Source organism: Athene noctua, chromosome 4, assembly GCF_965140245.1.
Source record: "Athene noctua chromosome 4, bAthNoc1.hap1.1, whole genome shotgun sequence".
Lineage (NCBI taxonomy): Eukaryota > Metazoa > Chordata > Aves > Strigiformes > Strigidae > Athene > Athene noctua.
In genome coordinates this window covers 52,376,152-52,520,330 of record NC_134040.1, presented here as the reverse complement: position 1 = coordinate 52,520,330, position 144,179 = coordinate 52,376,152, and the positions used below count along the sequence as shown (strand labels likewise).

Here is a 144,179-nt window from a genome sequence, read left to right as displayed (position 1 = left end):
CTCGTGGAGAAAAAATAAATTGTATGATATATGGAAGTGAGATCAGGCTTCACAAGAAGTTTACAGAGCTGTGGTTTGAGTATGCAGGGAGAAGACATGAAAGGCCAAAGCTCAACTAGAGCTGAAACTGGCCAGTATTTTGTCAGACAACAAAAAAGGCTTTTTAAAGTACGTTAATAGCAATAAGTCCAAGGAAAACATTGTACAAATACTTGTTGAAGATGGTCACCTGACAAATAGGGATGAATAAAAAGTAGAGACATTCAATGTTTTTGTTTTTTTTTTATTTTGACTCAGCCTTTAATAATACTGATAGACCTTCAGGTGACCAGTCCTCTGAGTTGAAGAACCATGGTGGCGGGAGCAGTGACATTCCTTTTGTGGACACTGAAATTGTAAGGGACCAGCTGCATCAGCTGAATGTTCACAAGTCCCTGGGACCTGATGGGATTCATTCCAGAGTACTGAAGGAGGTAGTGGATGCTATGGCAGGACCCCTCTCAATCATCTACCAAAGGTCTTGGGAGTCTGGGGAGGTCCCTGCTGACTGGAAGCTAGTCAATGTTATTCCAATTTACAAGGGCATGAGGGAAGACTCAGGAATCTACAGACCTGTTAGTCTAACCTCAGCTCCTGGAAAAAGAACAATGCAATCACCAGGCACATGGTTCACAAAGGGAAAGTCATGTTTAACTAATTTGATATCCTTCCATGATAAGGTCACCCTCCTAGTGGATGAAGAGAAGACAGTGGATGTAGTTTTTTTCTGGATTTTAGTAGGGCTTTTGATACCGTCCTTCACAGCATCCTTCTGGACAAGTTGTCCAGTTGTGAGATAGCAGGCACATGGTGAGCTGGATGAAGAACTGGCTGAATTGTAGGGCTCAGAGGCTTGTAGTGAATGGGATTACATCTGGCTGACAATCAGTTCCCAGTGCTGTTCCATATGGAACAATTTTAGGGCTATTACTGTTCAATATTTTGATCAATGATTTGGAGACAGGAGTTGCCATTAGAAAGTCTGATGATGATACTAAACTGGGAGGTGCTGTTGACTCAAGGGATGGGAGGCCTTACAGAGGGATTTGGATGGACTGGAGCATTGGGAAATTGTCAATGGAATGAAATTTAACAGGACCAAGGGCTAGATTCTGCACCTGGGACAAAGTAGCACAGAGCACAAGTGTAAACTGGGAGATGAGTGGCTGGAGAGATGCCCTGCAGAATAAGATCTGGGGGTGCTGGTTGACAGCAGCCTTGATATGAGTGAGCAGTGTGTCCTGGCAGCCAAGAGGGCAAACTGCATCCTGGGGTTCATCAAACACAACATAACCAGCTGGTCAAAAGAGGTGATTACATGTAGCATTGGTGCAGCCCCACCTTGAGTACTGTGTGCACAATTTAAAGGCTGTTAACGTACTTGAATGTGTCCAGAGGAGGGCAACAAAGTTGGTGAAAGGGCTGAAAGACATGTCCTACGAGGAGAAGCTGAGGACCCTGGGTTTGTCAAGTTTAGAGTAAAAGAGGCTGAGGGGAAACCTAATTGCTCTCTACAGCTTCTGGAGGAGAGGAAGTGGAGAGGAAGGTGCTGATCACTTCTCCCTAGTATTCAGTGACAGGACACATGGGAATGGTTCAAAACTGCATCAGAGGAGGTTCAATCTTGTGTCTCCCACAAGTCTCAATCAGGGCCCTAAGACAAGTTAAGTGTTTGGCAGAAAAAAAAAGATAAAGGTTAAAGGTGAGAATGAAGACACCAAGTGGAAAAAAAATACGTAAAACCAACCACATGTCTCTTGGGCTGGTCCTGGGACGTATCTTAGAACAGCTGCACAGATAGGTAGCATCATTATAGCTGCACATTTAATTTCTTTGGCCTCATCAACTTTCTATATATAAGCTCAAAAACCAAACAGCCAGACTAACAGGCTTTGTCATTAAGAGCAAGGCACTTACTGGGTTCAGCCATGCGAATAATCAACCAGATTGCAAGGACTTTAACTCCAGTCAGTGTCTCATGCCTGTTTTTATTTAAATAGTGATTCCTTAGTCTTGGCACTTCCAGTAAAAGCATTTTTTGCCCTTCACTAAAGTATACCAAATGTTTTAGATGTCTCTCACCTGACACTTTGAAGCACATGTTAATGGCATCTGGTAGAAGAGATCATTGATTTTCATTCAGCTAATTTACTCAACACTGCACCTTCCCTCTTCTATCCCTCTGCTACTCACAAACAAACAAATCTAAGTGGCCCTCCCGTCACACTTCTTGTGCATAGTGGGATGGACATACTATTTTTGACTGTCTAGAGCTTGATGATGGTGATGAAAGTGGCAAGTCCTTATGGGTAAGAATCAAGCAAAAGGCCAACAAAGCAGATCTCATAGTGAGAGTCTGTTAGAGACCATGCAACCAGGGTGAAGAGGCAGGTGAAATATTCTGTAAGCAGCTGGGAGAAGTCTCATAATCGCTAGCCCTTTTTCTCATGAGGGACTTCAACTTGACAGATGTCTGCAGGAAATAGAGTAGAGAAGAAACAGTCTAGTAGGTTCCCAGAGCGTGTGGAACATAGCTTCCTGACACAGTGGTGAGGGAGCCAACTAGTGAAGGCTCCCCGCTGAACCTTCGGTTTGCAAACAGAGAAGGACTTGTGAGTGATGTGATGTGATGTGATGGTTGGAAGTCATCTTGGGCACAGTGATCATGAAACAATTAAGTTTGCTGTTCTCAGAGAAGTAAGCAGGGGGAGTAGCAGAACTGCTACCTTGGACTTCTGGAGGAAAGACTTTAGCCTATTTAGGAAACTCCATTAGGAGGCAGTCCTGAAGGGCAAAGGAGTCCAGGGAGACTGGGCATTCTTCAAGAAGAAAATGTTAAATGTGCAGGAGCAGGCCAGCCCTATGTGCTGAAAGACAAACCGATAGAGAAGAAGACCAGCCTGGCTGAACAGGCCAGCTTAGCCTGGAGAACTCAGGAAAAAAAAAAAAAAGAAAAAAAAAAAAGATAAATTATGACCTTTGGAAGAAGGGGCAGACAACTCAGGAGAAGTACACAGATATTGTAATGTTATGCAGGGAGAAAATTAGAAGGGCCAAAGCCCCAGATAAAGGTTAATTTGGCTACTGTGGTAAAAGACAATAAAAAATGTTTCTGTAGATACATACACAACACAAAGAGGAATACAGAGAATCTCCGTCCTTTATTGGATGTGAGGGAAAACAGTGACAAAGGATGAGGAAAAGACTGAGGTACTTAATGACTCTTTACCTTAGTCTTTAATGGTAAGACCAGTTGTTCTCAGGATTCCCAGCCCACTGAGCTGGAAGACAGACAGGGAGCAGAATGAAGCCCCCATTATCCAAGGGGAAATGGTTAGTGACCTGCTACACCACTTAGACACACACAGGTCTATGGGGCCAGATGGGATCCACCCAAGGATACTGAGGGAGGTGGCAGAAGTGCTCACCAAGCTCCCGGAGGGGTTTCACCAGAACAGAGTAGGGGGGAAGAATCCCCTCCTTTGACCTGCTGGCCATGCTTCTTTTGATACAGCCCAGCATACGATTGGCTTTCTGGATTGTAAATGCACATTATCGTCTCATGCACAGTTTTTCATCCACCAGCTATCCCCACATCCTCCACTGGTTGCTCTCAATCCATTCATTCCTCAGTCTATATTGATACTGGTGATTGCCTTAACCCAGGTGCAGGAGCTTGCACTTGGCCTTGCTGAACTTCATGAGTTTCACATGGGCCCACTACTCCAGCCTGTCATGCCTGGATGGCATCCCTTCCCTCAAGTATATCAAGTGCACCACTCAGTTTGGTGTCATCTGCAAATTTGCTGAGGGTGCCCTCGATCCCACTGTCTATGTCACTGATGAAGATATTAAACAGTACTGGTCCTAATATGGACCCCCAAGAGACTCCACTCCTAACTGATCTCCATCCCAACATTGATCTTTTGACCACTACTCCTTGATTGCAGCCATCCAGCCAATTTCTTATCCACCAAATACTCCATCCATCAAATCTATATCCAATTTATAGAGTCCAATTTATATATGTCCAATTTAGAGAGAAGAAAGTTGTGTGGGACCTTGTCAAAGGCTTTAGAGAAGTCAAGGTAGATGACACCACTTGTTCCTCCCTTGTTCCCTGATGCAGTCACTCCATCATAGAAGGCCACTAGATTAACCAGTCATGATTTGCCCTTCATGAAGCCATGCTGACTGTTTCTAATCACCTCCTATGCCTTGACATGGTTTCCAGGAGGATCTATTCCATGATCTTACCTGGCATACAGGTGATGCCAACTGGTTGATATTTCCAGTTGATATTTTTTAAATTATCATTTTTAAAAAAGGATGTGATATTTCCCTTTTCTCCAGTCACTGGGAACTATGCTTGACTGCCATATTTTTCTAATATGATTGAGAATGGCATGGCAACTATGTCAGCCAATGCCTTCAGGACCCTGGGATACATCTTGTTGGGTCCCATGGATTTATATATGTTCAGGTTCCTCACATGGTCTTGAACTTGATTTTCTCCTGTGATAGGAAGGTCTTCGTTCTCCCATTCCACTAACCAACTTAATGTCTGCAAGCAGGAAAGGCTTCCTGTGCCTATAATACATGATAGAGTTAGCAATTATTTATCCATCAAGAATACATGGTCTACTTACTGTTTGCTGGGAGCATTAACCCAGTAATGACAAATCATGTACACTGAACAAGAAAAAAAATGTTTAAAACACCTTGTTCTTCAAGACAGTGTGTGTCCTCTAAGAATGGATCCCAGAATGCTAGACTGAGAAAAATGTTTTCCATCCACTGGTTTTCTTGAACACTCAGGTAGAGAGACTGAGTTGATGCTTCAGGAAGGACTCTGGGTGGTTACATAAGGCATCAAGAGAATGGGTTTCCCCAGTGAGAAAATAATTTGGCATGATGGGTGTGAATTGTGAAATCTTTTTCTGAAGGCATGAATAGAGTTGTGGGAGGGTGCAGTTTGGAGACATGGGAAAGAGGGTCTGCATGTTTGCATGCAGAGAATCTCTGAAGAACAGAAAAAAAGTCAAACACCATTTGAGTGATCATAATTTCACTTTTACAATGTCCATGTCCCTGTTTCTCAGCACTCAGTCTTTTGCTGCTTTTCCTCTCTCTGTTCACAAACAGGTGAAGATTCTCTTGGACCTGCCCTGAATGATGTGAAATGATCAGCTTCAGAGACATGCAAAATATTTTGATTAATTGTAGAAAGAATGCTACCAAGCTTATATATAACAATAAATGGGTGAGGATTCAAGCTCTTGTTTAAACCACACTCAGAATCATTTTATGCTACAAAAACTTTCCCCCCTACAATGGCTTCATTGACAGTGACTGGAATTAGCTGATTTCTATTAGTTCTATTAGCTATTTTAGTTGAGCTTTTTTCAGTAGAAAGCCAAGTCTAGCAACAAGCTCAAGGTTTTTAAACACTTTTTCATCCCACAGAACTTAAATTTACACAGACATTGGCTAGAGAACATGTCTCTTCCTGGGTGTCCAGAAAGATCATCTTGGCACATAAACCATCTGGCACATATGGCGCATACGGCACATAAAATGTTGTTTTGGCACATAAAATATAACCTTCGAGCCATATTTCGAGCCATAGCTCCATGCTCTTTGAAACACTACTTTTAATGGCTAAACCATCAGGCTTGTGAGGAGGTCACAAGATATTATGGTTACTAGGATATATGAATTATCAGAAAAATCCTGATCTCTTGAGCCGGGATACTCAGTAAACACATGGTGGGTCATCTATTAGTATCACAATCTGAAGAGACCCAGTTCCAGCAAGGCAAATTTTCTCCCAAAGCATTTCAGCTTTCAAATGTTACAGTTGCTGAACTAACTGGTGTACATTACTTATAAATTCCACTTCATAGGTCTTTCATTTTGCCTGATTAATCGTTGATATTATGAGATACTTGCACTTCATAAACATTACAGTGGTCTCAGAGTTTACTTGCCTACATTATCAGTGTGCCTGAAAGGGAGTTTTATTTATGTCTTCACTGGGAACAGGGGGAAAAGTTTGAAATTGCAATTTTATTTTTATATGTCACATTTAATGATAACAATCAACTGTGAGCCATCTCTGTAATTCCTTTCTGACACCATGACACTGCTCCATTTAAAATGCTGATAAATTTGTATGATATAATCATAGTGATTGGGTAATTAACCAACACTGGGAGGAGATTTGAGCTGGAGCATAAACAACAAAGCAATTTGAGGTGACAAAAATATCAGGTGAATGAACCCTGGCTGACAATCTTACCAGCTCTTAGTATCTTACTATGTGTGCTCAGGGAATAATGCAAATAAGAACTTTAAGGAGGTTTTTTTTAGAATACTTATTCATGCCATTGCCAGTCATTATGCTCAGGAATTTTTAAAGGTTAAGCATAAACAGTGATTTGCATGAACTTAAGAGGAAAAAAAAAAAAAAAAGAAAAAGGTCCATTAGCAAGCAGAGGAGCAAACTTGCTAAGACAGAAAAAAAGCTGCCAGAGTGAGATGGCTGAAGAGTTTCTGAGGGGTTAGATAGGAAGCAGGGCTTGGTAGACCCCTCCACTTTGCATTTGGTTGCAAGGAAGACTTTAACAAAATCCTGTCATTTATTGCTGTACCTTAGTTCCCTGCCTGTGAAGCAGAGGTGACTCTTCACCATATCAGAGGGTGTCCAAGGGTCAACAGTATCCCTGACTAGAAAGTGCTCAGATACCCTTGGACAGTGGGAAAAGCAAGTAGCTAGATGGACTCACCTCTGAGGAGCAATCAGAAAGCTTAGGCTTGTCACATTCCTCACCATTGCTCCTAGGACACACTTTCTGCCCACAAGGATATGTTTCCACTGTACAGTGGCCACAATGGCAGAGCCCCTCCTGGCCACTTCCACATGACTCTGGAAGAGACATAGGCATATTCAGCTTTTCTGAAAAAGTAGCTTTACAGAAATTTGTGTCCATCCTGTCTCCAAAACAAAAATATGAAGGTCTCTGGAAATTCTAAAAGGAGGGAAATTCAGAATTTAGAAATGGAAATGTTTTCTGGCCCAAAGTGTAAGCAGTCAATGGAAATAACGGCTAAAGTCCTTCAAGACAAGAATTTTTGGGGTTTCATTATTTATGTCACTGTGAAAGACCTTGACATTTATCATCATCCTGCATAAGAAAAACTGTGGAATGAACATTAATTGACCTAATGACCTAACTTCTAGCTACTGAAGAAACAAGCTGGAGACACAATAATTGCAAGAGGTTCTTACATGTTCATCTTCTGTTGACTCTGGTGGCCTTTGGGTTATGTGTACCTTGACTCCAATCTGGTCCTTCAATTCCAATGCTTCACGCTTCCTTGCCACTACTCTAGTGAGAGGAAGCTGGATGCAGGGACTACAGGAAGAGGGAAATGTTTGTTACTGATACTTAATATTCTTTGCCCATATAATGATGTAAGCTTCAAAGCTCTCTAACTCATTGCTTACAAAACCAACTCATACAAATTATGTCAAGGAGTGGGTGAGTGAAATGACTTGGGTTATTAAGCTTTTGACACACTGAAAACAGTTTACATTCCAAGGAAACAAACAACAACATCCATCTCGGGCTTTCCGTGAGGGGCAGTTTGAACTACTAAGAGCAGTAGTCCAGCAACTTCAGTCATAAACCAAAGATGACTGAGAAACAAACAAATGAACCAGAAAATAAAATCCAAAAATACCTCCTGCCCCCACAGCAGCACAGGGCGAAGGGAATGGGGGATGTGGTCAGTCCTGTCACTTCTTCCACCTCAGGGAGGGTGGAGCGACGTCTAGCATTCTTCCCCTGATCCAGCATGGTCCTCCATAAACTTTTTCCCATATGAGTCCCTCCCACAGGCCGCAGTGTTTCCCTAGCTGCCCTGGCATGGGTCACCCCTGCATGTTGCAAAGCTCCCAGAGCCTAACTATGACAGTGGGGGCTGCTTCTTCCCACAGGGTCCTGGCCTCCTTCAGGGGCAGTCACCTGCTCCAATGTGGGGTCCTCCACAGGCTGCAGGTGCATCTGCTTCACCACAGACCTCCATGGGTGGCAGAGGACGCAGCCCTGCTGTCTCCCCATGGGCTGCAGGGGGGATCTGCACTGGCACACTTCCACGCCCCCTTCTCCTCCATTCTTCCACTGACCTCATGTTTGCACAGATGTTCTCCTCACAACTCCTCCTCACAACTCCAACTTCTTCTCCCAGATTCCCCTTCTTAAATACATTATCACAGAGGCACAACTAATTGGCTCAGCCTTGGTGCAAACGTGAGTCCAGCTTGGAGCTGGGAGAGCTTACAGGGGCAACCTCTGTAGCCCCCTCCCCTGATACCAAAAACCCCGTCACTCACTGAAGCAGGACACTGTATCTACAGATGTGAGCTGATTACACATTTAAGGGGATAGGAATTACAATTTAATAGTGTGGATATTGGCCTTGTAACAAAGTTGATTTGGCAGGGTGTTTGCAATGAAAAAAACTCTAATTCCCCATAGGAGAAGAAGATTTTTTGCCCTAATTTATTGATGTCCTGTCCACCCACAATAATAGCAAAAATAATAATAGTAGTAGCAGTAATAATAATAGTAGTGATAATAGTAATAATAATAATACACTTCAGGTTTATAGCTAACCCATGTACTATGAGAGAGCTTGTACAAGTGCTTCATGACCCCTTGGTCCTCACAGCTTGGGCTCATTTGGGAGAGAGCATCCTTCATGTTCCACCACAGCCCTGCAGTCCGGGAAAGGTGAATAGCATGTGAGAATAAACTTGACCTATCCAGAAATAAGTATCCACAACTTTTCTGAAACCTTCCCAGCCATGAGAAATTGCTCATGTAAAATTTGATGAGAATTTGAGGTCAAAACAGAATGCTAGGTAAGAGTTTCCCACAGGATTGAAACTCATTTTTCCAAAGCCAGCACTGTAAATGTTGACATGTGCACAGCTCTGGCTTTGGTTACAATCTGCCTCTTCCCCAGCTGTCCATCACAGCCATCAGAGGCTCATGTCATGGTTATTCTTGGTCCTTTTTTCCATCCTAGTCTCGTGTCTCCATAATCACAGCTGTTACTTTTCTTCCAAGGCTCCAGACACTACAGACATTTCTTTCTGCTGGAACATTTATCTTTCTGTCTCTCATGCCTTGCCCAGTACACTGAACCTCCTCCAAACCCCTCCTGGGGTCTTCCCTGGCTCATGGTTGCTCTAACCATATATTCAAAACCCACCACACTAATTTTATCTTTTCAGATACATTCCCCAGAGTTACCAGCTTTAAGGGCCCTGTACTGGGTCTGGCTGAGCTGGAATTGGTTTTCCCCTATAGCAACCTTCATGGTGCTGTGATTTATGTTGGGAGCTGGAAGGGTGTTGATAGCACACTGGTGTGTGTGCTACCCACAAGGGTTGGTTTTTTCCTATCTTATTTTCTTTCCCCTTTTTGCCCTCTTGAGAAAAAAAAGGGGGAAGAGGGGGAAGTGATAGAGCGACTTGGTGGGTACCTGGCATTTAGCCAAGGTCAAACCACCAAAGGCCCATGGTAAGAGACTGCATTGTGCAGCAGCTGGTTTTATTCTGCTTTTGCTCCATTGGACCCACACAAAGTCTCTGTTTTACTCATAGTTGTTGAAAAGGGGTGAGAGAGAGAGAACTGATTTAGCAAGAGACCTGTGCTGAGGAAAATTGTATCATAATCCCTCAGAGAGTCATAAGTCTGACCCCAGGAGAACAAATTGAACTGTGGTTGTCCAGGATATCTCCTTACCCTCCATGCCTAAGCAAATTGTGTTGTGCGTTGACAGCTGTCCTTTGTAAAAAAAAAATATTAAAGGAGCAAGGAAAGATAGGGAGTGTCCCCTCACCCTTTCCCATTGAATTGTTTGATAAAAGACCTGTTTGTATACTCTTTTACACAGGCTGCATGCTTTTCAGAGATTAAAAGCATTATCTAGTCAGGCAGAAACTTGACTGAAGCAAAATGCTTGCCTGACTCTGTGGGCCTGGCAGAGTTCAACTTGTCAAACTGTTAAAGGAAACCTTCAGTGCAGCAATATATTTCTTATAGGGAAAATATTGCAGAGATGAAATCATGACCTCCAGGTGCTCTGAAAACCAGAGACCCTGAATTGCAATTGTTATTTTAAAGACATTTAAATCACTGTGCATTCGAAAGGCTTCAAATATTTAAAGTGTCTTCCAATTACTTCATCTGTTTTGACTACGTTATGGATTCCCAGCTGCTGGGATCCATCTGGGGCACTTCACTTCAAATTGACAGTCAAGACTTCTGATTTCAGCTTTGATAAGTAGCTGTAACTATGGTTTATGGTGTATGTAAGGCGAGTCTGACTACAGTCTTATAGAAAACAAAAGGCAAGCCAGTTCGGGACAGCCAGCAAACATCACTGATAAAATCCCTGGATGTCTGTTGAAAAGCTGCTGAGGGTTGAGTTGAATCCATGAAATCCAGTGGCAGATCCCGATTCTGTTACCAAGCCAGTCTCTTGATTTTTCTGTGTTGGGGTTAGGTTCTGTCCCTGGATGGCAACAGGATTTCAGTTTTTCTTCTCCCCACTGGGAAAAAAGTCCCTTGATTTGCACATGAACAAATGCCCAGGGCTAAATCTGACAGCAGAGCAGTATGGGTGAAAGAGTCTGAAAGAATCAAACTGAACACAGGAAATAATGAATATATGGGGAAATCATCTCCTCTCCACTTGACATATCTGTTAGGCAGGCACTCAATCCTAGATGCCTCCCAAGGATGACAATTTGCCATTCAGGATGCAGAACAGTAGCTTGTTTACCTTTGATGAAGACCAGGAAGAAATTCCCCCAGTGGGAGAATATCTGGCCACTGTAGGATTTTTTGGCTTTTCCTCAGAAGCAGCTGGTTGAGGTCCCCAGCAGAGCTTTACCATCTGTATCTGAGCTGTGCTGCCAGTCCCTGCCAGCACATCTTTACACACAGAAGATGAACTTTGACCAGTGGTCATGAAGTTGTGCACATTCTTGGAATGGTCCAAACTTTACTGGTCCAGCCAAAGTCTGCCAGTCCAGCTTTTGTCTGACTTTCATTCCCCTGAGAAAACATGAACAAGGTACCCTGCTTTCCTCAGGACAGATGGTGGAGTGGGTTGATCTTGGTGCACTGCACTCCTCAGGCTGACAAAGGGAAGAGGAAAGAGCAGCAGAACTCAGGGAGAAACTTTTTGCTTGGCTGCTCCTGCTGCTATTAGTGTGTATTGTGGATATATTCACCTGCTACTCCCACTGAATCCCACAGCCATAGCTACAAATGTTATTATTGACCATAAAATTATCCAGCCCATTTTTCAATCTGCCTGCAGATTTGACTCCCTGACCTGCTGTGGTAATGAATTCCATAGGCTGACTTCATACCACATAAAGAAGTGCCTCCTCTAATTTGTTTTAAATGCACTGGCCATTAACTTCATCCAGTGACCCCTTTATTCTCTTATAATATGAGAGAGCAACTTTAACTATGTCCTTCATAATTTAAATACCTTAGTTAAATCTCCTCTATCTCATCTACTGTCACCGCTGGATACTATTTTAGTCAAACAGCTTTCAGGAAGGGAAAAATCAGCTCTGCCGATTGTTAATGGCCACCTAACATGCAATATATAAATGCTAGGAACCCTTGTCTTCTCCTCCCTGGGGGCTTTCGGTCCCATGCAAGGACCACACTGTCCCAGGAGAAGGTGGCCCTGTGGCAGCAGCATGGCTCATCAGATTTCCCACCATTGCCTGCTTCATGCATGTTCACCCTGCCCTTCAGAGAACTGCAGTGAGGGTCTTCATCGAACCTTGCTCACGGGTCGACTTTAAAGGGAGGCTGTGCCCCAAGGCGCAGGGGGTCCTGCCTCTTCCCCACTCTGTTGTGGGGGCTCACAGCTCAGAGCCCCTCCTGGCAGCGGAGGAAGGTGATGCAGACATGTCTTGGACACAGCCCCCCGTCATGATCAATGGGAGAAGCTGCTACTATAGGCCCATTCTGCTGGGAGATCCCACTGCAGCTGGGTGATACATCCCTAGTCTCAGGTCATCTTTGTTCTGGAGAAATAACACAGAGCAGCCCTTACGCTGCCCAGAACTCAACATATGCCATTTATAAATCATGTTCCCTTTGTTCAGTCAATATCACCCATTCTCCCCTCTTCACCAGTGGCCTCACAAGCCTTCCTGTTTCTTTAACATCAGTCTTTGCTGAGTCTGTACCTTACGCATACATATTAACAGTGATGCAGGCAGTAGTTAGGATCTGTGCATATTAGGACAGCATCTGAAGTGTGCAAACATAAAAAATACCAAGGAAAACTCTAGCAGAATATGAAGAGAGGAGGTACCTACCATCATCATCATCACCCCATGCCCCCAAACACTGGTGAGGAGAAAACAAATCTTCACTCCTGTTTTATCACAGGCAATAACTTTCAGCAGCATTAATCAAATTAGTTGCAGATGTTAGATGTTTAAAAGAAAATAACTCTTTAAAAAATACAATATAAGTACATATATATTAAAATCCTCCTGTGGAGAACCCTGGCTGAGGAGATAATTTGCATCTTGCCACATCACTTCACATAAAGGTCAGGAAAAAAATCACTTAAGCAATAATGATTAAGGTACAGGTCATTTCTTAGGGATTAATGCTGCCTGCAAAGAATTGATGGCCTTCAGATATAACTCAGTCTATTAACCCTCTTTGGCTGTCAGCCCTTGGAAATGCCCTGCATAGAGGTTGCTATTGATATTTTAAGTGGGAAAGACAGACAGGGAAGAAGCTGGGCTTGATGGATAAGGATAAGAAAAGACATTTTTGTTTTTGAAGCATAGAGGGCTTTTCTGGTACACAAAGACCTGTTGCATCAACAGCAGACTGCTCAGCTTCAAACTGAAAACAGCTTTGCAAAGCCCAGCAGTTCAGTTCAGTTCAGCTCAGCTCAGCTCAGCTCAGTTCAGCATGCATTCAAGGCTGACATATCAGATACGTGAAACACCTTGGCTACTCTTGGTTAGTCTGCTGCTGTTCTGCAAGTGTAAGCAATAAAGCATGATTTATAGAGCGACAAGAGCTACATCCAACATTTGCCTATGCAATGACTCACGGAGAGTACAGAACTAGGGCCTAAATCAGGAGGGAAGCCAGGCTGCAATTCACAACGAAGGCAAATCCACCTTGAGCTAAGTGAATCGCTTGACCTCTAACTCACAAGAATCTGCCCAGTAAAGAAGGAAACCTCACCCCTCGCCATCAAACCCCAAAAGGACATACACAACAGGGAAAAAAGTGCCAAAGGGAAGAAAGACTGAGCAGTATTATCAACTCCTCTAATATCACCAGAGTTTTTTCGACCCCAGCCTTCACCCCACCCCTCCACCATTTTAAACCCTCTCTGACAAGAGCCTTGTGCTTTACTGAGAATTTCAGCTTTCAAATACCATGAGGGAAATTATAGGTGCACTATTGTACGCAGGCAGATCCTCTGGAGGATTTGTGTCTTGATTTTGAAGTCTGTCTTGTGGGTTCATTCTTTGATTTTTGAGGTCCAACTCACATGTAAGAGTGATCAGGTATGGAAGTCTATATAGTCCAGCACTGATGGACAGTCCCTAGGCATCTCCAAGACCTGATCTGCAGATGTGGTGTTCAAAGGATCATATATATGCAAATATATATATATTGATGATGTGTAAGCTCCCCCAGCTCCAAGTTGGACCCAGCTCTGGCCAAGGCTGAGCCAATTAACAACGGTAGCTGTGCCTCTGTGATAACATATTTAAGAAGGGGAACTTGAGGGGAGGATGAGTTGTGCAGGAGATACCTGTGCAAACATTGAGGTCAGTGGAAGAAAGGAGAAGGAGCAGAGGGGAGGTGCACTGGAACAGAGACTCCCCTGCAGATGGCAGACTGTCCCACCACAGCCCATGAAAGCCCATGGTGGAGCAGATGTGGAGGACCTTATGCTGGAGCAGGTGACTGCATCTGAAGAAGGCTATGACTCTGAGGGAAGTCGATGCCAGAGCAGTTCCTCGCTGGGAGGATTGCAGCCCATGGGAGAGACCCACACTGGAGCAGCTCATGAAGAGCTGTAGTCAGTGGGAAGGACTCACGTCAGAGACAGTTTGTGGAGGACTGTCTCCTGTGAGAGGGACCCCATGCTGAAGCAGAGAAAGAGTGTGAGAAGTCCTCCCCCTGAGGAGGAGGGAGCAGCAGAAAAAACGTGTGATGAACTGACCACAACCCTCATCCCCTGCCTGCCCTGTGCCACTGGGGAGGAGGAGGCAGAGAAATCGAAAGCAAAGCTGAGCCTGGGAAGAAGGGAGAGGTGTGGAGGAGGTGTTTTTAAAATGTGGTTGTGTTTCTCACTGTCTTACTCCATCTGATTGGAAAACTAAGTAGTGGTGATGGTCTTTAAATTAAAATGATGTTCTTCCCCAATTGAGTCTGTCTTTCCCCTATGACCATATTTGGTTGAATCATCACTCCCTGCCCTTATCTCGATTCCTGAGCTTTTTGCTGTATTTTCTCCTCCCCATCCCTGAGGGGGAAAGAGCGAGTGAGCAGTTGCATGGTGCTCAGCTGCCTTCTGGGCTCAACTCATGACAAATGAAAAAAAAATCAAATCATTGATTGATGGAGAACTCTGGAATAACCAAGAAAGGGTGGAAAAGACTAAGAGGTTCCAGAGATGCTTATAGTGAAATATCTTCTGCTCTTTGACATTTCCTGCAGGAGTGAGGTGAATACTTTGCTGCTTATCTGATTAACTCTGGTCAGCTCTGCCTGGAGACTGCAAAATCATATAGATATTCAGCAAAGTGCTGAACTTACCTGAGGTCACCAGTGCAGCTGTCCACCCCATTTTTTCTGTGGGGAAAACTGAGACATGTCACTTGTACAAATTTTCATGAAGTGCTTTGATAATTGGCCTGTGAACCCAGGGGTCTGAGAATATTCCTATCAGTTCATTCCTAATTAAAAATAACAAGCATCCGGTTTGAGAGCAGGAGTTGTACCACTGACAGAGAGTTCAGCCATGCACAGGCTGACCATTTAACATCTCTTTTCCAGAGCAGCCTATTTGACTTCCTCAAGGTCCCAGTGAAATAAGAACCAAGTCTCACTGAAGGAAGGGGAGCAGGACTGACTACCACATGCTGTTCGCTCAGAAACATGACAGGCACAAGTCAATAGCAGCCTCTGGGAACACGTGGACTTGTTGAGCTGGGAAGACATGCCCAGTTATGTAGCAGATGTATAGTTCACATGGGTCTGCTGAGCATCTGGTCTGCCCACCCTCCCCTGTCACACGGCCCTGCAGCATCCTGCAGTGAAGGGCCAGAATTCACAGCTGTGACATGCTGAAAAAAAAAAAAAAAAACAGAGAAGAGGATCAAAGCACTGGCAGTGTTTGAAGGCCCTACATGAACATGGGATATAGTGTGATGGTTTGACTCTGGCTAAATGCCAGGTATCCACCAAGTCGCTCTATCACTCCCCCCCTTTTCCCCTTGTTTCTCAACAGGGCAAAGAGGGGAAAGAAAATAAGATAAACCAACCCTTGTGGGTAAAACAAAAGCAGTTTTAATATAAGAAAAATGAAGCAAAGTTCCGCGCTCGGAAGCAAAAGCAAACAGATTTATTCTCTACTTCCCATGAAGAGGCGATGTTGTCGGGCCTTCTCAGGAAGCAGGGCTCCAATACGTGTAGTGTTTGCCTTGGAGGACCAAAGGTGACCCCAGCCCCTTCCTCCTTTCTCCCAGCTTTATACTGAGCAGACGTCATATGGTATGGAATATCCCTTTGGTCGGTTCAGGTCAGCTGTCTTGGCTGTGTCCCCTTCCAAGATCTTGCCCACCCCGTCTCACTGGGGGAAATGTTGGAAAGAGCCTTGGTGCTGTGTAAGCACTGCTCAGCAGGAGCCACAACACCAGGGTGCTATCAACACCCTGCCAGCTCCCAGCATAAACCACAGCACCACGAGGGCTGCTATAGGGGAAAACCAATTCCAGCTCAGCCAGACCCAGTACATATAGTAAATAAAATTCCTGGGAAAGAACAGGAAACTCCTAGGAAGCAGCCTGCTTCAGAATAAGGCATATTTCTTCCCTGCAAAGTCCCTGTTAACCTGACCTGACCTAGCAGTTGACTTACCTGTGAGAAGAAGAATCAGCCAGGTAGACAGGGGGAAAATGCTGAAATGCAGTGGTAGTTCAGCAGACCTGTCCTGCTAGGTTCTGTGGCCATACTTGCACAAACAAGCCATATCCACCACCACATTAGTGCCCCCAAGAGCTCACATCATATACCAAATTTCCACCATGGTTTCTCATCTGACTGAAATTCTCCTTCCTTGGGATGTTGTAGATCCCACACCTCTGTCTTCAAATCTGGGTTGAGTGCTTTCTTGAAACATTGCTTCAAGGCAGGGTTAGCAGAATGGAAACCTATGGCCTGGGCCCTGCTGGAGGTGTAAGTCTTCTACCTTCATAATTTCTGTCCAAAGCCATGGATGAAAGACTATGGGATTTAGAGGCTCTTTATTCAGTATAACTCAGACCAGGTACCTTGCTATTTCTATCTAGACCAATGTGTTGTAGACTGCCCTAGCTAGGAAACCAGCATCTCAGGGCAGTGCAGTCATCCTCGTGTGAGGAAAGTGAAAGAGAGCATCTGGGAAGCAGAGAGGCAGAAGAGAAATCAGAATGTTTTATTATTCTCAGCCTTTTAGAGGGATAAATGAATCGTCCATTCTCAAACTTTCCTTTTGCTCAACAGCAGTAAGGTGCCATGGCAACTAGAAGATTCAAAGTAAACAAATACATGAGATAATTTTAGAAGGAATAACACCAGCCTGTTAATGAGGCAATTTAGTTGATCAAATTAGGAGGAACGGGAAGGCACGTAGTGGGCAGAGGTGATGTGAATTGCTCACATGTTGTTGAGCATTGAACAGCCTGCCCTGAGCCAGAGCAAGGACCACAGCTTTCATGATCAGAGGTGGAAAATTCACTTCCTGGAAGTGTGAGGGAACCAGAGAGGAAATCTGAAATTAGATCTCCTTTGTTCATGGCAAATATGTCCTCCAAGCCACCTACTCCAACAGCTTTTTGTGGGGCCTCTGAAAAGGTGTCCCAGGGCCCTTTTGGGTCCATAGTCCACACCACCTAGGACAGGTGAACTTCCATATCTTCTCAGAGGTGTATGCAGATTATAGGATCTGTGTGAACACAGAGTAGGGAAGACATGCTTATAGAAAAACATTCTTACTACTGAAAAAAGCCAGTGTGATTTTCACTGTTTTAAAGACCTTCTTGCTATTCATGCAAGTTTTTCTTATAGGTTAGAATATACTTACATGAACCTTTGCCCTCTGAATTTCTGTTATTTGCATTCCTCTGTAGTTGGTGGTACAATAGAAAGACTCTTTACATGTCATTAGCACAGTCTTGCTTCAGTGTTTGGAGACTGGAGGGACAATATTTCATTAAATAATTCAGCTTTTTTCATTTACCTTGGATAATACAGACTGCTTGTCCAGGAGTAATTTACCATCACAAAGCCACATGATATATAAGAATATATTGATTTTAGTTATTGAAAGAATGATTTTTAAGGAGTACTGCTGAGACAGACAAATCAGAAAGTACTGAACAATCTCAATATTCAGATTTGTTCACACAGATTATCCAAACCCCCCTTGTGTCTGCTCTCCAGGAATGTCCGATCTAAACCAGCGTTTCAATTACAGTAGTATTTTACTGTTCTGTTACCTGAGTATCAAGCACTGATTTCTTTGGCAGAGCTATTATGAATTTTATTCCATCAGCAATGCTTGTTTTTTTGTGAAGTGATCATGTTGCTGGAGCAATACCGAGCTAGAAGGCTTTTTGTACAGCCTCATAGTTTCTTTTTATTTTTCTTTCCTGATAACCTCTTCACAGAGATATGTCTGAGCTGAGTCTATTCAGCAAAACCACGTTAGAAATTTAGAGGATTTTTTTTACTCTTTTCATAATTTCACCAGAGATGAACACACTTTCTTCGCAGTTTTGGCTTGATCCATCTTTCATAAGTCTACCCTTCTATGCTTAATGTTGGGGAATTTTTAAGGTGCCACTCAAGGTGAATTAAACACATATTTGTGCTTAAATATAAAGAAAATAATTTAATGAACAATGCACTGGGCAGAGTACTATTGCTATAAGTGGTTTTACAAGGAGCCTGCAAAGATGCATCACAGCTTGATTCCTTACATACGCTGACAGCAGCACCAGTCCCGTGAGTGGTTGCATGGGGCACCTCAGCCCCTCCTTGGATCCATCCCTCATCCCAGCTCTTCTGCCCAAAAGTGGGCCCTGAACACACTCATTCCAGGATGGCTACAAGATAATGCTGCAGCTATTTCCTACCTCATCACCCAGAGATCTTCACTCATTCTGTCCCCAGCACCCCTTCTTCCAGACAGTTTAACCCCTTCTGCAGTTGGGCCTTTTTGCCCTCCATGCCAGATCATTCCTCAGTCAAAAATTAAAACTGCTGAGTAGTTACAATTTGAATTTCCCCTTCAAAAATTTATAGCATCTTCAGTTTATGCATGTGTGATATAGTGATGGATACTTTGCAAGATTATCATGCATGAACTGGTGATGGGAATCTCAGAATATTGTAAATTCAGATATTCATTTGAGTTCCACTTCCACTGAGAGTTGAAATTCTTTCTCTGATTTCCTTTGTAAAAGCCATCTCACTCTCAAAATGTTTTTCAGAGTTTAACAGTTATCAAAAAAAGTTAAGATTTAAAGTAGTCTTTAAAGGGATTCTTGTATTTTATCTAGAATATCCTTGGAGAGGTCATTCTTGTTGTCTTTTTGATATTGTTATAGAGTTATATAAGGGTGGCCAAATAGCTCATTAATATTCTGACTGCTATGAATGTATTTTTGTGGAAAAGTAGATCAATTACAATGGCATGGTATGTTGTTATACTGTATTGAAAACTTGCTGTTCGTATGAATACATTTGAGACAGTTATTCTATGAAGCTTTGCAAAAGATGGAAAATATTTATAAATACGTACATCAAGGTTACTTCAACTAAAGGAGGTGAAGACAAAAGAGATTCTCTTCTTTAAGTAGAAACACGGGTCAAGAAAAAGTGACAACTTCTTTACAGTCTTTTGCTCTTGTGAATCTTCTCTATAATGTGTGAACAGTGATGATTTGGGGATATTTATGAAGAAAAATAGTCCCAGGAAGAATAAGTACAATGCTAGGAAGAGAGACTGGAATGGACCTTTGCAAACTGCCACATTCAAGAACCCACACAGAAGGAGGATCAAGTATCTTTTAGCTGGACCCAAAAGAGACTTGTTTAACCTTTTGCAAAAATATCAAGAAAGATCTGATTTGTAGAAGGAGAAAGCATTTAAAACTACAGTTTTTTCTCTTTGCAAAGAGAAGACAAGGCAACCATTTCTGACACCATGTGTAAGAGCTATTCTTTTTTGTCTTAGACTCCCTTGTGTAAAGAGCATCCTCTTGCAGTTTTGTACAGCTATGTCTCTTTTGAAATGTAGACATCTGCCAGTGCTTTCTTCCTTTCAGAAAAGAATCCTACCTCAGCCAAATCAGCATCTTATTCAGGAGGAAGCTGCCCTCTTCTATGAGATATTGCAGGTGATTTTTTGATGCTAGATCAAATGATCCTTAGCTTTACAATCTGGTACTTAAAGTACCTTTGCAACTTGCAGCCAGACTATGTTTCATATAACGCATAAACAACGAGAAGTGAACACTTACATCCACCTGTCAAAAATGTTTGTGCAAAAAATTCCTATTGAAAAATAAAGAAGACTACAGAAGGGATTAATGAAGGTGTGTGTCACATTTCTGTAATAAGTATTCTTTTCTGATCATCGTTAGGGCACTAACAGACTTTCACTGCCCTGACCAGCTCACATGGGGCATCCATCCACACTCCTACCCAGGGGCCCACGAGCCCCATTTAAGCTCAGACCTGGGCCTTTGCTCCTTCCCTGAGATGTGTTGCAGGTTTCCCTACTACAGGTCAGATCCTGAATCGTTATTTGGCATTCCTGGTTTGGTCTGATTAAACTAGATTTAGAAGGGGAAGAGGATAGTGTTCTAATCACCTGAGAAGAGATAGGGGCTGCTGAGGCATTAGGAAGCAACAGGGAAACACCTGTGAATTGCCTCAACGGAATTAGCATGAGCTCCTCTAAAAAGGCAATGTGGCTCATAGCCCAGCTGAAGTGCGTGTGTACCACTGCACACAGCATGGGAAACAAACAGGAGGAGCTGAGCCACTGCTCAGATGGAAAACTACAACCTGATTGCTATCAAAGAAACTTGGTGGGATGAATAGCATGATTGGAGTACTGTGATTGATGGCTATAAACTATTCAGAAGGGACAGGCAAGGAAGGAGAGGTTGTAGGGTTGTCCTCCCTGCCAAAAATTGGATTGATTGCACAGAGTTATCTTTGAATAACAGCAACACATAGGTTGAGAGCTTATGCATGAGAATTAGAGACCGAGCCAACAAAGGAAACTTTGTGGTTGGTGTCTACTACAGGCCACCCAATCAAGGAGAGGTGGTTGATGAAGAGTTCGTTCTTCAACTGCAGGAAGCATCACACTTGGAGGTCCTGCTACTGATAGGGGACTTTGACCACCCAGACACCTGCTGGAAAAGCAGCACAGCAAACTGCAAGCAGTTTAGGAAACTATTGGAGTGCATTGAGGACAACTTCCTTGTACAGGTGATGTAGAGCCTGACCAGAGAAGAGGCACTGCTGGACCTCTTGCTCACTAATGTGGAATAACTTAACAGAGGACAAGATTGGAGGTAGCCTGGGTTGCAATGAACATGCCCTAGTAGAATTTTCAATCTTGAGGGGTACAGGACAGGTAAAACATAGACTCAGGACCCTAAACCTCAGAAAGGCAAACTTTCAGCTGCTTAGGGCACTAGTGTATGAGATCCCCTGGGAAACTGCCCTCATAGGCAAAAGAGCAAATGAGGACTGAGACATATTTAAAGACATTTTTCTTACGGTGCAGGAGTTCTCAATCCTGATATGCAAGAAGGCAGGCAGGGGAGGCAAGAGGTTAGCTTGGCTAAGTCAAGACCCCTTAGCCAAAATAAAACACAAAACAAAATGCATAGGCAGTGGAGGCAGGGATATAAACCCTGGGGAGATTATAGGGATATGACCTGGGAATGCAAGGAGGGGAACAGGAAACCTAAGGCACAGCTAAAGCTGAACTTAGCTAGGGATATGAAAAATAGAAAGAAGCGTTTCTTCAGGTACAAAGGAAGATGAAAGGAACTGTATCCCCCTGATGAACAAAACAGGACACCTGGCTACAACCAACATAGAGAACGTTGAAGTACTCAACAACTGTTTTGACCTCCATCTTCATTGACAAGTGCTATAGCCATGTTGCCTAATTCACAGTATCCAAAGGCAAGGGACCGGGAGAATGAAGAACCACCCACTGTAGGAGAAGATCAGGCTCAAGACCATCTAAGGAACCTGAAGGTGCACAAATCCATGAGACCTGATGAGATGCATCTGCAGGTCCTGAGGGATCTGGTGGATGAAGTGGCTAAGCCACTGTCCATCATATTTGATAAGCTGTGTCAGTCTGGCAAATTTCCTGCTGACTGGAAAAGGGGAAACATAACCACCATTTTTAAAAAGGGAAAAAAGGAAGACCCAGGGAACTACAGGCTGTTCAGTCTCACCTCTGTGACCAGCAAAACCAGGGAAACTATGCTAGGGCACATGGAGAAAAAAAGAGGTAATTGGTGCCAGCCAACATGGCTTCATTAAGGGCAAATCATGCCTGACAAATTTGGTGGTCTTCTACAGCATTGATGGATAAGGGAAGCGCAACTGACGTCATCTACCTGGACTTGTGCAAAGCATTTGACAGTGTCCCACATGACATCCTTGTCTCTGAATTGGAGAGACATGGATTTGATGGATGGACCACTTGGTGGATAAGGAATTAGCTGGATGGTTGCAACAAAACGGCTCAATATCCAGGTGGACACCAGTGAGGAGCGGTGTCCCGCAGAGGTCCATAGTAGGACCAGTATTATTTAAATTCTTTGCTGGGGACGTGGCCAGTGGGATTGAGTGCACCCTCGACAAGTTTGCAGATGATACCAAGATGACTGGTATGCTTGGCACACTAGAGGGACCATGGCATCCAGAGGGACTTTGACAGGCTTGAGCTGGGCCTGTGCAAACCTCATTAAATTCAACAAGGTCAAGTGCAAGGTTCTGGCACATGGGTTGAGGCAATCCCATGCACAAATACTAGCCATAAGTGGATTGAGAGCAGACCTGTGGAGAAGGACTTGGAGATATTGGTGGATGGAAAACTGAATATGAGCCAGCAATATGCGCTCGCAGCCCAAAAAGTCAGCCATATCCCGAGCTGCAACAAGAGAACTGTGACCAGCAGGTTGAGGGAGGTGATTCTCCCCATCTGCTCTGCTCTTCCAAGACTCCACCTGGAGTACTGTGTCCAGCTCTCAGACCCCCAACATAAGAAAAACATAGACCTGCTCAAGTGGGTTCAGAGAAGGGCCACTAATATGATCAGGGGGCTGGAGCACCTCCCTTATGAGGACAGGCTGAGAGGTTGGGCTTGTTCAGCATAGGGAAGAGAAGGCTCCAGAGGGACCTTATATTGGCCTTCCAGTACTTAAAGGGGGCTACAGGAGAGATGGGGAGGGACTCCTTATCAGGGAGTGTAGTGATAGGATGAGAAGCAATGGTTTTAAACTGAAAAAGGGTAGATTTAGATTAGATGTAAAGAAGAAATTCTTCCCTGTGAGGGTGGTGAGACACTGGCACAGGTTTCCCAGAGCAGCTGTGGCTGCCCCCTCCCTGGCAGTGTTCCAGGCCAGGTTGGACGGGGCTTTGAGCAACCTGGTCTGGTGGAAGGTGTCCCTGCCCATGGTAGGGGGGTTGAAACTAGATGAACTTTAAGGTCTCTTCCAACACAAACCATTCTATGATCTCAGACCTGACCACTTTGTCTAGTTTTGACAGAATAAATTACTATCATCATCCTGCTTTGCTATTCCATCTCAGGAACCATGTCCCATGTTTGCAAGAGCACAGCTTGCCTACGCTGTGGTCATCCTTGGCTATTGGCTGGTCTTCCCTAGGGAGCAGTGAGCCTTTGTTGTTCCTCAGCGGTGGTTTTGCCCTTTACATTTTGTGTGCCACTTTCGTAGACAGCAGACATACCCTAATTAGTCTTTGTTTCACTAAATCAGACGGAAAATCAAAATAGCCAATATCCCTGTAGTCTTTTAGTGACATATAGTTTTAAAAAAAGTATCCTAAAACACTTAAAGGATATAGGCAAATTTATAGTAAAGTGCTATTATAAAAACAAATTACTATTATTTAATTAATAGCCAGTTTCATATCAATATTAATAGCTTTCTTTTAAACTACCAGGGAACTCTTAGTAAGTTTTATCCCATAAAACCAATCCTTATCAAATATAAACAAATTTACTTAGCAATCATAGCACTCTACATCTGCAAATCTGAGTGCTTTAGATCTTTTCATTAAGTTGTGCAATACTTGTGATTCAGGAATAACACACTCACTTAGCAAATAAAATGTCCAGAGGAGGGGATATGCTCCACTAACATGCACCTCCTCTGGACTTATCTTCATTTGAGTACTCAGCTCACATCAGCTGCCAACAGCCACTCCAAGCATGCCATTAGCACGTAAACATGCCATTTGTCCACAATACTACTAAGATTTCAATTGTTCATTAGACATTTAATCTGGCTTATTATGGCACTCCCATCTTTAGATGCATCAGTGAATGAGATTAAAAACAGAAAGCATGTAAATTGCTTTTTTTACAGTGAGGTCAGCCCTTCTCAAGAGTTGGTTCCTAAAGCAATCCTGAAACATTCAGGGGAAAAAAACAACCAAACAAACAACAAAAAAACAGAAACACTGCTCCAAATATATTTTGCCTCAGAAAAGAAAGAGCAGATATTCCCATGTCATTGTTCTCCATGGGCATCCATCAATATTTCTACCACGTGAGCTCTGAACAGGTCATGGTCCAAGAAACTCTCAGGTTTGCAGATGTGGAAGCAGGACAGGCAAGATACTCAGCTTCTACTGAGTCCTGGGGAAGATGAAATCCAAGATGGTGAAATACAATGTCAAACTCTTACAGACCATCATCCACCAAAATTGCATCGTTCCTCTGCTGTGCTATAGGCTTAGGACAGACTTTAGTGTCTCAGAGCTGCCCCAGAAGTAAAATTTGCAGCAGAAAGGGAACAGCAACAATAAGCAGAAGCTCTCCCTTCCTGAGGTTGCCTCCTGTTGGGGATCACAGCCTGCTTGAGCGGAGAGAAATGGTGGTTACTGTCACCAATAGCCTTCTCTGGCAATCTAAGTTTGTGACAGTGTTCCTGTTGAAGTGGATTGAAAATCACCAAAAAACACTTCCAAAAAGGCTTCCAAACAAGGCCTGTTTCTTGACGGCAAAGGCAGCATTTTGGAATTAAATCCTAAAAAGACTCAACATGTTCTACCTACTGCTCCTTTCCTACATATATCCGAGCAAAACCAGAATTGCTTTCTTCTGACAGTCTAGGTCTCATGCAGCACTGCTAAAATCTGTCTGTGTTATTGTAGGACGGGAGACTCAACCACACACAGAATGGGATGTCATCAGAGCCTGACGAAATTATCTGTTCTTGATAATTGGCCCAACACAAAAAGAGAAGTGACAATCGTCACAGCCCTCCAATAGTAGATGGGAGTGTGGTGGACTGAAAGTTCAAGGCATAGCATTGACTAATGAGAGTTAGACAGTGCTAATACACAAGGAAACTCAAGCAGAGGTGTTACCTTTCAAAGGAGTCAGACTTCAGCATCAGCCTTAAAGATACAAATTATATATTTCTCCTTCTCAAGAGGGAAAACAGAGAATAACAAGCATGTGATGCACCCGACATCAAATAAGCCAAAGCAAGAATCACAACACATTTAATTTCTCACTAATCATTGTGATTTGAGCACCAGACACTCTCTTATGGAGAAAAAAGATGTTTCTGCCATTTGTGCATGGGCTGCTGGAGAACCCCCAACCAGCATCAGCTCAGCTCTCCACACCAAAAACTGAAGGAAGAAGTGAGAAAGAAAGGATTAAAAGAGAAATGCAGAGAGGGACTAGGGCTAGCAGCCATCTGGTTGAGTGGAAGGGATGACCAGCATGAGACACTACAAAGGGAGATCCAGAGGACTTTCAAGGCATGAGACTCTGTGTTGGTTTAAGCTCTGCCGGGACTGGAGACGATGTTGCTGTTGTCCCTTACCCACCCTCAGACCAAGTAGGTCATAAACCCCAGGGTTGAAATAAGGAGAAATTTAATACAACAGTGTGATAAACAACCTGAACAACAATGGTAGCAATGATAACAATAATAAAGAGTAATAACAGTAAACAAGACAAAAGATACACAGAGAAATACCTCAATGGTTACAGACAGCTCGTTCACATGCTCCCCATCACCAAAGCCACAAAGGAAAAAGTTCCCACGCTCCCATGCCCGGACCTGACTTCAGCATGGTATGAATAACCCAGCTGGAGATCCCTTCCCCTTCTCTCTCTTAACCCTGTCCTAGCTGAACCAGGACAGACTCCCACCCATTCTTAAGGCAGTTGAGGTTTTCCCGACTCCTACTATTTTTACCATTTTGCACTCCTGAGGGCCCCTACACAGCTCATCTGTCTTTGTGATGGCCTTGGGACTGTTGTTCCCAGTATCATGTGCTGCAAGGTCACATAATCAGTTGTGTCTCAACAGCCCTACGAAGCAGCACAGGACCCAGCAAATGAGCACCTGCCACCCTCAAGCTGTAACAGGAACTCTAGAGCTATGTCAAGGGAGCCCACTCCTGGCTTCACAACCAAATGCCAGTGTAGACATGGCCCATCCGCCACAACTGCTTTGAATGGCATCTTCCTCTGTAGTTAGCCCCACAGGGTTGGTAAATTCACTAAAGAGTAAATTCAGCGCTAAAACACCCTCCTATTAGATTAAGTGTATGCTAAAAACACTAACAAATACCTAATCAAGTAATGAGAGTATTTGCTGATCAAATCTCCCCCATTATAAACTTCTTTAAGATACTCCATGGGGGACCTAGACTCAAAAGTGCTTTTGATGTGATCTGAGGCATACTGGGAAAACACACTTGTCTTTCATCTACACCAATAAATAGGCAGTGCGCTGAGATAAAAAATCAGTGAAAACCACAGCAATTTAACATACACATCTTTCCACACCAGCTTTCAGCAAAAAGTCAAATGCTTTTGCAGACCTGCAATATTTAGCATTTTAGGTGTGTGCTTCACTGAGATGCAGAAACTGACATTTTGGGCAGAGACATGTCAGGGGTTTAAACCTGGAACCTGACTTCTCTCCCACATCAAGCAGTGCTGGGAAAAGTGTTAGCATCCTCTAGGTGTTTGTCACTCTACCAGAGGTAACTAACTCCTCCAGTTTCAGGGAGTTTCATGCAAGTGCTCTCAAATCCCCTACTGGGCACAGCCAGCCCAGTTGTGACAGTAGTTGTGTACTTGTGATAGCTACGTGAGAGAAGATACTTGTGAGCTCTGAAAACAGCAAATGAGACAGTAGCTTTTAGCAAAAACTTTCAGTAGCAGGTTACCGGAGGCATGAAGGGCCACAGCAGTTTGTAGAACACACAACTGCTTAAGCCTTCCATATGTGTTTTGAAAGATAATGTAACTATACCGGTGCATGGGAACTTGCATCACGTCTACAGATCTTGTCAGCTCACTAGAACTGAACCACTGGTGCCATACCAGTTTAAATAACTTGGAAATCAATATACAGGGCTTATGAAAGTGACATTGATTTAATTAAGTGGCCTGTTTCTTACAACCGACTTGGTCACTTCTCTGTAAAGAAGCTGTTCAGGAACATTTTGGGATCCAGCTGTGCTTTGCCATTTCCTGTACAAAAGATCAAGGTGAGATTAACTCCTTAATAAAATGAAGATATTATATAGACACAGGGAACAAAACTGGACTTTGCATGGAAATTAAATCCCAGCTCTATCAGTGGAGAAGTTAATGCCACTTAAGTCTTTTAATGACATAAGGTTTCACTTCCTGGCATCTTCATTTCTCTGAACTTGCTGAATTAGCTGTGTAACTTAATGAGATTTAAGTCATTTGATGACAACTGGGGAGTGACTGTTCAGTATCTTTCACATTAAGCTCAATATAATCTTTTATATCCAGAGGTGAGGAAGCAAATGACCTCTACAAGCACCTTGAATTCACTCTGTGAAGGCAGAAGTTAAAAAAACAATTTGTTTCTGCAGTATGTCCTAGTAGCAGTGATACATCACTACACAGTGGTGGTAGGGAGGGTGATGCTAGGTTACTGACAGTACTGTACCTTTTCATTCAGCTTTTAGGCTGCATCTGACATAGCTGTAATGGCTTATCAAGTCTCAGATGACAATGACTTACCGAATATAGTTTTGACCACCTTCATCTTCTTGTGCACTGACTTGAAATAGAAGAAACAGTAGCCCAAGGTGGTGTGACCTCCATGTGGAGAAACATACATGTGGGCTCAAGAAACAGCAGCTACAGGGGAAGAAGGTCCCTTCAAATCCTGTCTGGGGTAGAAGTCCTGCCTGGCCCCAACCAATTCAATTGGTTTAATCCTGAGTTAGCCTGAGCAAAAACCGATGTGTGGGACAGCAAAGAGTTTGTCTCTGAGTAGTATCAGTACACTGCCCTGCATTTTACCCTCGCTAGCTATGGCAAATCCTCAGTTGCCTTAGGTAAGAGGGAAAAAGGGAGACCAGATTATACACAGAGGAAAAGAAAAAGTTAGATGTGGACAGCAACTTCTTCTCTGGCTATACAGAAGTAACCCAGAGCCCTAAAGCACAGCCTAAATGAAAAATAAACATTGTGTTTTGTCCTGGTTTCAGCTGGGATAGAGTTAATTTTCTTCCCAGTAGTTGGTATAGTGCTGTGATTTGGATTTAGGATGAGAATAATTTTGATGACACACTGATGTTTTAGTTGTTGCTGAACAGTGCTTACACTAAACCAAAGACTTTTCAGCTTCTCATACTGCCCTGCCAGCAGAAGCTGGGGGTGCACAAGAAGATGGGAGGGGACACAGCCAGGACAGATGACCCAAACTGGCCAAAGGAATATTCCATACCATATGATATCATGCTGAACAATAAAACTGAGGGGAGTTGGCGAGTGGGTGCAGGACTGCTGCTCAGGGGCTGTCTGGGTCAGTGGTTGGTGAGCAAATGCATTGTGCATCACCTTTCTATACATTATTTTATCATTATTATTATTTCATCTTTCTTTTCTGTCCTATTAAACTGTCTTTATCTCAACCCATGAGTTTTACCTTTTTTTTTCCCAGTTCTCCCCTCCATCCTACTGTGGGGGACTGAGTCAATGGCTGTGTGGTGTTTAGCTGCCTGCCAGGTTAAACCACAACACGACAGAGACAACCCTCAGTGGGGGTTATCTTAACCCCATTAAGACTCTTTCCCCTGTCAGCTCTGTCCCCTAAATATTGACCAACAGATGACAGCACTGTTGTTCTGCCTTTAAACAAATGGGAAACAGACAAGCTGTTGCAAAAAGTCTCCAAACACAAAGTTATATCCCTTCTTTCCCTTCTGTGAATCCAGCCTGATATGCCAATTTGCTTTCCTTAATTGCTTTTTGTTTATTTCCTCAAATGGTTCTCCTTGTGAAATCTGTTTAGCTCTGTCTTAGGTTTTTTGAGACTGCCTTTTTTTTTTTTTTTCTATTTTAATCCATTCACACCACACATCTCTCTGTAGCCTGTTTCAGAGATAGCAACATGGGCTACTATGGCTCTGAGCATCAGAAAGGGCCAGTTCAAGCATGGGACTGCTCTTCTGACCCCTCTATGACCTATCAGAGCCAACTTGTAGGGATGTGATGGCATCTGCTGCAGCTGGCCTTGGCACTGCTCAGCACCCCTGCCTCTCCACACAGTTATGACTTCTGTGGCAGGAGCTGTCATTGCTTCAGAGAAGACTGAAACCATCTTTGGTTTCAACGGACTGTGTGACATATCCTGGAGGGAAGGCTGACAGCACTATTCCCTCAGGTCCAGGAGGCTGGACTAGGCAAGATGAAAAATGGACTGTCAAGACCAGAGACAAGTATGCTAGAGAGGGTCAGCTGGAAGACCAAGTACTAGGACTTTTACATAGTGTCCACAGAGAGAATAATATGGACCATAACTTCATCATAGACACATGTGGTGATTCAGGCTTAATATAAGTACCTGTACCTGTGAGAAACAAGAAACCAGACCTGCAAGAAACTAAGAAAAGCAGCCTGAGAATGCAAAAGTTGAAGCTGATCAAAGAAATGCCTCAAACACTCACAAGACAAAACTATGAGTCACAGGGTGCATTCTATGGAGGTCGAAGCTGATAAGGCTGCCCAAATAACACAAGATGCAGTTGGAGAAGGGAGTTTTGTTGAGACAGCACGGCTCTGCTCTGCTGCACTTGGCCAGGTTTCAAGGGCCATCTGTCTGGTGAATGACCTTTGCTTCATTATCCACGAAATACATATTAAAGTTAGCACCCCTCAATATGCTAACAAAGGCTAACATGATCATGCTAATTACATCATCCCATGAAAGACCTTACCCCTCCCCATACATGGGATACATAGGTATGTGGGTCAACCTAGGGGATGGACCCAAGGAAAGTGGGTATAAACTGAGGGGAGGGGTATGTGTCCTGGACAGTGCAGTGAAGCAAAGAAGACAGATGTAAGCAAAAAAGATGCATGCCTCCTGGAACCCTCACTGGCAGAATTGGCGCAGAAACCCAGACTAGTGATCTGTATTTCTCCATTCCCTCTATCTCCCTCTTTTCCCTTTCCCATTAAGAAATACAAGGCATATTGTATTGCTCGCCACAACTTGTTATATACTTAGCCAATTATCGTGTGTTCAATTAGTACACTGTGGGTAGTTAATAAATGTTTGGACGTGGAGACTTGTTGTCTGCTCCGCTGGGGATCTGCAAATCTGAGTCACTTGTCTCTCTCATCTGAGCGGGACATGACAACACCAAATCCAAGAGAAGATGGGATCAGCTGTCCCATCAGTTCCAAAAGCTAATCACAGTCTCCTAATGGCACAGTCTTGCAATGCCATGGAAGAGGACTAGGGTCATACTCACACCTTTTCTTCCTCCCTGGAAGATAAAAGAGCAGCGACAGTAAAGAAACTCTCGAATGATTACCCCTGTGGTACCAATCCAGCTTGAAAGAAAGAAAACAATGGGAGATCATGCCAAAGAAAACAAGTATCTACGTATGTGTGTGAATGGCCTGTATAAGCTAAGCCTGCACCTTATGCCAACCTCCACAGCCTAAGAGGGCATGAGAGAGTACACCCCAAGGCAGGACTTTTCTGACTGATTCTTCATCTGTGACTATCAAGGGAAGAGCAGTTATCACCACATTTAACCCAATATCACGATCTTGGACAGGTGTCTAGCCATGAAGGGTGCAGTGGTGGGGCACCAGATGGCTCTTCACTGGTAGGATGTCCCTTTGCATTACTAGAGGAGTGTGCAGAGGCACGTGGCTCATTAGACAACTGCCCATCTCTCCCCAGGCACAGAGAAGGGCCATGCTCATGTCCACAGAAGCAATCAGTAGTCTGGGGGAAGAGAGAAGGGGGCAGAGAGAACAGGCACAAACTCTTCCCCCAGAAGTGGCGGGAGCATGATGGTTGTGTCAGGCAGGTTACAGAAATGACAGTCTGAACTTTTCCCCAAAGCTCCATCCAAAAAAACCCCTTTTTCTTTAGCACTGTACCTCTGAAACACGCCAACCACAGCAAAATGAACACAGAGGAGGCAGTGAGCTGTGATATAAACACTGAATAATGAAACTACTCTAGAAAACTTAAGACACTCATCCAGCAGAAGTTTGCTTCGACTAGTGGGCAGGAAGTCAAATTAGTCACCTAATCATTTTTTGCTGCCCCTTGTCACCTCTGTGGCTTGTCAAAGACACTTTACAGTGTACCAAGCCCCAGCCCCATATCATGTAAGCAAGTTATGGCTAGACAGACAAGCCAGTAGTAGCTTCTGCTAATGCACAGTGCTAGCTGCCAGTCTTGCACCTAGCTGACATCTCAGATAAAACCTGGATTACTCCTCAGTGAGGACTGAGCTTCTGCCATTCTTGGCCTCTTCAAGCACAGGATCTCCTCTGAATTTGCACTGAGCTAACGTGAATTGGGGGCCACTGGAGCAGATACCAACTGTAGACTTATCAGTGTGGTTTAAACTCACAATTAACAAAGCAGAATGACTCCAGCTGTCAGTCCAAGCACTTCCATGACTACCAGCCTTGGCTGGTGGCCTTCCATCCAGATGGTTTTGTTGAGGAATTCACCAGGAGGAGTTGATGCTGACACTTGGCACTGGTACAACATTCAGAGTTGGTGGGCTTCCCATATTATCTTGGAAAGTGTGACATGCTCATTCATCAGGATCGTTACTCCTTGCAGTGCTGACATGAAGGGTCACACCACACTCCCCTGTCACACACCTTCCCAGGAGCCAGTGAGCAAGTGAGAGAACCAGGCTTCTGCCCTCTGCTGGCTAGTAGAAACTGTGCTGTCAAAAGTAGCAGAGCCACAATCTGACTTAAATTTCAGCTTGGTTTTCCACTGTGCCTGTCTGTCTGTCTGTCCTTTCATCCATCAGACTCTCAGTCCTTTATGTCCTTGACTTTTCAGGATCCTCAGAGGCTCAACTAACAAAGACTCTACAGGTGATGTGAAAATCAACAGCTGCACGACAGAGAGGTTAAAATCCATTGAGGGAAAAGCAGACAGGATTCAACCTTTTCTCCACTCAGAGCAGCAGCAGACAGATGGCTGGTCAGCAGGTAATTACCACTCAGTTTATCAGTGCACTCACTTCCCTGCCATTCATATATCGTGCTGCTGATTCCCAGCCTGAAAAGTAGGGGACGCAATGCCATGTGACAGGTGTGGGAAGCAAGGGAACAAGCCACAGGAGAAGAGGCTGGACTGTTCTCTGGGGAGAAGAATTTCAAACTGGATATAAGAAGAAAGCTTTACACACTGAGAGTGGTGCAGTCCTGGGACAAGGACTCAGAGAAGTGGTGGTAGCTCCACTATTAGGAGCTCTTCAACACCTAACTGGAAAGGACTCTACTGATCTTTGAAGGTGATTGCAGGATTTGAGCAGAGGGCTTGGACTAGAAACCTCCCACCTGTATTACTATGAAATTTGTAAGTAGTGTGTGTGCTTCTTTTTTTTCTTCTCATCCTAATTTCCAGAGCAGATTCTGTGTTGAAGCAGTCTGCTTGGCACTCCAGCTTTCATGTATACTTTTAAGGCAAATTTAGCAGAAGAGTTTAAGTTCCAGGAAATGGACCGCCTTTAAAATCATGTCGATAGCTGAATAAAGAAAGAAAATCTGAATGAGTGCTTTAGCACTCAGGAAAGGCAGCCCCATGCGTTCAACATTAATAGTAGACACAAAAGAAGGCACAGAAATGTTATAAATTCCCCAACTTAAGGAAAAACCTTACCTAGAGCTTGCACCTCCTCAGACATGAACCGGTGCATCCAGCAGACACACAGCCATATGAGATCACTCTCCATTAACCTGTTGCACACACTACCTTCGATCAGGTGGACACAGCTCCTGCAATTCAGCTCTGCACAGCACAGTACCAAGGGCTAGATCCTTTCAGCTACCAAGTCAGACACCATGGTGTGAGCTGCTTCATCGCCTTAGCAGAAGTACTATTTCTAACTACAGTTAGACATTTATACCTTGTACTCAGTGGTGCCAACTGGTGACTTTTCAACAATAAAGTATTGATGGAGAAGAAAAAAGTGAAGGCAGAGATTTCAGCTCCTAATCCCCACAGGTTTATACCGTGGAAAAATGTTGGTTTCAATACGAGCTCAACAGCATCCTTTTAAATTAAAAAAAGATGTACACATAATGCTAATCAAATAGTCCTGAGTGTCTAGCTTCGCTTTTTTCCAGTAGATTCACATTTGCTTGCAGACCTTCAAGATGGGCTTTTATTACCCAGAGATTGCAAACCGTGCTTGTCACATGAATACTAACTCTGTGGTTTAAATGTCAACCAGTGTCTGACGTCTCCTTTGTTGTTTATGCACAGAGGAATTTTAGCAATCAACAGGGAAAGGGGTGTAGATCAAAATATTATCGAAGTCTGAAAGTAGTGAAATATGTTTTTTGCATAGAGTGAAAAGGAGAAGCGGAAAAGAGAAAAGAGAAAAGGGGAAAGAAGAAAGGAAAGGAGGAATCCTACCTCTATTTCTGATGATCATGTTATTGTTTAGAACTCATTGCAAGAATATGTAAGTTTGAGTTGAAATATATGTAGCAATGCTTGAACAGGATGTAGCCCACAGGATACCTCACTCTATTCTCCATTCCAGATCTTTGTCTTCTTTGAAACTCTTGACAGAGCTATACAAGAGTCCAGTCAGCCTACACGAGTCCAGTCAGCCCCAGAACTGCAAGAGGTACTCAGTTTTGCACCTCTGCATCAAGATCTCCAAACCTGAGTGCAGGTCCTCTGGGAATATCAAAAACCTGGCAATTGGTGTCATGCTGGTGTACATGCAAAACGTGGTAAGGCCCACACCCAGAGCAGGAACATCTCTTGATTCCTTTTCATTGGCTAGTCAACCAGGTTGGTGTCAGCAGAATACCTACTCCCCTGCACCCAGGACAGAGCAAAAGCAGGTGGAGTCAGCTGCCAGACATCACAATTACATTTTTGAAGCAAAAGTGCTGACTCTGGGCTTTTTCTTCCAGTCCATCTCCTGAGAGGTAATGCAACCTCCTTCATCTCCCCTCACCAGTAAACCCAAAACCAGGGCACATTTGGTAGAGAACAGCCAGCTATGGTAGGAGGCCAAACTAGCCAGGTTAGCTTCTGTGACTGTAATCATGTCCCCTCTTTATGGTTGCCAATATACATCTTGAGTGTGAACCAGAGATGCAGTGAAGGAAAAGGTCTTTCTCTGAGCACTCAAGTGGGCCAAGTGCTTCTGTACCTATCTAGTGAACATGCCGCTGAAGTTTGCTTATCCTTAGGTGTTGGCGGTCTCTAGTGATGGTCTAGTCTTGGTCCCTCGCTAGGAGGCAGAGTGTAGTAGGTGGTTTCTTTGACCTCACAAGAGTGGACAGAGAGCAGCGAATGCTAAGCTGTGGGTTGAAAAGTTTCCCTGAAGTTCCTTTTTCTATGCAGCTTGTAAGACCTGTATTCCTAGTCTTCGTTTGAGAGCCAGTGCCACCAGCCATTACAAGCTGCCATGAAAGGGCACTGCCCTCAGCTGTGGAGGCTGGTAATGCCATCAGTTCTCAAAAATAGAAAACCCTCACCATGACTGCAGTTCTGGCAGTGAAGAAATGCTCCACTTGACTTTTTAATAGTGTCCATCTGCAGTAACCGTATCCAGACTGATGGCTTTGTGTGACTTGTTTGCTCTACTATTTGAGACTGCAAGTGCTGGCAAGCACTCTGCCAGTGAGAACCATATGTTGCAAATACACTTTTCTAGACCACCTGAGACCTGCTTTCCTATTGGTGTGGTGAACCAGGCCGCATTCAAGGCTTTGAAAAAAATATGTGCAGTAAAGGCACACAGGAGAACAAGATTATAGTTATGCTTCCTGGCATCTGCATGGATCATTTCTCATTGCTGCAATAATGGCTTTAACGGATTGCCAGTGCACAATTTTAGTTTCAAATGACAATCATTGTGTCAAACGTGAATCATATTTTTGCATCTGCTTTTGTTTGCTCAGCCCCAATCCAGCCACAGTCATTTTCGAAGACACCCTTCTAACTTTTGTAATTACAGAGGAGATCATAGAACGGCAGATGTGCATCTTAATGTCTCAGTTTCAGGAATCAGAGGAGTCCACAAGAAACTCAGCTTTTGGTTTTCATTAAAAAGGGAGACCAGGTTTCAGGCCATAGAGTAAAGTTTCAAAATGTGAAACAAGTATTCCTTAAAGACTGAAGAAACAAAAAAGAGATCAATCTGATGCAGATGCAGTTTGCAGATGGAGGTAAACATCAGTGTTAGGCCTGGACTTCTGGATGTACTAACCGAAGTGGTTAAACTCGTATTCTTTGTCTGTTTGCCCTTTACAGGAGGAGCCCATAAACAAAGTAATGCTCCAACCACTGTGTAAGGCCATCAGTGTCCTTCTTAACAATTTCAATAACAGTTTTGCAAGAGTCAGGGCTAGGATCAGAGGGTGCGTCTGACCACAGGGAATGAAAACCATGATTGAGCATCAGATCCCATACCAAGGTGTTGCAGGAAGTGCAATAGGTGCCTAATTTTGGTATATGATGACAAAGTGATGAAAAAATATATGGAGGATAAAGGAAAGGGCAGGACATAGACAGGACACTATTGGAAACATTACCATAATGTGGCCAACACTGTAAGTGAAAGAATAATGAAGAGAAAATAGAAGACAAACACAAAATAACACATGTTGTCAGACAGTCTCTAGAAATTTCATATCTTCCTGGAAATTACAGCAAAATAGAATTACAGATCATTGACGTGTCTATGAAATTATAATGACACTTTGTAGAGGAGTAATCTGGTAAAATGAGGAAGTTTTGGGATCTCATAGATAAGGGGGAAACCTGGGAAATAAAGATGTTGGATGTGTCAGAGTTTGAGAAACACTGGAAAAACAATTTCAGTGGAAAAAAGAGGCAGAGAAAACGTTTTGAGATTACAGGATATAGACAGGAAAAGGTGTTACTCTTTAAAGTCACTACTGAAGGAGCTTTGAGAAGGAGCATCTTCAAAGTAGAAAAGTTGTAGTTTGGCTTTGAGCTTTGAACACCCCTCTTCCCAAACAAATCCTTCATTTCAACAAGCCAGGAAAGTAAAAATAAACCTATTAAAACAATCTGCTAGAGAAACAGTTACTGCTTCATTCAGTGAGCTCCAAGGCAGTTGAAGATGAAAAGTAGAGAAGAAAACCAGGTTTTTTTCTTTAGACAAGAGAAATAATTATCACTGTACATGACAGGAAGGATTCATTAACCAGCAAGCATGTTGCAGGAAATGATGAAGTAACAGATGTCATAGGCCCCTGGTCAAGCCATTCACATTGCTTTTTTTTTTTTTTTTGAATGACAAATATCTAAAGATAATCAAATTATCCTCTTCTCTTATTATAATCCAATTATCCTATCATTTCTTTCAGGCAAGCACTATTTCTCTAGGGGAATCTGAGAACAATTACTTTGTCTCCAGCAGTATCTAACATCTTAAGAGTCACATCTTGGGGAATTTATGCATCTAGAGGACACATTTTCAAGACTAATATATGAGGGGATTCATATTCAAACACTAATAACGCTGGAAGTCACCAGTTAGACCCATCAGTTCAGTAAATAGGTGATGAATGTGTCAGGAATAAACAGCTGAACTGCCTTTGTTTCCAGTTCAGGGATGGACTGGATGACCTTTCAAGATTCCTTCCAGCCCTATTTTCTCTTGAGCATCTTGGTGTCACAAGCAGTTAAAAACAAAAACAAAAAACACAAAAGGAATCTACAATGGAACAGCAATGGAAAGAGAAGGAAACAGGTAGCACTGAGAGGACTAGCTCATTCCACTCACAGAAACCTCATGCTTTTCTTCTCAGAATCATCTGCAAAAACTTCAGCTAAGACCCGGCAGAGTCACAGTTTAAGTCAAAGTCTGCCTCATGTCTGACTGAATCCAAGTCCTGAGGAGTTTCTAGGAAAAAATGTGGAGTTGGGGTCACTGGAAAAGGATGATTTTAGGAAAGAGCAATATTTTTTAATGAAAAAAGTTTTGGTGAATTTCTGATGAAACATAGGCTTGGCTTAACCGTATCCACCTAGTTTCTTATCTGACTACAATACGCTTGTGAGCCCAGGTGCACACTCTGAAGTTTGTGCCAATGTTTGGGCTGTAGAAGTCCTGTTTCCTCAACAAAAGCCAGGCTCACACCCCTGCTACTAGAGATTCCCTCTTCCTTTCTACAAAGTTCATGATCTCCCAGGGCTCTCACTGCTTCTTCAGCCTGTGAGGGCTGGCAAATACATGATACTGTGCTCCCAAGCTCAGTTTCACTTCAGAACAAGCTAACGAAAATGTTCCCACTGCTCTGAATGTTGCCCCCTCCCAACCACCATTCTCTCCTGTTAAAAATCTATAAAACAAAGCAAAACAAAACAAAACAAAAAAATCTACAATTTGTTCTGAAAGGGAACAAAGTTTGTCAGGATTTCAGAATTTCTTGCACAAGAATTTTAGTTTTCAGCCAGTGAGATTCTTTCTGCTCTTTCCTTTCTCCAGCAGCAGCTGTGAAAGCTTGCAGAATTGGTCCATGGCTGGAGAGCCATAAAACATGTCTGCTTTCACAGTGATCAGAATTGAGCATTTATTCTTGAAACTAGCCATCCCATATTTTGTATGGACCGGCTGTACATGCAGCAAGATGTACTCTGGGGATAAATACCAGCCCAGTACTGCCTGACATCCACCTGGTGTCACCCACGGTAACAGATCTCTGCCTTATTATTTGATTCCAATTGTTCATTCTGTTTCAGCTGGCTCTTACAGCCTTCAGTAATCCCTACCTCATCTACCTTAACTAATAATTTCTCCATGGCACCATGTTTAATGCTGTACCAAAGTGCCAGTCTACCTCAGTTCTCATGTCATAAACATCAGTGACTTCATCAAAGAAAATTACCAGCTCAGTCTGAGCCATCTGCTCCAGTACAAGCATGTTCTGTCACATGTTATTAGACTTTCACTTCTAGGTCTATGGTTACATGTTCCTTCAAAAGTTGTTCTAAAGCCCTAAATGCCATAAAAGTCATACTTCAAGGTCTGCAGCTCCCAAGGGTGTTCTTCTCCCTCCTTCTTTTTAAAATTAAGTAGCACTTCTGCTATTCTCCAGGTCAAGTTGAGAAATTTGTTAAAAACCTCTGTTTCTGAGTTGGCAATTTCATGCACCAGATGTTCAGTATTTGCAGAGTTTATCCGCTCACCCTTCACCTTCAGTTAGTGCACTTCAAACTCCCAAAGTCTAATTCCCCTCTCCAAGAGGAGCATTTCATTTCCGTCCATTCATTGTCATTTAAAATCTTTGCCTTAGTTCAACGTCATCATTAAAAAAAGTGAGATGAAATACCAGTCCATCCCAAATTTACATCCTACCTTATTCAGAATCACTCTGTTTTCCATTGTTCTCTTTTTATTTCAAAAGATTTTGACTACTGGCATCAATCTTTTCTCAAGGTCTAACCCAGCACGACTCTTGGCAATCCTCATTTTACCCCTATACTTCCTGAGGTTTCAGCCACGACCTTGCCAATCAGTTTTATTTTTCTTGTAGTCTCTGTGCTTATTCCTAGTATCTATCTCAAGCCAGCTGGTGACGTTCATCCCTAGACTGTTTTCCCTTTGCCTGGGGCATGAATTTCTGCTCCCAAACTTTGTCCTCCTTGTGCTTGTTCTTTCTTTTAAATTAAACCAGATTAGCCCATGTTTATACGTTTCAGGGTTATTTATCTCTTCTGATCAACATATATATATTTTTTTTAAAAACATATTCACTCCTTCCACATACAACAATGAAATTACTTCAGTTCTCATTCTTTCATTGTGGAATTGACAAAGGAATTGATAAACTGTCACATGCAAGATTATTTGTGTCCTTCCACTGTTGGTAGCAGTTGTTTTCCAGACTTGCCAACCACTTAAAATTTCTTCTCCTGAACCAAATTCCCCAGAAGAGTTTTTGTGCCTTGCTAGTGCTAACCAAAAGTCTGCTGCTAATGTAAAGTCTTACCCAGTCACCTTTCCCAGACAGTGCGTGCCACTAACAACTGAGTTTTCTCCTTGGCTTGTCCCAGTAGGTTTTGGATTTGCATCCAGCATCTCATTCAGCATCAGTTACTCTAGTTCCTCTTTTTAGCTGCCTGTATCTGGTCAGACAAGAAAGAGCAGGTTTTTGCAAGGATGGTGGTGTTCAAGACCAGCACTTGGCTGTAATTAAGTTCCTATTCAGTACCAAGAAGATAAAGAAGAAATGGTGTGATATCCAGGACAATGTTATCACGTGTTACCCACCGCGGCTCATGTCCATGACACTAGTTGCCTCAGTGCCCTGCCAACTTATGATACAGTGATTTTACAGCCTTAGACAACACTCAGCCCTCTAGGGCACTGTAGCAATATTGCAGCTGGGCAGGGTTCATATTGCCACTGTATTACAGGGCTAGGATTAGGGCAGAGACAGGTAGTTATTATCCTGACTTTCCAGACAGTCCTGATGACATATCTGATGTGTTTTGCAGAACCACTGTGAGTGAGTCTAGATCCCTCAGCACTGTTCTAAACTACAGGGGTACATATTTCACTTAGAATATTTTTAATACTTCTAATATTTCTAAAAGTTACAACATAGTGCTTAGTTACAGTCTCCTGATTACATCATAGTATGCAAAGCAATTATCAATTAAGCAATAAAGACTTATGAAAGGACACATTAACAATTTTCCACTCAATTCTATCCCACTAATTAAAGATTTTTTCACTATTAAGCTCTGTCCCTTAACATTGAATATAACGTAATATTTTTGCTTTAATTTTTACATTCACTTAAATATCAATTTTTATTTCTTTTCAATTGAAAAGGATTTTTTTTCGTCTTTCCTTTTAAATTAGAAACACCCTAAGAACACTTATTTTTTCTCTAAATATATCACTCATGTTAATTGGATAAATGTTTTTAAATGTGTTAAGCTGCAGAATAATTACAAGAATGTCAAGTTAATTACTTCAAAATTCTAAGGGACTTTTCTTTCAAAATTCCTAACTGAATACACTGCCCTGAACAGCAGTTTTATTTATTTTCAGCACAAGAATAATTTTCTTTTAATTTCCCAGATCATATACATTATAGTTTGGAAGAACTTCCACATAAACTAACACTTACTAAAGAGGGAAACTTCAGTGTTTCAGCATGAACATTCCTGTACCATCAGAAATAATAGCACTGTATCTAGTAAATCGTAATGTCAGTTTGGCATCTTTGCACCTCTTAGAAGTGATGTGATTTAGAAGTGATGAGGCTTCAGTAATGTGATTTTTTGGCAAACAGAAGTTGATGCTGAAACAGGAATTCAAGCATGCTTTTCAGAGAAACACCTTAAAATGTACAGGGTCTCCCTTCTCCTAACAGGTCTGGCCCAGAGAGATGACTGTTCCCTCAAGAAGAACTTCACATTCACATCTTCCTTCTTGAGCTGGTCACACCTAGGGTATATGTACCTACCTGAAAGGGCCTGCTCATTTCGGGCCAATGTAAAATGTCTAGAACAAAGTAACCTTTTTCCCTGCCTTTTTTCTGGTTTTGTTTCAGAAACAAAAAACAATTAAAATCCTCTACATTAAAACAATTAGCATAACAAAATCAGAGCTCTGTTAATAAGCTAAGCACAATTTGGCTGCTATGTTAGATGCATGTTATTATCATAACCTTATTAAAGCTGCCTTCATAATCTTACTAACGTTGCTACCAGCACCTTGCAACTCTTAACTGAAATTGTAATAAGCCCACTGATTTTGAAAGTTTTCCTTGCCATACACAGTTTTATAAGGCTGGTGTTGCTTGTCATGATTACAAAAATAAAGACCAGATTCAGGGTGAGAAAAGTCTTAAACAAGAGACTCACTGGTGAAGGGGCTTCAGAATGTAAACACAACATGGGTATTTTTCCAGACCATGGGTTTACCCAGGAAGAGTGGTGAGACAAGTGTGAGCCAACACAGGCAGGATGCAGGAACAACCATAAAACTGTGGATCAAATGCAAAGAGTAAATTTATTCTCATTACCTCGTGACCCAGGGGAGCTCCACAGCAGCACCTAGGCAGGGTCATGCAAGCAGAGATGCAGGCACTGCAGAGCTTGGTCCTTGCTAGCCAGAAAGTGGAGAAGAAGGAAAAGAGCTCAAACCTGCTGTTTTCACCTGTATATATATCAGGGATTTTCACAGGCTTAGTTTTCCACTGTGCTTTGATCTTCCCCGCAGTAGGGCAGGAATCTTAAGGATGTTCAATAAGGTGCCTCTGAGTCTATCACAGGCCTATGTTATGTAAGCACAGACGTTCTACCCGTCCAGCACACAAAACTAAACAACAATTAGTATGATATATGTGGGTTTTGACACCCCAGCTGCAAGGCACTTGAGCATGTTTACAATCCTCCTCACCAATCTTCCCTTGTATTCCCACAAGATTTTTAGTCTAGCAGTATAAGTGGATTCTGCATCATGCAAGTCAGTGCCCCATAATTTATATATTTCACCATAAGCCAAACATGACTTAGGGTTACAATTTAGCAAAGTACCTACATGTTTATGTTTAAACACATGGACAAATTCAACAGTATTAGCACTACTATATATTTCCACATAACAGCAAAGTCATAGTCTCATTTATGTCAAACACATCACAACCCTGGAACAGAAAACTGCATGGCTGTCTCACACTCTCACTAATTTCAAGTCAAAGCAATCAGAATGATCCCAAACCTGACATTTTCCCTTCCTCCTCACTTTTCATTGACCTAATAATTCAAGCTAAAGCACAGGTTGGACAGAAGATCATAGTCTTCTCAAGGGAAATGCTGACTGAGAAAAAAATAGACTGACAGAACAAATAATATATATTTTTTTAATGAATTCCCATAAAGGAGGACATATCAAAGGCTCATCACGGATACTCGTATCCAGTGCCAATCCTCCCTAATGTGAGTGCAGGAGAATAGAGTCCATGTTGAGTCTGCACCTTCCCAAAGCACCAAGTCCCTCTACTCTCATTCCTATCCAAACTATCTTTGTGTTCGACTGTCCTTCAGCCTGACATGAGGAAAAACCTACACTCAGATTGAACAAGTCAGGGAAGCCTTGACCACAGGAGGAAGATCTTGGCATACAGGCACCCGCATTCGAACCTCAGCTTCAACGTTCTGCTAGTCAGCCAGGACAAAATGCTGCCACAAACTTACACCCACTCTCTGTAAGCAGCAATAATGGCACATGCCAAACCACCAAAGTGGCTGGAGATAAGGGCCTGAAAGCACTGCAGAACAGGAGACTGCATCTTCTGAGTTAGCCTTTGTGGCTAAGGGCACTGTAGAAAGGAGTGAAGAAGGGTCAGCATGTACTCCTGTGTGCTGTTAAGAGTTCTAAGTCCTTACTGAAACAGTCAAAGCTATTCAGTGGCTGAAATTACCTTCTGGGCTTCTCCTGGAATGTTTGAAGATTTGCTTAACAGACCCTTTATGGTTTCAGTGTGATGCAGGAGTCAAGTAATAAGGCCCCTTCTCTTCATTCCTCTTTTTTTTAAAAAAAAAAGACCCACTTTCATTGATTTACAGCATCAGTGTAGAAATCAGTGTAGACCCACTGTTTGACCTAAGAATTAGGGAAAGCTAAAAGGAAAGATTTATGTTTCCTTCTCATGGAAATTTAAAACTCAAAAGTTATGATGATACATAATTTTCCAGATAAACTGAAGCATTATAAAATATTTTGTCCAGTTAAAACAGATTTCCAGAGTGCAAAAAGTATGATTTCTGGTTTGGTTTCAGTTTAATTTTATCTAGCTACAGGGCCTCAATGTATAGGCTATGGCAGTTCTCCATGTTTAGGACAGCATAATTTAAAGTGTAGTAAATCAAAAAGAGTTCATTATTTCAAGCCAGTTAAGTTCTCCAGAAATTCTGTAGTACTGTCAATGAACCAGTCCTATAACTCTGCCCCAATCATCTGCTCTGTTATCCATTGTTCTCATTACTTGCTCGAACATGCCCTCCCCTAAGGACAGAGCAGTAACCCTGTGTCACAGATAGAGTGACACACTTCACTCGTAAGAGAGTAGTAGCAATATGCTCACTGATATAAAACAACAATTTAACAAAGTTTGATAATAAATGCTGCAGTGGATTAACAAGATTCAGTGGCAAGATACACTTGAATATTTACTGAATATGGGACAGGGTCAGACAAAACTGTCAGGGAGACCCTCCCATTGGGTCATGAGCTTCAGACAGGAGCCCCTTGCTTTCTAAACTCATTCTCAGAGAGGAGTCTAGGTGCAACTGGATTCAGTCCTAGTCCCAGACTTGGTCAATGGTTTATGTCTAAAGGATTATATGTGCACAATCAATCCTTTATGTCTCTTAATAAGGATTTCAAAGTTTAGCATTCTATTAATCACCTAACAAGAATTTGTGGCCACAAGGACTCTCTCAGTCTTGAGTAACTTTGAGAGGCATCCCTAATCAAGGGGAGATCCTAGCGTGCAGCCCACTGCTGTGCAGGAGAGCTTAATGGGCTCTGGGCTGTCCACTATTTATAGTGAACTATTTATAGTCATATTTGCATACTGACTACAGGCGTTAGCTCCAAATTTGGCTTGCATCAGACATTAACCAGCACTGTGGTTAGGTGGGTGCATTGCTCAAATTAGCCCTTGTCTACTGTGTTGTTATCTGTCTCTCCTGAACCCACTTTGAGCCGCATGCAGCCACCATGACCAGACACAGCCATTACACAGACAGGTTGCAGGGGGCAGGGGGAACACATTGCCCACCCTGCCCAAGGGGTTGAGAAGCTGCAGTGGGGGGTCCCACTCAGAGTTCCAGATGCATATCTATCAAGAAGCCAAGCAAGGCGTGAAGGTGTCAGAGACAATCCTACAGCAGGGTGCTTAGAGGTGCCCAGCTGCCCCATGTGGCTTGCATGAGTTTCCTTGCTCACCATTGTGCTGCTAACTGGAGGTGATCTATGTGCAAGTCATCTTCAAACAGTCCTGCCCCAAGCTGTTACACATGCCATTCTGCAACACAAAGATGGGCAATAAAATCTAAAAGCAGATGGCAAGGTTTGAGAGTGTTGCTGAAATAAGCGGATGGGGCAAGTATCTTAAGAGTAAGCACAGAATTTGTCCCAAATGGAAAACATCTAGCCATGAAGAGTATGAATGCCCATAGACCTTTGGCTGTATTTTTGGTACATTCCTTCACCTTGAAAAAAAGGTAAGACCCAAGCCCAAATAACTTCTGAAAACTGTTTCCTGCTTCAGCCTTCACAGAAAGGCCAAGAGACTTAAGAGTACATTTTTGGGTATTTCCAAGATTTCCAGGTCAAGAAGGTTACTACAGTCACCTAACCTGATGTTGTGGGCTAGATAGATTTGCCCTGCAATTTCTGTCACAAACCCTTAGTGTCTGTCTTTGCAACAGTGTGTCTTACAAGGTCATCAGACACTTAAAACCAGGGAAGGAGTACTCTCAGCACAAGTATGACCAACTTCTATTCTACCAAATTTTCCCTCTTAGATTTACAGTTCCTGTTTAACACTAGATTTTCTCTTGTTCAATATTTTCTTTATCCATCACCTCTCTTTTCCATTCAGCTTTTCTCATGCTCCATTCCATTTAGGGGTTTCCATGGAAACAAAAGATGCTTTCTTCACAAATGCCCAATACTGAAAATTGCCTGTATGCATTAATTAGCCAGTTGTAATTAAAATTAGGGTAACAATGGATTAGTTGCTCTGTACTTTCCCTACTGCATCCCATCTCTATAGCAACCATGCTGGCTTTCCTGCAATGTTCTCACAGTGCTCCCTTCTATGTTCAGTGACCTTAGATGCATGTTTGCTCCATGTAGAGGGACTGCGAGGCCGCAGTGGATATTATACTGTATTTTACCTCTTTCCTCTTTTCTCTTTGTTCCCAATTTCTTTTGTGCTCTTGTATAGAGTGGGGAGTACTTTTTTACCTCCATGTCATGGACTCATGGGGCCTTGTCAAAATAAAGTAAGGCTAGTGTCGTAAACTCATCAAGCCTGAATGCCCCTTTCCCACACAGGACCGTACAGACAGACCCCTCTAGTGGCAGAGTTGCCCATGAGCTCCAGCAGTCTTCAGGATCTCAAGAAAAGTAATTTTTATGCTGAAGAAATCCCAGCAAGATTTTGACCCTTCCTCAGCCCTCTTCCATTCACTTGCTTATCTCGCACCTCTTCAGGCACAGATGGCCACAGCTAACACAGCCTGACTTGCTCCACAACAGTACATAAAAGTAAATATTCTCCAGGGCCCTGTGTGACTGTTCACTCAACTCCTGCTTAGATTTTGGTTCACTCAGCTCAAGCTAAGGCCTGAAATATGCTGGGAGAAGCACCATTAGAGCAAAGCAAGAGCACCACTAGGCAGGACAAGTGGCCAGGAAGAGCTGAAGGACCATTATGCAGACGTGATTACCAGCAAATTGCTGTCTCTAGCAGACATTATCTTTTGTCTGGTAGTTTCCTCAGAAACCACTTGTCTCTGATGAAAATATTAACATAGTAATGATTTAGCAGCAAATCAAGACTTATTAATGACTAGCAACACTTAGTCATTAGTCATTAAAGATACACAAAATAATTCCGTAAAATATGTTATAATTAAAATAGCAACTTAACTACAGATTCAAAGATTACAAGATTCACACTAACTTACTATACAGTATTTTAAATCAATACATATATACATGCACATTTACAAACACAGGACATACAGATAAAAGTATTTGGATCCGGTGGAATAAATATGTACCCACACTCATGGAAACAACTGTGTATACCCAAACACAGTGGTAAGCAGAGAGAGTGTGGGTGAAAGAGAAGCTAGCTCAAAGTTTAAATTTCCCTCTTCTAAAGTTTAGAGTAAATACTCACAATGCATTGGCATTCCTCAACAGGTGATAATTGAGACTCAAGCGGGTCGACTTCACCCTGACCTCCTGTTGGCTCTATCAACATATGGTACCTCAAGGAGCTGATAACCGAGAAACATCCTAACTCAGGGGAGATATTGGTCACAGGCCCACTGTGATCCAGAAGAGTTCAAAGGGTCTCACTTGGGGTCACTGTTTATAGGGTCCAAGATAATTGACTTTTGTCAGGTATTTTTCACTCCAGCCAAGCTCCAACAATGAAGTATTCTGGTGTCTTCAACCACTTTCACAAGAACCTGATGGATATGCAATTCTGCTATTATTCTCAACTGATAGGGAGAGTGGGAGCCAGTCTTGTCAAAGGGGTGCCTTCACACTCTTGTTTACTGCCATTAGCAGTCCTTAACTCCCCAGGTTGTATGTGGCCCAGGAGCAGGTTAGAATCACAGCAAGCACAGAAAGGCCCATCAAGGAGGGGGAGGGAGGGATTTGCACCACTACACCACTAACATGTAAATGGTATAGATCAAACCTCCAAGCTGAAGGGTATAAAACAACAGTTTACCTAAAAAGCTTTTGAAGCAGATCCAACAGCAGCTGGACTGTTGATGTTGCATGATACAGGGGACACCTGCACCATGACAGAGAAATAAAGATGAGCACTCTCACCATCAGCTAGATAACTAATTATTTTCTTTTGCTCATAGGTCCATGATATTAAGAGTTTTGGGTTTATACATTGTGAAATATTATTATTTGAATAGTGAAATAATGTAATAGACTAGTCTGGGCAAGATGGGATGGAGCCCCAGTTTGTCATGTTTGTTTATTATATTTCTTTGTGAGCTCATGAAATACAGTTCAAATCAGAGAGTACATTGTCCTGTAAATCTGAGAGATCCAAATGGACCTTGACACCCTGTCCTGAGGAAACCAGGGAAATTTGCCATTGGCTTCAGCAGGAACAAGACTGGCCCATCCTGCTGTTGTTGTCCCTCAAATGGGGTTTGTTACCAGAAATCCACTCTTCCTTTGGAGCTTCCTTCACTCGGGTATAAGGTATCCAAGAGTCTATCCCTTTTACTTTAATAGCAGTATAAGTAACCAGCAGTACCAGATAAGGCCCTTTCCACCATTCCTTTAAGGGCTCATCCTTCCAGGTCTAGATAAAGACTCTACTGCCTGTCTGGAAGTCATGTACTGGAGTATCTAAAGATATAGGTGATCTCTGGTTTAGGTACTTGTGAAGGCAGGAGAGAATATGCTCCAAGGATAACATATATTCATCTAGTGAATGATCTCCTGCTATGTGCTTAACTTTTGCCAGTTAAGTCATTTACTGGGTATGATCTACCATACAGTGTTTCAAAAGGACTTACAACTTGTCTGACCCTGGGGGTAATCCGAATTCTCATTAATGTTGTTGGCAACACATCTATCCATTTCACCTGACTTTCCTGACACAATTTTGAAATTTGTATTTTTAATATCCGATCCATTCTTTCTACTTTTCCACTTGACTGAGGCTTCCAGGAAGTGTGCAAATCCCATTTAATTTGTAGGCATTTAGCAACTCCTTGTACTATATCAGCTATAAAATGATACCTCTTATCCGATGATATCCCTTCCAGAACACCAAATCTAGGAATTGCTTCTTTTAATTACCTCTCTGGCTTTGTTGGTGTGACACAGAAAAGCTTCTGGCCATCCTGAAAAGGTATCTACAAGTACTAAGAGATACTTAAATTGATTATATTTTGATAACTCAGAAAACCATATTTGCCAGTATTCCCCAGGTGTTCCACTTTGTTTAACTACTCCCAGAGGAGATCTCTTTTGGATCTTTGGGTTATTTTTACAGCATTGCTGACACTGCCACACAATTATATTATCTATTTTTTATAATTTCGGTCCTGTATCATATTGTTTGACACTTGCAACTAATTCATCTGATCCCATGTGAGATTCGCTGTGAGTATTCTTCAGTACTTCTTTAACCATAGGGTTATGATTAATACTTGCCCATCTTTGATTATCCACCTCCCTTCTTCTGATTTGGTACACTTGAGGCCAGTTCTCCTTTTCAGAATAACTCAGGGTTTCCCAAATAGACCTTTCCTGTTGGTACCAATGTCCCAACCAATGATTCCTCCTTTACAACTCTTTTAGCTGTTTCATCTGCTTTTTGATTTCATCTGTTTATTTCAGTGTGTCCTTTCTGATGCACTTTGCAGTGTACAATTGCATTTGGCTCTAAAACAGCTTGTAGCAGCTTTAGAATCTCTAATCCATATTTAATAGGAGCTCCTTGGGAAGACAGTAGTCCACACTCCTTCCAGATGGCTCCATGTTCATGGACCACTCCAAATACATACTTGGAGTCTGTATAGATGTGTACTTTTTTATGTTTAGAGAGCTCCAAAGCTCGGGTTAGAGCTATAATTTCTGCCTGTTAAGTGGAAGTGTTGGGCAGCAATGCTTGTGCTTCAACTTCCTCTTGTAGGGTTACGATGACATATCCAGCCTTCCATTCTCCTTTCATCATGAAGCTACTTCCATCTGTAAAAAGTTCAATTTCAGGATCAGTTACTGGTTCAAATCATGTTGGCTAGACTATACTTGTTCCATGACATGCAGACAGTCATGTTCCAGCTCTTCCTTCTCATATACTGGCATTAAAGTGGTAGGATTCAAAGTTGAAGACATCCTTAAAGGGACATCATCTTGTTCAGTCAGCATTGACTGATACGGAGCTAGTATGCTAGGAGAGATCCAGTGATGCCCCTTTTGTTCAAACATGGCTATCATTGCATGTATTACAAAAACTGTAATGGGTTGTTCCAAATTTAGTTTTTGGGCTTCTTTAATTAACACCACCACTGCAGCTACTGCCCTCAAACATGAGGCCATCCCTTACTTACTTCATCCAGTTGCTTAGAGAAGTAAGGTGCCAGCCTTTTCCAGTCTCCTAGTCTGGGTCAGGACCCCCAATGCTACATGTTGTCTCTCATGGACATATAACATAAAGGGTTTACTCAAGTCTGGCAGACCCAAAGCAGGATCTCTCGTTAATTCAGTCTTAATGGAATCAAATATTTTCCGACACTCTGGTGTCCATTCCAAAGTTTCTTCAGGTCCTTTGATATCTGCATATAATGGTAAAATTTGGTATCCAGAGACTGCACCATCCAGCCATCCCCAAGAACCCTCACAGTTCTTTCTTAGATCAGGGAGGAACTATTCAACATATAGCTTCTTTATGTTCTGCACTCAATTCTCTTTTTCCTTGAGATATTTCAAATCTCAGGTAAGTCATTATAGTCTGAGATATCTGGGCCTTTTTCTGTGAGACCCGATATCCAGCTAGCCCCCAGAAATTGAGTAAGTCAACTGTGGCAATTTTACATTCCTGTTCAGTTCTAGTTCCCAGAAGTTGTACTTTCCTACCAGTAGTGATACTCTCCCATTCAAAGACAAAGATCTTCTGGCTTTCCTCCTCCAGAGGGATGAAAAAGAAAGCATCTTTTAAGTCTAGCATTGTAAAATACACACTATTTTCAGATATCATAGACAGTAGGGTGTAGGGGTTAGACACTACAGGATGGACATCTACAGTAATTTTGTTAATTTTCCTTAAATCTTGCGCCAGTCTATATTCTTGAGTTCAAGGTTTCCTCACTGGTAGAATAGGGGTGTTATATTCAGACTGACATTCCCATAATAAGCCATTGTATTGGGTCTGGCTGAACTGGAATCGGTTTTCCCCTATAGCAGCCCTCACGATGCTGTGGTTTATGCTGGGAGCTGCAGGGTGTTGATAGCACCCTGGTGTTGTGGCTGCTGCTGAGCAGTGCTTACACAGCACCAAGGCTCTTTCTGATATTTTCCCCAGTGGGACGGGGTGGGCAAGATCTTGGGAGGGGACACAGCCAGGACAGCTGACCCAAACCGACCAAAGGGATATTCCATACCATATGACGTCTGCTCAGTATAAAGCTGGGAGAAAGGAGGAAGGGGGTAGGGTCACCCTTGGTCCTCCGAGGCAACTACTACGCGTATTGGAGCCCTGCTTCCTGAGAAGGCCCGACATCGCCTCTTCATGGGAAGTAGAGAATAAATCTGTTTGCTTTTGCTTCCGCGCGCGGACTTTTGCTTTGCTTTGCTTATATTAAAACTGCTTTTGTTTCACCCACAAGGGTTAGTTTATCTTCTTTCCCCTCTTTACCCTGTTGAGAAAACAAAGGGAAGGGGGGGGGGGGAAGTGATAGAGCGACTTGGTGGATACCTGGCATTTAGCCAGAGTCAAACCATCACAGTCTATTCTGGCGCCCAACGTGGGGCAAAACAACGGCAGTTTTATATTAAATGTGCTGTAGCTATAGTAGTTATTAAGCAACAAGCTCTTGTGCTGGTCACGGGCTTGTTTATTGCGCTGCTTATCTTTATTTTGTTAAGCTCGGGAACATGCTGCAAGGAATCGGGAACATCATGAGTGGTTTTATTTTGCAGGCTCCCGAGGTACTTAGTCATCCTTATGTTAGTTCATTGATACTCTTTATTAATGCTGTTCGCCTGTTGTGGGTTGTGTGGAGCTCGGTATGCTCTTGGTGTAAGAGAACGCAAATTTTGAGTGAATCGGTGCCAAAATGTGCTCTGAGGCGGCCTGTTCCTGGGTGGCAGGGAGAGTGGAAGGAGTTGGGCAGATTCTTAGGACGGTTATCACCTCCTGTAGCCTGGGATCTCACCCCTGAACAGGCAAGCAACCCCACAAAATTGACACATCACCTGATAGAGGGGTGCCTTGCCTATCCCAATGAGAATCAACAACTTCTAGCACTTTACTGGGGTCTGGCCTGTGCTTATCGAGCTGCAGTTCAGCACTCTCAAAGGGCTGTGGTTGACATGGGAACTCAAACAATAACAACAACAGAGATTGCCCCAGTAGTAAAAAAGAAACAATGGACAAGGAGAACAACAGGCCCATACCCTCGATTAATAAGGGAGGAGAAAGAGGAGGAAGAAGCTGGTCCTTCAGCAAAGGTATCAGAAGAGGGAATAACAGAACTGAAACAGGAGGCAGAAACTACCCGGTCCCTGACGTCATCAGAACTGCGAGATCTGCGGAAAGACTACTGCCGCCAGCCGGGTGAGCGGATCGCTGCCTGGCTGCTGCGATGCTGGGATAATGGGGCAGATGCTCAACAGCTAGAAGGTAAGGAAGCCCAACAGCTGGGTTCCCTTGCTAGAAATCGAGGAATTGAAAGGGGAATTGGAAAGGGGACAGCAATTTGCAGTCTGTGGAGACGGCTCCTTTCAAGTGTTAAAGCAAGGTATCCTTTTAAGGAAGATCTTATGGACCACACCCCAGGGAAGTGGGCTACTGCAGATGAAGGTGTCCAGTACCTGAGAGAATTAGCAGTGATGGAAGTCATCTATGGTGATCCAGATAATGATGAAGCCCCTAAAAATCCAGAGGATGTCCCATGCACACGGGCCATGTGGAGGAAGGTGATTAAAGGTGCGCCATCCTCGTATTCTGCCGGCTTGGCCGCAATGTACTACCCAGAAATGGATGCAGGAGAAGGACTAAGATGTACGCCAACTGTGGAGGCAGTCTCTTCCTGGCTTCAGAACTTTGAAGAGAGTCTTGGTACCTCCTCATCTCTACGGGCGAGTGCCCTGGATGTTAGGAGCTCCCCAAGAAATCATTTCTCTTCTGTCCCAGTCAGGGGGAAAGGAAAGCCAAGGCGCATGACACGTGGCGAACTCTGGTTCTTCCTGCGCGACCAGGGGGAGGACATGAGGAAGTGGGATGGTCAACCCACCTTTAAGTTGGAAGCACGTGTACATGAATTGCGAGGAAAGACCCCTGCCAACAAGAAGACATCTAAGAAGGTTGCTAATGTAGCTGGTGTAAAACCACAAGGAAGTAACCAGCGATCTCCCAGATACAGAAAGACTGAGATCACCTCCCTTGATCCTGAAGAAGGAACCTCTGGCCTGGCACGGCAAGAGTCAGACAGCGAGTACTCCGACCAAGAACAGGAATAGAGGGCCCCTGCCTCCAGCCAGGAGGAGGAAAGGGATGATCGGGTGTATTGGACAGTGTGGATTCGATGGCCTGGCACATCAAATCCACAGAAGTACCAGGCTTTAATTGACACCGGGGCACAATGTACACTAATGCCGTCAAGTTATAGAGGGGCAGAACCTATCTGGATCTCAGGAGTGACAGGGGGCTGTCAAGAACTATCAGTATTGGAGGCCGAGGTTAGCTTGACTGGGGACAAGTGGGAAAAACATCCCATTGTAACTGGCCCAGAAGCCCCTTGCATCTTGGGCATTGACTATCTCAAGAGGGGATACTTCAAAGACCCAAAAGGATACCGATGGGCTTTTGGTGTGGCCAGTGTGAATACAGAAAAGGTAAAACAGTTGTCTAATCTGCCTGGCCTCTCAGAAGATCCTTTTGTTGTGGGACTGTTGCAAGTTGAAGAACAACAGGTGCCAATTGCTATGAGGACCGTGCACCGACGGCAGTATCGTACAAACCGAGACTCTCTGGCTCCCATCCAAGAATTGATTCGTCAACTGGAGAACCAAGGTGTCATCAGTAAGACACATTCGCCTTTTAATAGCCCAATATGGCCAGTGCGAAAGTCTGACGGAGGGTGGAGGTTAACAGTAGACTATCGTGGCCTGAATGAAGTGACGCCACCACTGAGTGCTGCTGTACCAGATATGTTAGAGCTCCAGTATGAACTGGAGTCAAAGGCAGCCAAGTGGTACGCCACAATTGACATTGCCAATGCATTCTTTTCAATTCCTTTGGCAGAAGAGTGCAGGCCACAGTTTGCTTTCACGTGGAGGGGTGTCCAGTATACCTGGAATCGACTGCCCCAGGGGTGGAAGCACAGCCCCACTATTTGTCATGGACTAATTCAAACTGCACTGGAAAAGGGTGATGCCCCTGAACATCTACAATACATTGATGACATCATTGTGTGGGGCAATGAGGCAGAAGAAGTGTTCAAGAAAGGACAAAGAGTAATTGAGATTCTTCTGAGAGCTGGGTTTGCCATAAAGAAAAGCAAGGTCAAGGGACCAGCACGAGAAATTCAGTTCTTGGGAATAAAATGGCAAGATGGACGCCGTCATGTGCCATTGGATGTTGTCAACAAGATAGCAACTATGTCTCCACCGACCAACAAGAAGGAAACACAAGCTTTCCTAGGACTTGTGGGATTTTGGAGGATGCATATTCCAGGTTACAGTCAGCTTGTGAGCCCTCTCTATCAAGTGACCCGAAAGAAGAACAATTTTCAGTGGGGTCCTGAGCAGCAACAAGCCTTTGAGCACATCAAACAAGAGATAGCTCGAGCGGTAGCTCTTGGGCCTGTTCGGACAGGACCAGCTGTGCAAAATATACTTTACACATCAACTGGGGAGCACGGACTCACATGGAGCCTCTGGCAGAAGATACCAGGTGAAACTCGAGGTCGACCATTAGGATTTTGGAGCCGGGGATATCGAGGATCAGAAGCCCACTACACTCCGACTGAAAAGGAGATACTGGCAGCATATGAGGGGATTCGAGCTGCTTCAGAAGTTGTTGGTACAGAAGCACAGCTCCTCTTGGCACCACGGCTGCCTGTATTACATTGGATGTTCAAAGGAAACATCCCTTCCACACACCATGCAACCAGTGCTACCTGGAGTAAATGGGTCGCGTTAATCACGCAACGGGCTCGACTGGGGAAACCCAACCATCCAGGGATCCTGGAAGAGATCATGGACTGGCCAGAAGGTAGAGATTTTGGAGTGCGGCCTGAGGAGGTGGCTCGTGCCCAAGAGGCACCGCCATATAACGAGTTACCAGAGGATGAGAGGCGTTATGCTCTCTTTACTGATGGATCCTGTCGTGTGGTAGGAAGCCATCGGAAGTGGAAAGCTGCTGTGTGGAGTCCCACAAGACAAGTCGTTGAGGCCACTGAAGGAGAAGGAGAGTCAAGTCAGTTCGCAGAAGTAAAAGCGATCCAACTTGCCCTAAAGATTGCTGAACGGGAAAAGTGGCCAGTATTATATCTCTACACGGACTCCTGGATGGTGGCTAACGCCCTGTGGGGGTGGCTACAGGAGTGGAAGAAGACCAATTGGCAGCGCAGAGGTAAACCCATCTGGGCTGCTGCATTGTGGCAGGACATCGCTGCCCGAGTGGAAAACGTGGCTCTAAAGGTGCGTCATGTAGATGCTCATGTGCCCAAAAGGCGTGCCACTGAAGAACACCAAAACAATGAGCAAGCAGACAAAGCTGCCAAAATTGAAGTAGCTCGGCTGGACCTGGACTGGGAGCGTAAGGGTGAGCTGTTTGTAGCTCGATGGGCCCATGAAACATCAGGGCATCTTGGCAGAGATGCAACGTACAGATGGGCTCGTGATCGAGGGGTGGACCTGACCATGGAGGCCATCTCACAGGTCACTCACGAATGTGAAACATGTGCTGCAATCAAGCGAGCCACACGAGTAAAGTCTCCCTGGAACAGAGGGCGATGGCTGAGTTTTCAATACGGTGAGGCCTGGCAGATTGACTATATTGGACCACTGCCACGAACACGCCAAGGCAAGCGCTACATACTCACCATGGTAGAAGCAACTACGGGTTGGCTAGAAACATACCCTGTAAATCATGCCACTGCCCGAAATGCCATCTTGGGTCTTGAAAGGCAAATTTTATGGCGACATGGTACTCCTGAAAGAATCGAGTCAGACAACGGGACCCATTTTCGAAATAATCTTATAAACTCCTGGGCAAAGAAACATGGCATTGAGTGGGTGTATCACATCCCTTATTACCCACAAGCGTCTGGAAAGATTGAAAGATATAATGGACTGTTGAAGACTATGTTGAGAGCATTGGACAATGGGGGATGGAAGCATTGGGATATAAATTTAGCAGAAGCCACTTGGCTAATTAATACCAGAGGATCTGTTAACCGTCCTGGGCCTGCCCAAACAAACCCCCTTCATACTGTGGGAGGAGATAAGGTCCCTGTAGTACACACAGGGAGGTGGCTGGGGAAGGCAGTGTGGATTGCTCCTCCCTTGGGAAAAGGCAAGCCCACTCGTGGGATTGTCTTTGCCCAGGGACCTGGATGTACTTGGTGGGTAATGCGGGAGGATGGGACTACTCAGTGTGTGCCTCAAGAACATTTAACCTTGGGGGGAAAGTAATCTGTGGGATGAGTTGTATGTTGCAGGAAGTGATGGAGGAAGTAGGAACGATGAAGAGTGAACCAGACACGTGCAATGACGACCCAAACCTAGCCGGTGCTGGAGTCCAACGGTCAAGCATACTTCTGTCCTGAGCATCTATCTTGACAGATGGAAGCCAAGACACTGAACATCTGAAGAAGTGAAGAAAGCTTATGGAATAGATAAATGAATATTATGTGGGACCTGGGCATTACGTAAATGGTATGGAATAAGGGGTGGAGACTGTATTGGGTCTGGCTGAACTGGAATCGGTTTTCCCCTATAGCAGCCCTCACGATGCTGTGGTTTATGCTGGGAGCTGCAGGGTGTTGATAGCACCCTGGTGTTGTGGCTGCTGCTGAGCAGTGCTTACACAGCACCAAGGCTCTTTCTGATATTTTCCCCAGTGGGACGGGGTGGGCAAGATCTTGGGAGGGGACACAGCCAGGACAGCTGACCCAAACCGACCAAAGGGATATTCCATACCATATGACGTCTGCTCAGTATAAAGCTGGGAGAAAGGAGGAAGGGGGTAGGGTCACCCTTGGTCCTCCGAGGCAACTACTACGCGTATTGGAGCCCTGCTTCCTGAGAAGGCCCGACATCGCCTCTTCATGGGAAGTAGAGAATAAATCTGTTTGCTTTTGCTTCCGCGCGCGGACTTTTGCTTTGCTTTGCTTATATTAAAACTGCTTTTGTTTCACCCACAAGGGTTAGTTTATCTTCTTTCCCCTCTTTACCCTGTTGAGAAAACAAAGGGAAGGGGGGGGGGGGAAGTGATAGAGCGACTTGGTGGATACCTGGCATTTAGCCAGAGTCAAACCATCACAGCCATACTCCACAAAGGTATTAATTAGTGGTTCCAACCACACTCTAGCTTCTAATTTCATTGGGTAACTGCTTTTTCCTTACCTGATGTGAACCCAATTTTAATTCTGCCTTTACTGGAGTAGTGTTCTTTGCTTGTTCAGTTTTCTCAGAGGCCCATACCAGGGATCAGCATCCAGAATTTCTTCCGAGATCCTGGTCTCCTGTTTCTTTTCAGTCAATAGGCACTATTGAGCTTTCCACACTGGAAACATGGAAAGGCATATGTAGGTTTTAAAAATGGCCTTAAAGCTTGCTTTCCTATGACCCCAACAACTGGCATATGTATTTTACTTAAAGGTCTCTTACAACTCCTTACTAGTGAATGGGTTGCCCCACTATCCACTAGAAAATCAATAGTTTCGCTCTCCAGCTTGACTGGAACTGGGCATCATCTGAGGAAACATTAATATATTCCCCCAGTCCCTGTCAATCTGAATCTGAGGCTCTTAGCATGAACAGATCTGTGCCAACTCCACTTGGACCATTGTCCTTTTTTGCAAAGTTTTCCTCTTTGGACACTCATTTTTCCAGTGCCCTTCTTCTTTACAGTAAGCACACTGATTTTTCCCTAATGATTCACAGATAACAGAATTATTCACATGGCGTCCTTTCCTTCCATTACTGCCACCCCTTCAGAACACTCTACCCCTTCCTCTTCCTAGCATTGAACTCTCAGTAATTGCTGCTGCCAACAAGTTAGCCTGTAATTTTCTATCCTTCTGCTTCTCCTTTTGCCTTTCCCTTTCCTTGACTTTATCTCGAGTATTATAAACCTTATATTTCAATTAGTTGTGAAATCGACATTCCTCCAGCGCCATCTACCTTCTGTAGTTTTCACCTAATATCTGGAGTAGATCATCCAGTGAATCACAAATTAAATATTCTCCTATTCATCTCATCTTCTGGATTCAAATCTGTCCACTGCCTAGCAACATTACACAATCTTTCATAAAATTCTGATATTCTTCACTTCCTTGCCTTACTTCGTATAACTTTGACACATTTTTCAGTTTCAGAACACTGTGTTGGACCCCATACAAAATTAATCACTGATATTGTTTAAGCACCTTTATTTGGATCTCACTCCTGATTGATCTTAGGCATGTGTCTGGCAGGGTCACTGTCAGCATTATGGTGTTCATTTTCCTCCCTAGCCTTTCTTAACATCAAACACTTCTCTTCCATCATAAAGATAATATTCAACATTGCCTGAAGATCTACTCAATTAGAGTTATGAGTTAATATTATAGTCTCTAGCAACTGATACATTTTTACTGGATTTTCATGGTATGGTCCTATTGAATGTTTCCAGTTAAACAAATCTGAGGTAGTAAAAGGTACATGTACAAACAAAAGTAACCCTTCTACCTTGATAGCTTGTTGGAGGGGTGTTTATATAACTGGATGCTGTCCTCTAGTTCTTGTGGAGACTGGACTAAAAGTCTCTTTCTCTTCTTTCTGGGGAGATCCCTTTTCATCATTGCTGCTTTCACTCGCTGGTTTCAATTTTCTCATTCCTAATCCCGACACCAACAATTGCATGTTCTCTGGCTCCTCTGGTCCTTTAAATCCTTTGACACACCCTTTCCCTATATCACATGCCAAACAACACTGCTGCTTTTTCTTTCCTTGCCCACTTTCAGTTAACACATATGTACCACTAAGATCATTATCTAGCAATTTACATTTTTTCCTTATTTCATAATTAATCTACAACACACACACACAAAATAAAATCAACATATAGTACTTCATCCCACTTATCCATCCTTCTACAGAACAACATCAATAGTAAAATAGTATTATAATTCAAGGTCCCATATTTCAGACACCTTCCATCATCATCAAGCTCATACACCGGCCACTATTGTCCACAGTATCTTAGTAATTTTTCTTTTGTCAGAGGATCCCCCCCAAATTTATTCCAATGTTTAGGGATGCATACTAAAGGGGTACAAGAGAGTGTCTCAGTGGAGGAAGTTGAACCCATACTGAAATTATTTCCTAGGAAAAGATTTTTTTAACCAAAGCTTCATACACTCTGCTTTGTGGGAAACAAGCCCCCTGCTGCTCATGCCCCACATCTATGTGTAGAAGAAAATTAAGTTCCTGATGTGGTCCTTTAATGGAACGATTTATGCAGAGCAATCAGAACCTGAAATAGAACTCCTACACACTGATCCTCCCTTGTGCCCCTTTACTGATCTCATAGAGACATTGCACTATTGTGTCACTTACTGCCTGACTGCCAGAGAGGAGCCAATGGAGTCCCCAGTCAATAGGTCAGTGCTTGCTGGAGTCCAGGCAGACCGGTGCTGCCTGTCAGATACAGAAAGATGATTGGGGCAAGGCTGTCAGTGTTGTTCCTTCATGGTCACCAGAAACTGTTGTCCCTCAAACAGAGTTCATTACCCTGTGTGCAAAAGCCAATCTCACACACAGAGCCAAGATATAGTTGCGCAAAGATGGGTGCTAGGTGATAATTCCAGAAAGCCAGCAAGCTACACAAAGGAACTACAGCCTATTTATCCTATTACATGATTAGTAAAAACCTATCTAAGTTTATGCTCATTGGTATGTAATTACCATTCCATCTGCTATTGGTTAAATTAGCACCACTTGCTGTGTAGATTAGCATGCGTGATCCTTACAGATGGGGGACAAGATTCTTCAGTCTTGAAGAGACCCTCACTCCCTTGGGAGGCTGCCCTGAAGGATACGGGAGTCCAGGAAGGCTGGACATACTTCAAGAGAGAAGTCTTAAAGGCACAGGAGCAGGCTCTTCCCATGTGCCAAAAAACAAGCAGGCGGGGAAGACCAGCCTGGCTAAACACGGACCTTGGGCTGGATCTCAAGAACAAAAGGAGAATCTATTGCCTTTGGAAGAGGGGCCAGGTCTCTCATGAAGACTATAAAGATGTAGTGAAGTTATGCAGGGAGAACATTAGGAGAGCCAAAGCACAGCTAGAGCTCAACCTGGCTACAGCTGTTAAGGATAACAAAAAATGTTTCTTATTCGTTAATAGCAAAAGGAAGATTAGGAAAACTCTCCCTCCTTTACTGGATGCAGAGGGAAACATAACTAAGGATGAGGAAAAGGCTGAGGTGCTCAATATCTACTTTGCCTCAGTCTTTAGCAGTGGAACTGGCTGTTCCCTGGACACTCAGCCTCATGAGCTGGGAGATGGGGAGAGGAGGCAGATTGAGGTCAGCACAATTAAAGAAGACGTGGTCAGAGACCTGCTACACCACTTGGATGCACACAAGCCAGTGGGACCAGATGGGTTGCACCCAAGGGTGTTGAAAGAGTCAGCAGATGTGCTTACCAAGCCGCGTCCATGATTTACCTGAAATCATGGCTAACTGGGGAGACCCCATTGGACTGGAGGGTGGCAAATGTGACACCCATCTACAAGACAGGCAGAAAGAAGGATCCAGGAAACTATAGACCTGTCAGTCTGACCTCAGTGCCAGGGAAGGTCGTGGAGCAGATCATCTTGGGTGTCATTAAAAGTCATATAATGGACAACCAGATGCTCAGGCCCAGTCAGCATGTGTTTATGAAAGGCAGGTCCTGCTTGACAAACCTGATCTCCTTCTACAAGGCAACCTATTATTGGATGAGGGAAAGGCTGTGGATGTTGTTTACCTTGACTTCGGTAAAGCCTTTAACACCGTTTCCCACAGCATTCTCCTGGCGAAAATGGCTGCTCATGGTTTGGATGGGCACACGCTTTGCTGGGCTAAAAACTGGCTGGATGGCCGGGCCCAAAGAGTTGTGGTGAATGGAGTTAAATCCAGTTGGCGGCCGGTCACGAGTGGCGTCCCCCAGGGCTCGGTGTTGGGGCCACTCCTGTTTAACATCTTTATCGATGATCTGGACGAGGGGATAGAGTGCACCCTCAGTCAGTTTGCAGATGACACCAGGTTGGGTGGGAGTGTTGATCTGCTCGAGGGTAGGGAGGCTCTGCAGAGAGACCTGGACAGGCTGGAGCCATGGGCTGAGGCCAACTGGAGGAGTTTCAATAAGGCCAAATGCCGGGGGCTGCCCTTGGGCCACAACAACCCCCAGCAGCGCTACAGGCTTGGGGAGGAGTGGCTGGAGAGCTGCCAGTCAGAGAGGGACCTGGGGGGGTTGATTGACAGCCCAATGAACAGGAGCCAGCAGTGTGCCCAGGGGGCCAAGAAGGCCAATGGCATCCTGGCTTGTGTCAGCAATAGCGTGGCCAGCAGGGACAGGGAAGGGATCTGACCCCTGTACTGGACACTGGTGAGGCCGCCCCTCGATTCCTGTGTTCAGTTTTGGGCCCCTCACTCCAAAAAAGGACATTGAATGACTCGAGCGTGTCCAGAGAAGGGCAACGAAGCTGGTGCAGGGTCTGGAGCACAGGTCGTACGGGGAGCGGCTGAGGGAACTGGGGGTGTTTAGCCTGAAGAAGAGGAGGCTGAGGGGAGACCTCATCGTCCTCTACAGCTACCTGAAAGGAGGGTGAAGAGAGCTGAGGATGTCTCTTTAACCAAGTAATAAGCAATAGGACAAGAGAGAATGGCCTCAAGTTGCATCAGGGCAGGTTTAGACTGGATATTAGGAAGCATTTCTTTCCAGAAGGGGTTGTTGGGCGTTGGAATGGGCTGCCCAGGGAGGTGGTGGAGTCCCCATCCCTGGAGGTGTTTAAGAGTCAGGTCGACATAGCACTGAGGGATCTGGTGCAGTTGGGAACTGTCAGTGTTAGTTTAATGGTTGGACTGGATGATCTTCAAGGTCTTTTCCAACGTAGATGGTTCTGAGAATTAAATCAGTGATTGCAGTCTCCCCCTGCTGCCTTTACCTCTCCCCTAGTCACCACATGTTTTTGCTGACTTCCTGCTTCTTGGGCAATCATCCATCCTCCGGCACCTTCAAGGATGTTCCTCTCTTATCAATTTCTTAGCTTCCTCTCAACGGTAAAGTTGTTAGCAAGGCCCAGATGATATCAGACTTACACAAATAGAGCCAGTGATCAGTGGTAAACATTTGTACAGGCTATGCTGTGACTCCCATTCACTCTCATGTGGGCTGAGACTTCCTGCAAAACAAAATCCCAGCTCCTCTCAGTGCTCACACAACACTAGACATCTTTTCAAAGCATATCTCTTCCTTCACTCACAGCTAGTATTTCCAAGTGGCAGGTGAGAAACATACACAAGCATATACAGAGGCCAACAGACCCTGGAAAATTGTCTCTAGGAGCCCTGGTCCACCAGGCTTTGGTTATACTCTTGCTTCTGGTTATTGTGAGCTGTTGTTGGCAGGGCAATTCCCAACATCATGGTTATGTTTGTCAGAGCAGTATTTTGGTGTTCTTCTCACAACACGATCCTGATGTGTCAAGTGACGTACATAACAAAGACCAGTGAGACTAGCAAAGGGAGCAGAGTGTTCCACTTATGGAATTTTCTCAGATAGAACCTTCTTTTTGATCAAAATGTGTATGCAGATTGTGGTGAGATACACAATAGTTCTTACCTGAAGTGTGCAAGCTTCAGACCAAATCTTGCCCTGAATGCATAGTGGGATTCCTACATCTTCTGGAGTAAATGGTGGGAGTAAGGACCCTTCTTAGACATAGCAACTGTGTTTTGGCATAAACAGTTAATGTTCATCAGACAGGAATGATACAGCACCTTGAGAATGATTTTAATATCAATAGTTCATGTCATGTCCTGCATAACAATGTATGCAAATTAACAGTACTAGAGAGGATAAGAGACAAGGCAAACTAATTCCCAGAAAATGTCAACACTTCACGTGATGAGGTTTGGTAGACGTTGCCATGTTGACAGTACATCTGAGAAGCTCAGTGCATAAATCAGTCTGGCTGTTTCTACCGGAGCTGGGAGCTCTCAGTGGTCCTTTCTGAGTCATACGTCCATAGCATCAAAGGCATGTTTACAGGAGTGGTGTCGGCTGCATCTGTCTTGGCCATCTCAGAAAACTCCTGTCAAATGCCATCCAGAAATTTCAGTAATTGGTTGCTAACTATGATCAGCAGATGCTGGGAGGGCAGGAAAAGGGCTCCACTGCCTGTTATGAACATGGTGGTGACAGTGTTTCTGTTAGGACATTAAGCACTTTGTTCCCACTGCAAAAGTTTACTTATGCTACAGATGGCTTGCGTATTTTTGCCCGATTCAGGCAGATTGCTAAAAGCTTCTACCAGAATAAAGGTGGAAGTCAAGATTTTAAAAATGTTTCACCAAGTTGCACTCCCCAGAAAAAAATCCTTCTGCACCTTCCAAAAAAAACATTAAATTGTCTGTTTTGGTTGCATACAGAGCTGGGAAAACATGTGATACCCACCCTCACTTTCCCTCCCACTTGTCTGAGATCAGGGACTTTATAAGACAGATGTGGGTGTTATGTCTTCAGTAACTCAAGTCTCACACGTACACACAAGCATCTGGCATGGAGCTGAGGTCTCCTGAAAGCTAACCTCTATTTAGTCAAAAAGGAAATTGCACTTTGAATTCTGTGTTCCTAACCTTGATAGCCAGTAGATATACACAAACACAATTTCAAATGATGACACCAGCGTGCTTATAAACTATTAGCATAAGCAGGTGGCAACACCCAAGACTGGGCATTGCTTACTGTCATGACTCCCAACCATTTCCTCTGCCATAATCCAAAAAGGGATTTTTGCATCATCAGCAAAGGATCCTGTCTCCCTGTCCAATCAATCCCTTGGCACCAGATGGTGCTTCCTGCTTCAAATGTTTTTTCTTTATGTATTTGACCTGCATTCCTATACAAGGAGTAAACAGCTCCTGTGCTGTAGCCCTGTGTAAACCAGGTGGCTATAAATGTTTCTACATACTAACCCCATCTGCACAGAAGTTCCTCTGTCCGTGCTCATCACTTTCTGAGCAACACAGAGGCAATTTGGCTTCTTGCTGCTTCAGTATAGGATCAACAAGTGTAAGTACTATGTAACAAGATGTTGAACCTGTAAAGCTTTGCTCACTTGAAGAATTGCATTGAAGAGCTGAGATGTCATCTGCATGTCATGCTTCTGTGTGGAAAGAAAGTTTTGCTGGAGAAGCCGTTAGTAGTCACATTGTTCCTGAATAAAGCATTTTCTCACCAGGTATTAAAATCAGTCACTAAAATCCCTGTTTTACATCTACCGGTGGTCCCGGGAGGCTGATTTTCTCCAGAGTCCTCAACTTGAAGAGCTTTTAATACTACCTGGTGTCTACATTCATTAAACTTCAGCACTGAAATTACTCTGAAAATAATTTACAGGCAAAGTGGGAAAACGCAAGTTTTGTGCTAAGAAATGACAGCAGTCCAAATGCCAACACCAATTGGCAAGAATTACAGCACCATTTTGGGGCTGTCATAGAATCATAGAATGGTTTGTGTTGCAAGGGACCTTAAAGATCCAGTTCCAACCCCCCTGCCATGGGCAGGGACACCTACCACTAGACCAGGTTGCTCAAAGCCCCGTCCAACCTGGCCTGGAACACTGCCAGGGAGGGGGCAGCCACAGCTGCTCTGGGTAACCTGTTCCAGTGCCTCACCACCCTCACAGTCAAAAAATTTCTTCCTTATATCTAATCTAATAATACCCTCTTTCAGTTTAAAACCATTACTTCTCATCACTACACCCCCTGATAAAGAGTCCCTCCCCAGCTTTCCTGTAGCCCCCTTTAAGTACTGGAAGGCCACTATAAGGTCTCCCTGGAGCCTTCTCTTCTCTGGGCTGAACAACCCCAAGTCTCTCAGCCTGTCCTCACAGGGGAGGTGCTCCAGCCCCCTGATCATCTTCGTGGCCTCCTCTGGACCTGCTCAAGCAGGTCCATGTGTTTCTTATGTTGGGGACCCCAGAGCTGGACACAGCACTGCAGGTGGGGTCTCACCAGAGCAGAGAAGAGGGGAGAATCATCTCCCTCAACATGCTGGTCGTGCTTCTTTTGATACAGCCCAGGATATGGTTGACTTTCTGGACTGAGAGTGCACTTTGCTGGCTCATAGTCAGTTTTTCATACAACAACACCCCCAAGTCCTTCTCCACAGGGCTGCTCTCAATCCACGCATTACCCAGCCTGTATTTGTGCTGGGATTGCCTCGACCCATGTGCAGGACCTTGCTCTTGGCCTCATTGAACTTCATGAGGTTTGCACAGGCCCACCTCTCCAGCCTGTCCAAGTCCCTCTGGATGGCACATCCCTTCTCTCCAGTGTGTCAACCGCATCACACAGCTTGGTGTCATCAGCAAACTTGCTGAGGGTTCAGGTTCAGTCAATACAATTGTCAGTGTCACTATCAAAGATGTTAAACAGTGTTGGCCCCAACACCGACCTCTGAGGAATGCCACTCGTCACTGCTCTCCACTTGGACATCAAGCTCTTCACCACAACTCTCTGAGTGCGACCATACAGCCAATTCCTTATCCACCAAGTCGTCCATCCATGAATCCATGTCTCTTCATTTTAGAGATAAGGATGTCACGTGGGACAGTGTCAAATGCTTTGCACAAGTCCAGATAGATGACGTCAGTTGCTCTTCCCTTATCCACCAATGCTGTAACCCCATTGTAGAAGGGCACCAAATTTGTCAGGCATGATTTGCCCTTAGTGAAGCCATGTTGGCTGGCACCAGTCACCTCCTTCTTTTCCATGTGCCCTAGCATGGTTTCCAGGAGGATCTGCTCCATGATCTTGCCAGGCACAGGGGCATGACTGACCAGCCCGGAGTTCCCTGGGTCTTACCTCTCAGAAGTGAGTCACCTACTACTATCACACGTTGCCTTTCCTTAGTTGTGCTGGTTGCTACATGGGGAGCAGACCGGGCTGCCTTACTCAGCTCCAGTGTCTCTCCTGATGTGATGGGTCTTTCCTCTTCAGTCTGCAGAGCAGTGAAGCTGTTCTGCAAGGGCACCTCAGGCTTCAGGGTCCTGTATGTCCTCACCATTGCAATCTTCCATTCCTGTGCCTTACTGGTGTCCCTCTCTTCCATGTGTGCTGGTGGAAGAGTTTTTGGCTGTTTGGCCATGGGCAGTGGGTCAACTGCAAACTGCACTTGGAACCAGCTATCTAACTTCTTCTCAATCTCCCTGATGCTATGCAGCCTTCTCACCACCTTCTGCAGCTCAGCCGCCTGCTGCAGGAGGTCCTCCACCTCGGCACACCTTCTGCAGGCAGGTCTGCCAACTGTCTCTGCCCCAAGAGAAAGGTCTAGGCATTTAGTGCAGCCTAAGGTCTGCATTGCAGCCTATCCCTTCAGCAGCTCCACCTGGGTGAAATCTAGGACTGCTTGTGATTGTCCATTCTCCCATTTGCTCCAAAGAGCTCAGCTCAGTGTTTTGATGGGGGCGACAGTACCCTTTCAGTAGGTCTACACTAAGCAATACAGACAAGCTCTAAATCCCTTTGGTCAAGACTAGGCAAATCAGGAGAGCAAGCCTTGCTAACAGATGCCTATCTTGCTCCAGGCAGCCTTACTGCTCATTCACACATTGCAAGAGGAGGGTTTTCTGAACCATCTGAAATGCTGGGGTTTCAACCTCAAGCCCCAAATTAAGGTTGACATATGGGTGATTCCCACAGCCCTTCACAAGGGGGGGTGAGTTTACCTTTAAGCTTCCCTCCAGGGTGGTGCCGGCCTTGCAGGGAGAGCCATTGGGTAAATGAGCCCCGGGTGTCCCACATTCAGTAAACAAAGGTTGGGTGTCCCACCTAGGGATAGAAGCTGGGACCACTTGCAGGAAGGGGCAGTGTCTGTCTGTGAGGTGGATGCACTTTGCAGAGTTCCCTGTTGGGGAAGGACCTCCTGCCTCCCTGGGACTGGGCTCCAGTCAGGGCTGGCTTTTGTAAACACGGGCTGTGTAGAGATTCAGTATGTGGCTTCCTTGGTCTTATGTGTTTGACTGGGTTGTCTCCTGTCCCTTCTATGGGAGACTGCATTTCACCATTTATTCCACCCATTGTTGGTTGTGTGGTGTCATTGTTGGTGTCAGTGGGATTGATGTTGATTATGTATAACCTGATTGACTTGTTTGTACCCCCAGTGCTCACCCATGTACTGACCCTTTTGCATAAAATACAATTTGGTTATTGGTTCATCTTTATGCTGGCTGTGTCCTTTATGCTAGGCCTGATAACTGGCAAAATACCATCCTAGTGGTACAAGTCCTCAAATCCCAGTGTTAGAGAGGGAAGCAGCTCCTAAATAAATTCATTGCTTTCCTGTGAGGGTGAAAGGACCCTCCTCATTGCTTTAAACTTTTACTGAAATAAGGTCTTGTGTAATACATAAGCCAAGTGTTGCAGTGTGAAACAGATGAATACTGTTTTCCCTTCTCAAGCCTCTTACATATTCCCTATTTTCAGTCAACTGAAGTTGGCAGAGATCATTCCTAGAGGTAACCACACACTCTGGCTTTCTGCAAAAACCCATCTTCTTTAAAAGCCCAGTCCATTATCATCCTTTCAAAACTGTGGCAAGAGAAACCTCTTTCAAAAAACACTTCCAACCCAGCCAAGTCAATGTATTTTGTCTCCTTGAGATCATCAGAATTACAGCTAATAAATAAGTATATCTAAATTTTACCTGTTCATTTTAAATGGGGAATTTCAAAGGTGAAGAAGGGGACCAATTCCAACTGGTGTACCCCAAATCCTATCTCAAAATTAGTTCTTTTTGGAGTTATTGAAGGGAGGGGAGGGAACTGCAGATGTTTTATCAAGTAAACTTGAAATACAAGCACTTGAAATTTCTCACACAAAACTTCATTATGATAATTTAAGACAGTATAGGCCCTTACTGCCTTTCAGATACATCCATGCAACCCCTTTTGAAGGTAACACTATCTCAGTATTCATATCGGTGGGTGGAAATCTGCCCTCAGAACTACCATTCAAATGTAGCTAGAAGTATAGCTAGCCGAAGTTCATACTGAATAAGGCACTTTCAATCCTCACTGCCTTACCTGTCCTCCCCAAGCACTGTGAGCACCTCAGGAGATGATTTCCCTTCATCATTGGGTTGCAAGCACTGAAGGTACAAGTCAAGTGGGCTCTTTGTAAGTTGGTATAAAATGAAGCAGCAGCCCTTAAGTGCAGCAGAGCTCTGCCAATAAACACCAGCTTGGAAGAGCACAGTTGTGTAATGTTAAAACAACAGATAGAATGCACAGAAACTTTATTAAAGTGCCACTGAAAATAAGCTCTCCAGAATACTAATAGATAAAAACAAATGAGTGCTTTTGGATTTAACTTGAAAACAGATCAAAAGCATTTTTTCATCCTATTCTCTCCCAGTTAGATAAACCAACTTTTCAAACCTCCCTCATTATCTCCTGTAGGAAATCTGGAAAAAGACTTTGCTTTGTTTTACTGTGGGACGTTATAACATAAGATGTTATTTCAGTTTGGCTCTACAGTCCCCAGAAAAAGAGAAACAATCAAACCAACTGAAAAAAACCCAGATGCTTGAAGTCAAAAGGAAACCTGTTATTTCTTGTGGAAATTTAATATAAAATGACATTTTCTTTCAGGTTTTGAAATCTAAAAATCTGAAGTGGAGTGATATTTAAAGTTTAGTGATGACAGAATGAAAGTACCCATGAAACACCAGTCTATCTTGGGGGGTAAGAACTGATGCTTTCCTGTGGGACAGCGGAAGAGCAGTTTGGTGAAATCTTCATTCCAGTTTAGGGCAGCTCAGTACAGCCTTCCCTGAGAAGGTGCAGGGCTTGTATCAGCTACAGCAGTACTCAACAGAGAATGCTCTCTCAACAGAGAAACATTGCTGTGGTAACAGTGTTCAGGATCTTTTTTCATAGAGCTTACATGGCTTTTAAGTTTAACAGAGCCGAGAAGTACATATTGTAGTATAACGCCAGGGTAAAGGAAGAGCAAAGGATGCATGCAACATGCTCTTCAATCACCTCTTAGCCACAGCTCCTGAAATGCAGATCTCATATGATATTCCTGTTATGTGCAGTGTCCCACCCAGAAGTGAGGGTAAAAACTTCTCTCAGCCCAGCTCCCAAGTGCCTGCTGAAGATAGGGCTAAGTGTCATGTAATAAGAACAGCAAATTATTTTCTATTCTCTAACCTCATTTGTGAGTACTTCGTTTTATCTCTCCTGCTTTTCATTCTCCCTCACAAAGACAACAAAATTTACCAGTAGGATTTTCTCACTTACAGAATTGTTTCTCTCTTGCTTGATGCTGCAGAACTCTCATACCCTAATGAGAGGAAAATGCCCTGAGAACATGGGAGAAACAGTAATATTAGCTACACGCAAGTAAACAATTTTATCCAGGAATTCAGACATGCCTACTCACAGGCAATCTCCTAGTGGGATTTTTCAAATCTTCACAGATGCCTCCTGATGTATTTAAACATCTAAAGGCCTTTGGAAATTCAGGCTGTGTTTCCTTTAGTGCCAGTGTGAGTACAAAGGTGAAATAACAGAACAGTTTTAAATCTAATTTCACTTTTCAAATCTAATTTCCCTTAGATGTGGAACAGGTAGCTGGAGGAGTGTCACTTAAAGTTGACCATGGTCCTTTAATGGACTGGGCAAACTCTAGGTGCTTGCTGTGTTGTTTAGAAAAAGTCAGTGCATTTCCTATTACCCCTCTCTCTCCAGTTATTAATGTATTTTCTGCATAGTACTTCAAACCAGAAGCACATTAATATTATGCTCTCTGATTCACATGTCTGGTCTGTTTTGTTATATTGCTTCTCTGTATTAGAGCCTAGTGACCTATTACACTGTGTATCAGACAGATAGGCAGAGACAGTCCTTTCTCAAAAATTGTATGACCTCAGCAAGAAAGAAAGAAGGAAAGGAACATTACAAGAGTCCTATTAATTTTCCTAATAGGCCAGTAAATGGTAAATAGATGCTTAATCTATGATTACTCAACATATAGGATAACTATAGGGATCAAAAGAGCAAAGACTTGATCAATGGTTTATCTTCTGTAAGACACCCTCTACTATATTTGCAGGATTTGTTCAGCATTTATTACATACAAGGCTCATAGATATTTTATGTCTGCAGACTACCAATTGGATACTGAAGCACAGAGGAATTACACACTGATCCAGAAAGATGCTTAAACTCCCTGTCTTTGTTAAAGTGAATGGCAACATGATGTTGAATAGTGTCACCATGGCAGATCAAAATGACCTAATTTAGTTATGAGGAGCAACACAGCTAGTGCCCCACTTCTCAGTCAGAGCTTGAATAATTAAGACTGGTGCCTGAAACAATGCCATGCCAACATATCTACTAGAAGCCTATAAAAGAACAAGGAGTCCTCATCTTGTGTCTTAGGGCATCCTTATTCTGCAGTTTGACCATCCTGCATGTACTGATGTGTAAGAGCAGAGGTGCAGACTCTGGGCACTGGGATGTTTCATGCAGAGTGCAAAATTTTCCAAATGCAACAGCTGAACAGGACTGCTGAGCTCCTACTACCACCCCAGGGGATGGTAAGTGAGAAGCACTCAGCACCACAAAGGATTTAGCCCAGACTCCCAAATGTTTTCAGCTTCAGAGTAAAGTAGTCCGTGATCCAAGTCTGAGATTTATTTTCAGCTTTTCACCTTTTCCTTGACATTACTGGGATTGGAGGTTTCACACTGCAGCTTTCATGCTCATCAGGCCAATCCATCTCAACAGTAATGACATTGCTAAGAATTGGAAATACATCGTCTGGGTGTCTTACATGCTGATCATACCCAAGTCACTGCAGTGAAAGAAAGTATAACATACTGAGATCACCTTAGCAAAGAGGAAGAACAGTCATTTGAGACAGTCATTTGACATTTCAGTCTCTCACACCACCCTGTAGCTCAAAGATTGCTTCAGGACCCATGGTGGCTTTAAGAAAGGATAGTTGTTTAGAAAAGGCCAGAAAAGAGCATTTTATAATCTGTCCAATGAAACAGTAATCAATTGTATAAAATACGAAACAATATATGGCAAAAAGAAGAAGCATTAACATGACAAAATCACATAGCAAAATAAAACAGGGAAAAAACATCTGTCCATACAACTTTCACAACTGAAGGTTTTGTCTGGTATACTGCATGGACATATTTAATATCGCTCAGTGATGGGGTGGCTATAAATTGCATATCGGTCACAACACATTGAATTAATTGAATAAAGCAGAGAATAATACATGGCAAAGCCAATAATAAGGCCAAACCGTGCAATAAATAAAACAATATTAACACTAACAGTGATTAACAATATTCTCACCAAACATATAACAAAGGTAACCATAACAATATCAATTAACAATATTTTAACCAAACGTGTTTAACCAAAATGTGTCCCAGGCTGACCCTAAGGACATGCTCCTGGCCCTTGGGGACTTCGGGAAGGTGGTTGTCCACGTAAACAAGTACAACTATGAAATGGTTTACACGGACGCTTACAAGACCAACACATACATAACACAAGGGAAAGGATAAAAGAGCTAACAGAGTAACCACTACAGAATTAAGTATCAAAAAAGTATACATTCTGGTGGTTGTTGTCGACTGTGGAACTAAAGATGGTGGTCTGGCTCACTGGAGTTGGGTCCGCCTATGCAGCAGGAAAATGTATTTCCACACTCCCAGCCCAGAGTGCATGTGTAGTTTAGGCCTAGGTACTTCCATTTCACCTTCATGGGTAGCTCACTGCTATGCTTATTCCTAATAAGGCAGTGGGCTGTTATACCACCCTGTGACCAAAAGGGTGGCCATTTATTAGTAAAAGAGGTCGAAGGTAAGTCAGAAAAGAACTCAGGCATTTATACAATCTTTATGTTAGATGGTGCCTTTTTATGTATGGCACGAATCTGTTTAACGCCATCGGGCAAAGCGGTAGTGACAAATTGCATGTTTGATACAACACTTTGGATCAATTTTATAAAACATGGAACCAAACAAGGTAAAACCACTACTATAGCCAAGCCACATAACATATAAAACAAGATACGCTTAACCCATGGAGCACTCGGAAGCCATGAGAGGGGATCAAATTCCCAACATTTCCAGGTTTGAACAGGGACATGGGCTAGTTTCCTATTCCCAGAAGTTATTTGTTTGATGACCTGACCATCATCAAATTTTAAACAAGAGTTTGAATCATTTAATTTACCACAAACACACCCTTCTTCGGCTAACAGGTAATCACGAAACATACGATGTTGAAATATTGCAGTAAATAGGTTCTGGAGCACCGCTAATCAATTAATTGGGGTTCCAGCTGGCAGGCCCACTGATACACCCACACTATATGTTTTTTTTCTGTACTATTGGCTTGTAGACAATTTCCAAACAGCACATCAAAGAACCAGTCTCACATTACCGCTTTACAACCTTCCCCTGTAGGTTCTTAGTATGGACATTTTACCCAACTATTGTTAGTGAGTTTTACATGTCTTCAGTTCCATCTCCCTTGGTATTTAGAAGCAAGCTTTGAGTCAGCCATTTGACATTTCAGTCTCTCACAGGAGGCTCTATGGCAGCCCCAGAAAAAGTGTCAAATATAATAGGCCATTACAAGAAGTTACTGTCAAAACTGAGATGATGGATGCGCAAGACAACTGGTTTCAATACCTAAGAACACAAGGATGCAGGGAAGAAGTCCCAGTCCATGAAAATGGATGCCTAGAGAGCAGAGCTGATGACACAGCCTGGAATGATGCTGTAAAAGCAGACTGACCAGAAGCTTCTCAGAACTATCCATGCTTTAGGTTTGTAAACAAGAGAAAAAGCACCCAGCTGGCACTATGCTGATGAGTACAGGCATTTGAGACCCTAGGGATGGCACCCAAGGCGCATACCATGCTTCTTGAGCACAAAGAGCAATGAGGACAGTGAGACATGAGCAAGGTCTAAGACACAAAAGACAGATTACACAAACTAGACAATGACACACACACAAGCTGGAACTGCTCTGCGTGGCACATGCCAGTGTTGGGCTGATAAGTAACTTGCTTCCTTTACCAGCCCAGAGGGGACTGTTCCTGAACAGCCCTCTCATGTACACAAACTTTTAAAACCTCCTCTAAAATTCCCAACCTTGTCACCTCCCCCCAGAGCCCTCTCCCAAACACTAGTCCCTCAGTGTAGCTTCAGAGGGACAGGGGTCTGAATCTATCCTCAACAAAAAACAAAACAGCTAACTAGGATACTTCTGCAGACACCAGGTTCCTCTTCATTATCTGCACAAAATCAGTGCAAGCAGTAAACAACATGTTGGTTGACAAAGACCTCTTCACAACAACCTCCTCAAAAGAAACATGGTTTTCCACTTACTTGTTCCCCACCAATTCTAGTGTGGCACATAAGCTATCAACAGACACAAAATTACAGTTGCACTTGTGAGAAATCACCGGTCCCATGCTCCTCCTCTACAACCTCAGCTCACCTCAGATGCTCATCTAATTTCAAAGGCTGCCTGCATGGCACCTGCAAAACCAATGACAAATGCTTAACCATTAACATGCCACATGATTCTCTGCACTTAGATCCCAACCCATCTGACAGCTACATCACCTTCTCAGACCACTCATTGGCATGTGGCTTCGCCCCTCCGAGCCCACTTGCAGTACCTGCAAAAAACAAAGCAAAAGACACATGCTGAGAGACTGCCCAAAACTGCAGCCTGCCCACATCTATTGGCACACAGCTTATCCCTCTGCATCTGCAAAAACAGTATCAACAAGTCATCTGGATGCTGATCAATAGTTTAACAATTACAGAGGTCTTGATTCCATTTTGGAATACCACCTAGATTCCAACTACAGCCTGTCATTAAAAAAACCCGAAACAACATTAAGCCATACACATATAGGCCCCAATACCTTTGAGATTCAATCTGTTCAACTACCACTCAAGCACTCTCTCATAGATAGTTCCAGTCACCTCCTTGACTGCTCCTGAGGGCTACTTGCTTTGAGGTGGACTGTAGTCTGTAATTAAATAGTCTAGGCATATCAACATCAACTATAGACTCTTACTGTTATTCTTCCCCTGACTAACATTGCTGTGCCCCTAGGCAGAGCAGCTCTAACCCAGACACATAAGTAGACTGACACTGCACACAAACAAGACAAATTACTTGACCTAGAGACATATAAAGACTGTACAACAAGAATTACTCCCAGAGGGAAGATGCCTTGAGGTGAAAAGACCTAGGGGGCCATGAGGAAGAATCTACAGCTGTCCCAGAAGTCAAAAGCCACAGCCTGTGACAAAAAGATATGGCCACAACTGCAATGACAGATGTGCAAGAACCCAGGATCTAAGACCCAAGACAGGCAGAAGTCATCCCAGAAAAAGGCTCCATGAAAACAGACCACTCAACAGCAGATACGCTGACACATCCTGGATCACTGCTGCGAGAGATGACTGTCCGTAAACTTCTCAGACATGACCCACACAAGACAGATCTGTGCATTGAGCTTCTAACGCAAGAATGGAAGTGCTTTGGTAAGCATTATGCTGATGAGTTGAGACACACAAGACCCTCGGTATGGCTACCAATATACCTGCCTAGCACAAAAACCCACGGGAACATCAACACCCAACTACATATGGTAGAATACACAGAAGTGACACCGACTACCTCCCTACCTATGAAGTCCTTTAGGGAATTACAGTGGCAGTTGGCCGATGGAAAAACCATGATGGTGTGACATCGTGACTCAAAGATCTAAAATGCACACCTTATGACTACAGAAACTCATGCTAAAAACAATAGATGAACAAGAGAGCATAACTGTCATGACTGGTACTAGAGCAAACCTCACTGGACACTTAAGGAAAAAGGCAAATCTGGAATAATAGAAAAAGCTTGCGTGCCCAGGACTGTGACAAAAGAAAGCCCCCCTGGCTGCAGATTGGTGATTGCAACAATAATACACATCCTTTTCTTCGAGAAATTCCAGGGAAGACAGTGATACAAGCCTGCACTGGAAATAAGTGCCTAGTTATTGCCTCTAAGTAATAATGACTGTGACATCCAGATAGACAGTGAAGGGATGAATGCAAAAATAAAGTCAGGGAATGAAATAAGGAAGAGGCACAGAGAAGCAGAGATCTCAGGGTTCCAGAGGGTATATTTTAATGTACCTAATGCTTTAAGAGATGTGACTCATCTGACTTTCAGTCCTGCATATTGAGATGTGGAGGCCCAGATGGTTTATGCTGTGACTCTTGTGACTTTGTCATACCTCCCGACAGCTGCAGAGAGACTTAAACAGAACAGACTTCATTGACACACAAATCCAACTGCAAAACTGATCTGAGAAAGGGTGATGCACCCTCCCTCCATTTCCCAACCATCCCCCACTCTCAAAACTTTAGAAACCCCTTCTCTTTTCCTGAACTGTCAGGGAAGAAACCCCACTGCTTTCTGACAGCTCCTGCCCCTGAACTCCCTACATTGGTCAGTCCTTGTCAGCTGTTCTTCTGCTCTAAGCCATATCCAGCATTCTACAGGCACCTCCTATCTTACACCTTCCCACAGACTCTGGGCTCTGCTACTAGCCCATAAAATAAGTGAAGCCCTGACACTTATAATCTATGAGGAGCCTGCCCCAAGCTGTAAAGGTTCTAGGTACAACATGGTACTCTGCAGGCAATGTGGAAAGGCAGTGAGCCTTTCCATAACCTGAAAGACACTATATATTATGTCCCTGCCGCTTTCTTCAGAAATGCTAAAACTCCAGATACTGATACATACAAGATGCTCACAGTAACCCCTGCTAGATAATCTCACTATGAATCCTGTTAAGAGACATTATATCTGAAATTTATGCAATATATGGCAAAACTGGCTTAAAAGACAAGATTCCATCTTCAATAAAGTCCAGAACTCCAGGAAAACACAATGCACCTAGAATAAAAAAAACCATATCTGTTCAAACCATGCTGCCACCAGTGAATACTCAATAAAAAATTACTGATCTGAAAAAAAGAGCTGCATATAAGTCTATTTTTTGCTATATGTACTGCTGAATTTTGTTCCTAAAGTTCTTTCCTCAGACACATCTGCTTCTCTAAATATCAAAACACATCTACCCAAAGAGCGTGAACAGCTCAAAAGCTGCCGTCACATCAAGGAACAGAAAGCCACTGACACCAGAAAAGCCCAAGAGCAGAATGAGCTTCCTATGGAGAGGTTGTGGCTCGTATACCCTGGGCCCTGTCCACCACTCTGCCCACAGTCCTCTGTGAAAGGGGAGGGATGAACAACTAGAAGGCATAAAGGTGACCAGAAGAGCACTGGAGAGTTTTATCATCTGCCTTAAGTTTTCAGCATGCAAAGCGCTGAACAGAGAAAGCGACCATTATTGGAAATGACAATACCTGTAATTTTGCTACATCTATTGCATCAGCAAAGTGACCAAGTAGATAATTAAACTTAATTTTTCTGGGACATTAATAGAAAAATTGAGATGTACTGCTAAGCCATGTAAAAAAAAAAAAATCATTAAATGCAATAACAATATTATTATCAATAATTATATGTTTTAGTTCCCTATACAAAAAAAAATGCTATGGGGTTACATTTGATTTCTAGCAAGACCATGCATACTATCTATCTTCTACCAGAATTATCTTCTGGGTAGGATTGAATGACGAAGAATTAGATCCCATAAGAATCCCTTCTCAAAAATATCTCTAGTTGCAAAGTAAATTATTTACTGTAAATCACCAGTGATTCAGAGTCACCTTGACAGTATCTCCAATTAACTCCCTAAGAGAACTAGGTGAGTCCCAAAGAACAGAGAACACCAAAAAAACATGGACATACAAGGAATATATCAGAAACTGTATGAAGCAGCCTAATTAACACCTAAGTAGCTTGAACAAATTTAATTTCAAAACACAATGAAAATCACCATGGGAGATGTGTCAATAAAAATAGATGAAGGCTATCACCTTCTCTGAAACACCCAAGAGGAGATTTGAGCTGACGATAGACATCTTTGGGGTACCAGATTCCAAATAAAAACATACTATATGACAGAAAACAAAAAGACTGCTCTGGAGCACAAAGACTGCTTCTTAAAAGTTTCTAATAGAACGAGACACACTGCCACAGAGATTAGAGAAATCCTGAAGAAGCCAGAGACCAAAGAAATATTGGGGATACAATGAGCTCAGAAGGGAATTAAACAAAGTACAGATGTCCTCAGGAGAGGCACACCAAACAGAATAGAGGACAGAAAGGCCAATCAGAGTAATAGATGGAAACTCAGAAAGAGTTCTGAGGGGAAATGAGGCTGCAAATTGCCCTTCTCAGCTAAAACGAGGCTCTAGGGCATAGGGGATGTCTTGCAGGGGCTCAGCAAAGGGAGTGGAGGAGTCATAAGGGTGTCTGACAGACCAAAGTATCAGAGATACCAATGAGGAACTGTGAAGGGGATTTCAACAAAGTACAGAGATCATCAGGGGTCTAGGGGCTGAACAAAGGCATCCTGAATGGCAAAGAGTAAGATAAGAGTGCTCCGAAGAACACCAAAAAAAAAAAAAAAATTGAAAGGGACCTAAAGTGTTACAGGAGTACTGCAGAGTACAAGAAAGGACTCAGAAGACATTGTTATACAGAGTAGAAGAAGTGGGAGGGTCAGGGTAAGAAAAGAAGTCTTGAAGACACAGTGAGGGTCTTGGAGTCTCAGGACGGCATCTAGGCAAACTAGCAATGACTGAGAGAGGAACTGAATGGAGACACACTCAGTGGCAGAGAGAAAGATAAAGGAGCACTGCATCACAAAGAAAGAAGGGAGGCTCTGCCAGAACAAAAGAAAGGCAGATGAAGTGCTACAAGGTGCCGCAGAGGTTGAGGAAGGTCTCAGGAGGCATCATGATTGTGAGGGGTATTGAAGGGGACTGACAGACAAAAGAAGGCTTAGGGGTGACAAAAAGGAAACTTGGGTGATCATCTGAGCAGAGTACAGATGGTCTCAGGCGGCCAGGGACTGAACATGGCAATCCTAGATAGTGTAGACAAACAAATGAGTGTTCTGCAGCTCAAAGATAGCCCCACCTAAAGCGTTACAAGATGGATGTGGAGGACAAGGAAGGTCTCGGAAGGCATTATGACTGGCAGAAGAAATGTCCTGAGGGAGCCAGAGAGACAGAAAAAGGACTGGGGACATGACAATTAAATCCAGAGGGGATCTGAACCGTGTAAACGTGTCATCAGAGGTCCAGGAAAGGAATAGAAGCACAGCTAGAGAGAAGAGAGGACAGAATGACTGGGCTGGGTCACAGATACAGACTCAGGGAATCTTCTGAGGGAACAAGAGGGATCTGAGGTCCACTACAATGCTAAAAGTGTGCTAAGGACAACTTCAAAGGTATTGATAAGCATCACGACACTGTTAGAGGGGTTCGATGGGGCCAAAGACACCTCAAGGATGCAAGGAGAAAGTCTGGGAGGATTTGAACAGAATATAGATGTCCTTCGGAGGCCAGGGATGAAATGGAGGCAGCCTAGATGGTAGAGAGGATAAGAGCACTCTGAGGTGCAAATAAACCCGAGGACAGGTTTCCAAGGGAACAAGAGGATGAAAGTCCGTTACAGAGCTAAAACAGGGCTGTGATACACAAAGAAGGTCTCAGGAGGCATGGTGACTGGGAGTAGAGGGATCGTGAAAGGCTCAGAGGGATTAAAGAGATTGCAGCTGAGGCAAACTGCTACACAATGCTGTGGAGCACAAGGAAGATATTGGGAGCCATCCTAGAACTAACAGAATGCTCTTTTTGGAAACAAAGATCTTAGGAGCGGTGTGATTGTGACAAAACAAATCCAGAGGGGGCTTCCAGAGCTAAAAGTGTGCTGCAGGGAACATCCAAGACCTCAGGAGGCATTGTGACAGTAGCAGATGGGTTCTGAGGAGGACGGCTGAAAGAACGCTTGAGCACACGATGAAGTTCAGAAGGGATTTGAACAGACATCCTCAGTGGACCAGGGACTGAACAGAGGTATCCTAGCTAGCACAGAGGACAACTTGAGTGTTCTGAATATGAAAGATAGCATCGTAAAATGTTCTCTGGGAACAAGAAGGGTGCAAAGTGTGCTACAGAGACAAATGAGGGTTGCTGGACAGAAGGATGGCCTCAGGAGGCATGATGGCAGCAGAAGAGTGCTGATAGTGAAAGAGAGACAGAACGTGGCGCTGGAACACAATGCAAAACTCAAAGCATTGTATCCCAGAATACACATATGTCCTCAAGGGATGAGTGACGGAATGGAGACATCCGAGATGGCAGTGAATACAGAAAGAGAGCCCTGGGGCACAGAGAAAGACTGAGGAAGGATTCTGTCTGAGTAAGAGAGATACATAGAGGGCTTCAGAGTTCAAAGGGGGCAACTGCTGTGGGGCATGAGGAGGGTCTCCTGAGGTGTCATGACAGAACTAGAAGGGCTCCAGGGGTCAGGGGGAACATGGACATAGAGACTAACAAAGGATTGCTGACACAATGAAGTACTTGGAAGGGGATCTAAACAGAGTACAGATGTCACCAGTGGACCAGGGACTGACTGCAGGCAAGGTAGGAGTGCTCTGGGGCTCAAGGAAAGCCTGAGGAAGAGTTGTCTCTGAATAAGATAGATACAAAGCCTGCTGCAAAACTAAAGGATGGCCATGGAACACAAGGATGCTTGCAGTAAGCATTGTGACAGAAATAGAGGGGTGCTGAGGGGGGCAGAGACACAGATGGCATCTCAAGGACACAGAGGTATTCAGGAGGGGATTTGAACAGAGTACAGATGTTGTGAGGGAGACGCTGACCACGGGAGGAAAGTGAGATGGACAAGAGGACAAAAAGACTGCTCTGAGGAAAAGGAGATGTTCTGACAAACCAGGAAAGGTACAAATCACATTCCAGTGATAGAAGTGTGTTGAGGACACCCTCTAAAGTCTCAGGATGAAATGAGAGGAAAAAAAAAAAAAACAAAAAACAAACAAGACACAAAACTAAAAAACCACAAGAGGGTATGTGACAAGAAAGAATGAAGAAATAGGGATAAACAGCTTGATAAAAGTAGAGGTAGAAAGAAAATTTATTAACAAAAAGGTACAAGACAGAGGAGAAAAGGTAAAAAATAGGCAAAAAAAACCCCTAGATAAAAGTAGACATAGGAAAAAAGATGGAAAAATTAAGGCATTAAAGGTGGAAAAAAAAAATAGGGACAACAAACTAAATAAATGGAGACAAAGAAAGCAAATTGAAAAGTTGGGGGAGCACCTACCAGATAAGAAATTAAAACAGGGGCAGGAACTACATAAAAGTAGACATCGAAAAACACTTTATTAAACAACAAGATTAAGAAAATAAAGTAAGAAATTAAAGAACAGGAGCATCAACTCAATAAACAAAGACATAGAAACAAAATTTTAAAAGTAACAGAGTGCAGCACAGACTAGAATGAAATAAAGACCGCAAACTGGATAAAAGTAGATATAGAAAAAAAAATTTAAAAGCAACATGACACAGGACAGGCAGAAAATAAAAAAAAAATAGGTATCTTAACAAAAGCAGACCTGGAAATAAATTTTTTAAAGTGAAAATGTAGAGCACAGATAGGAAAAAGTAAATAATAAAGACAGAAAAATACACAAAAAGGAACACAAACAAATTAAAAAGTGAAGACATTAAGAGAGAAAAAAATTAAAACAGAAAAAAAAAAGAGACATAAAAAGAAAATTTTTAAAGTGACTGGGTACCTGACAGAGTAAAATGAATTAAAAAATGAAGATGGCAACCTAGGTAAAAATAGATGTGGAAATAAAATTTAAAAGCTATGGGGTATGGGACAGACAGGAAACAATTAAAATACAGGGAAAGACATCTTGATAAAAGTAGACATAGAACAGAAATTTTAGATGTGACAGGATACAGGAAACAAAAAAATAACAAATAGGGACAGAAAATGACATAAAAGTACATATAGAAAGAAAATTTTGAAACACAAAGAATTATGAGAGTAAGAAATTGAAAAAGAGGGATGGGTAACTAGATAAAAGTAGATATAGAAAGAAAATTTTAAAAGCTATGTGGTTCATGACAGACACGAAAGAATTAGAAAATAGGAACAGGAACTGCATAAAAGTGGACATAGAACACTTCAAAAGCAACAGGATTAAAGAAATAAAGGAAAAAAATAAAAAATAGGAACAATGAACTAAAACACAGACAGATAAAGCAAATTTAAAAAACAATAGGGTACCCAACAGACAAGAAAATTAAAATATAGGGATGGGAGTTTGATAAAAGTAGACAGAAAATTTAAAAATCAACAAGCACTAAGGAAAGACAAGAAACAATTCAAAAATAAAGACAGTGAATGGGGTAAAAGTAGACATAGAAAGGGCATTTTTAAAAAATATTGAGAAAATAGAGGAAAACTGAAAAATAAGGACAATGAAGTATAACACAGACAAAGAAAGAAAATTTTAAAAGCAAAGGTATAAAGGACAGACAAAAAATAAAATACAGATATTGAACTGGTTCAAAGGAGACAGAAAATATGAAAACAACAGGGATTAGAAAAATAAAGGAAAAAATATAAGGACAGTGAACTAAACCAGAAACATATAAAGTAAATTTTAAAAGCAATGGGGATTAAGAAAGGCAAAGAATAAAAAACAGAGACAGAAAACTAAATAACACCAAACATTAAAAAAAGCGCCATGAGGTTAAGAGGAAAACAATTAAAAATATGAGCATCATACTAAATAAATGCAGCCATAGCAAGTACATTCTCAAAGCAATTGGGTACATGACAGACAGAAAGGAAATAAAACATAGAAATAGGGATCTTGATAAAGTAGACAAAATCTGAAAATCCAAGGGATTTAGAGAGAAAAGCATATAAAAATAGGGAGAGCAAACAAAATAAAGATATAAAGATAATTTAATAAGTGAGGACACTAAAGCAGTAAAAATAAAGACAATGAACTGGATAAAAGCAGACATAAAAAGATAATGGAAAATTGACATGTTAAAAGACAGACAGGAAAGAATTAAAAAGTAAGGACAGGCCTATTGATAAAAATGGTCATGGAAAGAAAATTTTAAAAGCAATGAGGTACAGGACAGACAGAAAAAAGTTTAAAACAGAGATAGCAAATTAGATAAAAATAGGCATAGAAAAAAAAGTTTTCAGAGCAAAATGATTAAGAGATTAAAAGATTAAAAAATAGGGAGAGTGAACTAGAACGGAGATGTAGAAATAAAATTTTTTAAAAGGTGGCACTAAGGAAGGACAAGCAGTCATTCACAACTAAAGACATCAAACAGCATTAGACAGAACATTTTTGTAAGTGATAAGGACTAGAGGTAAAGAAAAAGATTAAAAATAGGGACAACAAACTAAATAAATGAAGACATACAAAGTAAATATTTAAAGTGACACAGCACATGAAAGGAGGGAAAAAATTATAAAATGGGGATATGGATCATTACAAAGGTAGGCATAGAATGAAATATAAAAAGCAATGAGGTGCAGGACACACGGGAAAGAACTAAAAATAGAGTCAGAAAACTACATAAAAATATATATAGAAGCAATATTTTAAAAGCCAAGGGATTAAGAGACAAAATAATTAAACAGTATTGATAGCAAATGAAAACACACGGAAGAAAACCGTTAAAAGCGAAGGCAAGGAAAGACAAGAAATAATAAAAAATAAAGACATTGAGGGGAAAAAACATAGGTATAGGAAGAACTTCTAAAAAGTCAGTGAGCTTACTAAAATAAAGGGAAAACCTAAAAAACTAGGGACAGCAAATTAGAAGAGATGGAGAAAGAAAATTTAAAAAGCAAGAACACTAAGGAAAGACAAGAAATAATAAAAAACATAGCAAAGGAAACAAAAGTACGCATAGAAAGAACATTTAAAAAGTGATAGGCATTAGGGAAATAAGGGACAAAATTAGAAGAGACAGCAAACTAAAAGCTGTAGAAAGAAAAGATAAAAGGGACAGCACTGAGGAAAACCAGTAAATTATTAAAAGACAGCAAAATAAAGACAGCATATGAGATAAAAGTAGACAGATAATTTTAAAAGAAACAGGGAATAATAAGGAGAAAATTAAGAAGTAGTGATGGCAAATTCAAATGGACACAGGAAAAGAATCTAAAAAATGCTGGCAAAGAAGAAAGAGAAGTAATAATTTTTAAAAGACAGCAAAGGAAAAAAAGCAGGCATAGAACAAACTAAAAAATAGGGACAGCTAACAAAAATGGAGACATGTAGAAAGAGTATCAAAAAAGCAATGGCATTAAGGAAAGAGAAGAAATCATTAAAAATAAAGGTACACAAAGAGCAAACAGGATAGAAGTAGACAGAACATTTTAAAAGCGACAGTGATTAAGGAAATAAGTAAAAAAAAAAGAACAATGATGAACTAACATGAAAATGTTGGAAAAAAATTAATGAGTGATGCCACTAAAAGAAACACTAAAAAATAAAGACAGGGAAATAGACAAAAGCAGAAAACATTAAATGCTAAGGGATTAAGAGAGGAAAGGACTAAAAAGTGGAGACAGCATAATAAAAGGCAGACAGAAAATTTTAAAAGCAACCGCACTAAGGAGAATAAAAAATTTTTAAATTACAGCAAAGGGGAAAAAAAGTAGACATAGAAAGTTAAAAGTGAAGGCACTAAGAAAGGACAATAAATAATTAAAAAAATAAGGACGAGATATACACAGAAAATTTTAAAAGGGACGGGATTGGGGTAATAAAGGGAAAAAAATTAAAGAATAGACACACCAAACTAAAATGAAGACTAAGGAAAACTAATAAGTGACCACACTACAGAAACAGAATAAATAATTGAAAAATAAAGACAGTGAAATAAAGACAGCAAATAGGATAGAAGTAAACAGAAAATTTGAAAAGCAACAGTGATCAAGGAAATAAGGAGAAAATTAAAAAGTAGAGACAGCGAACTAAAAAGGAGATGTAGAAAAAATTTAAAAAGCGAGGGCATTAAGAGAACTAATTAAAAATAAAGACACTGAAGGGAAATAGGCATAGAAGGAACATTTTCAAAGTGTAGGCACTGGAAAAAAAGGGTAAAATTATGACACAGAGACAGAGAACAGAAATGTAGAAAGAAAATCTGAAAAGCAAGTGCACTAAGGAAAAACAAGAAATCATTAAAAATAAAGACATCAAAGGGAAAAAGTAGTCATAGAAGGAAATAAAAACCAAGTGCACTTAGGAAAATAAAGGGAGAAATCAGACATAACAAACTAGAAGAGATGTAGGAAGAAAATCTAAAAAGCAAGGGCACTTAAGGAAATAAATAAGTTAATAAACTGCAAAGGAAATAAAAGTATTCATATGAAGAATATTTTAAAAGCAATAGGCATTAGGGAAATAAAGGGGTAAATTATGAAACACAGACAGCCAACTAGAATAGAGATGTAGACAGAAAATTTAAAATGAGATGCCACTGAGGAAGAACTAGAAAATAAAGGACAGCAAAATAAATATGGTGAGTAGGATAAAAGTAGACAGAAAATCTTAGTAACAATAGCAAATAAGGAAATAAGGAAAAAAATTAAATACCAACAGCTAACTAAAAAGGAGACATAGAAAGAAAATCTAAAAAGTGAGGGCAAAGAAGCAAGACAAGGAATAATTTTTTTTAAAGCCAGCAAAAGGAAAATAAAGTAGGCATAGAAAGAACTTTTTAGAAGTGCAGGTGATTAAGGAAATAAAGGGGAGTAATAAAAAATAGGGCTAATGAACTAAAACTGAGACAGAAAAAGTAACTAGCAAGAGAGGGCACTAAGGAAAGACAAGAAATAATTAAAAAATAAAGACAGACAAATACAGACCACAAACAGGATAAAAGTAGAGAGAACATTTTTAAAGCAATGGTGATTAAGGAAATAATTAAAAATAGCAATGGCAAACTAAAAGCATAGAAAGAAAAGTTAGGAAGTAATGCCACTAAAATAAGAACAAAAAAAAAAAAAATTAAAGACAGTGAACAAGATAAAAGTAGAAAATATCAAATGCCAAGTGATTAAGACAGGAAAGAACTGAAAAACAGAGCCAGCAAAATAAAAGACGAAATAAAAAATTTTAAAAGCAAGGGCACTAACGAAAAACAGAAAAAATTATGAAAATATAAAGACAGCAAAGGGAATAAAAGTAGGCATGGAAAGAACATTTTAAGAGCAAGAGCAATTAGGAAAATAAAGGGGAAAATTAAAATATAGACAGCAAACTGAAAGAGACATAGAAAATATAAAAAGTGAGGGTGCTAAGGCAAGACAAGTAATAAATCTTAAAAACAGCAAAAAAATAAATAGGGACAGTGAACTAAAAAGACGGGAAAAAAATTTAAAATGACAGCACTATGGAAAGAAAAGAAATAAAAACCAATGAAATAAAAACTGCGAACGGGATAGAGGTAGAAAATTTTTTAAATGATGGGGATTAAGGAAATAAAGGAAAAAATAAAAATACATGGGTGGACAACTAAAATGCAGATGTAAGTAGAAAATCTAAAAAACAATGGCAACCAAACCAGAAAATAAATAATTTTTAAAAGCCAGCGAATGGAAAAAAAAAAGTAGTAATAGAAAGAAAAGCAAAGGGGATTAAGGAAATAAAGGACAGGAATAAAAATCAAGGACAGTGAACCGAAACGGAGACATAGAAAGAAAATCTAAAAAGCAAGAGTGCTAAGAAAAGAGAAGAAATAATCCAAAAATAATCACAGCCAATAGAATAAAAGTAGACAGGACATTTTAGAATAAAATAGGATCAAGGAAATAAGGAAAAAATTAAATCGTAGCAACACTGAACTAAAATAGAGAAGTAGAAAAAAAAATAAAAAGCAATAGCACTAAGGAAAAACAAAAAGATTTTAAAAGACAGCAAAGAGTAAAAGTAGACAGAAAACTTTAAAAGCAGTGGCAATTAAGGAAGGAAATAATGACAAAATAGCAATGGCAAACTAAAATGGAGACATAGAAAATTTTAAAAGTGACGGCACTGAAGAAAAAACAAGACAAAACTATTAAAAAAAGTAAAGACAGTGCATAAGATAAAAATAGACAATTTTAAAAGCCAAGGGATTAACAGAGGAAAGAACTAAAAAAATAGCAACAGCAAACTAAAATGCAGACATAGCCAGATTAAAAAGTGATGTCACTAAGGAAAGAGAAGAAATTAAAAAATACAGACAGTGAACAGGAAAAAGGTACACCGAAAGAGGATTTTAAAAGCGACAAGGATTAAGGAAATAAAGAAAAAAAAAAATTCAAAATAGGGACTGTGAACTAAAACAGAGACCTTGAAATAAAATTTTAAGTGACAGCAGTAATGAAAGAAGAAACAACAACCAAATAAACACAGCAACTGGGATAAAAATAGAGAGAAAGAACATTTTAAAAGCAACAGCAATTAGGGAAATAGAGGGAAAAATAAAAAAAAATAGGGACAAGGAATTCAATAAAAATTCTAAAAGCAAGGGGGACATGACAAAGAACAATTAAAGGTAAGGATTGGCAGCTTCATAGTAGACACAGACCTTTAAAATCAATGGGGTCAGGGAGAGGCAGGAAAAAAACTAAAAATAGAGACAGCAAACTCAGTAATTAAGTTGACACAGTAAGAGAAATGTAAAAACCGAAGAGATTAAAAACAGGGAGAAAAAGAAATAGGCTCAGCAAACTAAATAAATGAAGACATTCAAAGAAAAATTAAAAAGTGATGAGGTAGAGGACCAGCAGGAAGTAAAAAAAAACCCACAGACTGTGAACTGGATAAATACGGACACAGAAATGTAGAAAGCAACGGGGTAGTGGCCATAGGGGTAAGAAGCGAAGCATGGGGCGAGGGGGCCCGCCGGGCCGCGCCAGGCCGCTGGGAGAGCGGCGGGTGCAGGGCAGGGGGTCACTGCACAGAGGCGGTGCCGGGGCAGCCGGAGGCCTAGAAATGCCACTTCCACAAGCAACGGGCAAGAGGCCGCTGTGGGAAGGATGAAAGAGTAGCGGGCGTGGGGCCAGAATGGGAGAGGCGCGGAAAGGAAACGCAGAGGGCGGCAGGTCGCGGGCAGCAGGGCCGCAGCAGCGGGTCGGGCGCGCGGCCCGAGGGGAGGCGGCGCCGGCGCGGGCAGGCGGCGCGCGGGGAGCGGCGCAGCGTGGCACGGGTGGGCCCGCGCGCCTCCGCGCATGTGCTCTGGGGGCACGGCCGCGGCGCTGCTGCGGGACGGGGCTGCGAGCCCGCACAGCGCCACCCGAAACCGGCCACGGAAATACCCCTCGTGGCGCGCCGCGGGGCCACCGCGGTAGCGAAGCCCCGTCCGCGCCGCACGCTCCCGAAAGCAATGCGGCTGCCCGGCAGGCAGGTCGGCGACAACCCCACGTCCCGACATGCACTGGTAAGCGCAGCATGGCCGCCCGGAAGCTGAGTGCCGGAACACTCCGTCGCCCGGCTTGCCCCGGGGGTGAAACATGGCCGCCCGCAGGCTCCGCGCCCCGGGGCTACAGCTCAACTCCTTTCTGGCCGTGCGGGGACACAGGTGCCGCCCTACACAGGGCCGGGCCGCTGCCACCAGCCCCATTGCCCGCCCTGGGGCTCCTCTAGCCCCGGCCCACAGGTGGAGCGCAGCAGGAACAGGGTGCCACCACCCGACCCGCACAGTGTGTCCTCTCCTCCCCGGGGGTCCTTACAGCCCCCCGCCCAGTGCAAAGGAAGCACAAAACAGCCGTGACGGCGAAGGGGAGGGCAAGTGTTAATCTAGTTAAGTACATAAGTCCCAGAAGCAAGTCAGCTCCAGGGCTCAGGGGCACCCAACACTCCCCCTGCCCCTCATGTTACCGTGTCTCAAAAGAACCCTCGTAAGACTTAGTTGGAAGTTTTAGAAGACAGGCATTCTTTATTGCAGCGCTGGATGCACAGGGCATCATCCCACCTAACGGGCGTGCCAAAAGACAAAGGCACGCTTATTACGTACAATCAAAGAGGTGAATATTCATGTAATTTTTGAGAAGTACACACCTATTTCTAGAGAATCTAGTGCATATGTTAATACATTGCACAAACGTACTAAAATTTGGGGAAGGGTCTTTAAGGGCTGCCATGGGGGTTTTCGGTGGTCTGTGGTGGTCCCTAGTGGTTGCTGGAGAGGTGCCTCTTAGTGTCCTTTCCATGGAGCCTTTTTTCATATAAGGTCTTGGCTTGGCTTATGGCTCTGTCTGTAAAGTTTCACAGCTTTCTTATTTTTGGCTTCCACAGGTGTCTGGTCAGTTATCTGCCCTCCTCAGGATGCACTCATTACAGCTGCAAAAATTACGTCTTTGGATGCATTCTTGTGTGAGGCCCCTTACAGCAGTTAGCATCAACTGCTTCCAGGCACCAGCTACCAGGCATCACTCCACACCTCGGCCATGTTCCTGAAGCCACACTCATTGGTCCAGTGGAGAATAGTCAGTCAGCTCCTGGGCAAAGGGTGGAGGCCACCAAAACCAGGCAGGGTGCAGGACACTAGAAGAAAGGAGAAAAGTGTCAGCTGGCTGGACAGCTGGGGTGTAGTGAGAAAGCATGATGCAGGGAACGGGATGGCAAGAGAAAGATGGGAACAGGGAGCCCAATGGAGATGGAGAGAGGAAGAGAGGCAGCAGAAAGAGGGAGGGGGAGCAGGACAGAGACCAACAAAGGAGGACAGGGAGCAGCATGGAGATGCAGAAAAAACCTGGGACAGGCAGCACAACAAAGAGGCAGGAAAAAAGAATGGGGACAGGGAGCTGGACTAGGAGAAAGACAAAAAGGCTACAAATAACTGAGCAGTGAGAGAGGATGAGCAAGGGTGGATGAAACAACAGGGAGCCAGGATAGCAAATGATGGAGGGAAGTAGTGGGGCAGGAAACAACACAAAACAAACCACACAGCTACATGCTACAGGGCAGAAGGAAGAATTAAGAAATAGAGACAGGGAACTGGAAAAAAAGAGAGCTGGAGAGCAAAAAGAATAGCAATGCATTCAGAAAGAAAGTGGGAATTCTAAAATAGGGTCATTCAGGAGTCAGAGACAGCGAAATGGAAAAGGACAAAAGCAACAGGCTACAGGGTGGAGAGGGAGGAGTTCATGAATAGAGCAGACAGACAGACAGCCAGACATAGACAAAGGCAAAAGATCGCATGGACTACAAGGCAGAGAAGGAAGAATTCAAAAGCCAGGGACAGGGAACTGTAGAGAGAGAGGCAGAAATAAAATCCAAAAAAGTGACAAGCCAAAGGGCAGAGAAGGATGAATTGATAAATAAGGACAGTGGACCAGACAGAGCATGATGGAGGACGGAAAAAAATACAGCAGCCGGCTACAGGGAAGAGGGAGGAATTGAAGAACAGGGAGTGGGAGCCAGACAGAGACATGAAAAAAAATAATTTAAAGTGATAGTCTACAAGACACATAGGAAGGAAATAAGAAATAGCAGCAGGGAGCTGGACAGAGACACATGGAGACAGACAGACAAATAGCATGGGACTATGGGACTGAAAATGTGGAAGTAAAACACAGAGAAAGGGAGCTGGACAGAGAGAGTGGGGCGAGGGACAGACAGGCTACAGGGGGCAAAGGGAAGATTTAAGAACTGGGGACAGGGAGCTGGACAGAGAGAGATGCAGATTGCAGGAAGAAGAGGGAGGAATAAATAGGGACAGGGAGCTGGACAGAGAGTGACAGAGAAAGGCAAAAATAGCAGCAGAGTACAGGGCAGAGAGGAAGACTTTAAAAATGGGGGCTGTGACACATATAGAGAGATGGACCAAAGAAAAAAAGGAACAGGCCAATTTCTGCCAAGGGGGGCAGCGAGCTCCCAGCACCACTCCGTCAGGGACGGCTTGGAGGGATTCTTCCTCATTGCAGGCTCTGAGTGCAAAGGAGGCAGAAAATGTTCATTCATTAATATGTGTCAGTCCCAGGAGCAAGCCTGCTATGGAGCTCAGTGCTTGTACGCTCACCCTTCCCCTGCGACAAGTTGGCAGTTATTACTGGAGCAGCAGATATAGGGAACGAAAATACAGTGGTGGGGAACAGGGCAGAGGAACAGAAAGGGAAAAATAAGATAAGGGAGAAGGACTGAGGAGCAGAGAAAGAAAGGTACATGGAAAAGGACAGTGAGATGGAGAAATCAATTAAAAAAAGGGATGAGGAGCCCTGCAGGGACATGGCAGAAGAAAAACAGGGTCAGGGACCAGAATGGAGTGGCAGATAACAAAAAAAGCCTAAGAGAGAACAGGACAGAGAAATGGGGAAAAGGAGAGAGAAACAGAGAGCACAAGAGGGATAGGGAGCAGGACAGGGAGATGGAGCGGGAAAGGAAAAAGACAGGAGGAAGAACAAAGGGAAAGAGACACAAGGTAAGGAGCAGGACAAAGGGATGGAAGAGGAAAGAAAGAATGATGGGCTGAAGGACAGACATGGAGAAATTATAAAACAGACACAGGGAACATGACAATGACAGAGACAGAAAAATGGGACAGAGACTGGGAACAGAGAGCAGCACTGGCTAGAAAAAAACAACTGACGGGCGATCTATGGTAGCAACAGGCGCCCGAGGTGCAGTACCGACGCTGGGTCGTCGGGCGGCAGCAACACCTTAACGATCCTTCTGTGAGTATAGGGTAGGATGAGAAAAGAATGACAGCTCAGACCAGTTCATAGCAGCCAAAGACGGCAGCTACTTACTGGGAGTACAGGGCTCACATTTCTCTGCCCTGGGAGTAGCAGCAGTGAGTCAACAGATACTGTAGAGAGATTTTTTAAAAACACGGCAACACAGTTCCCACCTTGAAGGCAGGAGGGAACAGAGACTTAAAGCTGCTTTTCCAAGAGGGGCAACTGTGTTTAGAAGGAAACAGCGTGTCTGAGGAGACCAGATGCAAGCGGCTGATCTGGAAATTAGCAATATGCTGCAGACCCTTGGGCTTTGTTGTGCCATCTGCACCTTTCCTCACCTCTGTGCTATCAGTACTGTGCTCTCCTCATCCTACATCCACACAAGGGTTCCTGTGCAAGGCTTGTCATGTCAGTAAGAGACGCTGCACCCTGCCCTCCAGAGTGCAAAGTAATAAGACATAAAGCAGGGAAAGCAGAGGCATGTCGGTATATTAGATGTCCTCAGCAGATGACCACAGAGCCCTGGAGGTTCCATCTTGGCTCAGTACACAATGATCTCAGCAGTTCGTACACAGGGTGAAGTTAACCTGAGAATGAGTGACAGGGTGTAGCAGTTTCTACAACAATCATACTGTCCACACAAAGTAGGAGGTGAGAGAAAGGGGCCTGCTGCGTCCCTTGAAAGGCAGAATTCCTGTAGATTCTGCCAGGGCTGTTTCACTCTTCTGTCTTTGGCAGTTACTTCCCAGAAGTTGGGAGATGGGTATGTTTTCAAGGCCCATACTGCTGCTTACAGAACAAAAGGCACTATGAAGCAGCAATGACAAACAAGGATGGCCTGTCAAGATGGCAGCAATAACATGGAGAGCCTAAAGCATTAGCCAGGCAAGGTTTGCAACTGGCCTTGTGTTGTGGTTTAACCCCAGCAGTCAACCAAGCCCACAACTGCTCACTCACACCTCCCACCCCCATGAGGATGAGGGAGAGAATCAGAAGGGTAAAAGCGAGGAAACCCATGGGTTGAAATAAAAACAGTTCAACAACCACAACCTCTTCTAAGGAAAAGAGAGGGAAAAAAAAATACCAAATAGGAAAACAAAACCCAGAAAAGTGAGACAAATGAAGACAACTGCTCACCACCCCCTGCCCAGGCAGTCCCCGAGCAGCAGCCAGCCCACCAACGTTCCCCCTAGTTTTATTACTGAACATGCATCTCAGGGTCTGGAATGCCCCTTTGATCAGTTGAGGTCGGCTGTCCCAACTCTCTGTGCAGCCCCAGCCTGCTCAGTGGCAGGGCCCGGCAAGGAGAGCAGCCCCGGACACTGTGCGAGCGCTGCTCAGAGGTAACTGAAACACCCCTTTGTCATCAATACTTTCCAGCACAAATCTGCAAGGTACCAGGAGGGAGAGTGGAATGGGAGTGGGGATGGGAGCGGGGTGCAGGGAAGTGGGAGGTGGCTGTCAGAGCTGGGGGAGTGAAGAATGGGCAGATGGGGGCCTGCAGGCAGCACCTTGGGTGTCCAGAAGGGTTATGAGGGGACAAGGCCAAATATGGGGAGGGGAACAGGGGTGGAGGGGGGATGTGGGGAAAAACCTCATGCGGCGGAGCTTTTGGTGTAAAGCATTTGGGAGAGTGGAGAGACACACAAAGGGGGACAGAGGGGAGGAGAGGGACATGAAGAAGGGGGGGATGGACACAGATTTTGGGTAGGTGTAGGTAAAAAGGTGCATGGGGGACATGCATGGGGATGACCTACACCAGGGGGTCCACCCGGGGAAACCTACAGCAGATAACTCACCTGGCATAACCAGCAAGAGATAATCCACCCCCATAACTGACCCACACCAGATAACAAATCCACACCAGATAACCCGCAGCAATGCCCTTCAAACAGCCAGTGTTTCTCCCCTAATGGATTTGTTGGGGTTCTTTTGGCTTATCCATAACATAAAAATTGGGTATTTTTGCTTTTCCAAAATAATCAATTTTTATTTTTTTCAGCTTTTTTCCACAACATAAAAATTAGTGATTTTTGATTTTGTGCATGAAAATGGGGTGGGTTTGGTTTTTTTTTTTTTTTTTTTTGCTTTCCAGACACGCAAATCCAGGCACATTTGCTGTTCCTGGCAGTCCCAGAACCAGCTTTTGGGAATATTTTTGGGCTGTGGCAGTGGCTCCCACTCTGCATGTGCCACCCCACAGCATAAAGACTGTTTGGGGGAAGAGGCCCCAAATCAGGATGGGAAAAGGGGAAAATGGAACAGGGGAAGCTTTTGAAAGCACTTTTATATCTTCACTAGAGAGGTATTTATAGGATGGGTCGAGTTTATAAAACTTTACTATAAAAAAGGTTTTCTGGCATTGTAAAGTATAAAGGTCTGCTATATAAGGCTTTACATATCTATTTACGCACATATAAATATATATGATTTATATATATTATCTATACTTATCTATATGTTTAGATTTATATACACTTTCACATATTTACACTTACATAGATTATTTCTTCACATTTGTATCTACTTACACATATATAGACTTACATATTAACACTTACATAGAACATCTATTTAGACCTACAAATTTTTACACTTCATATTTAGACCTATATATCTACTTACAATTTTATTTACTTTGACTATGTACACTTACTTAGATTACATATAATATCTATTTAAACTTACTAAGTGTAGACAGACTTACACAGGAAGGGTAGACAGCTCTATTCAGCCTTTTTTCTACTTTAAATTTCTTCATATATATAATTTTTTTTGCATTTTAAAGGCCTCTGTTTTAATTTATATATAGATGAGGAGGTTTTTTGTATTTTAAAACCCTATATATCTCTCTAGAATTTGTTTATATTCTAAATTCCTTTATGTAATATAGTAGATATAGGTTTTTAAATCCTTTTTTATATATAAAAGAGTATTATTTTTCAATATATATAAAAATGACAGTTTTTTCTCTATTTCAACCTCTCACACCCATATTTACACTTTTAATTATTTATTAATCCTTCCCCCTGCATTTTCAGGCATTTTGGTCCTGTGACCCTCCTTTTTGAGGGGGACCCCCTCATGATCCCCCATCCCCTGTTCACCTGCTCCTCCACTACATCATCACCCACACTTGGTGAGATTGTGGTGCCCCAAATGACATCATCACCTCTCAGACACCCTCTTTTTATTCACCCCCCAAAAAAGGCACAAACCAAGGGAAAGAGCCCTGACCTGCAGCTCATTACTTGAATAATGCCATTTACATATGTACACACACACAGGAAAAGGGGAGCTCCACTAGAAGAATAAGGGGGGGCAGCCCCCCAAATGGTTGCAGCCCCCACAGTCCCTGTCCTGCAGGCTGCCCCACAGAGTGCAAGTGTGCAAGAGGATGGTGCCAGGTCTCTTGCTCAGGCTCTGCTCCGCGAGGTTCCCCCTTGATTCCCACGCTGGGACAGGCTCCTCAGGGCAACAAACATCCCCGGTCGCTGTTGGCCCCAGGGCCTCTCCCCACCAGACAGCCCTCCCTGCCGCTCCTGTGGGGCACTCGCAGGGGACAGAGCTGGGCGCCTCCTGACACAGGGCTGGCCCCGCCGCTAATGACCAGGAGGCAAACCCGGCTTAGGGGGTATCTATGGAACATCACAAGATGCCTACAACAACGCATATGAAAAACAAAAATCCCAAATTACCTTTCAGCATATTAAAAAATAACAGAAAAAAAGGAGAGGAATTCAGTCAGAATAAGGGATAGGGTAGCAGTTGAGCTAGAGGAGGATTCTAGGTAGACAGGTCAGCTCAAAATACAACACATCCTTTAAAAGCTACAGTGGTTTGAACACTGAAAATCAGTATTAAGACTAATTGATATGATTTTGAACACATTCTTAGCATACAATAAACACTCTTGCTGGAGCTGGAAAACATCTCATCCTTTCATTACAGCGCTGCTGCAGGGAGCGTGAGGTTGCAGGACAAAGTCGCGCTATAATCAGAATGTACAGCTTACAGATCTACCACGACAGCTACAGGCCCTGCACTGCTTGCTGCACATCTTGTTTGGTCAATAAAATCAGAAGTGAAGTGTAAAACTTTAAAGAGTAAAATAAAAAATAAAGAATAAAGAATAAATCTCAGTAATTCACTTTATACTCAGATGTGCATATGTTTACACAGATCCTGTAAAAATACTTATACAGGTATTTTATTTTCCTTTCGTATTATTTTAGCTTGCATAGCTGTGAATTGATACCATTCAATTATCTCCAAAATACACAGTTATAAATTGACTAAGGCTTTTTTGTGTGTTACATAATTAGGAGGGACATCTGGCCAGCTGTTACTGCTCAAGAGTGATGCTACTGAGCTGCCAGGGAAACATGCCATTGCAAGCAAGGCAGAATTAAAGTACTTCAAAGCGCACCATCAAAATATCAGGAAAACCCACCTGTAACATTCAGTTGCCTCTTTTTAAACATTTAGTACAAATACGTAACTGCCTAAATACACCTAATACATCGTATGATACAGCTGTTTGGCAGTTACAGTTTAAACAATGCAAGTCAGTTTGTAAATTATACAATTTTAACTTCTTTTTACAGTTTCATTTATTATAGAAAAAATCAGTGAGATAAGAGATCCCCCATACGTTTTTAGTTTTAAAAAGTGTCCTGGTTCAGCTAGGATAGGGTTGTTTCCCCAGCAGTGGGGAGAGGGTGCTAGCCAGGTTATTCAATACCATGCTGACATCAGGTCCATGCGCCAAGCATGGGAAGAGTTTCCTGTGGGCTTCTGTCCAGAGAAGCACGTGTGGCAGGTTTGCTGTGCCCCTTGCAGTATTTCTCTGTATATCTTCTGTCTTGTTTACTCTTATTACTGTTTACTGTTGTTGTTATTGTTCAGATTGTTATTTATTACACTGTTGTATTAAATTTCTCCTTATCTCAACCCCAGGGCTTGTGCCTCACTTCCAGCCCTGCCCGGTCCAAGGGTGGAGGACGGACAACGGCAACATGGTCTCTGGTCCCGGCAGGGCCTAAACTACCACAGTCTTTTTGGCGCCCAACGTGGGGCATGAGAGGGTTGAAATAAGCTTCAGAAAGGGACAGACCCTGACCGGAAAGTGTTGGAGCAATCTGTTGGGTGCAATTTTTTGCTGTTTGTATTTGTATTGTTTGATAAGAAAATGTTTGCAATGCTGGCCCACTTGCTTGTGTGGTGGGGCTGGATTAATCCTTATATCCACTCTGTGTTCCCAGTGCTGGCGTTTGTTGTCAGTGGAAAATGTCTCAAGGGCTTTGTTTTGTTATGCTGGCTACTGACTGCTTATAATGTGTTTGTATTTCGGGGGGGGGGGGGGGGGGGGGGGGGAGGCCGGTACCTGTTTGCGGCCTGGACTTTTGTTAGGGGTCTCACCCCCTCTATGGGTGAGCCAGGGGAAGAGATCCTCTCGGTTTTTGAGAGTTTTAGCTATCCTTGGACCATCTAGGCCAGTGATTGTGGCACAATGCCTTCTGAATGCCTGCCTGATTTTGGTTTTGGCCAGGCGGCATTTCTCTAACAATAGCAGTGCCCGGAAACCTGCCCCGAAGTCAGATAATAGTGAGTGGCAAAGGGTGTGGGAAGAGATGGGCAAGCACCTGAGTCAGTGGTCACCCCCAACACTTTGGAATTTCACTCCCGAACAAATGCAGAGCCCTGATAAACTGGTGGAGTGCTTAAAAAAGGTGTGTTGCCAACCTGACAAAACCCAGGAGACACAACTCACTGCGATGTGCTGGGGACTTGCCCATGCCTACCATGTCCTTTTTAACACTACTCACTGCCCTCAAGAGGTAGAAAGGGCTGCAGGATCTGAAAGTTAATTTACTGATACAGCAGCTGGGCCAGGGGGACAGGCAGAGTCAGTATCAGACGCCTCCACCAGCACAGCGACTGAGCCAGAGAGCCAGCCAGTGCCAGTATCAGTCACCTCGACACAGAAAACAAAATATACCAGAGAGTCAGTTCACAAAGTGGGGGATGGGGATGAGCCAGGCCCAGCACGGGAACAAGAGGAAGGGCCAGTGATGATCATCCGATCTCTATTCCCAACTGAGTTGCGAGATGTGTGGAGAGATTTCGGCCGCCTGGGAGGCGAGCAGATTTGCACCTGGCTGCTCCAATGCTGGGACAATGGAGCCAGTGCTTTTGAAATGGAGGGGAGAGAGGCCAAGCAGCTGGGATCTTTGGCCAAGGACGCTGGCATTGATAGGGAAATAGGGAAACAGACTCAAACCCTCAGCCTTTGGAGGCGACTCCTGCTCAGTGTAAGGGAGAGGCACCCCTGCAAGGATGATATCCTATGTCAGCTAGGCAAATGGACCAACATTGAGAAGGGCATTCAGAATCTCAGGGAACTGGCTGTGTTTGAGATGATTTATGGTGATCTGAATGATGAGCAGTCACCCATGGACCCAGATCAGGCCCCTTGCACACACCTGATGTGGCAAAAGCTCCTGAAGAGCGCACCAGAAGCACACTCGAAGGCATTGGCAATAGTGTCCTGGTGGACAGACACCCAGACTCTAACAGTGGATGGAGTGGTTGGCAAGCTCCGGCAATATGAGGGAAATCTCCCTTCATCTCAACATTCCCTGGTCTCAGCTGTGGAGGAACTGTCTCAGAGGATCCAAAAAATGGAAGAGGACATGTCCTACGTTCCACCTGCACGGGCCAATGTCTCAGCCATTAGAAGTAAACGTTTCCCCACTCAAGAGAAAGGCAGCAGAAGGCACACACCACGGGGCACCCTGTGGTTTTTCCTCCGTGACCATGGAGAAAACATGAGGAGGTGGGATGGACAGCCCACTGCCGCCCTAGCTGCACAAGTAGAGCAGCTGAAAGGGAAGACCATCACGAAAGGGGAGTCCTCCAAGAAGAGCGCAGCTCCAGTGTCCAGTCAGAAATCCCCCAGACAGAATAGAATGGTGAACGTTATGTTTGACCCTCTTGAGGGGACCAGTGAATCATTCTTTCAAGAAGTGAGTGAAGCTGAGCAGGATTAGAGGGGCCCTGCCTCCAGCCAGGTGGAGGAAAGGGATAATCGGATTTACTGGACAGTGTGGATCCGATGGCCTGGCACGTCAGACCCACAAGAGTATAAGGCTTTGGTGGACACTGGCGCTCAGTGCACCCTGATGCCATCGAGCTACAGTGGGGCTGAATCCATTTGCATCTCCGGAGTGACAGGGGGATCCCAACAGCTGACGCTACTGGAAGCTGAAGTGAGCCTGACTGGGAAGGACTGGCATAAGCACCCCATTGTGACTGGCCCAGATGCCCCGTGCATCCTGGGCATAGACTATCTCAGGAGAGGGTACTTCAAAGACCCAAAAGGGTACCAGTGGGCTTTTGGTGTAGCTGCCCTGGAGGAGGTTGAACAGTTGTCCACCTTACCCGGCCTCTCAGAGGATCCCTCAGTAGTGAGGCGGCTTAAGGTTGAGGAGCAGCGAGTGCCGATTGCTACCAGGACGGTGCACCGGCGGCAGTACCGCACCAGCCGAGATTCCCTGGTCCCCATCCATCAGCTGATCCGCCAACTAGAAAGCCAGAAGGTGACCAGCAAAACCCATTCACCCTTCAACAGCCCTATATGGCCAGTGAGAAAGACTAATGGCGAATGGAGGCTAACTGTACTACCGTGGCCTGAATGAAGTTACACCAGCAATGAGAGCTGCAGTGCCGGACATGCTAGAGCTCCAGTATGAACTGGAGTCGAAGGCAGCCAAGTGGTACGCCACGACTGACATTGCTAATGCATTCTTCTCCATTCCGATAGCACCAGAGTGCAGGCCACAGTTTGCGTTCACTTGGAGAGGCATCCAGTACACCTTGAATCGATTGCCCCAGGGGTGGAACCACAGCTCCACCATTTGCCATGGACTGGTCCATACTGCACTGGAGAAAGGTGGGGCCCCAGAACACCTGCAGTACATTGACAACATCATTGTATGGGGGAACACAGCCGAGAAGGTCTTTGAAAAAGGAAAGAAGATAATTGAAATCCTCCTGAAGGCCGGCTTTGCCATTAAGCAAAAGAAAGTCAAGGGGCCTGCAAAGGAAATTCCATTCCTCGGAATAAAATGGCAAGATGGGCGTCGCCACATCCCAATGGAGATGATAAACAAGATCACAGCCATGGCCCCACCGACCTCTAAAAAGGAGACTCAGTCTTTCCTGGGCGCTGTGGGGTTCTGGAGGATGCACATCCCGAACTACAGCCTGATTGTGAGTCCTCTCTACCACGTAACCTGTAAGAAGAATACTTTTGAATGGGGCCCTGAGCAACAACAATCCTTTGAACAGATTAAACGGGAAATTGCCCAAGCAGTAGCCCTTGGGCCAGTCCAGGAAGGGCAGGAGGTTAAGAACATGCTCTACACCGCAGCTGGGGGGAATGGCCCTACCTGGAGCCTCTGGCAGAGAGCACCTGGGGAAACCTGAGGCCGACCTCTAGGCTTTTGGAGCCGGGGATACAAAGGCTCTGAAGCTAATTATACACCAACTGAGAAGGAGATACTGGCAGCGTACAAAGGAGTTTGGGCTGCCTCAGAAGTGGTCGGCACTGAAACACAGCTCCTCCTGGCACCCCGACTGCCGGTGCTGGGGTGGATGTTCAAAGGAAAGGCCTCCTCCACACATCATGCAAAAGAGGCCACGTGGAGTAAATGGGCAGCGTTGATAACACAACGGGCTCGAATAGGGAACCCCAGCCGCCCTGGGATATTAGAGGTGATCACTAACTGGCCAGAGAGCAAAGACTCTGGGATGTCACCAGAGCAGGAGGTGACATGTGCTAAGGAGGCCCCACCATATAACAAGCTGCCGGATGAGGAGAAGCGATATGCCCTGTTCACTGATGGGTCTTGTTGCATTGTGGGAAAACATCGACGGTGGAAGGCTGCTGTATGGAGTCCCACATGACGGGTCACTGAAGCTGCTGAGGGACAGGGTGAATTGAGCCAGTTCACAGATGTGAAAGCCATCCAGCTTGCTTTGCATATTGCTGAGCGGGAAAAGTGGCCGAGGCTCTACCTTGTGGGCAGTGGCAAATACCCTGTGGAAATGGTTGCAGCAATGGAAGCAGAGCAACTGGCAACGTAAGGGTAAAACCATCTGGGCTGCTGAAGTATGGCAGGATACTGCAGCCCAGGTGGAAAACCTCGCTGTGAAGGTGCGCCATATGGATGCCCATGTACCCAAGAGTCGGGCCACTGATGAACATCAACACAACCAGTGGGCAGACCAAGCTGCTAAGATTAGAGTGGCTCAGGTGGACTTGGACTGGCAGCGCAAAGGTGAACTGTTCATAGCCCAGTGGGCCCATGAGACCTCGGGCCACCAAGGTAGAGATGCAACATACAGGTGGGCTCGAGATCGAGGGGTGGGCCTCACCATTGACACCATTGCAGAGATCATCCACGGATGTGAGACGTGTGCTGCAGTCAAACAAGCCAAGCAGGTGAAGACTCAGCGGAATGAAGAGCGATGGCTGAAATATAGATATGGAGAGGCCTGGCAGATCGACTACATCACACTGCCACAGACCCGCCACAGGAAGCGCCACATGCTCACAATGGTGGAAGTAACCACTGGATGGCTGGAAACTTACCCAACGCCCCACGCCACCACCCGAAACACCATCCTGGGCCTTGAAACCCAAGTCCTGTGGCGACACGGCACCCCAGAGAGAATTGAGTCAGACAACGGGACCCACTTCCAAAAAAACCTCATAGATGCCTGGGCAGAAGAACATGGCATCGAGTGGGTCTACCATATCCCCTACCACGCACCAGCCTCTGGAAAGGTCGAGCGCTACAGTGGACTGTTAAAAACCACACTGAAAGCAATGGGAGGTGGAACCTTCAAAAACTGGGACGTGCATCTGGCAAAGGCCAGCTGATAGTCAACACAAGAGGATCTGCCAGTCGAGCTGGCCCGGCTCAGTTGAAACCTCCACGTGCTGTAGATGGGGATAAAGTCCCTGTGGTGCGCATGAGGAATATATTGGGGAAAAAATGGTCTGGTTTAGTCCTGCACCAGGCAAAGATAAAGGCAAACCCATCCACGGGATTGCTTTTGCTCAAGGGCCTGGGTATACCTGGTGGGTGATGCAGGGCAATGGAGAGGTCCGACACATACCACAGGGGGACTTGTCTCTGGGTGAGAACATGCCATGAATTATGCTGTGCCTTTGTTAATGGTTGTTCTGTTATTGTTAACTGCTAAATGGCAGCTGGACATGACAGAGATGATATAGAATAAAGGGGTGGATTATGTCCTGGTTCAGCTAGGATAGGGTTGTTTCCCCAGCAGTGGGGAGAGGGTGCTAGCCAGGTTATTCAATACCATGCTGACATCAGGTCCATGCGCCAAGCATGGGAAGAGTTTCCTGTGGGCTTTTGTCCGGGGAAGTACGCGCAGCGGATTTGCTGTGTCCCTTGCAGTATTTCTCTGTATATCTTTTGTCTTGTTTACTGTTATTACTGTTTATTGTTGTTGTTATTGCTATTGTTGTTGTTCAGATTGTTATTTGTTGCACTGTTGTATTAAATTTTTCCTTATTTCAACCCCAAGGTTTGTGCCTCACTTCCAGCCCTGCCTGGTCCGAGGGTGGGAGAGGGACAACGGCAACGTGGTCTCTGGTCCCGGCAGGGCCTAAACCACCACAAAAAGAAAAATACATTCAAAGGCCCAGTGCCACAATAAGACTTCCTAGAAGGACTGACAGATTTGCTAATGCTTCTGGACATACTGAAGCGTGCAGAAGAACATGTTTTTATGATATCTCAACTGTTACAATGGAGAACCTGAAGACCAGTGATGACATTAACCTTTGGAAGACATGCTGTGCTTGGGTCTTGGGAAGGAAATTGACTTTTTCTTATATTTATAGAGAGTGAAAACTCTTGTTGTTGATGACTTCTACTGCCAAGTACATCATCTCTGAAGATCCTCTCTGATGGAAAGTTCATAAGATGCAACTTCTTTAAATGTGATTTCCATTCTGGAAAATCTTTTTCCAACTGAAGTCAAAATTACACACTGTAGGTTAAGGAAAAAGGACACGATTGAAGCTGTAACTCACCATAAACACATCAGGAGTCACCACCGCTAGCTACAAGGCTGCTAATGCTTCCATGTAAAAGCCTGGAAAACAGACAGAATTGTCACCAATTTGTCCATGTTTCTTCTTTGACCTTGATTGCTTTTAGTACATATGCTAGTAGCTCAGTAAGGTTTTTAAGCACTACTCTGAGATACTTAAAAAACTTACTGACTGAAAAAGCATTCATGTTTTATCATGAAAACAAAGTCTGTTTCTTCTGAATATCCAAACTCTTACAAACAGTTTCTTTCCTCTTTTAGTACAAAATTATTTTCACAGTATCATTTAACAGTAAGCACACAAAACAGAATATTATGCTTTCAGGAAGAAAAAGTAAAGAGAGGGAAGTATACTTTGCATAGGTGTAACATGCTCCAGAACAGACCTTATTTCATTTTTACTATTTGTTTTAAAATATTTCATAGAAAAACTACAGAGAGTTGGCATATTCTTAAAGACCCTCCTACAACTTCCTTAGGAAAAATAGACACACACATCACAGATGTACCTTGTACTTGCAGAACACTATAGATTCTTTCCATCAGTCTTGCACTTTCACAGCAGAACAAAGAGCAACCATACTGAAATGGTGGCAGTTGACAATCTGCTGAGAGAAGGGAAAACACCCATTAACATAAAGCTACGTAGGAATCTAAAGCTTCCCTTTTTTGTGAAGGTTTGTGAAGACTACAACCAAGTGGAGGAAAAAGTATTTTGCATCATCTTTGGTACAGCTGTTGATGCAGGCCATTAGAGCTTTTGAGTTTACATCATCATGCCTTTTTTTGACTTATTGGCAGCTTTAATTTCAGTACAACCACTTTCATAGACACATGCTGGTAAGGGACACAGATACCTACACATATTTTCTCAAGCCTGTGTATAGCCAAGATTTCCTTACCCTCTATGTCCCAAGTTGAATATTTTTCTTAAAGAGTACAGCAACCCATCTGTCCTTGTTAAGTACCTCTTTGCAAAAATGATTTTTTTCAGGCTGTTTCTCCAAACCATCAAGATCTTTTAAGAACTGCAGTTGTGCCACCGAGTCTGCTTAGGGTCCCTCATAGCTTTAGCCTATCATTAGATTTAACAGGCATACGCTCTAGTCCATCTTCCAACAGCAAATATACCCACCACTCTCAGACCAGAGCACCATGCCGGATGTCCGCACACACCTTACTGTTTTGATGAGGAGCCACAGAACATCCCTGCAAGCACAGCTGCACATGCCAGATCAGTTTCACCTACATTGATTTCAGTGAATGTAGTTTTTGAAGCTTTGAACTGAAAACCGTCTCTTGACACTTTGCCACAGAAGTGATCCATAACAAGGACTCTACAAGAGCCCAGTAACAAACTACAAACCCAAAGCAGGACCAGCTTCACAACTATTTAGACCAGAAATAAACGAATAAAAAAAAAAAAAAATATCAGCTTCATCACATGCACAGGAAAGCACTAGACATAGAAAAGGGTCAGCATTCCCAGCCCTAACAGAAAACAGGCATTCTCCTTTCATTCCTAAACTAACCTGTTAGGGCTAAATATCACCACACTACTGTGGCAATATTGAGAGTCGGGAACAACAGCCCTGCCACTGGATGTGATATTAACTGATGCCATTTACGTAGCAGGACACACAAACAGAGGGACATGTTTTGTCACACACGACCCTGAATTCTGAAAATTTCTGTTTACCAAAAACAGCCATTTGGAACATCGTGCCAAACAACATCTGGCAATAAAACTTTGATGTGTCTGACACACACAACTTCTTGCTTCCTGTTATCATTGTTCTTCCTTCAGTAATTCTACTTGTAGCCAAGTTATTCACTACTGGTTCAAGCATTTACCTTCTTGGTATTACCAGCACATTTACACAGGCAAATAACTAAACTGATCTTCTAAAATTGTCCAGATGACAATTACAGCCATGAAAGAGTAAAAGAAAAGGAGTGGGCAGGCAGCAAGAGCTCTGTAGGCTTGCACCATTCAACAATACGCTTTTTTTGGTGGTGGGTTGGTTGGTTTTTTTTAAGAAAACACCCACCCACACCCACCATACCACCACCACCCCTCAAAAAGAAAAAAAAAACCACCACACCAAAAAACCCTATGACCTTGTAACTTTTTTTTTCCTTTTGGAGTTCATCCCCATCTCAGCATACGGTCTTGTCATAGCATCAAGTGCAGCTGATCCATATCCCAATGGCATTTGCATGTGAAGAATACATGTTCAGAAATAGTCCAGATCTGTAAGACTGGTGTAATTTTTGTGTTTTAATAATCATAACTCAATTTTATTGACTGACACATCTGTGGGAAAACTAATTAACTCTGAAATGTAGCATCTCTTGGGGGGACAAAAGGTGTTAGAGACTGAAAAAAAATTATTCAGAGCTCCCATCCATGATGGAGCAGTGGGGAAATTAATGAAAGAGAAGAAAAAACAGCAGTGACATTAAGTGAAATTTAGTTGACCATGTACTTAAAAGACTCTCCAAGTCTACACCTCAATCCTAGGAATGACTAGTCCTTTTTTGGAAGGACAAACTTTAACTAAAGTCCTAGATTGAAGGCTCCACCGAACAGAATGTGGATTAAGCCACAGAACAACATGCCATCAACACTCTTACAAAATTCAAATATAAATCAACTTTGAACATCACTTTCCATCATGTTTCATTCATTACGTTTCTCCTGGTGTCTAGGTGCACAAAAATTAACTCTACTGTCACCACATACTACTAAAAATTTAGTTATGCTTATGAAAATAAAAGGCTAATTCCAACTTGCTCATAAAATTAGTATGAATAAACAGAAAAAAAACACTTGACCTTAAAGAAGGTAACAGGCAGCCCTTAATTTATCACAGATGAAAGTTTATTCTTTTACCTGAAAGAAAAATGTTCATAACTACCAAGGGACCAATTTAGGATAACAGCAATTTTTCATCAGCTTTTCTGCACTGGCAGCAAATTTGCCTATTCTGTGGGTTTGATGTGGACTGTAGTGCCCTTGAACTTGGAAAGGTTTCTCCCTGCTCCCCAAGCCCCGTAACTATGATTACCTGAGCAGCAAGTGGAATAATCCATGCAGGATTTCACATGGAACAGAAGATGACACTGAGAAAAGGCAAAAAAAAAATAGCCTGTTTGTCATATCCAGCCAATAGTGAAAAGCCAGGGGATGATTCTGACAGAAGGGCTGTGCAAAGCCAGGCCAGGCCGGGCACTGCAAGAGCTCTGATCAGCCAGTTTCTCACCCCTTTGCCAGGTACCTAGGAGATGATGACACCTCGCCCACACCCCCTTGCAGCAGGGCTGCCCCAGGAGAGCCAGGAGACCCCCACCTCTCATGCCCAGAACGGGACAGGGAAGAACCCTCTATGAGACACAAGGCATGAATTTAATCCCCAAGGCAAAAGACAACTTGCCTCCCTGCTGCTGGGAGCTCCTGGCTGGTGCCAGCCCTGCCTGCACCTGGCCATTCTTCAGCCACACCAGGGGTACGTGCCCACCAATGGATGCTCCAGCAGACACCCCAGCTAAATTCAGTAAATTCAGCTCCTGCTCATTACAGCTGCAGGTAATTTGGGTATGGTTAATGCATGCTCCAGACAAGGAATACCCCCTCTCATTCCAACTCCTGCTTGCTGCAGCTCTGGCTAATTGAAATCCCAGCTCTGCACTGAAGCTCCCATGTTTTTCAGCTCCTTCTTCCAAACTCCAGCTATTTGCAAGAGTGGGCTTTTGCAAAGTCGTAAATCAACTACTGTCATAACAAGTATGACTATTAAATGTCATAGCTGCACACTGTATTAATTAGCTTGTTATGATTAATTACTTAATAACTGCTAAGCAGTGTACAAAGAAGAGCTGGACTGAAAACAAGTGTCTGAAAAGCACCCTTCCCCCCAGAAAGCACCTCAGATGTGGAGTTCAGCTTGGTGCATGCCAGCCTCCCGAACTCTGGGGTCTCACACAACCAGACCCGTCACCTCCAGGGAGGCTCCACACACACTGGTTGCCCCATGCTTTCCCCTGCAGCCCGCAACACCCTCCTACCCCCCTGTACAAACAGCCAAACTGGCTTCTGCTTTTGGCCCCCAAGCCAGCTCCCTTAGTGTCCATTTCCAAGCCCAAGAACCCAGCTGCTGAGCCTGTTCTCAAGTCCCAAAAATGCAGCACTTGAAATCTGTTACCAAGACCAAAACCACATGACTTAGGCCCATCTGTCAGGTCCCGAAAACACACCAATCCAGGTGTTTGAGCCACAAAATCAGCCCCATGAGCCTGTTCTCAAGCCCCAGGAACAGAGGACCTGGTCTCCATTTTGGGCCCCAAACCAGCTTACCCTGTATGCTTCCTGACCCTCTCTGCAGTCCTCATGTGCACTGTGGAGGGATGGGGGGAGTGTAGTCATCCTACAGCCCTGCACCCCACGGCGCCACATAAAGTTTTGGGGAGAGCTTGGGAACTGCACAGGGCCTGGCCCCACACCTCTGCAGGGCAGCACCAGCCCTAGCAAGGCATCACTGTATGATTGCTGTTTCAGGCTTTATTTCTCTGGCATCACCCGCACCGCAGGCCCACACCCCAAACCCCCAGGCCGAAGCAGCCCCACGAGGAGCAGGGCACAGCCCGCCAGGAACCCCCGGGCAGAGCAGCCGGGACCCTTCCCCGCCGTGCGGACACCGGGATCCGTCCGGCGCCGCAGGAGCCCCGCGGGCGGCCGCTGCCCGACCCGCGCCAGGAGCGGCAGAGGCTGCCCGGCCCCAGCGAGGAGCAGCCGGCGGCGGGATGGGGCTGCCCCTGCTCCCCGCGGCCGGACACGGGCTCGGCCCCACACCCACCCCCGACGAACCCCCGGACCGCGTTCGGCCCGGGGCCGCTCCTGCCCTCAGCCGCCCCAGGAGAGCAGAGCCGGGACCTGCTCACGGAGGCTCCGACCGGGGGGGGTCCCACAATCCAAGACCCGCCGAGCCCGCAGCCCCTCACCCACCCCGGCGCAGCTCCCCCGCCAACCGGCCCGGGGCCGAACGGAACTCGGCGACCCGGCCCGGCCACTCAGCCCAGGGCCGCAGCTGCGTCCAGCCCCCTGGAGCCAGAGGGCTTTCCTAGCTCAGGGCAGGTTCACTTTCCTCCAGGCACAGCACATCACCCTGATGTCAGAGCCACCAGGGAGCATCTCAGCATTGCTCCTGGCACCTGTAGTGCTGGGGCCTGAATAATAGCTCCTGAAACAAAGTTGACCTCTAGATGAGCCTCACAACCAAACGTTATCCATTATTAGTATCTGCTAATTAGTAAAATCCATATTACCATTAGTATTTATTAGTTAGTATCTGATCAGTCATGAAATACTTACGCTCACTAATGAAAGATGTAGCTTAAACAAAATATAATCAGTAGTGAGGATGAAACATGATGAGAATATGTATCCAACTTCCCTTGTTCAGCATTGTTCAAGGCCAAGAACCCAAGTGTTTGGCCTTGTTAGAAACTCCTTTGGTTCTCCCCGCCAAGTCCTGGCCAGGCTTTGGGTAGAATCCAACAGGAGGATGAAACTAGATGTTTCCGCTCAAAGAAAAGTACCAGTCATTCTGACTTGCTGATTTTTGGTATATAAGGCTGGACACTCTTGCTGCATCTTGGGACGCCTCATCTATGGAAGGACGCATCGTGTAGGACTTCCCACTTGCAGGGAAAGGCTCTCCAAATCCTCGCTGCAGATGTCCTGGGTTGTGATGGGGCCTATGAATGGCATGTTCATTCCTGTACTTCAGTCTGTTGCCTAGATCATCTTTTTCAACAAGTTTTCTCCAGTCCCCTGTCCTGGATCTTATCCACAGGGTTCTGTTTCTTCTTTTGAAACACATAAACCTGATACTTTAACTGAAGTTAGCAGTTCTTGTATTCATGCAACATTTCTCAACATTCTCTTCTTTTTCATAGAATCATAGAATGGTTTGGGTTGGAAGAGACCTTAAAGATCACCTAGTTCCAAACCCCCCTGCCATGGGCAGGGACACCTTCCACTAGACCAGCTCTGTCCAACCTGGCCTTGAATACTTACAGGGAGGGGGCAGCCACAGCCTCTCTGGGAAACCTGTTCCAGTGCCTCACCACCCTCACAGTAAAGGATTTCTTCCTTATATCTAATATAAGTGTATACTATTTCAGTTTAAAGCCATTACCCCTCATCCTATCACTACATGCCCTTGTAGAAAGCCCCTCCCCATCTTTCCTGTAGCCCACTTTACGTGCTGGAATGCTTCTATAAAGTCTCCCTGAAGCCTTCTCCAGGCTGAACAACCCCAACTCTCAGTCTGTCCTCATAAGGGAGGTGCTCCAGGCCCCTGATCATCTTTGTGGCCTCCTCTGGATGCACTCAAGCAGGTCCATGTCCTTCTGTTGGGGGCCCCAGAGCTGGACATAGTACTGCAGGTGGGGTCTCATGAGAGTAAAGGGGGAGAACCACCTCCCTTGACCTGTTGGTCATGCTTCTTTTGATGCAGCCCAGGATACGGTTGCCTTTCTGGGCTGCAAACCCACATTGCTGGGTTGTGTTGAACTTATCAACCAGCACCCCCAAGTCTTTCTCCACAGGGCTGCTCTCAATCCACCCATCACCCAGCCTGTATTTGTGCTGGGATTGCCTCGACCCATGTGCAGGACCTTGCACTTGGCCTTGTTGAACTTCATGAGGTTTGCACAGGCCCACCTCTCCAGCCTGTCCAGGTCCCTCTGAATGGCATATCCCTTCCCTCCAGCATGTCGACCGCACCACACAGCTTGGTGTCATCAGCAGACATGCTGAGGGTGCACTCAATCCCACTGTCTGTGTCTCCAACAAAGATGTTAAACAGTGCTGGCCCCAACACTAACCCCTGAGAAACACCACTCATCACTGCTCTCCCCTTGGACATCAAGCTGTTACCTCAACTCTGGAGTGCGACCATCCAGCCAATTCCTTATCCATGGGAGGGAATGTCCGGTGAGTGCTCTGAAGCAGGGGGGCAGCTGTGCTGTGCTCTGGTGGCATCTGGAGCTGCTCTATCATCTTTCTAAATCCTTCTGCCAGCCCAGGACCACTGAGAATGGAAAAAAGCACCTTCTGTCTGTCAGTGCTCAAACAAGGGAAAGAATTTCACTTTCCAGTTTCTCTCTGCACATCTGCTCCCTCACAGCAGTATCAAATAAAGCACAGGAAAAAACCTAACCATCTTGCCAAAGTACACAAAGCACACCTGACAAGCACAGATATAAAAGCATCACCTCAGGAAATCAAGATGAAAGAACTTGGTCCTTTCCTTTCAACCCGCGTTTCCGCAGCTCGTTGCCCCCCCACCAACCCAGCTTGCCTTTGCTCAGTGGCACTTCCCCCCCTCATCTCATGCCAGGCATGGCATCTCCTTATTATATACTCTTATGGCATCCCCTGTTGACCCTTGCTCAGGCTTGTGACAAAGCCTGTTCCGCTCCTCCCTACTCCTCCTGCAGGTGCAGAATGCCACAGCACAGGAGGTACCTGCCCTTTCTCTTGCATCTGTTAAGGAATCCCCTGAAGTCTGCTTTTTGCCTTGTCCATGTCCTATTTTAAGGTGTGTTATGAAGATACTGATACCTGAGGCAGTTGGGCTGCTAGAGCTACCCCACAGCAGCAGCAGTCTGCTTCATAAATGGAGGAAAACATGTTCTAGTTGAACATCAAGTGACATGGCTTAAACTAATCCCTTTTACCGTGCCACTGGAAGGTGCCTCAATCATGTACAATGATCAGACAATAGTAAGCAAAGGAGGAAGCTTTAGTACCTTGCTGTCACTGGCAGTATACCTCCTTCTAATAAAGCCACAATTCTATTCCAGTTTGCAGTCTTCAACAGTTAAATGGAAATGCTGGGCAACAGAGTTCAGATTGCAAATCTAGTCTTCTCTTCTCTGAACTTTTTCTTCCTCGCTTTACCTCTTTATAGTATTTGTCTTTTGCTTTGACTCCCTGGCTGCATCTTGGCATTTGGTAGCTAGAGCACAGGGCAGTGTGCTCTTAATGAAGTTCATCACAGATACATCTGTACTGCAAAGGACAACTTAACCCACACATCAATGTGCCAAACACGTTTAATTCACACAAAAGAGGGACTACTGTGTCACTGTGTACAGCTCTACCAAAGGCCTGTGATGACATCTGAAATTAAGAGATCAGGTAGACAGCATGTATGTTACCTAGCCTCTCAGAGCGATGGGCCAAGTCCAGAGAACATGAAATAAGCCAGAATTGTGTCTCAAACTTGGGTATCTCACTCCTGTCTCCACACCTCAGCACCAGGCATGGCTTTCAGGAGCATTGGCACTTGTTGAAGCCTGTGACTGGCAGTTCCAGAAGGATTTGATTCATTTCTCAGTACTGCAAATATCAAAATATATTCTGAAGTGTCCCAGCCTAAGTACAGAAGGCCTACCTCACATTGCCAAGTCTTGGGCAAAGAAGTTTCCATTTATAAAGAGCTATTTTCACTGCACACACTTGTTAGATACCATTCCTGCCACCCTGCCCTTGTTCCTACAAGGCCATTAACTCTCTCCTGGCTCCCTGACAGCTGCCTGCCTGTGCACATGTTCAACCCAAGGGCTGGGCAGGTCCTGCCTTGCCAACTGCTGGTGCAGATGCCTTTAACTCAGCACTGCCATCCCTTCCTACCCCCTACTAGCTCTCAGTAGGTGCACACAGGAGAACTATGGTGCAATTACGATACCCTCATATGTTTACAACTCCCTGAGCCTGTAATACCTCCTCTGTCTGGTACGAGACAGGGCTGTGAACAGCCAACAAACCTCTCATGTTGGGCAGTTTCCCTGCAGCTGGGCTGGGAATTCACACACTGCAAACCCTGTGGTGGAGCTAGGCAGGTCTGTTCAGTCTGCTCTGCAGGCACTGCTGCCTTCATTCACCTCCAGAAGCCACCTGGTACTTCCTTCTCTCACAGGAGGTCCCTTTTGCCTCCTCCTTGTTATTACCCCTCATCTCTCTAGCCAGGTGCCTGTCCAACTAGCCAAGGCCCTCACCTCAGCTGAAGGATTTTTTGAGATGCTAACTCCTTCCCACAGCCCTTGCACAGTGCTTCACTGTGTAGGCTATTTCCAACACCGATTTTTGGTAGTGGCTGCTGAACTGAATGAAGGCATTTTAACTCCTGGAATGGAATTACCTGGATCAGAGACATCCTAACTAGTAACGCCTTCAGCACTTCAAAATGTTCACATGAAAAGCGCTCCAAGATTCCAAGTTTTTATCACTACTGTCATCACATAGTTACAGTCCACCTGAGACAGAGCAGACATCTTCCTGTGTCAGTCCCTGGACATGGCATACATGGGTGCCATGACTGCTTAAAAAAACCAGCCTTTCTCCAGGGTTGCACTGGATGTCAGGCTGTTTACTCCAGTCTGAGCTCTGCAGACAAGTCCTGCACATCCACACTGTGCCTACAACAGGGTGCACAGGCTGGTGCCATGCTTTCCTTGTGCTCTTGGCCACAAGCCTCTCTGTAGAGTCACTCACTCAAGAACAAATTGCAAGCAGCTAACAAGCACTGGGGCAGTTAACAGCTCTCCGCCAAGGAGGCACAGTCTCTGCTAACAAAGTCACACCAACAGGGCACAGTTCTGCACAGGCCAGGCAAGTGGTTCAAGGAAATGAGCCAATATGATGAGTATCAAACCTGTTAACTACAGGGTCTTAACCCGGGCTGGGATCTGTAAAAACTGAAGAAGAGTTGTGTCACTTAGATGGCTACTAGCACAAACACTCATTGCAAGCAGCTGTTTTTGAGCCCGTGTGCTTTCAGTGGGAGCCAGGCATTCACTTCATGCTAGGCTAACTCTTGCCCTGCCTGAAGGCTTCCTGCCCTACCTGCTCCCAGAGAGAAACTGGCCCAGGACCCCGCAGGCTGGTCCTTAACATACAGAAAGGCCCACCAACTTGCCATCAAGGCATAAACCTGGGGAGACACACAATGCTCTGCCACTGTCCCAGCAGTGGAGAAACTCTGCCAGCTCCTGAGCATCCACATACATCCCTGGAGCTGAGAGATCACCTATAACCCCACGGGACAAGCTACCTCAGCTGCTTGACTGCAGAGAGTGACTTCCTCCCATGCCAGGGAGCACATATGCCTCTTACCTCATGCCTGTAACTCCAACAGGCAAAACAGCCCCTTTCAGGCCACCTGCTTCAGCCCCAGTGCTCTTCTAGCAGACCCCTCCTCTGCCTCCCCACCCAGTCCCCTTTGAAACACAACACACAGGGCTTGAGGAACAACAACTCTCTCTGAGAGCAAAGATTAACAGCTTCTCAGTAGGACAGGAGAGGGTGATACCCTCTAACACACCTTGATTGAGAGAAGCCAGGCTAAAGGGTTTCCAAGGGCAGCCTAAGAAACTCGGCACACAAAGCAGTAAGATGTACTGTCCAAAAAGAAAATTTATTCCATAGGCCTTCAAGAAATACACTACACCACTGACCCCCAGGAACACACTATGCAACAATGAAAACAAAGTACACTTGTTTCCAAAGAGCTTCAACAGGTGGATCACCTTTCTTTACTGTTTTCTTTCTTGTTCAAGCTGTTCAGCTTTACCACTGTGCAGAAAGTATCTGCCTAGATTTAAACGGACAACCAGAAACAGTCATACCACCTAGAGAGAAGTTCACAGTACAAATATACCACATTAGGAGCTAAAGCATTGGTTACATAGTCACAACCACACACTAAACAAGGGCTTTCCAACACAAAAGGCCTAGAACATATATACATTAACACAAAAGCACAAGGGCCACTGTAACCCTGCAAAAACCTCCCCATACCAACATATGCACATTTAAGAAATTATCTGCCAAAAAATGCTGAACTGAGCCATTTGCCAGAGTTATGAGACACAGCACATAACACAATAAGGCACGTGAGGTGCACGAGTACTAAAGCAGACAACACCTTCCCTCTCCCCCGCCAGGATCTTTCAGACTGCATATCTGCCATCTCTCCACACAAAATCTACCTGGCCAAAAAAGTTTTCAAGCGGCCTGAAGCACCGCACACCAAAGCGACCAGGCAGAGACCCGGATTTGTCAGGTGCTTAGGTCGAATCCCGACTGTTGTCCCAACCGCGGCCCAGGAACAAGCGGACGCCCTCCCACGCGTTACTACCTTTTAATCAAAATCAGGGACAGCCGCAGAGAGCGGATGCCGAAACTGCGCTGGGACCCGTCGCCCCACGGCCCGGGCTCACCTGCAGGCAGCCTCCGGCCCGCGGCCGCAGCGGCGCTACTCGGGCACGGCGAGGCCTCCGGCCGTCCCAGGGGCTGACGCCCAGCGCTGCCCTGTGCCGAGGGGGCGGCTGCCGACGGCCCGACCGCGGCCGCCTCCCGCCGCCGCCCCGGCGCTCCCAGCCCGGCCCCGAGGAAGCTCCGTGAGCCGCAGCCGCGAGGGGCGGGCCCCCGAGACGGGACGGGCCCCCGAGACGGGGCGGCCGAGAGACGCCTCACGACCCGGCGCCCCCAGGCAGCGGGGCTCCGCGCCGCCGAGCCCCCCGCGCGCGGGGCGCCCCTGCAACGGCGGCGCGAGGACCGCCCGCGCCCAGCGGCGGGGCACGAGCGCCCCCTGCTGTCCCCGGCCAGCGCGCTTGCCACCGCCCAGCCCGTGCGGGGACCCGCCGCGCCGGAACGGAGGGATTCCCACGGCCAGCGGTTGGGCCTGTGCATCTTCCGAGCACTGCCCGTTTGCGAAGCAACTGTACGTCTTCCTTAAGCTCACATTTTAGACAAATAAACTTCCAGTGCATCACAGCCGCTTTGTCCTGTCCCACTCCCTACAGCAGCCCAGATTCTTCGGCCTGCGCTCTATTTGTTGTCCCATGATGCTAACGGGACTGAGACAGAAGAAGTCATCATGAGGACAAAGCCACTTTCTTGCAGCTGAGCTGCTTGCCTGGATGCTCCACTGGCAAATGATGATTTCCCCACTGAACCTTTTCTCAAATATTTTCCTATTTCTGCAGGCCCCACACACTTCGGTTCATTTCATTTCCAGGCTGTATGCACAGGACTGATGATTTCCAGAAATAGTAGCAGGAGTAGACTCAGTCCAGTCTAAACATTCTCTGAACTAAAGCAAACTGTCTTGAATTGATAGCTGTACTTTAAACAGCACCTCAGAAACAGAAGTTACACTGTCATTAAAAAAAGGGAAAACAAGGCATTCAGGCTGAGGGCGTTGAAGTGTGCAGGAGGTAGTGGAAGGTTGGAAAGAAACAGGAAAGATGATTAGACTGTGCTCAGTATTGTAAAGTGTGCTATTATTTTTAATTCTGAGGTCAGTAGAAAATAGATTCTGACATCCATTTTTTGTGTGCTGTGTGAGTTCTCAGCGTTCCTATGCACCATCTTAGCTTTGTGTCATGTCAGCTTTGCTTTGCTTTGGTAGCTGAGAAATCCAGTTCTAACTGCACTCCCCCCAACCTCATTGCTCTCTAGCAAACCAAGCTCTAACAGTGCCTTTTTTTCCCCCTTTTCTTTTTCTCTTTTTATTTTTCTTTTTGGTGTGTGCATGTGCAGGGAAAAGCCCGTACATCTGCCGCTAGAGAACACACCTCGGGAGGAAAGAGAGATGACAAAGGTTTCTGAGAGAGGACAGAGCTGAGTAGCCATCCGCCCGAGCTGCATAGACCGCAACGCCTTTCCTCAACTCCCACATCAGAGCAGAGATGCGGATGAGCCCTGAGGTGAGAAAAGAGGGCAAGAGCAGCAGCAGAGTGAGAGAGAAAATTCCCAGGTTCATGCTACTTACATCTAGATTTTAGTGCAAGAGATTAATTTTCACCACGTCCTTGCAGCTGCCCCTTCAGGACTCATGGAAAAGCAGGAGGTTGGCCACCCAGTGCAGCCTGGCTCTTGTCCCCTAAATTGTTGTACTGGCCAGTTGCTGCCCTGATCTGGCTGGTATCCCTGCCAAGAGCTCGGGATTGCTGTTGTCCCTCCCTGCCAGCCACAGACCCTGACTGCATCAGAGCAGCTCTTGAATAACATCCCACATCCTTCTCTGAAGAACTGGTGACCCTTTTTCATGACGTGCCCTCGTTTCTCAGCTTGTTGGCCATTCATTTATCAGTGCCAGCACTGATCCTGACTCCACCTCACCTTCTCTCCTCTTACCTGTAAGCACCCAACAGTAGCTAAACGTCTCCTCAAGTACATGTGGAAGAAGCAACACAAGTAACCCAGCACAGGCCCTCTGGAAGCATCTTATTTCCATTATTTTCCTTTCCTGACATGAATAGATGGCTGAGGAAAAAGCTTCTCTTCCTACGGCTCCTCTGTATTTCTTCTGTTCTTCCTTAAAACTAGTTAATGCTTTTGATAAAGAAGCTGGAAAATTGTTTGATATGAAGCTTATCATTCTTTAGGAATCGCTGACTAGGGAAACACCTGTATTGTCTTTGAAAGGTGAAAGAAGCAAGGGTATCTTTGCACAGCAAATTTCTATGGGGCTCGCTGAGGACTGAGTAATCAGAAAGAAAGTAGCTAAATTGTTTCAGCTAACAATATTTATTTGAAAAATTGCATGCAAACTAGTGACAATCATCGTGGTATAAAGTTGTCTGAATCACCTGTTAATCAGGATCATCTGCCAATAAAAAGGGGAAGTAGTATCCTCAGTGCCCCAAAGGTTTGAATTCCTACATAAAGGGGTATGGATGTTATAACGCATAAGCCTGTAAGTTTTTTATATTGAATGAGAGGAAACAGCTGCCCTGACACATAAAGACTGTAATTGCAGGCAGGTTGGATTCAGCCAGATGCAGATGGTGTGTTTCTCTGTGCAACAGGGTCAGTCTCTCCTCTCAGGCTAATAGCTGCTTTCCCACTGGAGAGGCCAGCGGTGTCCTGGCAATTTACTCTTGACCGGGGGAAGCAGCACCAAGCAGATGGGCAGCTGTGCTCGGCAGCAGCTGAAATGGGGATGGGTTGGGTTTCAGGTACACCTCTCCTCCATGATTTTTGCCTGGATTTTGGGGTAGCATGTGGAAATGTTGCCTCCCTTATTCCCAGATTAGTCCCTGGCTTTCAACAGTAAGGTCAGGTCTTCATCCTGGAAAGGAAATGGACAGGCTTCTCTGTCCATAAACTGCCAACAACATCTAGAGGTAGCTCAGGATTTGACAGGTCTCATTTGCATTGAAAAGCAGCTGAGGTCCCTTTCTCCTTCCACTACACGACAACCTCTCTTCAAACAGACACAGCTTTCCCTAGCTGTGGTCCCCAAGGACCTTGCAGTGGGGTGGGGAGAATAATTTTTCTCGTTATGTGACAAAGTGGGAGCTGAGTTCCAAGAGATTTAAGCCCCTTAGTACTTTCTGAAGGCCTTCTGGAAGGCTGTGCATAGCTTTGGGTTTAGACACCTCTGACAGTTCGACAATTTGACTTCCTCAAGATTATGCAGAAATTGTGGGAAAGAAGAAACAATTAAAGGCAGCCTTCTCAACTATAGTGTAGTGTGCTGCCCTAAATTCACCCTCCCTTCCCTTTTTGCAAGGCAGTACAAGACTGGTGGTGTGTATCTCGAGTTCCCTGTGCTTGAATGTTGTAGCAGTTATTTTGCTTCCTGACATGGGTTTGAGCATTTCTGATGGACTTCTTTACTTCTTGATCTAGGGCTGAAAAAGCAGGAGTAAATCAAGAGATACAGACAGACACTCACACCTCAATATGCCTATTACCAAACATTGTTTCCCAGTTTCGTTTCTCACCGCTGAAGTGTATGCATGTCTGTGCTCAGAATAATGGTTCCTATCAATGTGGTGTTCCTTAAGTGTGTGAGATCTGTTGAAGTGAAAGACCAAGGAAAATAGATTTGCACCACATTAGGATTAACATAATTTGCGTGTGGTGCAGTTTCAGAGAGAGCGGGGAGGCAGTGCTAAAGAGGTACAATGCAGCGTGCATAAAACGAGGTAATTCCTCCCAAAGGCAGAAAGCAAGAAGGTTGTGCACAAAGCAGATGTGAACATGTGAAATTAATGATAGAAATTTGACATTGTGGAAAGCTTAAAAAAAATTTCTAAATTAGATCCAGCTCTCTGCTTACTACAATGTTTCAAAATCCCTTGGAAATCAGGATAAGCTGGGGCTTGCTAAAAAGGCTTATTTACGAGAATGGGATTCTCTGGTCTGTGTTGCAGAAAGGGAACCTCAAAGTGAAATAAGCTGAAAAGAAGGAAGCATCTTTCCATAAAGACCTCAATGAAAATTCCATGTGGCAAGAAAATATGTGGGGGTTTTTTGTGTGTGCAAGCTTTGTACATCAAAGTCCTATTTCTCCGCATCCTTTAAAACACATGTGACCTCCTCACATGAGGTAAGATCTAAATTCAAGCTTTCTGGGAAAAGATTGTTTCTCTTGAAAATGAGCATATAAAATCCTGAGCTTTGCTCAAAAGGGGGGAGTTAGTGGTTTTGTATGGAAAGTCTGATTTGTGAATGATTAGCAGTAAGCAATCCCTACTCGGGTGCTCTCACATGCAACTGTGCTTTCTTGTTCTGTGTAGCAACGGAGTTCAGGTTTACCAAGGGCTGTAAGCCTCTCTTTGTTAATAGCTAACTAACATCCCTCTAAGAGGCAGTGATCAAAACACAAGGTAAGCCTGGAACAGCTACCCAAGCTGCAGAAGAGCAAAGTGTGTGTAAAGCTCAGGCAAGTGCTAATGCTCAAGGCCTTGAGCACCTCTTTATTTAAGTGCAGCTCAGATTGAGAAGGTGGGGAAAGACGTGCAGGGTCGCTGTGCCCAAGACAGGCTCTCCTCTGGGCTGATGTTGCAAGCCCCTGTGTCCGTAATTGTGCACAGCCACGACCTGCGTTCCTCGATTTGTTATGTCCCCGTGGCTTGGGAACCTGGGTCACCTCCAGGTGAGAGGGCAGCGTGTTACTCCAAGACCCAGCGCAAAGTCACTCTCTGGGTTGGGCTGGCAGGGAACAATCAAGCAGTCAGCAGCATTCAAAAACCCCTTGGGAGTCAGAGTCCCCACTCTTGTAATCAAGAGGCAAGAGATTATTTCAAGTAGGAGTGCTCCTGCTGTGGTAAGTAACGCCATACCTGGAGGGCAGGTACCTGCCCACTGGTACCTCTGGGTCTTGCATCAGGTCCAGTAACCTCGGTAGCTTCTTACTGTCATATTAGCTAACCTTTAACTGACTCCATAGCACCCACTCCCCAGTCACTCTGTACTTTGCTCTATGAAGACAATCTCTGTTTGAATGGCCTTTGCAAACAAGCACTTGAGATGGATGCATTTTCAGAGTGCTGACCACAGAAAGCAATGAAAACTTTAATGTTCTGGGAAAGACCTGAATACCACACAGAAAAAACAGATTCTCATGTAAAAAGTTATTTTATTTTATATTTTTTCCAGAGTTCCTAGTGAAATTCTCCCATTATTGTAGGGAAGAAAATACAAATCAGGCAAGCTTATACATCAGTAGTGAAACATGCCCTTCACAGTGTGGCTGCGACCTGTCCTCGTGAACTTGACTACGGTCCTAGCATTTCATCTTTTCAACGACAGAGAAAATTGTATTGTTTAAAGAGCACTGTGATAAAGAATAAAACATTAAGAGGACAAGATGGCCACAGATATTAAATAAATTAAAAGCATCTGTTAAAGTTTCTTTCCATATACAAAATATCTTTTCTTTTTGGGGGGTTATTTTAATTTTTTTAAATTGACATCACCTGTACAAAGTTCAACCTTTCAACAGAAATCATTTTAAAAGGCTGTTTTTACAAGAATTGGGTTGCTAAAGAAAACATCCTGAAAACTGCTGAGCCTCTCCTCAGAGATGAGCATGCAAAGCTTTTGGGCCAGCCCTGCAGTGGTGCACAGTGACTTGCAACCCCAGGGCTGCTCAGCACCTCATGAAAGGCGCCCGCCCTGCTGCTTGCAAGGTCAGGGCCCCCAGACAAAGCAAAAAACACAGCCTGCCTTGTGACCCTCCTGTTCAGGGAACAGCACCATTGGTTATAGCAGGCAATTCTCCTGTGTCAAGGTACTGCACTGCAGGATAAGCAAATTTTATTTTGCACTCTGTATTTTGCACACTTACTGTGAGATTCTCTGTTCAGTCTCCAAGAGCGAGATTTTCAAGAGCTTTCTGCAGCAGCCTCCTCACAGTCTGCTCCTCACTGGGGACTTTGTTCCCAGAAGAGCCTACCTGAAGAGAGAGCTTGCGTAGCTCAAGGCATTCTCCTGCCCATCTTTTGAGCCAGCCATAAAATAATGCACGGGCATCACATACCACGTAATTAGATGGAAAGCAGAGCCATTTATCAATTAATAGTATTTAAAAAATCAGAACAGGTAGGTAAAGCTTCCCATGCTGATCTGAGATTAAAACAGTGATTAATAATGAGTTGGAAGTTATTTTGAGGCCCCTACTAATACAGAGTTATATACAGAAAACAATTCCTTTGTGATTAATACATTACTGATGCTAGACATGGCTTCATATAGAAAGTTTTGCTTACAGATTCAAATGTAAAACAAGTTGTGGGCATAAAATGTCTCACTTCTATACGGTTAACTTAAAAGAACACTCAGCAGAGTTGGAAGAGCAAGATCACATTTTGCCTGGAAGACTGCACCTATTCTACACGATACGGTTCATGACAAAGTCCAGCTGTAGTCCACTGAAAACCAAGCTTAACATATTCATGTTCATTTTCAGGTTATGCTTTTAAGGTCATTTCCAGGCTGTCTCATCACAGCACTGGAAAGCGGTGCCTATAGCCTTGAACTCGGCTTCGGTCCCAAATTGTGACTCAGAGCACAGCTGCCCCAAATGGCTGTGCTGGGGAAACACCTATATTTTGTTAGTGCCCCTGCTCTGCAGCACACAGGAGTTGGGAAGCTTGGCTGCCAACACCCTGTTCTGATCTCGGTAACTCTCCTACCATCCAAGGAGAGAGCCAGGGCGCATCTGACCTCTGCGTTTTCTTCTGGGGAGCCCTGTCACCATTCACAGATTGAGCTGGGCTCAGCTCAGTCCTGGCCTTCTGCTCAAGAACCAGACGCTCCAATTCATCCCCAGCAAGCAGGGGGCTGGGGCTCAGCAACTCCTCATCTTGTGGTATCCCCATTCCCCAAGAGTTTTCCTGGGGGACTGCCCTTCTCCGAGGCAGCAGTCTCATTTGCAGTAGGATGATTCCCCCCAGCCCTCCCATGGGGAGTTAGAAAGCTGTGAGGTACTTTCTCCTCTGTGCTGTTTGAGGTGTAGTCTGGTGCTATTCTAAGGGAGGTACGTGCTGTAATCCTAGTACAGGGTGATGCGCTGAGAAATCCAGCCCTCGGGGGCTACTGAGCAGCTCCCACCTTTCTACTCAGGACAAGAGATGTGCACCTCGAGTCTCTAAAACACTGTGAAGGAAATTATTTTGGTGGTAAGAGTGGTACTCATCACCAGCCAGCTCACCTTGAACAAAGAAATGGGACGTACTGGAACAAAGCCGAGGTTGCCTTGCCAAGCTCTATGAAATCTATTTTGCCACAAGTTCTCTACAAATTGGAGATTAGATTTAGCTAGGTTTATTGTTTGAGCTTCTGTGATTTTTAATACTAGCCACTGAATTGTATAAAATGATGGACTTACCTGTGCAGCTCTTACAAAAGACAACTATTGAAACCCACTGCATTTGTTTTTGCTTGCAGGGCCTGATGTCTACTGAAAATCCAAGTCAGCTCCCAGTTCAGCCAGTGGCATCCCCCATGTGTCCTAATGACACCAGGCCCAGAAGCAGACCAGAGGATGAAAAGGTGAGCCCTATGGTATGGATAGCCTGTGCGCATCACTGTTTCTGCCTGTCCTTAAAGTCAAGACAGGAGCCCACACAGCTCTGCACCAGAAAGACAGGCTCTTTTTTATTACCAAGACACAGCTGTGAAAAAAAGCTCTTAGTTGTCTTGGCTTGTCTTTTCAGCCAAGAGAAAAGCACAGCCTTTTTTCTCTTGTTTTTAAGTCCATCCGATTTGCACACAGAATGTCTGACTTTTCTCCTGCATGTGGAAGTGGATCAGATGAACCATGATCTAAATGTGCACAGCTTCACACTTGGTTCTGTGCTTGGGTTTGATGGCAGTTCTGCTCCTATATGCTGAAAATGGCACTTGTTCTCTAGAAATGGAGACTTTTCCAGTTCCAGCAAACAGATTCTTCAAGGCAATACGCTGCTACAGAGCTCTTGCAATCAGCTTGGATAGCTATGCTAATTAGCATTGCTTAATTGGAGCCAATAAACATGTATCCAGTGACACTCCAGGAACCTGACTGCAGGAGTATGCTCTTTAAGCAGGGTAAGGGAAGGGCTGCAAGCATAACTTGCATCTGGGACTACTTGGTGTTCTTTTTTCTTTTTTTAATTTAAAGTTAAACTCCTGTCAGCTTCAACTGAGACCTTGTGCAGGTAAAAAGTGTTTGCTGAAAGAATCCCTAGGCTACCTATTCTACCTCCACACCTCTCACACCTTCGCACATGCACATTACTCAGGTTGGTAAACACAATAGCACCAGTGACCAAATACAAAGATCTATGACCAAGTGTTTAAACCAGCCCCAAATAGCTATGAAGCAGCCAAAAGGCATGTACATAGGAAAACTGTTTTCACCTTCAATACGCTGCAGAATTGCTGGCTCCATAGTAGAGAACTTTCATGATGGTGGGGAATTAATTTATTCCCTATGAATATTTGCCCTATTTCAGAGAGTCGGTTATGTAGATAACTCATGGAAAAGGTTGTTTGATGTTTACTCTTAGCACAAACCAAACCATCTCTCCCACCAGTCAGAAGTGCTTTAAAAAGCATCATCCTCCACAGATCCTGCTGCTGGAAATGGAACCAGGGTTCTGTCTAAAGTACTTCTGCGAACATCTACTCTGTAACAGAACAAACTTTTTTGGCAGCTGTGCCTGAGATTCATTAGATGTTTTCTTTCCTGCTTGTAGTTTCTCAAATGAATTTTTAAAAGAAATTTAAATTGACAGCATAGGTACCACAAATTTCATTTTCAAAGTAGAAGTGAACTTGAGATAGGAAAAAAAAAATCTACTATCTGATTAATGTAACAATCAAAACTCACCAACCAGAGGCAGTTTTGATCAAATAATCTTAGTGAAAGCCTGCAGATAAGAATTGTGCACCAAAGAATTTCACTTCAGGAATCAACCACCGTGATTTACTCATAGATTATTTGCAGCTATGTTCTAGAATATGTGTTGCGAACAAGTCACTCAGACACTTCACTGAGCATGATACTTTCATACCCTTGGCCTGCTGAGTTTCCATAGTGGCATGAAAGAAAAGTCTTTGCTTTTGAGATACCACAATTATGCACAGAGCAGTAGTGTGTTTTGTATGTTCTTCTAACTGAAGGCACTGACATCTAAATAAGCTGAATTATGAAGAATACGTCAATGAAAATTAATACACACATGCAGTTGGTGACATGTCATACCAAGGAGATATATGTCTAAATTGGATTATTTAAGGCTCTTAGGATGTCGGACTTGTTCATCTTCCTTGCTGCACTACTTAACAACCTAAGGCAGAAAGCTTACCTTTAAAATGGAGAACAGTATATTTCTAATCTCCCTACCCATTTATCACCATAAGAATGGAGACAAAAATTAATAGCTACTGCTGCTTCCAAAATCTGGTACAAAAATAGATCAGTATGTCCTCCTGGCAGTCTCAACAACCTTGAAGAGTCTTCTGCAAATTCCTCTTTCACCTCTTGATTTCAACAGAAACAGTCAGTCCCCATTGCCAAGACTTGTCTCTGGGTCAAGTTCAGAGATGAATGAAGTTCATATTCTCTTTACTTGGAACTGCTATTTGGAATCCATTCCATTTCCATCCTCATTGTTTGGATTTTTATGTTTTTTCTTTTTTTGTCCAAAGGAAATGCATTGGCAGTGCAAACAAAAAGTAAGTATCATGAAACACCCCTCTGCCCTGCCCCCCCTCCCCCCAAAATAGCAAGTGATCACCTCAGCATTTCAAAAGGGGTCTCCCAAGATGTTATCTGCATGCACAGGATTCCACTGTCATGTTGGGGTACACCTTAAGAACCACATTTTTGTTTTCATCGAAGAATAAGATACTAAGAGAAGACATTTTGTCAGGAACACAGCAAGGCTCGGGAATGCCCGGGACAACCCCAACAGCTCTCACTATGCTCTGGATGGTGGCATGGTTGGATGGCTTCAGGGCCTGCAAGAGAAAGATACAGCACAAGATATAACTGCACCGATGTTACAATAGACCCACATACTCTAGAAAAAAAAATGATTTATTGAAAAAGGGCCCTGTGGAGACTCCACACCTGGCTAGCTCTAAAATGTGTCTTCTAGTTGACCATTTCCAGTTGTCACTGTAGCTGCCCGGAGCCAGCAGCAAGGAATGGGAATCCAGTCTGGTTCTTTGGGCCACTGGCTGTGAGTGTCACTCCACCGCTTTCAGCTTGAGCACCCTGCTGGGGACAGGGCCTCGGGCTCTCCGTGGAATGTGCCTTCCCAGGAAAATACCCAGGCAGCAGACTTTGCAGCAAGGGATACCTATAGGTTAAAGTAGTATCTTCTGAGTGAATTAAATCACATGTAGGCTACAATTTAGTCATAAAACTTGTTCAGCTGGGGGGAGGGAGGCAGTCAATGTGTTAGCAAACTAAGTCATTAGGGGAACAAAAGAAACATAATTTGTAGGTTGGGAAGTTTGACTAGTGGCATGCAAGAGCGACAGGAAAAACAGAAGTGGATAAAATGCGTCCAGATGAGAGAGTGGAAGTACTTTACACCACGATACTAATTGTTCCACTTTATTCTCGTGCAAGGTTAGGTTGTTTTGTTCATTCTTCCATGCCAAATCTCTTCTCATCTGTCACTGACACTGCTGAGTAATTGAGCCCCTAAATCCCATGTCAGTTATACCTCATATTAAGGTGACATTTTTCTCCAAAGGACAAATTTTTCTGGATTTATACTCGTGTAAAGAGGAACACACTTTGTTTTGATATGAACAGAAAGCAAACCTGACCAGTGAGATAACTGTATTTGTTCACAAAACCAGAATACATGAATACACTCATAAAATTAAAAATTAACATATTCACAGAAATGAAACCTCTGAACCCTCAAACCCTTCCCAATCCAAGTATCTGTATGAAAGATAGGTGAGCATGAAAAATGTGCAAGATGCAGTTTTTAGCCCAAGACTTGGTTTTTTTAAGAGTAAAATGTTAACAATGCTTATTAGAGCTCTTCTGACACATAGAACCTGTGAATCACACAGTTCAATATGCTCAGTCAGATGCCACTGAGAAATATATGGAACTAGATCATTCGGGACAAATGTGCAATTGGCAGTTTTGCTGTGACAACAGATGATTTGCTTTCAAAAAAATCAGTCTTAAGGGTTAGATATCTACCTACCCGACCTGCAAGTCTTAATGATCCTGCATGCAAAAAGCACAGGAGTAACTGTGAGATTCTGGCTCATTATATCATTCATGTAGCATGTTAGTACATTTAGGAATAAATGCTTCCAATTCTGCTCGCAATACACACAGATGTCTAACCTGTCCCTACTTACAGCAATATTGCTGTCAACTAATGCCAGCTGTATTTTCTTTCTTTCTCATGGAGACAGTTTTCCCTCGAATTCCAACAGAAATGGATCAGAATGGACATTTTCCATATCATGTTGTTAAAACTAGTCTCAAGAGAGAACTGAAACCATTTGACACAGAATTGAAAATGATTCACTGGGAAGCATTCAGCTATTCTTAATGTACGTTACACATAATTTGAATGTTTTTTTCTACTTCTTCTCATGAGGAACCTATTTCACCTGCAGTAAGGCTGAGCAACAAACAGTGCCAATCCTGCACATCCCTTGCTTCTGTTTATCTTCTGAGAGACAGAATTTCCTCAAGTATACTTAAGATTCAGGTCTCTTAAACACAGACATTATACAGAGCCTGGTCTTTTTCCTCTGTTGCTGTTTAAGTTTACTATCATAGCTTATCAGATGAATGAGATGCAGGGGTGTGGTAATATTCTGTTTATAATACAAAATGTACTATCCTCGTAGTGGGTGTAGGTTTCCCAGCATGGTTACAAAGACATTTGTCTCCATCTAGGTAGCTGATCTCTAGAAAGACATTTCTGCTTGTTTGTTTGTTCTGAATTCAAGAGTACCTATGCTCCTAGCAGTAGCTGATAGGGATTTCAAAAATGTCTTAGATTAGTATACCATTCAGATTTCTGTATCAGTTCCGCCTGCAAAAGGAAGTGAAAGCTCTGGTAGCATCCAGGCTTGTTTCCTTTACTCAGCTGCAGTGCGGCATTCTCTAACAAAAATTACTGGGAGCCTCCTCCAGCAGATCTTCTGAGTCTGCTGATCAGACATCAAAAGGTAAAACATCTATTGAGACCCTATTTCCCAGTGCCAGTAGTACTGGAATTAAAAACAGGTCTCCAAATATGCCATGTTAAGGTCTCATCAGAAACCCTTCCCTTCAGATATAGAATCCATACCACTAAAATGCTACATTGCACGGAACTGATTTTAAGTATTGCTTCAGCTATTAGTGGGAATAGCCTGGATACATTTTGTCATTGTATGATAAAAGAAGTATCTCTATTTGATATGGGTATCATACAATACAGAACGTCCTCCATACTGACTTGCAGTACATCTTGAATACACGGCCCCTGGCCTTTAAGGTGCACTCTTGAGGATAACCAGCTTTGGCATAACTCTGCTTCTGCCAGTGGGAATTTAATTGCAACTGGAGTAAAATCCAAAGGCGTGTGCTTCTCAGAAAACGAAAATCCCCCTCAGAGTACTGAATTGGCGTAATGCCCTACACAAGGGGGGTGAGTTAGGCCATTGCCTGCAGGCTGCCTACACTCTGTCCACACATGGTCATGAAAAGCAGGCAGAGATTTTATGTTAGGAGGGGAGAAGCAGGGGAGGCCGAGAAGAGCAGCGGGAGGAAAAATTGCCGAGCTGACTCCAAACTGCCAGATCTGTGAATGAGTCCAGCTGTGGCTCAGGCTGCACCTGCTAAGCTGCACGCATCCTTGGGAGACTTGCTGCCCTGTTGAATTTCATTAGAGATGTATTATGAGCAGGGCAAATGATGTCAGTTACAAACTTTCATTCCTGACCTGGGAGAGGGCCCGCCTGGCCTGTACGCTCTGCGGCATTACACAAGCCCAACACGTGGGTTTGACAGCAGTCAAACGAGCTAATTGAAATCAGGGAAAGGGTAAGGCCAGAAAATTTGAAGGTGGGAAGGGGTGGAGGGGCCGGGGGGGAAGGCACATCTGTTCTTAATTACCCAACAGGTTGTCAACTTTAGGAGCTCGCCCTCAGCAAAGGAACAGTATATACCCATAGGCACAGAATAGTTTGTTATTGCCTGATGGTTATAGTATCATTTTGCGAACAGTCTTATTAGTAGCACCAGATACTATGCATGGCTTAAGAATAACACATGGCTTTAGAGGACGCTTGCTTCACCTCTTCATATAATTTGGCTTTTCATTCTCTTTGAAAAACAAGATAGTTTTGTTTTTTGTGATTTAAAAAGTGCACAAAAGGAACCATTTTAATTCCAACATGGACAGAAATCTACCACTTGCTTTCAGGGAACCAAACTCACAGTGGGTTTCAGTAACCTGCTCTCTTAATGAACTAGTTCTCTCTGCAGTACATGGCAGCAAATATTCAGCTGCACAGTGTCTAAATAACTATAATGCTCTGCTGCTATAACTCTTCACCCAACTGAGACTAGAGAGTTTCACACACAAAGGCCGGATTAGGCCTTTTAGTAGGAATTTGTAGAAGAAAACTAGTGTCCTGCTTATGGCCCTGCAGGCCTGCGCTACACACTTAGTTCATGGCAATCAGACTTCCTGCTCCATGGCAGCAAAGTCATTTAAACACAGTGCATTGCCTACTCATTTATCCTGTTTCTTTCTCACTTTTTTTCTATTACAAGCTTTTTCCAGGTGAGAGACCACTTCTGATAGTGTGTCCGAGACTACCCCAGGCAGAAGCAGAGGGGTGAAGAGGAGGAAGAAGAACACTCCTTTGGATCTGCTAGACTTAGTTACCTTGATAATAGTAGCCAATACTGCAAGTCTACTTATTTGAAAAGATGGAGTTGACATCTCAGAGGCGGACGCTAGGATCTGCAGGAAAGCAAAACCCAAATCTGGCAGAAAAAAATTTGTCTCTGTATGTTAGAAAATCTTTTGATGCTCAGTGTAATACTTCAGTGGAATTACCCAAAGATGGACAACTTGCAGACAAAGCTGGAACTCCTCTTTCACCCAAGCACTACTTGTTAACTACCCTTCAGTTGTGTGCACTGTTCGTACCTCCTTCTCATGACTCAGTGTCAAGCATAAGATTAAACTCATTTTGCCTCTTTAGAACTACCAGTAAAACTCATCTTGCGATATTTTACTTGCAGGAGCATTTGTATGGTTCATTGTGTTTCTTTCCAGAGGTTTGAAGTTGCTCTGGGAATTAAGCCCTGAGGTTATGGCACGCATTAAAGATTTTCCGGTTGTAGGTGCTAACAAAGACTTTGTGTAAGGAACAGGAACTTTTTTATTACAGTGCTTCTTTACCATTACTCTACTTTTGGTATCTCAGAATTTCTTTATCTCCATGAAGATACATTATGCTTTTTGCTGCTGGAGTATCTGTTCTCAAAGTCTCACCTCGACTCTCAAAGAGAGACTTGCTTTCTGTCTTAGATCTGTTATTTCCCATCAGCTCTTGTCAGGAATAGATTTCAGTTGGAGCAAGAAGAGACCAGTAACAAGGGCTTCTAAAACCACTACATCCAAAACTGGTTTTGAGAAAGCCTTGTTTGCTCTTGAGAGTGCACATTTTGTGCAGTCTGAGGTTTGATCCAAGCTCTCCTAAAGGGAAAGTGGGGTTCTTCCCAGTCTCTCCATGAGGCATCAGCTAACCCAGAAATAAACACTATGTACTGACTACTAAGAGAGAACTCTGCTGTCTCAGAAGGTGGAAACCTCTTTTGCATGTCTGACAAACATTTAAAAAAAAAAAAAAAAAAAGATGTCTAGTGACAGGGTTGAAATGGTTATTCTCTAGCAAGTGCTAGATCCTGGCAGTTCATCAGCACCTGAACTATCGTTTACTTCTTTGGGAGTCGAAAGATCCAGACCTGCTAACCTTAGGAAACAGGAACCTAAACACTTTTGGACTTTATGATGAGACACCTTCAAGCCTTTCTAAGAAGTTGCTATACGAAGTTTTTTTCCTATCATCAGAAATACAGAGGAACTTGACTGAAACTGTCTTCCAGTAAAATCACTGATGTTTCAGTGCGTACTTGACTATTTGCTTTGTTTCTTTAGCAATACCTATGATAACCCATAACAGGCATCTCATTTTAAGTGAAGAATATTTTAGGGGTCAGGATCAGCTGGAGTTTTTTAAACTCCTTTGAACTGAAGTACTTTAACTCTTCTGGTTCAAGTATCACGTACCATTTTCTCCTAAACAAAATCAGAACAACACATTTTTCTGTCTGGGATGAAGTTTTTATAACTAAATCTGTATCTAGAAATGCTAACCCAGTCTTAAGCAGAGGGACACAGAAGGCATTTTTACAATTTATGTGTCTTTGAAATTAGAATGGAAGAAGTCCAGGTCTGGCATTTTTAGAATTTCTAACCTGTACGCTGAATTACCCATTTGACAGAGCACAGTTCCCATCAACAATAAAGTAAAAGGCCCAATGCAATGTATTAAAAGGTCCTTACCTTTTTATCTTATCTTTTCTTGTTCCCTTTCATTTTTTCCTTTGATCTGAAACCTGAAAGCCTACCATTGCAGTTGGAAGTAGTCAGGTAAGTCATCTCCTCCTTCAAAGAGAGACTCCTGCCTTCCTCAGCTCGCTTTTTCTGGGCTCCATCCCCTTTGGTACATTTCTCCACCAGTCATTTTCAAAGGGTAACTCCCTTTGGACTTAAGCCACTGAAATGCCACATAAATTTTAGAACTAATTGCTAAGGCTTCATGGTGGCAGGAATAAAGACTATTGAATGTGAGGTTACAGTGAGACCAAAAACCCTAGCTTTACTGACATTTCCTGTAGTCATTATTTGTGCATACCTCTCATTTTAGGCCAGCCTCAAATACCGCATCCTACTTTTAGGTTTTGGTAGTCTTGGGAGGGTCCATGCTGCTAATAAAGACATTAGGCATTTGATTTTAAGGAGCTGAATTCACCCACCTAAGTCACAGGGCTAGGAGCATATCACCCTTTCTTGCTACTCATGTGCAATAATCTCATAAAAAACAGAGGATATTTCAAAAGTCAGTTGGCCAGCATCCATTGCTTTGGGTCCCCTTAGTCTGTCATAGAAGTGATTCATTTGACACTTTCACTTACACTTAAGAGTGTCCCAACTGCTCCTATAGCCACAGAGCCTCTCTGTCACTGTGACAGTCATGCCTCACGGGGCACACATACTTCCTAAAGCATGCTATGCTGACTGACCGCAGTGTGGCTCTGGCAGCAGGGACTCCTTCGAGGCATAATGACTACTGTCTAATAAGCAATTTTCTGGATCTGGCTTGTATTATGTTTATTAAACAGGTTAATAACAAGTTCACACATCATAAGCACTATTCAGGAAATGTTTTATGACAATTTGGGTTCTGGACAAAAAACTAATACCATGAAATATTTTTTTAATTACCTTTACAAGCCTGTCTTTTTACTAGCTGTTCTAACCATTACTCCTTGCAGCCCAAGACAAAGATATCACTTATTTATTAGATCCAAACACGTAACAGGTGACCAGCTGCCTTCTTTCACTGACGCAGGAAAGAAAATGCATAGTTTACAGTAACAGACAGTGCAAAAGAATCAATAAAGACTGTACCTTTGGAATTGGGAATTGGCATTCCCCTGAGCAGTAATAGGCGTCGAAGGATTTAGGGGAAATAATCCACTCACTCCAGCCAATGTCTGCAAAATCCACCTTGAGATAGCGCCGGGCGCAATACCTTGGCTCATTCCACTGCTTCCTCCTCGCCTTCTTCAGCGTTTGCTCATCGAACTGGAGAGTCTGGCTCTTCTGGTGATGATTCTTCCTCTGTTTTTTCTTACTCTTTGTTCTCTCTGCTAACCGTGGCTGCAAGGTTTTGTAGGGTTTTCTGTCTTCCCATCTCTCATCCTCATTGTACTGGTACTCAGCTCCTGGAAGCTCATTATTCTGTAATGGCAACAGAATGTTTGTGGAGCGTTTTCTCCGATGCTTCCCAAGGCTGCTCCTCACATGGTTTTCTGGCCTGGGAAAGACCCTTGCCAGAGGACGACGGTGTCCTTGCAAACTAGAGACAACGCTCTCTGGCTCTGAAATAGCAGAATCATTGGCATAAATCAGAATGTAGGGTTCATAGCGAGAAGGTGCCCTTTTCCAGGGGTGATGGCTGGTCAGATCCATTTTGACACTGATCAGGAGGTCATTGTTTTGTTTCGCTTCATGCAGGAGCTCAGTGATATCCTTCCACTGCCAGGAAAGGACATCCTGGTAAGCAGTGGAGACATTTATTTGGAAATGTCCCAGGCTCCGAGTCTGATTCCCAGCAGAAGGAAAGGTCCAAACCGAAAGATGTATCTGAATTTCAGGTTTCCTGTGCCCATGATGAGAACAGCCTCTGGACTGGGAACAGTTCGGCCTAGCATGCAGCAGATCACCAATATAATAATACACCAAAGCTGACAAGACGTTTTCAGACTCAGTGAGTGACGTCAGGTTAAAAACATACATCTCCTGGCTTTCAGGGCTCCCTAGAAGAAAAAATACTTAGATAAGAATATGAGCATTTTGAAATGTTATAAAGGACTGAGCGCATTGCTTTCTACGTTATACATTAAGTTCACAGAAAATTTTCAAGCAGTACTATGGGAACAGGTTTAGACCACTGTTCAGAAAAACAACCAAGCTGGTAAACTGGTGATCATAAATCACACTTTCAATCTGGTTTCCTTGTAATACCTATCTCCATCCAGAAATACTCACACATATCCTACTGCTCCTCTGACTTCAGGAAGCAAACTAGGTCACTTTGATGACTAAAGACTTTATCTACCACCCAGTAATTTAAATGTCGCCATAGTAATGTTTTGCTCTTTTGTTTTTCTCTTTCTGTAACATTTTGAACTTAGGTGACTATGGCTGCCCTGTCATGACTAAAGAATTGTTGTCTTTCTGTGTCCAAGACAACTGAGACACTAATGGGACAATGGCACTGAACCATGCCTTGGCCCAGACCTAGCTGAAGCTGGAGAAAGCTCCCACTGGCTTCACTAGGCACTAGATTGTTTGTAAACATCCATTATCCTGTTGAGCCACAGCTTCAGTTGGAAAGAAAAGATTTGCTTCCCTACTAGTAGAGGCTTAATGTGGCAGTGGTGAAGAGGAAAAGCCGGGATTCAAATGGGGCATGCTTTTTAGTGTTGCCAGAGGCTTTCAAGTGTACTGCCAGGTAAGTCACTTAAACTCCAATTGCCAAGACATTCGATGCAAAAAGAGCCTAGCTTTTAAACCCTCCAACTTCTGCTGTGATCCAGGCCTCACCTACAAGAAAGGGACTTTGGAGCTTGGGTGACACTCACTCTTAGCTTCTAAAGATGTCAGAGTATTAGGGACCCAAAACCATGTAACATTTGGTACAGCCACCTATGTATGTCAGGATGCAAAACAGTAAACAACATAGAAAGTACTACATATTTCAAAAGCTAAATGGAAAGACAAATGGAAATCCTGTGTTACAAAGGATGTCTCCTCTCAGTATTAACCACTTCTCCATTGCACTAAAACCAATTTATTGGTCCCTCCAGCAATCAGTGACCCCTCCATGCACAACTGGGGCTTCATGATCCAGAGCCATTCACAAGAGCAAGGTTAGAGTTGGGCACAGAAGGAAGTATATAAAGACAACAACCTTGCACACAAAGAAGCAATGTGGCTCACTTCTAAAGATGTGGAGAGAAGAAATACCAGCATAGAATCATTTTTAAGGCTTGGATGTCAGCTCTGGAGAAAAGAGACAACTCACCATTTATAATGAACTAAAGACACACAGGCTGGTCCAACAGCCTTTTGGCTAAGTCAGACATTCATCACAACCAAAGTTTCCCTCTAGAACAACCAGGCCCAGGACTTCTTCAATTACACTGGGTAAATTCAGTCATCCCACCAAGGACATTTCATCAATTTTCATGCCAGTTAGGATTAGAAAGCATTTATTAGTATAGCTGAAGGTAGTTGGACAGTACTGGAGCAACCTCAATAACCAAAAGAAAGCCAATCCAAAATGTCTTGGTTTTGGCCAGGGGGGCAGGAGGTGGGGATGTTGGTGACAAAATGCACCCACTTGCCTCTGTGCAGAGGGAAACAAGCCAAGGACGATTCTGCTTCATGGTTGGGATGTTACTGTATTGATTAAGAGGGATGCAGGGGACAGTGGGGTTTCCACAGCTGTGAAATTAAAGAAGTCAACCTAACCACAGGTATCTTGCACAAACCCAAAGATAAACTCCTAACACAGGCTGATCTGCGAAAACAGATGGCTGAGTACTTTAATCCCCTGTAGGGTGCAACAGAAAGGCTTGGGGGTAGGATTTAATTTTTAGTTTAAAATTTCCTGCTTGGACTGCAGTTATGTCTGTCCTTCAGAGTGAGAGAAATATAGATCCAAATGTTAAGGTGCTATTGAGAGCTATAAAAACAGGCTGTATGGAAAAGTCAAATATAGTAAAGCAAAGGTATGGTCTGCAGCTCCCCAAAGGGCTGGAAACAACCCAACACATTAGGAAAATAAGGGAACATGGAATGAAATGCTTCTTTGACATCATGGCATGTCAAAACCCTCTCCGGAGGCTGAAGAGAAGTAATAGTTTACAGAATTTTGCAAGAGTTTTGCTCTTTTTAAAAAATTTATTCCAAGCAATGACAAGCAGAGAGTTGACGTGGACTAGGGGAGAACAGCCTCCCCACTTCCACCCTCAAAACACTGTAATAATTCCCCTGCCCAATGCAGTGAAAACATCATTTCCAGTACTGATCTTTCAAAGATACTGACAGCTTTATGTCCTGGGTGACATTGCCTCCAGCCAGCAATATCCCAACTGCTAACACCATTCAGATTAAGTCCAGCAAAAGACTGTATTCTCCCTCTGCCTCCCGATCCCCAGCCCAGCAATCTAAGTGGTCGTCTCTTCAAAACACTTTTTTCTCATCAATATTCTAAATGATACATTAAAAAAGCAGGAATCAGTCTCTCTTCTTGTCCACAATATATCACATGCATTGCTTCGCGAAATTAGGGAAAAAAAAAATAATACACTTTTCTCAGGGAAATGGGGGAAAAAAGGCCAAATCATTTATGGAAGATACCTCTGTTTAGACATTCAGCCCAGCCCGATGGTGGATCACACATAGGTAAGTTCCCAATAGGTGAAAACTAACGTACCAAATCCATCCAATGTCTAGCTATTACTTATGCCTGCGGAACTAGATTTTCTTTGAATTTGACCCTACTTTTAATTCCTCAAGCCCAAACCAGCTGTCTATTACATCTGTACTAAGCACACATGAGGACCTGACCTCTGCTTGGTTTGTAATCTCTAATATAATAAGGTTAATATGTAATTTGGCAGAGCACTACGAACATCAGTCTTAGGAACCAGAATTTATGACGTCTCACAAGTGCCTGTTAAAGAAGTTATTATGTGAATCACTGGTGAATGTTGAATGACAAGTTTTGATTTTAATTTTAATAAGAATTCCACTTAACAAATACTGCCTGTTCTAAATTGGCATATTGTAGTGGATCACAAAACAAGCTGCTTTTGTTTATAAAGAAACCCTAGATGGCGTGAAACAGACACAGGAGGAATATATAGTTTTGATTAAAAGCAAAAATCAAGAAGCCACTCTTAGTATTTAGCTCTACGCCCAAGACTAAGTACTTGCAGTAGGTGGTGCTGTTTTCTTACTTAATGGCCTCCAAGCTCAAACGGCTCTGAAGGGTTTTCAGCTCATTCAGTCTACAGAATCATCTTGAAACCGGTTACTAGTGGTTAGCACAGATGTCTATGGATTTTCTGTCTTCCGGCTCAGAAAAACCCAGGTGTGTGACCTGGGTGTCTGTCAGAATGAACACTGTGACAAATACCTCCATACTGTGACTTAAAAAAGACAGACAAATCAAGGAAGATTCAGCTTTAAAGTATCTACAAAATGCACCTTTTCCTCAGGAAAATTTCATTTCACTTAAATGAAACTTCATCCTTAAACCCAGAGGACAGAAACTGCTGAAAATGTGTCCCTGCAGTGACATAGTTTAAACTATTAGTCAAGGTCAGGAGCATAGTTTAAACTTTTCACAAATGTCAGGCGGTATCAAGTAGCATCTAAGCAAATTTTATTATGATGTGGGAAGCTTGCCATGAGCCTCATCCAGCTTACTCTTCTGACACCAGTGAGGTTTTACTGACTGATGTAAGCTGAGGCTTTAGTCTTTACAATGACTTAACAACAGGTAACTCCTCTCATAGGAACAGTTTCATTGACTGATTTTCCCCCCTCGCTAATCCCAAAGAACGCCAAACAAAAACCCAAGCCAAATCTAAGTAGGGCTTTAATTCTAATACCTTGTCAGAGTTCAGTAAATGGTATTTCCTAGGGTGCTGCCATCAACAGCTCCATGTTAAATGGAGGGGAGGAGGAGGCCAGACTGCAGGGTGAAGTCCATCAACAACTGCTCAGCAGCCAGTGGAAAGAAGCAGACTGACTAAGCTCAAGCTAAGTCCTCTAGCCCGTTTGCCCTCTATAAAAAGGCCTTTAAGGTCTCAAAGACAACAAGACTTCCTTGCAACAAAGCCCTCTATTGGTCTAGAAGGATCATTTCACCTGCAAAGCAACACACAGGCCCAAAAATTTATGCTCTATAAGATCATGGCATCACAATAGCTTTTTTCTTATGTTTTCAATACCAAACAAAAGCAGTGAAAACAGCAGCTTTGCAGCAGCTTTCTTTGTGCTAGTTGCCCAGACAAGAAGTGGTCTGATGCAGAGACAGACAAGGATCTGATGCTGAAACATGATCCTTCAGAGGGATGCTGGACAGAAGGTCCCACTCTGCCTGGGCTGGCTCTTAGGATACAGCAGTGGGAAGATCTGACGGACCCTGAGTGTCCCTGCACTGCAGGCAGCTGCTGGAGCAAACTTGCAGTCGGGTCCAGCACCCTACTGCCTGGCAAGATAGCAGAGTCTGCTATCTCTGAGCAGCTGTGTCTCACACTCATTTACAGCAGTATACAATGCAATTCAGTGGCAATTCTATTATTTGAGCAGCAGTAAACTTCCCTGGCTCACTTGATACACTTCCCAACTCAGCAATCATCAGATTTCTATCCAAGCACCACTACTTGAGCTAAGACTTTTAAGTTCTTTCTTAGTCAGAGTGATCTCTGCTAACTCAGCTTTGCTCTTCTGTAGTACAAAATTGGAAGCGCAGACTTTTCAGCAACAAAGGATGGAGGGAGGAGAAGGTTTAAGAGGAAACAAGCAAAGGAAAGATACGTGCAACAGAGCTGTATGCAAGGAACACACTGCTACCTTCCAGATACTCTGAGGTCAGATTTTAATGGCAATCTCTGCTCCCCTTCAAGGGATCACCATACGTTGCTGGTAGCCTGATGGGGAATTTTCAAGACCAAGCCCTGCATAACAGAGCTCTTTTAAATTGCAGTAGGTAAGACACAGCATCACTTCACTGTTAGTATTGCTTGCTTCTACAGTGTAGAGCTTAGGAGCAGCAGCCACAAGTTAGGCAGACAGGCACTTCACAAGGAGAACATCCCATTGTTTGAATTCTTGGAGAATATAACTTGGAAGGTACATGCAGTTAAATGGATAAGCTACAGATTTATTGGCCTCCTCAGCCCATATGCAAGTTATTATTCACCTGTGCACTCTCCCCTTGCTCGAGTGAAACTCAGACCCCTATAGCAGCATGGTAAAGCTTGTACTGGGACAGTGTCACTTCCCCAGTCTCCTGCACAAGTGACAACAGAGATCTTTGGGGTGTGGGCAGAGGGGAGGTACAGTCTCTCTGGGCCTAAAGCAGAAAAGCCTTACTCTTATCACGCAGGTGGCTGTCACACAGATGTCAAGTCAGGGTGTGCCATGCCTCACCGTCTGGGATATCAGAGACACCAGCTTATTTACTGATAGCTCAGACCAGAAGGCAACCCAGCCCTACAGCTGAAGTACCTGTACCCACTGAATTTTCAGAGGCATGGCCCGTGCTTCCTCACCTTCCTGCAACAACCCACAGCTGTATGGACTGCCTGTTCCTAACATTAAAAAGGTATTTTAAGAAAAAGCAGTAGGTCTGTGGAGACTGACATCACCAGCATGAACATATTCATGTTACAAGGGGCACTTCCAGGCATCAATAAGCTGGAATGAGTCCGCTAACATGTGGCGTGTTTACCTTTATAGAGGATGCACTGACACTTTTATGGACTGCCAAATCTATCCCACGGGTGAAAAAGGATGCAATAACGAGGACTATTTAGTTATATAGTCATCATTAGCCATCATTTAAATAAGATATTAAAGTGGTGCCCTTGTGCCAGTGCACAGTTAAGAATGTATCAGTGTTTCCGTTGTAAAACTTTGTTTTCATGGGTTCACAGCCCAGCTACAAAAGTTCACTCAGAGCTGGAAATGGGAATAAGTTCCAGAACAGGAACACAGATTTGGAAGCCAGATTTCTTCTTTTCTCTCACCTTTGCTCTTACTTGATTGCTGCTTCGCCCTCACGAATTTGAGTATTTTGCAAAAGAAAAACATAGGATCCAGTTCTCCATTTTTAAAGAGCATGGAAATTGGTGCCAAACTGGTTTTATTAATTCTTTTACCAAAGCAGATAAGGTCATAGCAGCTAGTAACTTGATATAAAAAAAAAAGTAAAAAGTCCACCACTCTGATTAAAGCTATCAGCTACTTAAATAAAGAACTTCAAGAATCAGCCATGGTGCATGCTCAGGATCTAACTTACATGTGGACTTTATGATATGAAAACCACAAATATGCACATTGCACATCATAAATGAGCTGCACAGCAGGCAAATGATCTCTCTTCTATATATTTTAAGCAGAAAGACCACAGCAGGTCTGAAAACTAAACACAATATTGAACTCAAAGCTAGCATAAGCTAATCAAGTAAGGAGGTTGCATCAATAAAGTACAAAAATCTGTGAAGGGAAACACGAATAGCTGATCCTACTCCTTCTCACAGTCATGATTAATTCCACTTCAGCTAGGGGCAGTGAGTTGGCTGTATGAAAACTGAATTGTGCACAGTCTGTCCCCTTGAGGTCAGAACTCTTCACATGTGGAGTGACATACTCTAGAAACTGTGATCGCCTGGGGACTGTGAGCACAAGTCATCCATGTGCATCCACGTGCACAGCATGAGACAGGTGGTAAAAGAAGCCAGAAAATTAAAATTCTAGGTCTGGTCCTGAGAGGCCCCACCTACAGATCCTGCCCATTTGCCTTGGAGAAGGTTTGCAGATTTGGGCCCAGCCTGCCCAAAACCTAGTTTAACGGTTTTGAAATTCCTTCTGCCTAAAACCTACCAGGATGCTGCTGCTTGCATTTTATTTATCGGGGTACAGGAAAAAAATCCCCCCCCCCAAAAAAAAAAACCCAAATGCCACACTTTCACCATCTCCTGCCTGAATGTTTTTAAAGCTTTTGTTACAAAATAGCCTTAAAGTTAGCAGAGCTTAAAGAGGCTAGAATTTGGTCCCTACTGTTTTTTTGCAGGCTGACGGTGGCCAGCGAGTGAGTAGCTGGTTTCCCTGTGCAGTACTTGATTTCCCCTGTTTGCGTGGGCATTTCAGACCACAACAAAGGAAAGAAAGGCGTTCTGAAAAGGAGGAGAACATAGTTCTTAAACCACAAGAATTGGCCTGAGGGCAAGTGTAATACCTAAAATTACTTGAAATTCAGTCAATAAAAAAGAGTTTAAAGTAATTTCTGACTGTATAGCTTTACTATAACATGATTAGAGGGACCCTCCAATTAAAGTCGAGTTTTTTAAATGACTCATTTGCAAGACATGTTCCTTTAACGATGCTATAAGTTCTTTCAAAAGCAAACTGAAAGTCTTGCATTTGAGGCTTTTATCTTTCCGCACTCTTTTATTTATTCTGTGCTCTATCTTTCCTCCAGATTCTGAGCCTCAGAAGTTGCAGATCAGCACACCTCTACGGGAAGTACTGAAGGCAAGCAGATTTATATCAGCTGGAGGTCTGGTCATTCAGCGGTTTTGCTGTCAGGAGAAAAGAACGGTTGTGTGCAGAAACTGATGCACAGACTCGTCCATAGTTTAAGAGTATACTTGCCAGATCTGACAAAGCGTTCCGCTCTAACTCACATCTGACCTTCTTCCTAGCTGTCTTTTTAGAGTCACGGCAGATGGAAGACCACTTGCTGTTGTGGTACCCACAGGTGAAGAACTGGAAAGGGCTCCGTCTTAGGTTTTTTACTGAAGCAGAGCTCTCTGTGAGGCCTGACCTAAGCAAGAAGAGAGCTGCTAGCATCATCCCAGAAACAATCCACAACAATGACACAACTGCCACAGAAGTCACGGGCTGAACATCCTTTGACTTGAATACATAGAAATAAATTAGAGTAATTAAGTCAATGAGAGAGAACAGTGCTGGCACGTAACTAGATATACTGTCAATGATGTACATCCTTACTTTACTTGTAGTGGATCTGGGGCCTGGGGTTTCTTTCAGCTTTGTCACAGGCATCAAAGGTTCCTTGTTTTGAGTGACTCCAACCAAACAATTATGTTTTGAGATAATTTAGCAAGATTAACGGAAAACAAATTTGCCTGAATAGAAGATCACACGAACATTCATCAAAATCAAAGGCCAAAACCCCCAGCCCAAACAACAAACCACTAATAATCTAGTCTAGTCATGAAATCTGGTGCGCGAGAGATTTCATGGCAGCGTAGGATGGAAACTTCAGAGGTGCCTACGCAGGGCTGAAGCTCTCATCACATCCCCTCAGAGGACTGAGCCACAGAAAGAGAAACGTGTGTTTAACAGTTGTTAGGATGCTTCTTTTGATTATCATGTCTTAGTTTTTTCTCGTTAGCTGTCCATTGCAAGGCAACAGCTGCCATATACACCACCACTTTTCTTGGACTAGAAACAGGGGATGACCCTCAAAAAATCCTACCAGTTCTTGGTCTCATCACACGACATTCTATTTTACAGGGTCTCAAAAATTTGTCTGGTGGGTTACCTGGGAGACCTGGGAAAGGCCGTTGTCATGTGCTGCTGAAGAGCCAGAAACCCTCCAGGGGAAAAGCAAGGACAGGAAATTTCACAGCTACATCTGAAAGTTGTGTTTCAGAAAAGAAACAGTTTCTCTCCTGAAAATACATGATTAAATTGCAAAATGTAAGGTTAAACTGAAAATGAAGTCACTAAAGATTTCCTTCAAGACTTCCTTCTATAGATACAGGAGAAATGGGCAGATTCCTAGTGAAGTTCTGCACATTGCAGACAAAAAGCTGTCTCCTGAAGAGGCTGGTAGTGGGGATGGTAAAATGTGCTGAAGGAGCAATGGCAACATAATTTATTAATTTAACTGATGTAGCCACATTAAAAACGAGTGGAAGCCTGTGGGAGACTGAAATCTGTAGCCGAGAACTGCAACAGTCAGAGCAGGGGATCTGGAAACAAACTACCTAGAAAGGGAAATACTGTAGATGTGCCATTTCCATTGCAGGGTTGGCCAGGCAGTTGGATACAAGAAAGTCGTCAGAAACCAGAAAAAGCCTTTCCACTCCCCCCACCACCCTGAGGAACATTTGATCTAAGGGTTTTCTGGAAATGCACTTTTCTGCCACCAATAACCATAGGAAATGATGCCTATAGCAAGATAAAGACAACAGTTAATTGGTTAAATATTTTGCATAAATACTTATAAAAGTGTCAAAAAACTTATAACCACTTCCAATTTATTGCTTTGGCACTTGAACTGTGAAAGTATTGGAGGAGGAGGAGGAAAGGGATTAGTGAATAGTGTGTTTATAGGACTGCTGCCACCCAATGTCAAGAGAGAGTATAAATATAATCAGAAAGACCACAGAGATAGGACTTCAACCAAAGGCCTTCTAGGTTTAGAACAATAAATATCTTTAATCGGATATGTTTAAAGAAGCAAATATCTCTCTGCTGGGATTATACCCTACCCCCCCCTTTTTTTTTTTTTTTTTTTTTTAATTTATTATACCTGACCCTTTTTTTGGTGAGGGAACTGCGCTTTTTTCAGAACAAAGCAATGTACATTAGTCTTTGTATCACAAAAAATGGTCATTTTAGAAAAATAAGAGTAGGAGCAGCAACTGTCCAGCTCGCCATCCTCCAAAACCAGGGTACTTAACACCTCTTAGCCTCTGAAGCCTCTCTTGTGGACAGAAATACTTGCAGTAACATATGATGGAGAGCATTTGTAGGGTTGAATCCTAAAACACCAAAGCCATTCAATTATTCATGGTATTTGATCTCTGCGCAGGGATATCCTATAATAGACATTGTTGCCTTTGAAGAATCAAAAGAAATGACTTGCAAAGAAACCTAAGGAAAGTCTGGTGCCCAGCTCTCAGTTTTCTGGGGGAGGAAGGAATCAGTGCAGGTCACAAACTCTCATGCGACATTCAGATAGATCCATGCCTGTGAAAAAGCTTCTGAGTCAATCCACTAGTGTGATAAAAAATAAGAGACTGGCACATCGGGCTGCTCTGTATGGCACGCAAGTACGACTAGCAAGTTTCTGGGATGCAGTGGATTTGGAAAGCATATCCCAGCAAAGGACATGTTTGGGTTCTGGGAATTCCATTTAGCCCTTGCAGAGGCCGGATGCACAAGAAGCACAACAGTGGAGTCAGGGGATGCAGCACCGAGACGGTGCCATCTTCCCTTTCTACTAGGACACAGTTCTTTTGGGATGTTGACGTGTTAAATATGCGTCCCTCCCCCTTATGAAAAGTGACTTTTTCATAAACCTACCTGTGCGTGCCAGTCTGTCATCACAGAGAAATCTAAGTGCCACTGTCAAAGATGCTGAGATGCAGTATTTATCATGAACAGCTTATGCGACAACTAAAATAATTTGCCACTGCCCCTAATTGCCAGTACTGTCACCAACGGTCTCAAAAGGAGTACTCGGTAGATAATCTAAAGGATCGCCAAACCATGTCATTGCTCTGTCGCGCACAAATCAGCCCTTGGTTTCAACAGAAGCTACATATGCAAAACACCGATAAAAGGAGATTCCAGAGAGGATGTGTTAATTACTCCACTTCCCTCATATGGCACTCAGATACCGTACGGCAGAGGTACTGCATACGGAGCTGAAGAGGTAAACCGGTAATGAAAAAATGAGAGACAGCGTAAACACGGTATCCCAAAAGACAGGACTGTTGCTGCAGGAAGCATTACTTTTCTAATCCTTTTCTCCTCTTCTTCCCTACATCAAGTTCCCCGGGCACTAAACCAGATCTACTACTCCACGGGACGGCTGCCGCGCAGCACTAGGATCATCCACAGCGGCACGAAGGGCCCGTTACCTTCATCTGCGCAGAACCGAAGGCGATTGCCCGCACAGCCTCACCCTCCGGCGAGCTGCTTCGGCAGCCAGGTGGGTCCGCGCAGCGGCCGGGCCCTCCCCTTGGCTTGACGGTTGCTGGCCCGCAGCCGGCTCCGCACCCCCCGAGCCCCCGAGCCGCCCCGGCCCCGCCTCGGGCGGGCTCGCACGGCCCCGGCGAAGCGGGCGGTTCCGTAGGCTCCCCGAGGGCCCGCGGCCAGCCCCTGGCAGCCCGGCCCCGCCGCGCCCCCGGGACTCACCTGCTGCCAGCGGGCGGAACCCGCGCACCGTGTTGCCCTGGCGGAGGGGCAGCCCCGGCGGGGCCGGCGGCCGCTGCGCCGCCGCCCGCTCCCCGCTGTACTGGTCGTAGAGCCGCAGCATGTGCTCCGAGACCTTGTCCCCCGGGCGCGGCGGCTCCGGCCGCCGCCGCTCCTCCGCCTCCTGCCGCTGCCCCGGGCCGTAGTCACCTGCCGCGGCCCCGGCCCGGCCGCCCCGCACTCCTCCCGGGGCAGCTCGCCGCCGCAGCCCGACCCAGCGAGCCTTCAGCACCTCTCCCGGAGCCAGGCACAGGCAGCCCCAGCCCAGACACAGGCACAGCACCCAGCGGGTCGACGCCGCCATCCTGCCCCTCCGACCCGGCTGGGCGGGCTCCGGCGTCCCCCTCGGCCGGGCCGCCCCGGCCACAGCCCCCTGGGCGAAGTTTGTTTCGGCCAGAAGCAACCCCCGGCGGCGACGGGTGCGGATGGGGCTGCGCTACAAATCGCAGACGGGGTTTCCTCTTTTTGGAAGCAAACAAAAAGAAAACAAGAAAAAAGAAGAGAAGGGGGGGAAAGGCGGGGTGGACGAAAGCGCCACGGTGTAAGCCGCCCGTCCTCCCCAGCGCCGGCAGCGAAGGTGTCTATTCCCCTTGCTGTGCAGGTTGTTTTTTGGCGAGAGGTGGAGGTGTTGCTCTCCGCGCAGCTGGATGCTCGTTTCCTTCTTCGCCTGGTGCCGGCGCAGCCCGGGTGAGCTTTTGTGGGGTGTGTGCGCGTATGTGCGTGTGCGAGGGAGCGTGAGTGGGAGCCCCGGCGCTCGGGGCCGATCCGTGTAATCAGCAGCCAATGGCACCGCCTTCTCCTTCGGCTCCGGCTGCGAGCGAGAGGCAAAGCGAAGGGGAAACCACCCCCCGAAGGAAAGCGCGCCCACACGAGCCGAGACAGAGGGAGTCTTGGCTCTGGAAATTCAATCACCGGCACTACCGCGGCCCTGAGGGCAGCCGGGGCACAGCGCGGTGGGATGGTCCCCTTCCCGCCTCCACCCAGCCTCTTCCAGAGGCAGCAAAGTAACACGACTGCAATAAAACAAAAGTCAAACCGCACTCAGCCTTCTCCCCTTGAAGATCCCAAGGCCTGGCCGGACTCAGAGCGCAGCCCGTGGCAGGCAGGTGGAAGAAGGGCTGCTGCCGGCTGTGCTGGGGTTCGGCCCGCCCCTCCCGAGGGCCAGCCACGCTCCGCGCCGCTCTGCTTCCTCCCGCCGCCCTCCGACCCGGCCGGCAGTGCTGGCAGAGGGGTCCCCTCCTGCAGCCCGCGGGAAGGGACACGCACCATGCCCAGGTGAAAGGAGGACAAGCCCCATAACCCTCCTGTGAGGTGCACGGGATCAGAGAGGGAAATCCCGCACGTCAGGGCTCCGCCACTACAGCAGGGCACCGCAAGGTGTTCCTTGCTCGGCTGAGAGGATTTCACATGCCTCCTGCCTTTGCTGCTTTCCACCACCACCAAAGAACAGCAATGTATCACTCCCCTTGCCGGTGTCGCATCAGACAACACCCCATGGATTATGTAACACCGTCCCTTCCAAAGTATGCTCTGCACCACAAAGGGTGTCTCTTAGCTCGGACATCTGGTGGGGGAAAACACAGGAGGTGGAAGAGAAGCCTCGTTGCATTTTCACAGTTTATAAATATGTCGGTACACAAGAATGACTTTGTTTCTAACCTGAAGAAAGGAAACAAGGAAACTGTCTTGCAGATTAGTATATGGAGTTTAGCACACATTACTTCCAGCACAGGGCACTCGCATTTTCAGCAGGCTACAGAAATCATGCCGTTATCAAGCACAGGATACAACACTGAAATACATCATGTATTGGAGGGTAAGCGTGCCTTTCAAATTCCACAGAATTTTGAATCAGTAACCAATATTTCTATGCAGTTTTAATAAGCCCACCCATAACTACAAGAGGCAAGTGCCTACTAACATGTAGGAAGGAAAGAGAAGGTTTTCAAAAGCAGTGTAATGATTTTCATAAGCTTCTGTATTTGAGTGCTCAAATACAACCCATAGCAGTGTCTCATTTTCAGTTTTGAGGCATCAAATTTGCCATAAGCATCTAAAAATATTATCCATATATGTACAAACACATACAATGTCAATATTAAGTTTGACTATACTATTCACTTCTCCATATTATGTAACTTACATTAGTGCAACATAAAAACTGGACAAGTGAAATGTATATAATTAAAACATAAAGGTGTGATCGAGTTTTGGGACACAAATAATAAAACCAATGAAGATCTCTGCAGGGAGAAAACAAAACTATTGAACCAATAGCTAAAAAATTCAGCACAGGCAGCAATCTCTGGCTTATATTCATGGCAGAACTGTCAATCCCAAAGAAGAATCTTTAGTCGACTGAAATAGTGGAATTGCTATTTCAATTTCAGTCATGTCATTTCTACTGGTGAGAGATACAATTAAAAAAAAAAAAAACAAACAACACCACCACACCTCACAACTCTTTAAATAAAACAAGCATAACCAAGTCCTCTTTACAGTGCCAAATAACCAACCATAAGAAAGGGATGTTTTGCATATCCAACACATCTTCCACAGCGCAACCTAACTCTTGAGATGGGACCACTGTAAATCAAGACCAACTTCAGTAAAAAAAACAAAACTCAGAGACAGCATATATCTAACACCATACTCAAGCAAAGGAGGATTAGACAAGAACTAACTTAACTTCACCATGGAAGCTCAAGCACCCTATTGCTGAGCTTTTTATTAAAATCTTTTAAGTGTTAGCAGAAAGCCCTGTTTATGCAAAATTAATTCAGAATTTGGCTCCCAGAGCCTTTCCCTACCACTCGACTGCAGCTGTTTAAGTTAAGTCTCTAAAATATAAAGTTAGCCCAATACAATCCTATTACAGACAGTAAAAAGAGAAAAAAAGGATGCT

At 44.1% G+C, this 144,179-nt stretch overlaps 1 protein-coding gene and 1 long non-coding RNA gene across 3 annotated transcripts; both read right to left on the bottom strand.

Annotated features, from left to right (window-relative positions):
• Window positions 1-87,216: 87,216 nt before the first annotated feature.
• On the bottom strand, window positions 87,217-112,657 carry LOC141959716 (uncharacterized). Its single transcript, XR_012633487.1, has 4 exons — window positions 112,385-112,657; window positions 101,602-101,697; window positions 101,073-101,134; window positions 87,217-87,803 (listed from the first exon to the last, which is right to left on the bottom strand). It is a non-coding gene; the product is annotated as an uncharacterized LOC141959716 (long non-coding RNA).
• A 9,562-nt stretch (window positions 112,658-122,219) lies between these two features.
• On the bottom strand, window positions 122,220-141,630 carry BMP3 (bone morphogenetic protein 3). 2 transcript variants are annotated; one of them, XM_074903956.1, is made up of 4 exons: window positions 141,456-141,630; window positions 141,218-141,371; window positions 129,140-130,050; window positions 122,220-122,411 (listed from the first exon to the last, which is right to left on the bottom strand). In XM_074903956.1, the coding sequence occupies exons 1-4, from the start codon at window positions 141,576-141,578 to the stop codon at window positions 122,220-122,222; spliced, it is 1,380 nt and encodes a 459-aa protein (XP_074760057.1). In that variant the 5' UTR covers window positions 141,579-141,630. The 2 variants fall into 2 exon arrangements, with proteins under 2 accessions (XP_074760057.1, XP_074760055.1); XM_074903954.1 differs by having other exon boundaries at window positions 141,218-141,630.
• Between the last annotated feature and the right edge of the window lie 2,549 nt (window positions 141,631-144,179).

Bases quoted from the DNA above. Each gene is read 5' to 3' on its own strand.
- BMP3 (XM_074903954.1), bottom strand. From the start codon at position 141,578: ATGGCGGCGTCGACCCGCTGGGTGCTGTGCCTGTGTCTGGGCTGGGGC. The intron at 130,051-141,217 runs GTGAGTCCCGGG...TTTTTCTTCTAG, and splicing joins GTTCCGCCCGCTGGCAGCAG to GGAGCCCTGAAAGCCAGGAG. The intron at 122,412-129,139 runs GTACAGTCTTTA...TTTCTCTTGCAG, and splicing joins GCCAATTCCCAATTCCAAAG to GCCCTGAAGCCATCCAACCA.